We start from the raw sequence: 144,179 nt of genomic DNA, 5'->3' as shown, positions 1-144,179 counted from the left end.
TTTGAGAGGCTGAGACAGGAGGACTGCAGATTCTGGGCCAGGCTCAGCTACTTGAGACCCTCTGCAGCATAGTGTTTCCAAATAAAGAGCAAAAAGTAGTGCTGGGGGTATACCTCGGAGGTAGAGTGCCCCTGGGTCCACTCTCTAGTTCTAACAAAAAGTGGGGGGGGGGTCGAGGGCATAGCTCAGGGGTAGAATGCCCTTGGGTTCAATCCCCAGTACAACAAAAGGGGGAAGAAAGTCCATCCTTCATTCAGATTTTCTTTATTTTTACCTACTCTCTTTTTTTCTGTTGCAGAATCCCATCCAAGATGCCACCTGACACTGACATGTCATGTCTCCTCAGGCTTCTCTTGGCTGGGACAGTTTCTCAGCCAGATCTGTACTGGTATTGGGAAGAGGGTTTGAAATGTATTAAGGTATAAGTATTGGTAAAAGAGTTCCAGTTTTAAAAATATATCCTTTATACTAAGAAGGCCAGGGCTAGCAGAAAGGAGGGACTTGTAATTTACATTTCTAAAGGGAAGGAAAGAAAGCCTGAGAGGCTCCTTTACATTTCTGAAAGAGAAACAAATGGCCTAAGGGAAATCTGAAGAAATCCCAGATACCGGAGAAACAATTTCACACTAGAGATAGGGCTAGCATATCTACAGATCAAAGGACCTTCCTCGGACTTAGACAGGATAAAAACTCAGTAAACTGGAGGTCTTTGGCATTTTCGTTCGAATTGCCCCCCTGTGCCTTGCTCCGGCACAGGGCTGTAACTATCTCTATATTTCTATCTTTTTAATAAACTTCTTTAAATCTGCAGCAGCTGTCCAAGCGATGAATACTTATTCTTAGCTTAGGACAAGAATCCACGGTTTTTCTGTTTGTCTCTGTGTGTCTGGTGGTGTGTGGGGGGGTTATTTCACACCACACACCTTCCCCCCCCCAACTTATCCCCCGCAACAAGATCGTTCTTGGTTTTGATGACCACCACAATTTTAAGGAGCTCTTCAAAGACCAGTGTTTCTGAAGGACTTCCCTCTACCAAATGTGCTTGTTTTCTCATGATTCACTGGAGTTGTGGGTTTTTAGGAGTGAGACCACAGAGGTCAAGCCCCACTGTCATCCCATCATATCGAGGGTACAGGACTGTCAACCAGGACTTGACGTGACTTGATCACCTGGCGGGACGGCACATCAGGTTTCTCCACCCTGTCCCCGCCCTGCCCCGCCCCACACCATATGTAATCTTTAGAAGTTACCATGTGCGATCTCCACTCAAGGAATAGGGTGTTGTGTCTCCCTCTTTGAGGACAGTGTATCTACATAAATTATTTGGAATTCTCTTGTGTGGGAGATTCGTCTCTAATTCCCCATTTATTTGTTCAATCATTTCTTTATATTAGTATGGTATCATGAATATTTATGCTTTTAGTTATATTCAATATTGCTTTATTTATTGTTCAAAAACCTCCAACTGTAGCCATTGGGAGCTTTTTTCAGCTGGCTTTCTTTATATTCTTTTTTTTTTTTTTTTTTTTGGTGGTACTGGGGTTCCTGGAAGCCCTTCTACCTCCGGGCTACACTCCCAGACCTATTTTTACATTTTTTTTATTTGGAAACAGGGTCTCCTAAGCCAGCGCTCACGGCTGGCTTTGAACCTGCGCAATCCTCCTGTCTCTGCCTCCCAAGCGCAGGGATTACAAGCGTGCGCCACCACGCCCGGCCTTATATTCTTTTTTTTTTTTTTTTTTAATGTGTTTGGAGGAGGTGCTGGGGATTGAACTCAGGGGTGCTTTACCACTGAGCAATACCCTCAGCCATTTTTAAATTTTTTATTTAATTTATTTACTTTTTGTGATACTGGGGATTGAACCCCGGGCAATTATACCACTGAGCTATACCTCCAGCATATTTTCTTTTTTATTCTGAAACTGGGTTTACTTAAGTTACCATATCATGGCAGGCCTCAAACCTATGATCCTCCTGTCTTAGCCTCTCAAGTACTAAGATTACAGGTATGCATTACTATGCCTGAGTCCTTTATTTTATTTGAATATATATATATATATATATATATATATATATATATATATATAATCTTTTTTGTGTGTGTGGTACTGGGGATGGAACCTAGGGGCATTCTACCTCCGAGCTATACCCCCAGCTTAATTTTTATTATTTATTTTGAAGCAGGGTCTCACTGAGTTGCAAAGGGCCTCATGAAGAGCTGGGCATGGTGGCACATGCTTGTAATCCCAGGATTTGGGAGGCTGAGACAGGAGGATTGTGCAGGTTCAAAGCCAGCCTCAGCTAACTTTGTGAGACCCTGTTTCCAAATAAAATATAAAATAGGTCTGGGAGTGTAGCCCAGAGGTAGAAAGCCCCTGGGTACGAAGTAGCTGAGGCTATCTGCAAACTTCATCCTCCTGTCTCAGCCTCCTGAATGCTGGAATTACAAGTGTGTGCCACCATGCCCAGCAAAAGGATATTTTTTATCCTTTATTTTTGAAACAGGGTCTCACTAAATTGCTAAGTTGCTGAGGCTGGCTAAAAACCTGCCATCCTCCTGTTTCAGCCTTCCAAGTACTGGGATTATAAGCGTGTGCCACCTTGCCTGGCTTCTCCTTTATCTTATTTTATTTTAATTAATTAATTTATTTTTTGGTGGTACTGGGGATGGAACCCTTCTACCTCTGGGCTACACTCCCAGACCTATTTTATTTCATTTTATTTATTTATTTTTTGCAGGTCTGGGGATGGAACCCAGGGGCATTCGACCTCTGAGTTACAGCTCCAGCCCTATTTTTTATTCTTTATTTTGAAACTGGGTCTCACTGAGTTGCAGAGGGCCTCACTAAGTAGCTGAGGCTGTCTGTGAACTGTGATCCTCAGGTCTCAGCCTCCCGAATGCTGGGATTACAAGCATGTGCCACCACGCCGGGCTCCTATTTTATATTTTTTATTTGGAAACAGGGTCTCTTAAGCCAGTGAGGCTGGCTTCGAACCTGCGTGATCCTCCTGTCTCAGCCTCCCAAGTGTGGGGATTACAAGCATGTGCCATCACGCCTGGCTATTTTATTTGTGGTACTAGGGATTAGACCCAGTGACATTCTACCTGTGAACTACACTTCTAGCCTTTTTATTTATTATTTTGAGACAAGTTCTCACTAAGTTACCATTTGCTGACTTTGAACCTGTAATCTTCCTGTCTCGGCCTCCTAAATACTGGGATTACAGGTTTGAGTGCCTGGTTTATAATGCAAAATTAGCTGGGCTAAAGTTGTGGGGAGAGAGCTGAACCTCATGGTCCACACTGTACCAGTATTGGGAAGAGGTGTCAAAATGTATTAATGTACCAGTATTGGGAAAGATTTCCAATTTAAAAAATATATCGTTTGTAGTGAAGGAAGCCAGGGGCTGTAGGGAGAAGGCCGGCAGAATAGAAGCAGCCTAGGGCCTTTTTACATTTCTAAAGAGAGGCAAGGTTCCTCAAGGATGTGAGAAAATCCCAGATCCGGGATAAGCAATTTAACACATCTTCACTTCTAGGGAGTGTAACAAAAGGTGTGGGGTTTGTGCAGGAGACAGAGCTGCCCCACCCTCAGAGGGGGCGGATCTGGCTGGGAGCGGATACCTGGGCTCGAGATAGGGCAGGACATCTACATATCAAAGGACCTGCCCAGATCTGGTCACGAGGCCTATAAGAAACCTCCAAAAGTTGTATCTTTGGTGAATTCGCTCGAACCGTCCCCTCCCCCGTGCCATTTCTGAATGGCATGGAGCTTTAACTGTCTTCTGTATTTACCCTTAGCTCAGGACAAGAACCTGCCTTTTTTATCTTTTTATCTTATTGTGGTTTGAGGGAAATTGTGTCTGGAACCCTAACAAGGGTCCTCGGAGACAGTTTCCCCTAAACCATATCATCTCAAACCATAACACACACCTGTAATCCCATTACTTGGGAGCCTGACACAGGAGGATCAAAGGTTCAAGGCCAGTCTCAGTAATTTAGGGAGGCCCTGAGAAACTTAGTGAGACCCTGCTTCAATACGAAAATAAAGCTGTAGGTGTGGCTCAGAGGTAGAATGCCCCTGAGTTCAATCTCTGGTAATACACACAAACACACACACACACACACACACACACACACACACACACACACACACACAATGTGGGGAAGGGTCAGAGATGAATGAAAGAAAGGCTCTGCCCCAGGAGTGTGTCAGCCACATTTACACACTGTGTAAGACAAAACCAAAGAACACAAAGGCACTGGAAAGGACATCAGAAGGCTCTAGGAAAGTCGGCTGGCAAACACTTGTAATCCCAGTACAAGTGTTTGTATTTGGGAGGCTGAGACAGGAAGATAGCAGGTTGGTGGCCAGCCTCAGCTTAGTGAGGCCCTCCACTGCTTAGCAAGACCCTGCTTCAAAATAAAGAATAAAAAATAGGGTTGGGGATATAGCTTGGAGGTAGACTGCTCCTGGGTTCAATCCCCAGTACCATACACACACACACAAAAATAGAGCGGGAAGTATAGCTTGAAGGTAGGCTGCCCCTGGGATCAATTCCCAGAACCGTGAAAAATAAATAAATAAATAAATAAACAAATAAATAAATACATTTTTAAAAAGCAAGGCTCTAGGAGTTGCTGGGGCAGGAGGAAGGAGGGAGAGACCTTGGTACGGGGATGAGGAAGGAGGAGGCATTCACAGCTAGCAAAACCATAGGCTGGACAGCCCAGGTGCCAGCCAGGGAGTAGCAATGGCAGCTTTACAGGAGCAAGGAGAACCAGCAGGAAAGTGGATTTAGAGACAGTTCTGCAAAGATTCTTAAATTAGGTGGAGCCTCAAACAAGGTACAAAACTAGAAAGTTCTGTGAAAATTTCAGGGCACAGAGAATTAAAGCAGACATCATTTCTCAAGGGTTGAAACAACTGTATGACTTCAGGAGACCCTCTGTGGTCTGTCTGGGTAGCATAAGATAAAACTCAGGCTGCCTGGGATCTGACCCTCCAGCTTATCCACCAGGCCTGAAGTCTCCTTGCCCTTAACTCACTAGAGCTGGGTTTAGAGAGGGGAGGGGACTGGTACAACTGTCCTTATCTTACCTAACCTCACACCTCATTCCCATTCCACCCTACCCTCTTCAGGAGGAATTCCTGCTTCCAGAGAAAGGGAGAGAGTCAGCCTGAGTTTGGGTGTGGAAGGCCCTGCGTGCAAACGTTCATTCACTCAACTAACATTTACTGGGAACTGAGGCCGCCAGGACTGGGGACCCCGACACTTCCGAGAGAAGTCAAGACCTGGAGAAGCCAAAGTTGCACACAAATAACTACTGCAGCCGGGCGTGGTGGCGCACGCTTGTAATCCCAGCATTCGGGAGGCTGAAACCTGAAGGATCGCGGTTCGCGGACAGCCTCAGCTACTCAGTGAGGCCCTCTGCAACTCAGTGAGACCCGGTTTCAAAATAAAGAATAAAAAAATAGGGCAGGGAGTGTAGCTCGGAGGTCGAATGTCTCTGGGTTCCATCCCCAGACCCGCAAAAAATAAAAAAAATAAAAAATAAAAAAAACAAATAACTACTGCAAAACTGTGATTAAGACTTTGCACTTGAGTGCTTACGGTTCGCCAAGCGGGAAGAGGTAGAGAAGAAGCCACATCTCTGTGGGCTTGAGGTTTGCTGTGTAGATCAGGTTCAGTCTGCTGTGGGAAATCACACAAACCTGAGCGCCCGACGAAGACCAACGCTGAGGGCACGAGCCCTGCAGCAAGTGGCTGGGTGGGCGCCTGGGTGCTCCCGACTGCCAGCTCTCATCCACACGCCATTCCTCGGCCTGCACAGGCCACACCTGGAAGGGACCTGGTGGGAAGCAGCTCGGAGCTGCAGGGTGTTGGTCCACCTTGTTCTAGGTAGCTGAACGCCCATTGCTGCTGAAAGACACAAAAGCCTCAGATTGGCAGATTAGAGCCTAGGTCGGGGTGGATCAAATAATCCCGCTGTGGTTTGCGGGTCCTTGGAGGCCCCGGAGCGCCAGGTTCTAGCCAGGCTTAGGCGCTGGCACCTGCCCGGGAATCCAGGGCAGCCCTGCAAAGCAGCAGGGGCCTCAGATCTGGCCAGGAAGTGCCTTGGAGATCATCATTATGAAAGAGGCCCCAGGCGGTGCCTTAGATATTGTAAATACCGAGGCTAGGCTGGGTTCAAAGTGAAGCAGGAGGGGGGGTGAGCATCACCAGTGATCCCACCCCCATGACACCTGCCCTCCATTACCCACGTTCTCGCAAGGCATTCATTTGAAATGTTAATGTTTTGAAGCTTCACTCTTGACCTAGATCCATCCCCTAGAAATCAGGCAGAAGCTTCTTCGGGATTCCAGAACTCCCTCTGGCTTGGTGGGAACCGGGTAAACATTTGTTGGTCTAAAGGAGAGAAGCAGACTTTTGCAGAAAACGCCGGCAAATTATTACACAGCTCCAACCGCTCGCTCTAAGGTTTTCTTTGTGCACAGATTCCAGAGTTGAAGTTTTCCTAGTCCACAGACCTTTATTTGTACACTTGATCGCTTGGCCAGAGGCCATCCCTCCCTGCACAGGCCGGGAGGAAACCAGGTCGCAGGTGGAGGGCGGGGCGGAGCCGGTTGGCGGCCCGGCTGCGGGGGATCTAAATTCAGGCCCCGCCCAGGCTGCTGGCTTCCTGGGGGTTTGGCTGCGAGCGGCGCTGCCTGCACTCCGCCGCCAAGTCCATCTCAAGACTCTGGACGTCCTTGGCTAGCTGACCACAGCCAGGTCGGGTGGAGGCCACCGCGCCCTGGAGAACACAGACGAGTGTCACAGGAGGAGCTGTTTATAAGCCTTGGCACACATTTCTCTGTCCACAGTCGACAGTTTGTCGAGTTATTGCCAAAATTGTCAAGTAGGATTCCTGGCCTAGCCCAGCTAGTAGTGATGGTTATAGTAACCGAGAGCACTTGGGGGAGAGCCGATACTCTGCCGGGAGCCTTTCCAAGCCTTTTCCCGGGATTTACCTGCAACGAGGCGACGCACGTAGAAGAAAGGGCGACATCTCCCTTATACTGGCCTGTGGGGTGAGAGAAAATGCGGCACACTCCCCCGGTTGGACTTGGGGTGTCCCAGGGGTACAGATCTGCCTGCAAAGGACTCTGTGCTCCCTCGTGGTGGAGAAGGCAGATCACCTGGCTTCATCTTGGTTCTGGAACATTTCCAAGTCCCCTACAATTTTCCAACTTCAGTGTTCTCTAATTTACTAACTTCTCTGAGCAGGCGCTGCCTGGTCTTCCAAAAGCTTTTGCCTCAAGCTGGGAAAACCCAACAGAGGGCTGATCATTTTTCAGCCCAGTGAGCCAACCATCATACTTAATGAAGCAAGTCCCACAAAGAGCAGAATTATATCCTGTTCTCCTGGGAGAGGCCCCTCAGCTCAGAGAATCTGCAAGGCTGCCCAAACTACCCAAATTATGGGCCAAGCTGGAAGTGTATGACGGGTGGGGGCACACAGAGGAGCGCTTCTTCCACCCTCTCAAAGGCTGGAATTTGTCACGTGAAGAAACCCCAAGCATGGTGTGGTAGCACACACCTGTAATTCTAGTACTTGGGAGACTGAGACAGGAGAGTCGCAGGTTCGAGGACAGCCCCAATAACTGAGAGAAACCCTCAGCAACTTAGCAGGAATATATATATATATATATATATATATATATATATATATATATATATATATATATCTGGAAGTGTAGCTCAGAATAGAATACTCCTGGTTTCAATCCTCAGTAAAATAGCTGGGCGTGGTGGCGCATGCTTGTAATCCCCACGCTTGGGAGGCAGAGACAGGAGGATGGTGCAGGTTCGAAGCCAGCCGCGCGCGTTGGCTTAGGAGACTCTGTTTCCAAATAAAAATGTAAAAATAGGTCTGGGAGTGTAGCCCGGAGGTAGAAGGGCTTCCAGGAACCCCAGTACCACCAAAAAATAAATAAATAAATAAAAATAACAATCCTTAGTAAAATAAAAAAAATACAAAAAAATAAAAACTCCAGCCCAAGTTATTTATAAGCCTTTCCTAGAAGTCCTGGTTTCTCTTTTTCCTCTGCCCCAAGAGATAACTGTGGAACCCGTGGCCCGGCTGAGGGACACTGGGGAGAGAGAAAGACCAATCCATGGAAGAGAAGCTCCATCTAAGACATATGGGAACTGTCAGAGTACCCACTGGGCAGGGTGGGAAGCAAATATACATTGCCTGGTTAAGGCAAGGTGCGGTCTCAATTTTCATAATCTGGCTCTGTAGGCAGCCGTCTGTCCCCCTATACCCTTGCAGCTCTCAAGTACATGATCTCCTCCTGGGCCAAGGACTCCACCTGTCACTCCTCATGCCTATTTATTTATTTGTGGCTCTGGGGATGGAACCCAGGGACATTCAACCTCTGAGCTACACCCCCTGCCCTATTTTTTTGGTGGTACTGGGTTCCTGGAAGCCTTTCTACCTCTGGGCTACACTCCCAGACCTATTTTATATATTTTTTTTTATCTGGAAACAGGGTCTCTTAAGCCAGCAAGGCTGGCTTCGAACCTGCTCGATCCTCTTGTCTCCACATCCCAAGTGTTGGTATTACAAGCGTGCGCCACCACGCCCGGCATCCCTGCCCTATTTTTTATTCTGTAGTTTGAAACAGGGTTTCACTAACTTGCAGAGGGCTTCACCAAGTAGCTGAGGCTGTCTGCAGACGGCGATTCTCCGGTCTCAGCCTCTCAAATGCTGGGATTACAAGTGTGTGCCACCATGCCCGGCCTCTTATTCCTCTTTAAACTTGATCTCTTCCTTAACCAGTCTTCAAACCGTGGCTTGAAAGGACAGCAGAAGCCAGGTGTGGTGGCACTAACCTGTAAGCCTGTAATCCTAGTACTTGGGAAGCTGAGATAGGAGGATTTTAAGTTCAGGGCAGGGGTGCTATAATTTACCCAGATGCTGTTTCAAAACAAATAATAGCTGGGTGTGGTGGCGCACGCTTGTAATCCCAGAGCTTGGGAGGCTGAGACAGGAGGATTGCACAGGTTCAAAGCCAGCCTCAGCTAGTGAGGCTCTTAGCAACTTAGTGAGACCCTGTTTCCAAATAAAGTATAAAATAAGTCTGAGAGCATATCCCGGAGGTAGAAAAGTCCCTGGGTTCCAACCCCAGTACCACACACACACACACACACACACACACAAATAATGATAAACTGGTTGTGGTGGCTCAAGCTTGTAATCCCAGCATTTGGGAGGTTGAGACTGGAGGATCACGGTTTGAGGACAGCCTTAGCTACTTAGTGAGGCCCTCCGCAACTTAGTGAGACCCAGTTTCAAAATAAAGAATAAAAAACAGGGCAGAGGGTGTAGCTCGGAGGTCAAATGCTCCTGGGTTCCATCCCCAGACCTGCAAATTAAATAAATAAATTTTAAAAATGATAATACAAATAAAAAAAGCTGGGGTGTAGCTTAGAGGTAGAATGACCCTGGTTGGGTTCAATCCCCATTACTACACACAAACAAAACAAAAAACAAGAATAGACTTCCTCTTCCTAGCTTGATATTCAGGGTCCAGGATAGCATATGCTTCATGCTTGTGAACTCTGGAGAAATACTGACCTGGTTGTTAGCCTGCTGGATGACCATATCTTTATATAGTATTCCTTAAATTTCCCATCAGCAAAGTGGTAAGATAATACATCCCGAAAAGAGAGATGACACACCAATAAAAATGCAGAGAGACATTTGCACTGTAGCTGGCAGAGCAGGGCGCAGCAAATGGAGGCTTTTCCTCTCCATGAGACCAGAACACTCTGCACCTGGGAGGCTGCTGACCTCGGTTCTCACACTCTCCCGAAACTTCACCATGCACTGCTCAAGACAGCAGTGTCTCTGCCACCACCATGCTCCATACCAAGTCTTGGCCTGGAAATCAAACGTCTAAAACTGCATCCTGGCTTGGGCAAGCACCAGTCAGGGGCAGATTGGCTTTCAGAACAGGTGACATCCCAGAGGCCTCTCTCCTGCGCACAGACAGCTAACTTATGCAGCCTCGATGCTGGGATCTTGCTTCTGGCAAAGTATCTCGCCACTCCTTGCCTTCTGAAGGAGCCCAGGGCACATCTCCAGGGACATTCGATAGCCTTGCTCTGCTTCCACTGTTTCCATCTTAAGGTTATGAATCCCTTGGCTTATCAGAATTCTTTTTCAACACTTCTAAGATTAATACATGTACTCATTATAGTCATCTTCCTAACTCTTATAAGAAAGAAACAAAAATAATCACAATCCATATGCCTTTTTTGGGGGGGAGTACCAGGGATTGAACCCAGAGACATTCTACTTCCAAGTTATTCCTACAGCCTGATTTTATTTCATATTTAGAAACAGAGTCTCATTAAGCTTCAGAGGCTGGCTTTGAATCTGTGATCCTCTCATCTCAGCCTCCCAAGTACTGGGATGATAAGCGTGCATCATGCATCACCACATCTGGCTTTGTATTTTTGTATTTCTTTCTTTCTTTCTTTCTTTTTTTTTTTTTGAGGGTCTGGGGATAGAACCCAGGGGCATTTGACCTCAGAGTTACACCCCCTGCCCTATTTTTTTATTCTTTATTTTGAAACAGGGCCTCACTAAGTTGCGGAGGGCCTCACTAAGTAGCTGAGGCTGTCCTCGAACCGCGATCCTCCAGTCTCAGCCTCCCAAATACTGGGATTACAAGTGTGCACCACCACACCTGGCTTTGTATTTCTTTTTAATAATGACCCTATGCAAACAAGGACTAGAAGATCAGGATAAGTCTCTGCAAGTACAGAGTGGGAAGGGGGTGATCCATGCAGAGGGGACCACCTGAGTCCAGGCATCAATCAGTCTTGAGTAGTGACCTCTGGGTAATCAGGGGAAGAGGAGGTAGGCAAGTGTTTAAGACAGCAAACCACCATAAGTGCCCATTTGAATGCAAGTGGTGTGAACTTACTTCCCACACACAGTGGAGAGCCACCAAAGGTTTTGTAGGAGAGAGAAGTGATTTATCAAATGTGTTTTTGGTATATCATTCTGCTAGCTGCGTAAGGGTGAACTCCTTTTTTTCTCCTTTTTTGGTGGTACTGGGGGTGGAACCCAGAGGCTTTCTACCTCCGGGCTATACTCCCAGACCCATTTTATATTTTATTTGGAAACAGGGTCTCACTAAGTTGCTGAGAGCCTCACTCACTAAGTAGCTGAGGCTGGCATCGAACCTGTGCGATCCTCCTGTCTCAGCCTCCCAAGCACGGGGGTTACAAGTGTGCGTCACTACACCCGGTTAGGGTGAACTCATTTTTTTTTTAAATTTTTTATTGGTGCACTGTATTCATACATCATAGTAGGATACAAACTTTTGTAGACATACATGCACACATTGCCCATTCAGCTCCCACCTGATCCCCACCCCATTCTCTCCCCATCCCTCCCTCCCATGCTTGGCTTAGTGGTTGACATCTAGTATTATAGCAATTTATCCAAACTTAAAAATGATAATCTCACATAACAGTTTCATTTGTCTGATACCAAACTTTTGATGACTTAAAGATAACATTTCAATATTTCTTTTTACTTTCTTTCTTACCAGAGAATATTTTTTTTCTATTTTTTTTTTTTGGTGAAACTATCATATATTTATATATTTATTTTTCAGAAAAAAAATCTATCCTAATATGGAATATGGACTCTAGATACCCACAACGATCTGAAAAAGAACAAAGCTAGAAGATATATATTTTCTGATTTCAAACCATATAAAGCTACAATAATTGAAACAGTGTAGTACTGTTCTAAAGGCAGATATATAAACCATTGGAGTTAAATACAAGCCTAGAGCTAAACTCTTCCCTATATTGTCAAGTTATTTTTGACAAGGTTTCCACGAACATTTGGTGGTGGAAATAATAATCTTTTAACTAAATATTGTTGAAAAATAATAATTACATGGAAAAGAATAAAATTGGACCCTTACCTAATCCCATATACAAATATTAACTCAAAATAGATAAAAGACCTAAATATAAATCTTAAGACTATAAACTTTTAGGAGAAAATCTGGGTCATAAAACCTCACAACATTGAAATTGGCAGTGATTTCTTGGTTATGATTTCAATGGCACAGGCAACAGAAGAGTATACAAACTCCCTAAAAAATAAAAAAAATATATTGTATATCCAAAGACAATGTAAACAGAGTTAACAGTTACTAATAGAATGGGATAAAATATTTCCAAATGCTTTATCTGAAGGTATATTAATATTCCAACTAGAAATCCTAAAAATTAACAATAAAGGCAAACAATACAATTTAGAGATAGGTAAAAGACTAACATAAGTAATGAATCTCCACAGATAACCAATCTTAGTTGTCTGTTGGATGGAAAATCTTATTTCTCTGGTTCTGGTGTGTGTTACCTATTTCTTCTTTGTAGTTAATCTCTTTTTTTTTTAACAGTCTTAATATTTTTTTTATTGTAAAAACCACCAGACTTTCAAATGAATTTAAAAATCCTTCAATATTATTTAATGAAAAGGTCTCATACTGTCATGTACAGGATATATCAACATTTACTATTTCTGTCATGTTTCATGAAAAAAAATCACAATTATATGTTTGGAAAATCCTTGAACCCATTCTCAAGTAAGTGTCATAACAGAAAGGGTATTTTTTTCTACTCAAATAAGGAAATTTCTTGTAAAGCTACAATAGTTATTACCCAGCTACATGCTTTACATAATCCCATGAAAAAATAATTAAGTTGCTCCTAATCCCTGATGCAAGGCACTTCAAAGCACCCGCACAAAATGTTCATGTAAACAGCAATACAGTACATCATTTAAATAACGTGAATGACCTTTACATAGTTTGACCTAAACTTAGGGGAAAATAAAATACATCACTGCCACACCTAAAAAGCATGTGAAGATTCACAATGTGTTTCTCTTATAAATAGAACAGGCTACATAGCCTCCTGGGGGTAACAAAAACCTTACAGATATTTCATATTGCAAAAACAGCATGCTCCCTGGATACTTATAAAGTCAGAATATTCAGGAGTGATTAGGACTGAAATCGAATGGCATTTCTGAATACCCAGCTTTAATATCCACCAGACCCTAGGGTCTGGACTATTTGTGGCACCATGGAAAATGCATTAGAAAATCACAAAGGTACATAATTCAAACCAACCTTCCCATGAGGTTCACTTAATCCACTGTAACAAACAGCAAAGATGCACAGAAATAATTTTGTAAATTATTGGCTTATTGGATTTACCTAGCAAGAGAAATTCTGTATTACTGATTTTAGTACATCTCATGTACACGCAGCACCAATTAAATGAGACTATCAAACACCACCAGCAGTTTGTGGCTCAGCCTAAAAGTTCATTTCTTACCGCTTTCCATGCCACACCCTTAGAGCTCAGGAAGATAAAATTAGACAGGTGATAAAAGACTGACAGAGGAACTCCACTTCCCTATCAAATTTACGCCTCTCAAGTAAAACATAGTGGCAGAATGTCAAGGGTCTCCTGCACGCTCTGGAACCTACCAGCTCTTTAGCACCGTTTCTGCTACTAGAAGACAGACACAGCGAGGAGGCTGAGGCAGAGCCTCCGGCCTTCGGGCCTGGCCTTGCGGCTGCCGAGCCAAGCTCCCTCTCACAACTCTCACACTCCCCGCTAATAGAGGAAAAAGGCTTGAGTGTGAACACAAGTCAGGGAGTCCCAGGTCTACCTCAGTTACCCCCGAAGGCAAAGTATACTCTGCCTAGAGTGAACATCCTATGAAAAGCAACACACGTGCATTTTTAGCAGTACTAATCCTTACTATTAGCGTGCCATCCTTAGGCATAAAAGGGACAATGGCATACCTAGGCTTATGCCCAACTGAGAGTCAACTACAAGTAGTCAGACTCTTGCGTTTTAAAATTACAGATAAAAAATAACTCCCCAAAGAAAAGTGATTTCTTTTAAATATAGTATAAAAAAAGCTGGAATGATGGTTAATTCACATATAAAAACTCATATACAAAACCCCTACTGCTTCCTTCCACACTACTCAGGTTCATACAGTTGATTCTAGCACACAACTGTTTTGTACTATAGGTACGTCACTAGAGTAAAATACTAATAAAATACTTCGGTTAGCAAACTGAGGTTATACTTCTTGACAACTGCATTAAAACTGCAGTGCTTAGGCAGAGCTGGGACACGCCATTCTTAAGCATGGGTTTCTTCTTCCTGCTGCTGTGTTCCACAGTGACTATTAAAAGAAGGAATCTGGTTTGTAAACGGCTGGGTCATCCACTGCCCGTTTGGAACATCACTAAAAGCCGATTCTCCTCTTAAGTCTGCACCGTTGGCTGTTAGCCTATTTGAAGGGAAGCCACAAGGCTCACTAGGGCACGGATTTGCACCATAAGCACCACCGTACGCGGCTTCGTAACTGGGGTCATATTTTTCTTCTTTAACAGCCATCTTCTTTGCGTCCTCTTGTGCGAGCTGTAGGTCAAAGGTGCAGTGCACCTCCTGCACGTTGGTGTTGCGCTCGATGCCTTTCAGCTGGTCTCTCAAGTCCTTCAGCTTGATGTAGTAATGAACCTTGTCCTGGACTCGGGGAAACTGAGCACAGCGAGCGCTAGACGAGGGCATGACGTAGCAGAGAGTTTCTGTGTCTGGAATCTTGTGGGGTTGAAGCCCAAATTCCAAGTTCTTAACCTTTACTCCAAAGACTTCTTTACTAAAAATTTCATAAATACATTTTCCATTAAACACCGCTATCCGTGGCTGATATTTCTGTAATTTCTGTACTAGAATACGTCCTCCTTCACGAAATTCTTTACTGGAGAGATCTTTGCTGCCCGGCGTTGTCCGTTCAACCATGTTGGTAAATCCGATACCATACTTCCCTGGTAAAGTGTGATCATCCATGTGATTCAGCTGGACCTCACTCAGCCCCGACATAAACAGGCACTTCCAAAAATGATTTCCAGGCCCAGGGTAATGATGCCCTTTGTATGCAGCCATCAGTCCCGGGTTAATGCCAATAATCACAATGTCCAGATTGAAGGTCAAAATGTCAGGAAGAGTCTTGGTCAAAAGCTCAGCTTCGGAAACGCCATTAAAACGGTCTACTTTTCTTTTCACTTTAAATGTGTCTGTAATTTTTTCTTGCTTTTCTTTTGATTTTGCAGACTTGCCAGATTTTTTTGGCTCGGCATGTTTTTTTGGTTCCTTTGGTTTTTTGGGTTCTGTTGCTCTGGTTTTTCTTTTTCTTCCTTTTGGGGCCTCTTGCACTGGCTCCTGGGCGGGAGCTGGCTCTGGCGCGTTGGCAGGCACCTGCTGCTCGGCCAGCATCTGCTGCTCGTCCATGACGGCCTCGGTAGGTGCTTCAGCCATCATGGGTTGAAACGGGAATGAATGGAAAGTGTGGGCTTGCTCAAAGGAATAGCTACCCGCGTTCTCCGCTGTCATGCCCAGCGGCCGCTCGCGCGTGCGGCTGGTCTCTGAGGCCCGGCGGCCTGCGCACGGCGACTCGATCCTGGTACCTGATGGCCGGCGAGAAAGCAGCTAGCTCAGCGCCTCCCCACCAATCTGCATCAGCCCCCCACCCGCCCGTCCGCAGCCCCCCTTCGCGTTTGTAGTTAATCTCTTTGAGTATTTTCTCTAGCGCTGGTTTTGAAGACATAAATTCCTTCAGTTTCTGTTTGTCATGGAAGCTTCTTATTTCTCCATCTAATTTGATAGAAAGTTTTGCTGGGTAGGACATTTTTGGCTGGAAGTTGTTTTCTTTTAGAGTTTGGAATATGTTACTCCAAGCCCTTCTGGCTCTCATGACTTGGTTTGGGAAGTCTGGAGTGATTCTAATTGGTTTGCCTCTGAATGTCACTTGGCTCTTTGTTTTTGTTGCCTTTAAGATTCTCTGCTTGGCTTCCACATTGGTCATTTTGACAATTATGTGGCATGGGGATCCTCTTCTCCGATCCTGTCTAAAGGGAGTTCTATAAGTTTCCTGGACCTGTGTATCAACCTCTTGCACTATGTTTGGAAAATTTTCTGCTATTACTTCCTTGAAGAGATTGTTGATCCCTTTGGTTTCACTTTCTTTTCCCTCCTCTATTCCAATTATTCTTAGGTTAGCTCTCTTAAAATGGGCCCATATTTCTTCAATGTCAGATTCCTGCTGTCGGATATTTTTTTCTAGATTAGAAACTATGCGTTCATTTTTGGAATGATCATCTTCTAAGAGCGAGATTCTGTTCTCCATGTGGTCTAATCGGTTGTTTGTGCTTTGAATTGAGGCCTTTACTTCATTAATTGCATCCTTTATCTCTTTTTGGCTCTCTGAGTTCTTTTCGAAGCACCTCTATTATTTCTACAGTTATTTTCCTGATTTGATCTTCTAGAAATCTCTGATTTTCTGTTTTATTGGGTTCTGATGTTGTGGGGTTGTGGGCATTCATTGCTCCAGTGTTATTCCTTTTTCCCATGATTTCGGAAGTTTGTGCCTTCTCTGGGTTCTTCCCTTGGGTCACTATGACTTCACTTAAGGTGTTCTGGATCTCGAGTCAGTAGTATCTCAGACCCCACTACTCCTTTACTGGGTTGTATCACAGAGTCTCCAACCCAGAGAGTCGATAGAGGCTGCTTTAGACTGTGGGGGGTGCCAGGTTGCACGTTCTCTTATGGTGTGATATCTCTGCCACCACCACTCCCCCACTGGGTCAAGTCCCAGGGAGTACAGTACTGGGATTTCTCCTCTGTGGCCCGCAATTTGACTCACTGTTCTTGAGTACGCAGATGTAGCCGTACTGGACTCGGTGAATTCGCTGCTGCTGCCGCCGGTGGCAATATGGCACCGCTGCTACGCCCTCGGCCGTGAGGCTGGCGTATTTCTTGGTTTTGATTTCCACTCTGAATCCCTGCAGCGTGCTGAGCTCAGCCACTGGGAGCTTTAGATGTTCCTTCGCCGAGAAATCCCGCCTGGCTGTTCCGCAGCGGCTCACCTCGGCTTGCTGTAGCCGTCCGGTGAAATCGCCGCTGCTGCCGGCAGTATGGCGCTGCTGCCGTGTCCTCGGGTGTGAGGCCGGTGTATCTCCTCTGTGGCTCTGAGCTCTGTTCTCAGTCTGCTTTCTCTCTGGAGCCTGGTGATTTTTTTGTTTCTCTGGTGATGGTGTTTTCTGGCTATGAAAGGTGCTGATTTTGTGGTAATGGAGATTGGTTGTTAGCGGGGCTCTTAAGCCCCGCTTTTCTCGGTCGCCATCTTCCCGGAAGTCCGCCTGAACTCATTTTTTAAAAAAACTATTTTTATAGCCAGGCACACTTGTAAGCCCAGCATTTGGGAGGCTCAAAAAGGAGGATTGTGGTTTGCGGACAGCCTCAGTTTTGCACACACTTGTGGGGTACAGTATGGTAATTTGATACATGTATGCTATGTGTAATGATCAAATCAGGGTAATTAGCATTTTAGTCTTTCTTTAAACATTTATCATTTCTTTGTGTTGGGAAACTTTGAACTCTTCTTGTAGTTTTTTTCATGGTACCGGGAATTGAACACCCAGGAGTGTTCTGAACTACACCCTACCCGTTTTATTTTTTATTTTGAAACAAGCTCTCAGTAAGTTGCCTAGGGTCTCCCTAAATTGCTGAGGCTGGCCTTGAACTTGCAATCCTCCAACCTCAGCCTTCCCAATACTGGGATTACAGGTGTGCACCACCACACCCAGATTCTTCTAGTTCGTGTGTGCGCGCACGCGCATGCCCGTGCACGCGCATGTTTTTTCCTGGGAATGAACCCAGGGGTGTTTTACCTCTGAACTACACTATTTTAGTTTTATTTGGAAATAGAGTCTCATGAAGTAGCTGGGGGCCTCACTAAATTGCGGAGACTGGCTCTGAACCTGCAATCCTCCTGTCTCAGCCTCCTAAATACTGGGATTACAGATGAATACCATCATGCCTGGCTTCTAGTCCTTTATAAAAATATAATAAAATGTAAACTAGTCATACTACTGTGCTGTAGAACATTAAACTTTTTCCTGCTTCTTGGTAATATTTTACCCAGACTCCCTTCATTCTTCCATTCCTCCCACTCTTAGCCTCTAATGACCACTATTCGCTCCCTATGTCTATGAAATCAACATTTTTTCTTTTCTTTTTGTGCAGTACTAGGGACTTTTCCTCTAAGTTCTATCACCAGGCTGTGTGTGTGTGTGTGTGTGTGTGTGTGTGTGTGTGTGTGTGTGTTGCTGGAGATTGAACCCAGGGGAATTCTACTTCTGACCTACACCCTCAGCTCTATTTTATTTTTTATTTTGAAACAGGGTCTCACTATGCTGAGGCTGGCCTTGAACCTACAATCCTCCTGTCTTAGTTTCCAAAGTCCTTGGATTACAGACATGCATCACTATACCTGGCATCACCAGCCCTTTTTAAAATTTTATTTTGAATCCAGGCATGGAGTGCACACTTGTAATCTCAGTACTTAGTAGGGGCGAGACAGGAGGATTGCAGGTTTATGGCCAGCCTCAGCTACTTAGTGAGGCCCTCTGCAACTAAGTGAGACCCTGTTTCAAACTAAGGAATAAAAATAGGACTGGGGTGTAGGCCAGTGGTAGAAGGCCCCTGGGTTCCACCTTCAGTACCACATACAAAAAATAAAATTTTATTTTGAGACAAGGGCTCACTAAGTTGCTGAGACTGGCCTCAAAATTTGTGATTCTCCTGCCTCACCCTCCCAAAGAACTGGAATTATCATCACTCTTGGTTGAAACTAACTTTTTAAGATTCTACATGAATCAGAACATGAGTTATTTGTATTTCTATGCTTGGCTTATTTCACTTGTTATGTCTCTTAATTCCATTAGAACAGTTTTAGGCTCACATAAAAATTGAGCACACAGTATAGTCCCCATGACTTCCTTCTACTCCCATCCTAGCTTCCTCTGTTATTAATATCTTACATTAGTGTAGTATATGTGTTAGTTAATGAACCAATCTTGCCACATTATTAACTAAAGTCCTTAGCTTACATTAGGATTCATTCTGTGTAGCATAGTTCTTCAAGCTTTGAAACGTGTTCCTACTGCTGCAGTATTATAGATTTTTTTTTTTTTGGTACCAAGTCTTTGAAATCCAGCGTGCATTTTACATTTTCAGTACATCTCTCCTGGGATCAGACACATTTCAAGTGCTCAGTAGATACTCTGAATACTACCACACTAGACGATGAAGTGCTGTGCTGGGTGCTGAGGATACAGCAGGGATCAGAATGGACAATATCTCTGCCTTCATATAGTTGACATCCTAGTGTGACAGGCAGATCATAAAGAAGCAAATAACTCTGGAGAATGTTACTAAGAAAATAATATACGATCATATGATATCATATACAATCATATGATAGAGTAGAGAACTACTTTAGATTGCCCGGGTAGTCAGGAAAGCCTTTTAGAGGCTAAGAAACAAAATAAGTCACCAACCATAGGGAAATTATGCTTGTATCAATTACCTATTGCCATAATAATTCTGAATAACCACTCCAAAATTCAGAGGCTTAGCACAATAACTAGCTATCATTGCTTGCAAGAATATATAGGTCAGCGGGGCAGTTCTGGTCACAGGTGAGCTCATGCACACATCTTTGGACACCATAGGTTAGGTAGGTAGCCCTGCAGGTTGTGTTTGGGGCCTGCGGCCGTTGACTGCTCTGGGATGACCTCAGCATTTTCCATGTGGCTTCTCATCCTCCAGCAGGCTAGTCCAGGCGTCTTCTCTTGACAGAGACAGGGATCCAAAGACAATGTGGAAGCCTTCAAGGTTTCTTAAGGCTCAGAACTACAACCCTTCTGCCACTTTCTTTTGGCTAAGGCAACTTTTACGTTCAGTCAATATTCCGAGAGGAGCTACAAAGTCATATTGCAAAAGGTATGGCTACAAAAAGGGGTAGGAATTCAGGCAATTTTTGCAAAGCATCCCTTATGTTAATTATTTTTGTGGTACTAGGAATTGAACCCAGGGACAGTCTACCTCTGAGCTATACTCCTAGCTCTATTTTTCTCTCTTTTTTTAATTTTAAAATAGGATCTCACTAAGTTGTATAGGGCCTTGCTAAGTTGCTGAGACTGGCTTCAAACCAGCCTTATTTCCCAAGGGATGTCACCATCTCCAGAGAAGATATTCCAATTATCCTGGAAAACAAGGTAATTGGGATTAGGATAGTATTTAATTCTCAGAATGAAAACCTATCCACTGGAAGAACAAAAGGTAACTCCAGAAAGCAGCCCCTTCCCCACTGGGAAAACCCTAACAATTTATGGAGAAACCAAGTTATTGTGAGTTTATTTTTTTTTGCCCAATTATTGTAAGTTTCAAGTTATTTTCCTTTTGAGATCTACTCTTATGTGAAAGAAGGAAATAAATGGGTGACTTTAGTCAACAAAAATGGAACATATACTGTATGCCAGGCATTCTTTTGGGTGCTAGGGACCCAGCAGAAAATAAGACAGGCAAGGATCCCTGTCTTCTTTCAGAGGTAAGACAGAGTTATGAGATAAACGTGCAAAACATGTGGCATGTTAGATGGAAATATATATGCCTTGGAAAAAAGCAAAGCAGGGGCAGTGAACATTTGTTTGAGGTGTACGAAACTTTAATCACATAGGCTGAGACAGGAGAATTGTAGGTTTCAAGGCCAGTGTCAGCAAATTAGCAAGATCCTATTTCAAATAAAAGAAATAAAAAGGCTTGTAGGGCTGAGGGGGTAGCTCAGTGGAAGAGCACTTGCCAGGCATGCGTGAGACCCTGGGTTTGATCCCCAGCACTGAAGGAAAAAGACAGAAATAACGAATGAGCTAGTTGGGAGAGATTCATTGAAAAGTTCTAAGTGAAAACCTAAAAGTGAAGAATTGGAGCAGCCTGCTGTCTCTGAGAAGCTAGGTTGAGGCAGAGTGAGCAGGGAATGCAAAGGCCCTACTGGGAGAAGAGCAGAGAGGCAGGTGTAGGCAGAGGAAGGGGAAGGAGAGGGTGCTACAGCCCGGCTTGGTGCCACATACTTGTAATCCCAGCATTTGGGAGGCTGAGACAGGAGGACTGGGGTTTGAGGACAGCCTCAGCTACTTAGTGAGGCCCTCTGCAACTCAGTAAGACCTGGTTCCAAAATAAAGAATAAAAAATAGGTTAGGGGGTGTAGCTCGGAGGTCAAATGCCCCTGTGTTCAATCCGCAGTCCCGCAAAAAAAAAAAAAAAAAAAAAAAAAGAAAAATAAATAGGGCTGGAGGTGTAGCTCTGAGGTAGAATGACCCTGGATTCTATCTCCAGCACCACAAAAAAAAAAAGAAAAAAAAAAAAAGAGTAAGGTCTGACCCACATTTTGTAGAGCTCTGCAATACAACCACTAGAATATACAAGTGTACAATTTATAATTTTCTTTCCGTTCTATGACAAGGAAAAATTGACTTTTGCTAATATGATAACGTCTGACTTCTAGTTCCCTGGACTCTGAAAGTTGTAATACATTTCACTACCTATTTTTCAGAAAAAGACAACAAGGATCTATTTAGCAACTCCAGTTTTGACACTTTCTGTGCCTGGGCTAGAATGAGGGCCTAAAGAGCAGAACAGATGCCTCTTATTACTTTTCTTTGCAGTATTTTCTTTTCTCAGTTAAAGGGAAATGGAGCAAAAGGCCTAAGTAGCAGAGGCTGTCTGCAAACGGGGATCCTACTGTCTCAGCCTCCCAAATGCTAGGATTACAAGGGTGCACCACCAACCCTGGCTGGGTATGCAATATTTAAGAAAAGTTGGGCTCCACCATTGACCCAATACCTTGAGCAAATAAATGCCAATGTTTCCCATTTCCTTATGTGAGAGAAATCAGGTGGGACACAAGGCCCCTGAAGAGCTAGTTTCAAGTAGGGTGTGGTAGTGACAGCTTTTAAGCCTAGTACTTGGGAGGTTGAAACTGGAGAATTGCAGGTTCAAGGACAGCCTTAGCAAGAAGTGAGACTCTCATCAACCTATCAAGACCTTGTTTTTTTTTTTTTTTTTTTTGGCAGAACTGGGGATGAAACCCAGGGGCATTCTACCTCTGAGCTATACCCTGAGTCCTATTTTTTATTCTTTATTTTGAAATGGGGTCTCACTGAGTTGCAAAGGGCCTAAGTAGCTGGGGCTGTCCATGAATCGGGATCCTCCTATCTCAAATGCTGGGATTCCAAGGATGAGCCACCACCCCGGCTGGATATGCAATATTTAAGAAAAAGTTGGGATCCACCATTTGACCCAATACTTTGAGCAAATGCCAGGGTTCCCAATTTCCTTATCTGAGAGAAATCAGGGTGGGTGCCACCACGCTTGGCTAAGACCTTGTTTTAAAATAAAAAATGGAAAATAGGGCTGGGTGTGTAGCTTGGAGATAGAATGCCCCTGGGTTCAATTAAAAAAAAAAAAAAGAGCTAGCTTCATACCTGATGTGTATTTCCTTCTGTGCTAGAGCTGGAACCCAGGGCCTTGTGTATGCTAGGTACCCCCTCTGCCACTGAGCTCGCCCTCATACTAAGTTCCTAACGTTCTCCTTTTCTTTCCCTCATTGAGGTAAAAGTATTAGATTGTCAAATGCTATGGGTATACTTTCAATCAGTGCTTGTCAGACTTTTCAATGGGAGAACCAATGACCTGGGGGAATCCCATAAAAGCCCAGGTTTTGATTCCTGGATTTGAGGTGGGGACAGGAATTGTTCCTTCCTGACAATTTTCAGGTTATGCCTAGTTGCTGACTCAAGATCATTCTTTGAGTAGCAGGAATCTGACACAACTAAGTTTTATGACTTACCACAACTATCACACAGACACACAAAAACCCCTCAAAAGGGCTCCAAAAGGCTGGGAATGTGGTCGTAGAGTGTTTGCCTAGCCGGTGTGAGCTCTGGGTTCAATCTTCAGTACCTCAATAAACAAAAACCCCAAGCTGGGTGTGGTGACGCACACTTGTAATCCCAGTACTTTGGAGTGAGACAGGAGGACCTCAGGTTCAAGGCCAGCCTCAGTTACTTAGTGAGGCCCTCTGCAACTTAGTGAGACCCTGTCTCAAAATAAAGAATAAAAAAAATAATAGCACTAGGGGTATAGCTTGGGGGTAGAATGTTCCTGGGTTCCATCCCCAGTACCGCAAAAACAACACACACACACACACATACACACACACACACACACACACACAGGCTCTTGAGATTCTTTAAACAATTAACACTAAAACTTTAGTTTCCTGCAGTGTCCAGACTCAGGCCAGACCTAATGACTACATCTCTGGTCTAGGGAAGGTTCATATATCCTCCTGCAGAAAGATCTTGCAGTTGTCTCTCTACCTCATTTGGCTCTTTGATCTTACCTTTTGCCTCTGATGATAATTACCCTTTAATTAGCACCCACCGCCGAGTCAGCTCAATAATTATAGTAGTACGTGCAGCCTTACTCTCTGCCAGTGATCTTCAAACGAAATGATAAAACAAGATCCTGAGCTGCTGATTTTTTAAAAAATAAAGACAAAATTGACCCAAATAACAGTCAGGTGTGTACCACCCACAGTAGGAGCCACAGAGCTGTTAAAACTTCTGTTTACATAAGCTAAGGAAGATTCAATTTATTTTGGAACAATTAAAGAAAACATACTGATATGATATTAGCGAGATTGTAAATGTCGGAATATAAATTTTGCATCCAGTTGTGCATGCTAAAACCTACCTTAAATTCATGTTGGGAGGGGCTCAGTGTTTCTCATTTTTCTTTCTTTTCTTCTTGTAATGATGAGGATCAAACCCAGAACCTATATGTGCTCTACCACTGTGCTAAGTCCCCCGCATGGACTCTTTCTTTGTTCAGAGTTTCCTCACTACTTTGGAAGGAATATTGAAGGGAGCCTGAAATATCTGGGTGCATTAAAAGCAAGTAAGTCATTTGTGAAAGAAGGCCAGGCTTTTGACTGAAAGCAATTAGTTCTCTAGTTTCTTAGGTGGATCTCCATTAACTGCCTACTAAACATCATGGTTGTCAAAATTCAATGAACCATGCACTTCTAGGGGAAACCCATGCTACTCTTTAGAGCCCCGTTTCCCCACTGAAGCCTCAAAACCAAACAAAAACAAATCTGATGTGGTGGTGCAGTCCTGTAATCCGAGGACTTAGGAGGCCGAGAAGGAGGATGCCAGGTCACAGATCAGCCTCAGCAACTTACTGAGGCCCTCAGCAACTGTAGCAACACCCTGTTTCCAAATAAAAAATAAAATAGGGCTGGTGGTGTAGCTAAGAGAGAGAATACCCCTGGGTTCAATCCACAAAAAAAAAAACACCCCAAAATGCCCTGGGTCGAACCCCCCCACACACAAAGAAAACAAACAGTAAACACAAGTAAACAAAAAACTCCCAGTTTTCTCAATTAGATAATACATTACCATGGGGGTAGGGTGGGGATCTCTGTACAGGAGAAAAACATTCTTTCCATCATTCACCACCTCTCTGTCCTGAGGCAATCACTAGTTCACTTCTTTAAACTTTTTATTATGTAAAATTTTAGATGTACAAAAAGGGACTGGCATGATGACCACATATGTGTGCATCCCATAGCGTCAACAATGAACACTATCCCAACAACTTATTTTATTCCCTCTCCCCCAGTTTTCATTGGCACATCCTAAAGAAAATTTCAGACACAAGATTACTTTACCTGTCAACACTTTAGTGTCAACAACAACAACAACAACAACAACAAACAACAACAACAACAACATTACCAGCTGGTGGTGGTGCCGGCCTGTAATCCTAGTACTTGGGAGGCTGAAACAGGAGGATCGCAGGTTGGAGGCCGAGGTTCGAGACCAGCCCCAGCAATTTGGTGAGCCTCTCAACAATCTGGTGAGACTCTGTTTCAAACAAAAATGTAAAAAAAGGGGGGGGGGGGCTGGGAGTGTAGCTTGGAAGTAGAACGCCCCTTGGATTCAATCTCCAGTACCAGCACCATCACTAAATAAAATCAAAACATTATCATAATCAGGTCCAACTAGGCTAATGACAATTCCTTAATAGCCAATATTCTGGGGCCACCATTAACGCGTGGGGGGAAACGGAGAACTGCAGGGCAGGGACAAACAGGTTGGGGGTAAGGCGGCCGGAGGTTGTGGCCGTCAAGGCTCCGGTGCCTAACGCCCCTAGGTCCAGTCCATCGTTACCCGCGCGGGGCCAGCGCGGGTCAGGCCGGGTGGAAGGCAGCTCCGAGCGCAAGCTCGTCTCCAGTCGCCCAGAAGGCCCGGCGCAGCTGCACAGCCCACCGTCCCCAGACACCGGCGAGTCCCTGGAGGGGAAACGATTGACACAGCTGCCTGCACCGCGCCGGGGCCCTCCCTCTCCCGCGGCACCTGCGCCTCTCGGCGGGGCCCAGAGCTGGAACTGGCTCCTGAGTCCGGGCGAGTAGGGCAGGAGAGCCGCTACCGAAGGGTTCGCCCGCCGCCCGTGCTGGAGTCCGCTGTAGGCTCCGTGACCTCGCGCGGACGGAGACTACAACTCCCGTCGGGCGCCGCGGCCCGGCCAATGGCGGGCGCCGGCGCGTGTGGGGCGCGGCGCCTGCGCGGCGGCTTGAGTAAGCGGCCGCGTGATTGGCTGCGGGGTCGGGCGGCCGCGCGGGGCCTGTGGGAAGCGGAGTGACGGAGCGAGCGGCTGTTGGAGGAAGGAGGTGGGGGCCGGGAGCGCAAATGGCGTTGAGATGGTTCAGGGCCCTGTTCAAACTCCAGCGCTGACCATTCACCGGCGGAAGCGGCGGCGCAGGAGGCGGCGGCGGCCCAGCGGGGGCAGGTAGCGGGCTCGGCGCCGGCTCCGGCGGCCGCGGCCGGGGAGGCCTAGACCCGGGCCGGCCGGCCGGCCGGCGGCGCTCGAGGCGGGGAGGGAAGTTGCGGGGCCGCCGCTCCTCCCCCTGCGCCGGCTTCCTATTTACCGGAGCGGAGTCGCGGGTAGTGACGGCGGCGGAGCCCCTCGCCTCTCGGTGCGCACCGCCCGGCTGCTCTCCCCCGCGCGGGGCTCCGGCGCCCGGCCTGGGGCTGTCGGGAGCCGGAGAGGCGGAGGCGGCCCGAGGCCAGAGCAGCGGCCGGCGCCGAGGGTAAGTGAGGACTCGGCGGCCGCCTAGGCCCGGAGCGGCCGGCCGGGCAGGGGCGGCGGGGCCGTGGGAGTCTCGCCGCCGCGCCCCCCGGGCCGCCGGGGAAGTTGGGCCGGGGGACGACTCCCGAGAACTCTTGTTTCCTCTTTCATTGCCCCTCTTTGCGAGTTCTTTTCCGGGCGGTGCTGGTTGACTTCCCTCCCGGAACCCGCCGGGGGTCTGGATTTCGGTCCCGAATCCTCCTTCCCCGTCGTTGTCGTCTAGGTTCCAGGCGGCCGCCGAGGCCTTGCTGCTGCCCCAGGGATTTGGTGGCAGAGGCTTCCGGGGCGCCGGGAGCGACATCCCTTTTCCGAGCGGTGGGGGTGGGGAGGGGAAAAGTTGCGGGAGCGGCCAGCGGGTGGGGGCCGCTTCTCCCACCGCTTCCAGGAGGATTTTTGCTTGGGTCGATTGGCCCCTTTCACTTTCCTTCCTTAATGGGAGTCCCTAAAGCCCGGGGGAACTGGGAAGGCGCTCGATTTGGATGGAGGTTAAGTGTAAGGACTTTTTTGGCTTCTAAGTCCTAGTGCGTTACCCTCAAAAAATCGACCTGGCATTGGACTGAGGCAGTGGCACAGAGACCGAAAACGCTTCGTGGTAAATCTTCCTTTGCTAAATAGTTAGGACAGTCTTTGGAGTTTGAGGCCCGAGCACGAGAATCTGTGTATTTGAAATGAACTTAAAATATTATGGCAAATAGGTCTGCGCACTTAGATAATGCCATCGTAGTCGTCTGCTTAGATAATTCCATTGCAGGAGTCAGCTGACTTTTAAAAAAATGACATTTTATTATGGGAAATCATAAAGGCAATAAAAAATAGAGAATATTATATAATGAACTCTCGTGTGCTCATAGCGCTTCAGCAGTTATTAACCCAACTAAATTTGTCTCATCTACACACTTACCATTTCTTAATGTTGGGAAATCGCTGGCCTTATTTTATCAATATTTCAGTATGTATTTGTGAAATACGTTTTCTTAAACCAACTCTTAGGTATCAATTCTTCATCAGCACACTTTTTTCTTTTTTTTTTTTTTTTTGGTGGTACTGGGGTTCCCGGAAGCCCTTCTACCTTCGGGCTACACTCCCAGACCTATTTTTACATTTTTTTATTCGGAAACAGGGTCTCCTAAGCCAGCGCGCGCGGCTGGCTTCGAACCTGCGCGATCCTCCTGTCTCTGCCTCCCAAGCGCGGGGATTACAAGCGTGCACCACCACGCCCGGCATCAGCACACTTGAAGCAGTAGTTTTGGGACTGTTTGTACAATGACATTTTTTGATGTTGGCCCAAAGGTGCTCAAGTCTAAATTTTTCCTTTGGCCTTTAGTCAGCATTTTTAGATGATTACCACTAAGTGTATCCAAAACATTCCAGCGTTGTTTTCTGTAAATGCAGGTTTACAGATCTAAGCTTTACACCCTTGAAAAAATGAATAGAAATGACTTTATTTTGTTGTCTTTGGTAGCTGCTATTCAGTATACTTAGTTTTGTTTAAATAGGCTATCTTTAACAAGACAGTAAATTTTGTTAGTGTTAAATTTACAGTAGGAGGGTAAATAGATGTCCCTCAGGAAAACTATTTTCTTTTAGCAGAGTTGCATATGATGACTAAATTATTATTTTGTCAAATTAGAATTGGCTTCTGACCAAGCATGGGGGGAATCCTCTACTGAGTATAGGTTAAATTAATTTGGACAGTGATTTCATTATAAGTTGTAAGAATTTAATAAGGATAAATACTGAAAGTAAAGATCAGAACATTCAAAAGTGCAGGTCAAATATAATTTCCATTGTGAATTACAAAGTAATGAAGATTTTTCAAGCTCTTAAACAGTTTGCTTTTTTTCTAGTTACAGTTGGCATATTGATATTTAAATTGTAGAAGGTCAAAGTGTAAGACATAGATAAGGATTGATTGTACTTTAAAGCACTATAACTTGTTTTTAAAAACATTCAGAGCCAGGCATGGTGGCACACGTTTGTAATCCCAGTACCTGGGAGGCTGAGACAGGAGGATCTGGGTTCGTGACCGGCCTCGGCTACTTAGTGAAGCCCACTGTAACTTAGTGAGACCCTATTTCAAAGTAAAGAAGAAAAAAATCGGGCAGGGGTGTAGATTGGAGGTAGAATGTCCCTGGGTTCAATCCCTAGCACCACAAAAAACATTCAGCTTTTTAGATTTACTGACCTGGAATTTTCTTTTTTTTATTTTGCTCATAGTGCCTGGTACTATGTAGGTAAGTCAGATGAATCAATTAATCATAAGTAAGGAAAAGGTTATGTGTTTCTATTCCTGTAATAATTCATGGAGCAGTGTAATATGCTGAAGTTTTCCAGAAAGTGTCACTCAGTAAATGAGCACAGCACTGCAGGGACAAGTAAGATAGAATAAGGATGTTTCTCCCACTGGGGAAATGACCATCTAAGGGATAATTTTCAAGTCAGAGCCAAGAATCAGAATCTTCCAATTTAAGTTAAAAGCTGCAGTTAATACATGAGAAAATAGCACTATTTTTCTGACCTTTTTTCTTCATGATAAGTGCTGTGAAACTGCAAAGAATGAAATTGAGTTCACTAACTTTTCCAAGTTACTGAAAAAATTAATATTTTTAATATTAGGGATAATTACTGTTAGATTATTTTAAAGATCTTTTTGAGAATAGTATTTCAAGTTCAAGTATTTGATTTTGAAACAAAGTTTCACCATAACTTGCTTTTGTGAATGCTGTATTGTAAATTGGTTTAATCACTAAACTTTTTTACTTGGAAATCATATATGAATATGTACTTGTTATAGTTTATTTATTTATTTTTATTTTTTTGCGAGTTTGGGAATGGAACCCAGGGGCATTCGACCTCCGAGCTATACCCCCTTCCCTATTTTTTAATCCTTTATTTTGAAACTGGGTCTCACTGAGTTGCAGAGGGCCTCATAAGTAGCTGAGGCTCTCCGCGAACTGTGATCATCTGGTCTCAGCCTCCCGAATGCTGGGATTACAAGTGTGCACCACCATGCCCGGCTATGTACTTGTTATAAAAATGACATATAGAATGAAAAGTGAAAAATGAGCCTCTTTTATTTTCTTCCTCATATTTAACCTTTTTTTTTTTTTGTGGTACTGGGGATTGAACCCAGGGGCATTCTACCTCTGAGCTACACCCCCAGCACTATTTTTATTTTAAAACAGGGTCTCAGTAGGCTGATGAGAGTCTCATTATTTGCTGAGGCTGTCCTTGGACCTGTGATCCTCCTGTCTTAGTCTCCCAAATACTGGGATTACAGGCATGCACCACCACATCCGGCATTTAACCAGTTTTAAAGATTTGTATGCTGATTGTTGAAAAGTCATGTAGGAGAATTCTTTTTATATATAGTGTTAATACTTGTTAAGTACTTAGTGATTATATGTTTTCTTAAACTTTTTTTTTTACAGGGAATATGAAACAGGTGTCAAAATGACGTCCAGATTTGGGAAAACATACAGTAGGAAAGGAGGCAATGGCAGTTCAAAATTTGATGAAGTCTTTTCCAACAAACGGACCACCCTTAGCACAAAATGGGGCGAGACCACATTTATGGCTAAATTAGGGCAGAAGAGGCCCAATTTCAAACCAGATATCCAAGAAATTCCGAAGAAACCAAAAGTAGAAGAAGAAAATACTGGAGATCCTTTTGGATTTGATAGTGATGATGAGTCTCTACCAGTTTCTTCAAAGAATTTAGCCCAGAGTAAGGGTTCCTCTTACTCAGATTCTAGTGAAGCTGCTCAGCTGGAAGAAGTTACTTCGGTACTTGAAACTAATAGCAAAATTAGTCATGTGGTGGTTGAAGACAGCATTGTAGCTGATGAATGCTTACCTTTGGAGGATACTTTGCTTGGGAAAGAAAAGAGCACAAACAGAATCCTAGAAGATGACACAAGCAAAAGTATCTGTGCTAAATTAATGCCTTCTGGTAAGTTTTGATTTTATGATGAGCCAAGAGAGCTTTTTGCAAGCCATTTATTTAAATAATTTGAATACTAAAATATCATTTATATATTGCTCAGGTTTTCTTTCTGTATTGATAGTTTTCTAAAAGATTTAAGAACTTTAAAGAAATCAGAGGTTCAAATTTTAAACAACTTAGATAATAGTGTTTCTAGACCTACTATTTAGGCTTTATTTGGGGACTTGTCTTTTATCTCCAGTTTCAATAAGAAACATCTTTTTGTTGCGTTGGAATTATGTAATATTTCATTTCTGTTACTGTGGAAGACACTAATAGTTACTGATAATGAGACAGATAAGAAAATTAGTAATATTAGAACTGGGTGTGGTGGTGCATGCCTGTAATTCCTGTATTTGGGAGACCGAAACAGGAGGATTGCGATTTGAGGACAGCCTCAGCTACTACTTATTGAGGCCCTTTGCCACGCAGTGAGACCTCGTTTCAAAATAGAATAAAAAATAGGGATGGGGTGTAACTTGGAGATAGAATGTCCCTGGGTTCCATCCCTAGTATGGGGGGGGGGAGAGGTAGTGAAACTTGCATCAACGTAGGGAGACCCTGTTTCCAAGTAAAAAATAAAATTGGGTTGAGACTGTAGCTCGAAGGTAGAATGCCTCTGGATTTCATCCCTAGTACCAAACACACACTCGCTTAGTAATGTTAGACTTTTTTTCTAAAACCAGTTCAGAATGAATGATTAAGGATATATGGAGTAGAGACATTGAAAATTGGAATTTTATTACAAATTGAGATTAGTTTGGACCCTGGGGACCAGTAGTAACTTGTATTAATGTTTTAATTTACAAAACTGGTTGTATTTAAAAAATGTTAACTTGTAGGTAGGCATGGTGGCACACACTTGTATTCCCAGTACTTGGGAGGCTGAGACAGGAGGATCTGGGTTTGCAGCCAACTTCAGCTACTTAGGTCCTCTGCAACTTAGTGAGTCCCTGTTTTTTTTTTTTTTTTTTTAAAATAGGGCTAGGGTTATATAGCTTGGAGGTAGAATGCCCCTGAGTTCCGTCCTGGCAACACACACACGCACACACACACACACACACACACACACACACACACACACACACAGTTGTAAATATGGCATCCAGTATAGTCTCATACATTAATGCTTTGCCAGGTATATATACCCCTGCTCACTTCTGAAAGGAGTTTGGAACTGAAATGATAAAGGGGGAATTAATATGATTGGAGGTGACAGGAAGAACTTGGGGTAGGGAGAAGGTTATGAGCTCCTTATAATAGAAAAAGAGTGGCCACTATAGTTGAAAATTGACTTTTAAGTCGGACGTAGTGGCGCAGGCTTGTAATCCCAGTTTGTAATCCCAGTATTGGGGAGGCTGAGACAGGAGGATTGCAGTTTGAGGGCAGCCTCAGTTACTTAGGCCCTCCGCAATTTAGTGAGACCCTGTTTCAAAAAAAAGAAAAATAGGACAGGGGGTGTAGCTCGGAGATAGAATGCCCCTGGGTTCCATTCCCAGACCTGCCTCCTAAAAAAATGGACTTTAGTTCTTGACCTCTTGGCAAAATTTAATACTAATGGAAGACTGTATATCTCATTTTGAAAAGAAGACAAAACTTTTCTAATTCTGAATTTCTAAAAGGAATTTGTTCTTGGGAGACTTAATATAAAGCACCTCAAACAATATAACGGTGTTCTCCTTGTGTAGTTTTACTAAAAATCTTGAGCATTTTTTCACTATTTTTTTTTCTCCCTTGGATGAGAAGGTAAGGCAGCTGTTATAATTCCCTTAATCCTGTGGGTTAATTTTGATTTGGCTGTGTTCTTACTGCTTTGCCCACATGTCTCCTGAAGGACTGTTCTTAAACATAGCCTAAATTTTTTATTAGAAAACAGTATAAACCATGGGAGTGGTATACCTACCTGGTAGAATCCTGGTACTTGGGAGACGAGACAGAAGGATCTCAGATCTGAAGCCAGCCTCAGCAATTTAGTGAGACCCTGTTTCAAAATAAAATAAAAAGGGCTGAGGGGGGGGTTAACTTAGAGATAGAACACTCCCCAGTATAACAAAAACAACAACAAAAAACTCAGCATTAAAACTGTTGGGCTGGGCGTGGTGGTGGCACATGCTTGTAATCCCTGCTCTTGGGAGGTGGGGACAGGTTCGAAGCCAGCCGCTCTGGCTTGAGACCCTGTTTCCAAATACAAAGTATAAAATAGGCCTGGGTGTGTAGCCTGGAGGTAGAAGGGCTTCCAGGAACCCCAGTACCACCAAAAAGAAAGAAAGAAAGAAAGAAAAAAAACAACCCTGTTTGTTGATCAGCTCTTAAAAATGTATTAAAATCATAGAATTTCCGAGCTAAGCCGGGCGTGGTGGTGCACACTTGTAATCCCTGCGCTTGGGAGGCAGAGACAGGAGGATCGCGCAGGTTCGAAGCCAGCCGCGAGCGCTGGCTTAGGAGACCCTGTTTCCAAATAAAAATGTAAAAATAGGTCTGGGAGTGTAGCCCGGAGGTAGAAGGGCTTCCAGGAACCCCAGTACCACCAAAAAAAAAAAAAAAAGAATTTCCGAGCTAAAATGAAAAAAAAAAAAAAAACAATTTTTTTCCCCCCAGTACTGGGGATGGAACCCAGGGCTTCACACATGCTAGACAAGCACTTCCATCTTGCTAAATTGCTTAGGCTGATCTCAGACTTGTTCCTCTTGACCCGGGGGTGGTAGTGCATGCTTGCTGAGCAGGATCGCAATGATCACAGGTTCACAGCCAGCCTCAGTTAGTGAAGTCTTCCATAACTTAGTAAGACCCTAAAATAAAGAATAAAAAGTAAGGCTGGGGGCATAGCTTGGAGGTAGAATGCCTCTGGGTTCAGTGCCTAATACTGCAGAAAAAAAAGAAAAAGAAAGAAAGAAAATCTGTTCTTTTGCTTCATCCTCTTGAGTAGCAGGGGTCATAGGTGTGCACCACTGTGCTCAGCTTAATTTTACCTCAACTTACATCATTTTATAGATGAGGCTCTGTCCAAAATTGGCTAGTTTCTGAGTTACACTGAAATTCATTTATTGATTTTCATTGATCACCTACTATTTGTTAAACCACTGTACTGGGTTCTGGGAATGCTTTTGGTCTTGAGCTCTATCTTACTGCCATTTCTTGATGTTCCCAGATAGTTAATCTAGAGTGGGGCAGAAAGGCTGGAGGAAGGAAGAATAAAGTTGGGCAGATGGTGAAAGTGGTCATGGAGTGCTTGAGTGCTTGTTTTTGGATAATGGGCACTACTTGAAGACTGGGGTTCTAGCGGGAGAGGGTTCCGAATAAGGACAGAAATGTGGCAGTGTAGTATTCATTGGCAGCAATTGCTTATGTAGCTTTCCTGATAAGTCTTATATATGTGTATTCATTGTTGGAGTTGGTTGGTAGGAACTGAAAACAACTCTCTGTAAAATGAGATAATAGCTTCCCTGTCTAATTTTGCTAGCTTGTAGTTCTGATGCTGATGTTTGTGAATTGACACATGAATCCAAATTTCATTATAATAGGTTTGTGAGGAGAAAGTATGTACTAAAATACAAATAAATAGATGTTTAAGAATATCTTGTCTCTCAGCCAGGTGTGGTGGCACAAGCTTGTAATTCCAGCATTTGGGAGGCTGAGACAGGAGGATCGTCTTTCAAAGACAGCCTCTGCTACTTAGTGAGGCCCTCTGCAACTCAGTGAGACCCTATTTCAAAATAAAGAATAAAAAATAGGGCTTGGGGTGGAGAATAGAACCCCAGGGTTCTATCCCCAGTACTGAGAGAAAAAAAAATCTTGTCCCTTTTCTTCCATAAAGGCACAATCGGCCTGCCTGCCTGCCTTCTTTCTTTCCTCTTCTCCTTTTTTCACCTAGAGCTCCAACCCTGATGCCCCTAGTAGAAAAAGAAGCACATTTTGATGGAGTGCTTTTAATTTTCATAGTAGTCTTATCCTGTGTCTAATATGTGCAAATTAGTTATTGTTAAAAACATCTTTTTTATGGTGCTGGTGTGTGTGTGTGTGTGTGTGTGTGTGTGTGTGTGTGTGTGTTACTGGGCATGGAACCCAGGGGTTTTCTACTTCCGGGCTATACTCCCAGACCAATTTTATATTTTATTTGGAAACAGGGTGTCACTAAGTTGCTGTGAGCCTCACCAAATAGCTGAGGCTGTCTCAGCCTTCCAAGTGCTGGGATTACAAGCGTGTGCCACCATGCCTGGCAGTACTAGGGGTTTAACCCAGAGGCATTCTACCACCAAACTACCCCCAGTTCTATTTTTCTTTTTTACTTTGAAACAGGGTCTCACTAAGTTGTGGAGGGCTTCATTAAGTAGCTGAGGCTGGCTGTGAACCTGTAATCCTCCTGTCTCAGCCTTCCAAGTACAGGGATTACAAGTGTGGGCCACCATGCCTGGCTCTGTTAAAACCATTTGAAAGTTAGTTTATTTATTTGTTTATTTTGCAGTACTGGGTATAGAACCCAGAGGCATTCTACCTTCAACTACACCTCCAGCCCTATTTTTTATTTTGAAACAGGGTCTCACTGAGGTGCAAAGGGCCTCACTAAGTAGCTGAGGCTGTCCTCGAGCCACAATCTTCCTGTCTCAGCCTCCCAAATGCTGGGATTACAAGCGTGCACCACCACGCCTGGCTGAAAGTTCATACATTAGTTGCTTCTGTAGTTCTGAGATTGCTTTTGTACTTTGTAGTCTTTTTCTTTGCTTCCCTTCCAAACTTTTGGCATATCACTGTGCTTAGACTTCTTGCATTAGGTTTGTCAGGTTGTCCTTGCTTTTAGTCTCATTCAGAAAACCTTGTAATTAATAAATAAATAAATAAATTTATTTGCGGTACTGGGAATGGAACGCAGGGACATTCTACCACCAGGCTACACTCCCAGCCCTATTTTTTTAAATTTATTTTGAAACAAGGTCTCACTGAGTTGCAAAGCTGTCTGCAAACCTCAGTCTTCCTCTCTCAGCCTCCCAAATGCTGGGATTATAAGCATGTGCCACCATGCTGGCTGCAGCCTTGTAATTTTAGTTAGGTTTAAGGGCCTAAATCTTAAAATTTTGATAAGAGGTCTATAATTCTGAAGTGGTTCCTAGATTTTTTTGAGTTGGGGACCCATCTGAGAATGATAAAGTTTGGATTCTTTGTTTAGATAAAAACAGTTGTATACCTATCAGGTCTTAGAAATCTTAGCACTCTTTTGAGGGTCAGGCATTTTAATTAAGAACCTATTACAGTAGCCAGGCATGGTGGCACAAGCTTGTAATCCCAGCATTGGGAAGCTGAGACAAGACAGCTTTAGCTACTTAGTGAGGCCCTTTGCAACTCAATGAGACACTGTTTCAAAATAAAGAATAAAACATAGGGCTGGGGTGTAGCTCAAAGGTAGAATGTACCTGGGTTCCAGCCCCAGTACTGCAAAACAAACAAACAAACAAACAAACAAAAAAACCCAAAAACAAAACAAAAAAAACCCCAAAAAACCTATTAAAATTTTTTTTATCAACAATATCTTCGAAGTATGCAGTAAATTTCATGGTATTTCAGTAGAATGTCCCTGCTCATTCACATCTTCCTCATCTCCCACCCTCTTATAGAATTCTGAGACATCATTGAAAAAAAAGGCTTTAATCCAAATTCAGAATTATTTTGTCATTTTTCTTGTGTGTGTGTATGTTTTCTTGCAGTACTGGAGATTGAACCTAGGGGCATTAATACCTCTGAGCTACACTCCCAGTCCTATTTTTTTTATTTTTTATTTTTTATTTTTGTGGTACTGGGGATTGAACCCAGGGGCATTCTACCTCCGAGCTATATCCCCAGCCCTATTTATTTATTTATTTAATTTATGTTTTGTGTGGTACTGAGGGTGGAACCCAGGGGCTTTTCTACCTCTGGGCTATACTCCCAGACCTATTTTATACTTTATTTGGAAACAGTCTCACTGACTTGCAGAGAGCCTCACTAAGTAGCTGAAGCTGGCTTTGAACCTGTGCGATCCTCCTGTCTCAGCCTCCCAAGTGCTGGGATTACAAGTGTGTGCCACCACACCTGGCCCAGTCCTATTTTTTATTCTTTATTTTGAAACAGGGTCTATTGTGAGGACCTCACTAAGTAGTTGAGGCTGATTGCAAACCTGTAATCCTCCTATCTCAGCCTCCCAAATACTGAGATTACAAGTGTGCACCACCACATCCAGCTGCCTTCAACCTTTTTTAAACTTTGTTTTTGAAACAGGGTCTCGCTAGGTTGGGGAGGGTATTACTACATTGCTGAAGTTTTCCTTGAACCCATGATCCTGCTGTCTTAGCCTCCCAAATACTGAGATTACAAGTGTACACCACCATATTTGGCTGCTGATGTTATATTTTTAAATGTATCTTTTTTGTGTGTGGTACTAGAGATTGAATCTAGGAATGTTCTATCTTTGAGCTACATCCCAGCCTTACTTTATGGGGGGGGGGAATATATATATATATTACTGGGATTACAGATAAGTGTTATCACTCCTAGTGCATCTTTTTCTTTATGGGGGAATGTATGAATAATTTTTTTTTAGTACTAGGAATGAAACCCATGGGCATTCTACCTCTGAACGACACCCCAACCCTATTTTATTCTTATTTTGAAACAGGCTGTCACAAAGTTGTAGAGGGCCTCATTAGTTAAGGTTGGCTGTGAACCCATGATCCTCCTGTCTCAGCCTCCCAAGTGTTGGGATTACAAGCATGTGCCCAGCTGAATTTGACACTGTAAGAGTTTTTTATCCTGAGTACTTTTTGATGTATAGTACTTTTGAAAATTTTGGCTAATTTGAAGAGGAAACTCAGGATGAGGTCATAAAAAAAGCATAATGGTTGCCATTTTCTAAATACATGCTTGATGGTTAAGGGAACTAGCAGCAAGACTACAAACTATGCCTAAGAATTCCAAGAATGTTATATAACTCCAACAGTCATTAGAATAGGACAAATCTGGTTTGTCTATTCTGTATATCACTCTACATCTCCTATCCTTTATCACCTGCATTATTTTAAAGCATATTCAGAACTTCTGTTTTCACCTGCAGATATATATATTCTCTCTCTCACTGTCTCTCTGTCTCTCTCTCTGTCTCTCTGTCTCTCTCTCTCTCTCTCTCTCTCTGCAGTACTGGGGATGGAACCCAGGGGTATTGTACCTCTGAAGTACAACTCCAGCCCTATTTTTTTATCTTTTTATTTTTGAAACAAGGTCTCAGGGAGTTGTGAAGGGCCTCGCTAAGTAGCCGAGGCTGTCGGGAACAGTGATCCTCCTGTCTCCCCTCCCAAATGCTGGGATTACAAGCGTGTGCCACCATGCCTGGCTCTTTAGCTCTTATTTTAAAGATAAAATGTTCTGATTGCAACTGCTCTTTTTTTTTTTTTTTTTTTTGCGGTACTAAGAATGGAACCCAGGGCATTCTACCTCTGAGCTACGTCCTATTTTTATTCTTTATTTTGAAATAGGGTCTCACTGAGTTGCAGAGTGCCTTAGCTGAGGCTGGCTATGAACTGCGATCCTCCTATCTCAGCCTCCCAAATACTGGAATTACAAATAGTGTCACTGTGCCTAGCTTGCAGTTGCTTTTGAGGCCAATGAATTGTTAGTCAAGGTGGCATTTAAAATTGACTGTTAGTAGAAGCTAAGGTGAACTTTCTTTTTTCTTTTTTATGGTATTAGGGATGGAACCCAGGGACATTCTACCTCCGAGCTATACCCTCAGCCTTATTTTTTTTTCTTTGGTGGTACTGGGAGTGGAACCCAGGGGCTTTTCTACCTCCAGGCTACACTCCCAGACCTATTTTATACTTTATTTGGAAACAGAGTCTCACTAAGTTGCTGAGAACCTCTCTAAGTAGCTGGGGCTGGCTTTGAACCTGTGGGATCCTCCTGTCTCAGCCTCCCAAGTGCTGGGATTACAAGTGTGTGCTTTTCAAACAGGATCTCACTGTGTTACAAAGGGCCTCAGTAAATAGTAGCTGAAGCTGTCTGCAAACCAAGATCCTCCTGTCTCAACCTCCCAAATGCTGGGATTACAAGATTGCATCACCATGCCTGGCTTAAGGTTAACTCTTCTAAGAGCTTTGTAGATATTTCTTAAAGTTTGGAATATCGGGTTCTGCGTATTAGAGGTAAAAGAAAGCCTCCCCTATCTTCTATCTGAGGCTTTCATTTCCCATCTTCGGGCTCTACAATAAAGTGTGCAAAGACTTATATTTCTGCTTGGCACACTTTCGTTGCCAGCCAGCTGGGATTCAGCAGTCTATATATCCTGCCAAATTATTGAGATAACTATGGCATAGGCTTTTAATTTGCATGACTGTTTTTGTAGCCAATAAATTTTTCCATTTGCTTAAAGCTGTATTGACTATTTGAATTTGTCAGAAAATTGGGAACTTTGATTTTAGAACAGAAGTTGATTTTTAGGAAAGGTAATGAATTGTTCTATTTCTGAAAGTAATTGTAGGCCAGGAATTTGTGGCCTGAGATGAGATTATTGTTTACTCATTGCATAAAGTACAGGTGATCAATAAGGATTATTTTAAAAAAATTCTAGCTGGGCATGGTAGCGCGCTCTTGTAATCCCAGTATTGGTAGGCTGAGACATAATTATTGTACAGGTTTGAATCCAGCCGTAGCTATTTAGTGAGGCTCTCTGCAACTTAGACCCAGTTTTCAAATAAAATATAAAATAGGTCTGGGAGTGTAGCCCAGAGGTAGAAAGCCCCTGAGTTCTAACCCCAGTACTACAAGAAAAAAACAAAAAACCAAAAACTTAAGTGGGCGTGGTGGCACATACTTGTAATCCCAGTATTTGGGAGGCTGAGACAGGAAGATAATGGGTTTGTAGCCAGCCTCAGCTACCTAGTGAGGCCCTCTGCAACTTAGACCCTGTTTTAAAATGAATTTAAAAAAATAGGGCTAAGGTGTAGCTCAGGGGTAGAATGCTCCCTGGGTTCAATCCTCAGTACAGGAAAAGAAAAAAGAAAGAAAAAACTGAACGTATAGTATTGGCAAGTAACTTGCCTTTAGATAGTAAATGGATTTCTTTTGTAGAATATATTTAAATAATTCCTAAAATCAACTGTTGTAAAGAAAAATGCTAAAAGACTCATTATTTGTTTAGTTCCTACGTGTGCTAAGTCTTTTATATATATTGTCCTTAATTACAATCATGAGAAAAAAGCTTTATTCTCATATAGAAAGTACAGCATAGATTGGAAGTTGGATAACTTGAACTAAGTAAAAGATGGGTGAAACATCCCATGTTTTCTTTTCATACAGTGCTATTGTATTCTGATATAAATGAATTTAATTTTGTCTTATTCAAAGCCATATAGTTAAGACTGTAAACCTTAAGATCAGTTTTATCTTGATGTTGGAAATAAACTTCTTCCTTCTCCTCCCGTTTCCTTTTTTTCTCCCTCCGTGGAGATTGAGCCTAGGGTCTCGCACATTGCTAGTCAAGGCACTCCACCATGAGCTACATTTCCAGTCTCTCCCTCCCCCCCCTTGTGGTATTGAGAATTGAACCCAGGGGCATTCGACCTCTAAGCTATACTCCCAGCCCTATTTTTTATTCTTAAAAGACTGTGTCTGTGCAAAAGGAGTATCATTTTCAAAGTTTGAATTCTAACAAAAGTGCAGGAGTCCATTGATCTAGATTGAATACCAGCCATGTGGTAATATGTGAAAACTAAAGATACTCTTAAGTTAACCATCTCTGGCTGGGTATGGTGGCACATGCTTATAATCCCAAAACTTGGGAAGCTGAGACAAGGAGTACGCAGGTTCACAGTCACCCTTGGTAACTTGTGAGGGCTCTCCACAGCTTAGTGAGACCCTATTTCAAAATAAAGAATAAAATAGGGCTGAAGGTATAGCTTGGAGATAATGTCCCTGAGTTCAATCCCCAGTACCACAAAAAATAAAAAGATCTTGCCGGGCGTGGTGGCGCATGCTTGTAATCCGCATGCTTGTAATCCCCGCACTTGGGAGGTAGAGACAGGAGGATCGGGAAGGTTCAAAGCCAGCCGCGCCGGCTTAAGAGACCCTGTTTCCAAATAAAAATATAAAAAAATAGGTCTGGGAGTGTAGCCCAGAAGTAGAAAGGCTTTCAGGAGCCCCAGTACCACCAAAGGAAAAAAAAAAAAAAAAAAAAGAGAGAGAGAGATCTCTGGCCTCTAGGAATAGAGTTGTTAATCTGCTGGTCATGATAACTGCTTGGAACACAAAGAAAATACATTTGTTTGGTACTTTATACTTTGTTTTTTTTTGTTTTCTCTTTGTGTTACTGGAGATTGAGCTCTACCACTGAGTTCAGGCTAGACTCCAACATGTGATCCTTGTTTTAGCTTCCTAAATATTAGGAGTATAGATAGGTGTGCTGCACCACCATATCCAGCTTACTTTGTTTTTCCAAGCATTTTCCACATGTATTCTGTAGCCGTAGAGCCAAATAATTTATGAAGGGGTGTGTGTGTGTGTGTGTGTGTGTGTGTGTGTGTGTGTTTTACTGAGTGTTGAGCCCAGGAGCATTCTACCTCAGAACTATACTCCCAGCCCTATTTTTTATTTTTAAACAGGGTCTCACTATGTTGATGGAGTCTCACTACTTGCTGAAGCTATCTTTGAACCTATGATCCTCCTGTATCAGTCTCCCAAGTACTGGGATTGCAAGCATATGCCACCATGCCTGACTGGAGCCTTATCTTTTACTTTGTAACAGGGTCTTGCTAAGTTACTGTGCCTTAGCCTTTAACCTGTGATTTTTCCTGTCTTCTGCTTCCCAAATACTAGAATTACAGGTGTGAGGTATGCTCCACCACATCTGGTTCATAGATTTTTTTTTGTGCAGCATTCTGTCTTTAGGAGTGGTCCTTAACTTTTCCAAATCCTGGAAGGTAGAGCAGAATAGATTTGTCCACAGAATGTCTGGGGAATACCTTCCTTCCAGTGAGCAGCTATTACTTTATTGTCTCATATGCTGCATATTGGGTGGGTGTCATGAACAAGATTGACTTAATTCTTTCTTGTCTTTTTACATCCCAGTGACCATATTTGCTTCAGAATAAATTACAAATATACTGAAAATTATTGGAAACTATAGGTTGCTGTTGGATGCATAATTGGTTTATTTGCCTTGTGTAGGGATGGGGTAGTGTGGATAAGGCTGACATTTAACCTGATACTTATCTGCTGGTGCACTGAAAAAGGTTACAAATGGTTGAGGTGGGCGAAGTGGCACATTTTTGTAATCCCAGCATTTGGGAGGCTGAGACAGGAGGATGCAGTTTGCAAATAGCCTCAGCTACTTAGTGAGGCCCTTTGCAACTCAGTGAGACCCTGTTTCAAGATAATAAAGAATAGGGCTGAGGGTGTAGTTTGTTTGTAAGTAGAATGCCCCTGAGTTCCATCTCCAGTACCACCAAAAAGAAAAAAAAAAAAAAAAAAAAAGAATGGCCAATAAGGAGACAACAATGATTCTCAGATATGTAATTTACTGAGATCAGGAATATTTGAGGGACAATTTAAGATTTTGGTTTTGGTTGGATTTGAGATGTTCGTGAGATTATGTTTAAGAGGTACATCTGACCAGGTGTGGTGGTGCATGCTTGGGAGGCTGAGATAGGATGATCGCACTCCTTCAAAGCTGGCCTCAGCTAAATAATGAGGCTCTCAGCAACTTAGACCCTGTTTCCAAATAAAGTATAAAAAAAAATAGGTCTGGGAGTATAGCCCCTAGATTCCATCCCCAGCACCACCAAAAAAAGAAAAGAAAAGAAAAAGAGGTACATCTATTGGGATGGAATGTAAGAAGCCTTATTAGAGATGATAAATGTGAAATTCAGTATACAGATGTTATTTATTTATTTATTTATTTTAGTTTTTATACAAATGTTATTTGAAAGTAATGGTTTAGATGAACCGGACACATGGTGGTGCTTGCCTGTAATCCCAGTACTTGGGAGGCTGAGATTGGAGGTTTGGAGGTTTGAAGCTAGTCTTAGCAACTTAGATCCTGTGTCAAAACAAAAAATAAAATAGGGCTGGAGTTGTAACTCAGAGGTAAGAATGTCCCTGGGTTCAATCCTGAGTACCAGCCAAAAAAAAATTTTTTTTTAATTACATAAAAAAAGATTAGATGAAGTCATTAAGGATAGTGTAAGAGGAAAAAGTATTAATACTAAGCTATGAAGAACTTCTAGTACTAAGTAGATGGATAAAAGAGGAAGAAACTAGCTGGGCGTGGTGGTGTACCCTTGTAATCCCCCACACTTGGGAGGTAGAGACAGGAGGATCTCCTGCAGGTTCGAAGCCAGCCTTGCTGGCTTAAGAGACCCTGTTTCCAAATAAAATAAAATATAAAAATTGGTCTGGGAGTATAGCCTGGAGGTAGAAGGGTTCCATCCCCAGTACCACAAAAAAAAAAAAAAAAAAAAGAAGAAGAAAAGCTGCTAGAGCTGTTGAAGGGAAATTAGCACTTGTGTTACAGAAGCCAGCAGAAAAGTTTTTCACAAAAGCATCAATGGAATTGAGTTTGCTACAAAGTCAACTAAAATGAGGATTGCAAAGCAGTTTTTGGATTTGCAGTTCTGTTGGAGTGGTTTGAGGAAGGTAGCAAGTGTATACAATTTGATAAAGATGTTTGAAGGGAGAAGGAAAGAAAAAGGACAGCTAGAGGGAAAAAGGTTCTGGAAGATTTTTTTAATGCATGGAAATGCCTTAAGCATCCCAAAGCACAGGGGGAGCGTGGTCTTGGGAGAAGGGATGCTGCATTTCCTGAATAGGAGGAAAGATGGATGAAAAGGTGAGCTTAGTGGGAGGAGGAAGTTAAGGTGGTTTATAGCTGAGAGCTTTGTGGTTTTTTTTCCCCCCATAAAGTACAGAGAGAACCAAGAAAGAAAGGCAGATTAACCTGGAGGCTTGAGGAAAATGGGTAAAAGTTCAGAGAGCTGTTACCTAAAGTAAAAGTGTGAGCTGTCTAGAGACAAGATAGAATTTCTGGATATTATTGAGACTTTTGTTGAAGGTGGTATTACCAAAGACTCATGGTCATTAATCTACTCATTGAGCAAATATAAATTTTTCTCCCCTCCTTTTTTAAAAAAATATATTTTTAACAAGGTCTTGCTAAGTGGCCCAGGACTATCTTAAAACTTGCAATCCTTTGTCTTAGCCACCTGAGTATCTGGGATTATATGCATGTACCACTCCTCCCATTTAGTGTGTCCCATTATTAAACTGTACACAGTATTGCAGAGGATAATAGGAGTATCTGGAGCCAGGCATGGTGATGCATGCTTGTAATCCCAGCATTTGGGAGGCTTGAGACAGAAGGATTGCAGTTTGTGGATAGCCTCAGCTACTTAGTAAGGCCCTTTGCAACTCATTGAGACCCTGTTTCAAAATAAAGAATAAAAAATAGGTCTGAGGGGGTTTAGCTTGGAGGTAGAATGCCCCTGGGTTCCATCCCCAGTACTGGGGGGGGGGGGGGAAGATCTGGGATCGGCATTTTGTCAGATAGTATATGAAATGAAGGGGTAAGGGAAGGAAGGGGATTTAGGATACTGCCCTGATAGCAGTTGAGATGACAGACTGTGGAATTTAAAACTGTTAGCACCCAGAAAGGGCTGATGGGTAGGAGAGATGTGGTGTGCTTTACTGAGAATTTTACTAAATAAAAGTCAAGAATGGAAGTACTGGAACAAGCAAGTTTGATGGTAGGTTGTAATAAAAGAAGTGAGTTATTCAATTTAATATTTAGAAGATAAGCTGGGCATCGTAGCACACGGCTGTAATCCCAGTACTTGTAAGGCTGAGACAGGAGGATTGCAGGTTCGAAGCTGTAGCAACCTTATGAGGCTCTCAGCAACTTAGCAAGACCCTGTTTCCAAATAAAAAATAAAATAGGGCTGAGGGCATAACCCGGTGGTAGAAGGCTCCTGGGTTCCAACCTCAGTACCACCAAAAAATAATATTAAAAAAAATAAGTTTCTGGATAAAACAGGTGGTGGTTGAGATTGTGGGAGAAGATTGTTAATGATGACAGAATGGAACTGAGGAGTCAAAGGGTTAGAATTTGGTGGAATTTAGTATAATGACAACTGGAATGAAGGAGGCTAATCATAAATCTGGTGTAAAATCCTTAAATAATCCCAGGATTTGGGAGACTGAGAGGGGAGGATCACAGCAGACAGCCTCAGCTTCTTAGGCCCTTTGCAACTCAGACCCTGTTTCAAAGTAAAGAATAAAAAATAAGACTGAGGGTGTAACTTGGAGGTAGAATGTCCCTGGGTTCCATCCCCAGACTGCAAACAACAACAACACAATAAACAACAACAAAATAAAAAATAAAAGGGTTGGGGGTATAGCTTGGGGTTACAATGCCCCTGAGTTGAATCCCCTGTACAAAAGAAAACAAAGAGGGAGAACCCTCAGCAATTGAGTGAGACCCTGTTTCAAAATTAAAAAATGTAAAAAGGGGAGGGGGCATGAAGTATATCCTTAAGATAAAAATGCCCCTGGGTTTAGTCCCCAGTACACCTTTCCCCCCAGAAAAGAGAATAGGACGGTGGTAGACGACATATTGAGATGATTAGAAAGGCAGCACCAGCCTCAGCAGAAAAGAAGGGGCTTCTGTGGGTAGGTGGTGATGCTTCTGGGTTGCATTAGAGGTAGGAAAGAACTGGAGGCACATTTACATATTGTAGAGGACGACACAGGTGACAAAGTTTACGTTTTAGATCATGACCTAGAGAAGCAGATGGGAGTCTTGGTGGCTCTAGTACCAAATTTTCTTGGAAAAATAATTATCAACTTTCTTTGTTCACACATCATCTATGTTTTTAAAATACATGTTTCACCAGGTATGTAGTTGTACCTATGATCCCAGCTACTCAGGAGACTGAGGTAACAGGGGACCACAAGTTTGATGCCAGCCTGGGCAACTTAAACCCTGTCTCTAAAAAAAGAAGGCTGAGATGTAACTCAATGTTAGAACACTCCCAAATTTAGCCCTCAGTACCAAGAAAAAGCAAACAAAAGATAAAAACTCTTCTTATTTCATATACTTTTCCCCTCATGTTTTTAATGTTTACGTCTTTGTCAGTCCAGGTCCTAACTTGGAACAGATGGCATGCCCAAGTTGGCTAATAGGAGGGTTTATTTATAAAGATGTTACAGAGGTGTGGGAGGAATGTAGAGAAATCACAAGGGTTGAGGCCCTAACCTTGGTTAGTTGTAGTGAAGCCTTTGTCCCCCAGACCCAGTGAGACCCAGAGCCATTCAGAGGAGGCCACTTTAAGAGGAGCATTATCCTTTTGTTGAAGGTGTGGAGGACTAAAATGTGGGAAGTAACCTTTTCTCTCCTTTGTCTTGCTAGGGCTCTTCACGAATTGAACCTGGCTAAAGCCTGAGGGTGAAGATTTTTTTTTTTTTTTTTTTTTTTTTTGAGAAGGGTTTCACTATGTTTGTCCCTGTGCTGGTTTTGAACTCCTGAGCTCAGGAGATGACCTGCCCCCACCTCTGAAGTAGCTGGGACTACAGACCCAGTGTCATGCTTACCAGGGACGTAGTATACAGATCAGCTTTCTGGGGAATAGAGAGTGGTTTTGAAGAACAAATGGAAAATACCTAGTGTGGCTGGGTGTGGTGGTACATGCTTATAATCCCAGCATTTGGGAGGCTGTGACAGGATCACAGTTAACAGACAGCCTCAGATACTTAGTGAGGCCCTCTGCAACTTAGACCTTGTTTCAAAATAAAAGAATAAAAAATAGGGCAGGGGGTGTAGCTCGGAGGTCGAATGCCCCTGGGTTCCTTCTCCAGACCCGCAAAAACAACAACAAAAACCTAGTGTAGTATCGAAGAAAAAAGTTGTATTTACATGGAAATGTCTGCAGTTGTATAGACACTATACTACTACCAAGATATTGGCAATTTCCATCACCTTAAAAAGTTCTTTGAGATGTGGATGTAGCTCAGTGGCTTGTGAAAGGTCCTGGTTTTGATCCCTAACACCACAAATAATAGCGCTATTTATTTTTTAGGTTGGTTCCTTTTCTCATCTCCTACCATTGACATCCCTGATTTGCTCCATCGCCATGTAGTTTTGTTTTTGCAGAACCTTGCAGTGTACTTGGAATTATACATTATGCGTGGCCTTTCCAGTCTAGCATCTTTCATTTAGTGAAATGCGATTCTCCTGTGTATGTATATGTATATGTATGTTTGTATGTACTGACTAAAGTAGGTTTAGGCAGGTGTATACATTGTTAGCTTCAATAAACATAAATTCATAGCCAATAGGTTTTGTTTTTTTTATCTCTACCAGAAGCAAATTCCAGACAGTGTATTTTATCATTAAATATATTTTTAATGGTTTTTAAATAATTTTTAATTTAATTTGAAAGTACCTCACTAAATTGTTAAAGGTCTTCCTAAGTTTCCAATGCTATGACCTGTAATCCTCCTATTTTAGCCTTCCAAGTCCTGGGATTATAGGCATGCATCACAAAGCTTGGCTCTTGTTTGGCATAAACATTTTGCCAGTAGGTGTTTTTGTGTGTGGGGGGGGCCGGGGGGTGGGTGGGATTGAACCCAGGGGCATTCTGCTTCTTAGCTACATTGCCAGTCCTATTTTATATTTTGAAATAAGATCTCACTAAATTTTGGAGGGCCTTGCCAAGTTGCTGAGGTTGGCTATAAACCTGTGGTCCTCCTGTCTTAGCTTCCCAAGTGTTATTGCCAGAGTTTTTCTACTAATAAGTGCTGAGGGTATTAATCATAACAACAGTTGGAATCACATTTCCATCTCTCTTTTGGAAAGGGAAAAATGTTTCTGATGATAAAAATTTAAGGCAACAAAAATAAATTCCCCAAGTATAAAGTGAATAAGCAGGTTAAGATTTATTAGTGGCTGGTATACATAAAGAGATACTGTAGATATTTAGGTACCAGAACTAAAAATTAAAAATTCCTTGAGGCTGTGTGGCTTTTAGAAGAATGAATGAGAAAAAAAAAAAAGGAAGAATGAATGGACATAGCTAGAGAAACCTGATTTGTGGGCAGGTTTCTAGACAAAACTAGCATACATTATGAGCAACCCTGCCCCGAGATAAACACAAACACTGTTGTCTTTTATTAACTGTGTTAAGCTTGCTAATGTTTACTAAATACATTTTTTTGGTTTTTTTTGCGGTACTAGGGATTGAACCCAGGGGCATTCTACTTTTGAGCCCTCTAGCCCTATTTTTCAGTCTTTTTATTTTTTTAAACAGGGTCTCACTGAGTTGCAAAGGGCCTTACTTAGTAGCTGAGGCTGTCTGTGAACTGTGATTCTCCAATCCTCCAGTCGGTCTCCGCCTCCCAAATGCTGGGATTATAAGTGTGTGCCGCCACGCCTGGCATTTTTTACTAAATAATTTTTTTTTTTCGGGTCTGGGGATGGAACCCAGGGGCATTTGACCTTGGAGCTACATTCCTTGCCTTATTTTTCTTTTTATTTTGAGACAGGGTCTTACTAAGTTACGGAGGGCCTCACTAAGTAGCTGAGGCTGTCTGCGAACTGCGATCCTCCAGTTTTCAGCTCCCGAGTGCTGGGATTACAAGTATGCACCACCATGCTTGGCTTTACTAAATAATTTTTTTTTTTTTTTTTCCGGGCCTGGGGATGGAACCCAGAGGCATTTGACCTCTGAGCTACATCCCCTGCCCTATCTTTTATTCTTTATTTTGAAACAGGGTCTCACCGAGTTGCAGAGAGCCTCACTAAATAGCTGAGGCTGTCCACGAACCGTGATCCTCCAGTCTCAGCCTCCTGAATGCTGGGATTACAAGCATGTGCCACTATGCCCGGCTACTAAATAATTTTTAATTTAAGCATCCTTATTTGAAAATCCTATGATTCCACTAAAGTTGTGTGTCAACTTTTATGTCATTCTGAATTGATTCATTTGCTTAACATTGCCAAAATCTCTTGTGAGAAGTGTAGGTTGACAATTTTAAGGACTTGGAAATCTGGGGATAGGTTGCTAGAAGATATGAGAACACTAATGAAAAGGTAGGAGGGGACATATCTGGTGTGTAAACATTAATTTCTTTACGATTTGAAGTTATTATAATTATTTCAAAGTTAACTGGCTCTGCACTATTAGCCACATATCCTTGCTACTTGTTAACTTGTATGTTGATGCCACTCATGTCTTTATTTTTCATTTTTATAGATAAGGTGGATAATTTTAGTGAAGAACATGAAAAAAATAGTCACCATTTTCACAAAAATGCTGAAGACAGTACTAAGAAGCCCAACACAGACACCACAGTGGCTTCTGGATACAAAATTGATGAAATTAAGGAAACAAATGATACGTGGAACTCCCAGTTTGGGAAAAGTTCGGAATCTTCATCTGAAATATCTCCAATCAAGGGGTCTGTGAGAACTGGTTTGTATGAATGGGATAATCTAGAAGAGATCAGATCAGAAGATTGCATTTTAAGTTTGGATAGTGATCCCCTTTTGGAGATGAAGGATGAGGATTTAAAAAACCGATTGGAAAATCTAAATGAAGCCATTGAGGAAGACATTGTACAAAGTGTTCTTAGGCCAAGCAACTGTAGGACGTACTGTAGGGCCAATAAGGCTAAATCCTCACAAGGAGCATCAAATTTTGATAAGCTAATGGATGGCACCAGTCAGGCTTTAGCCAAAGCAAACAGTGAATCAAGTAAAGATGGCCTGAATCAGGCAAAAAAAGGTGGTGTAAGTTGTGGGACCAGTTTTAGAGGAACTGTTGGACGGACTAGAGATTACACTGTTTTGCATCCATCTTGCTTGTCAGTTTGTAATGTTACTATACAGGATACCATGGAACGAAGCATGGATGAGTTCACTGCTTCCACTCCTGCAGATCTGGGAGAAGCTGGCCGTCTCAGAAAAAAGGCAGATATTGCAACATCTAAGACCACCACTAGATTTCGACCTAGTAATACTAAATCCAAAAAGGATGTTAAACTTGAATTTTTTGGTTTTGAAGATCATGATGAGACAGGAGGTGATGAAGGAGGTTCTGGAAGTTCTAATTACAAAATTAAGTATTTTGGTTTTGATGAGCTCAGTGAAAGTGACGATGAAGATGATGATGACTGTCAGGTGGAAAGAAAAACTAGCAAAAAAAGAACTAAAACAGCTCCATCACCCTCCTTGCAGCCTCCTCCAGACAGCAATGACAATTCTCAGGACAGTCAGTCTAGTACAAATAATGCAGGTAAGAATTATGTGTATATATGTATATATAAAAAGTAAATACGTAGCTGGGTGTGGGGGTGCATGCTTGTAAACTCAGTACTTGGGAGGCTGAGATAGGATAATCACAGGTTTGAGGACAGCCTCAGCAAGTAGTGTGATTCCTAGTGAGACCCTATTTTTAAATAAAACATGCTGGAGGTGTGGCTCAGAGGTAGAATGCCACAAAAAGAAAAGTAATTATGTTTTTCAGACTTAAATCCACAGCTGCTACTTACTCAAATTTTTGTTATGTTTAATTTTCATAGAAGTATCTATTTAGAACCACAAATTTACCTTATCCAAGACTACAGTATTTTATTTTATTTTGTGGTAATGGGGATGGAACCCAGAAGCATTCTACCTTAGCATCATACCCCTAGTTCAGTTTTATTTTTTACTTGGAAAAAAGATTAGGGAGTCTTCATATTTGTGTTTTAAGTTGGTGATTAGCACTTGAGAATTTTATTTTATTTATTTTGTGGTACTGGGGATTGAACGCAGGGACATTCTACCTCTGAGCTACACCCCAGCCCTAGTTTTATTCTTTATTTTTTGAAAAAGAGTCTCACTGAGTTGTGGAGATCCTCACTAAGTAGCTGAGGCTGGCTGTGAACCTGCAATCCTCCTTTCTCAGCCTCCTAAGGACTGGGATTACAAGTGTGCGCCACCACGCCCGACCAGAACTTGAGAATTTTAAACTGTGTATGTATGAGGCAGGAAAAGCAATTATCTTGGTATTTTAACTGAAAACCCAAATGCAGTGGAGATATAAGGTTAAGGTTTTAGTTTTTATTTTTTTGTGGTACTGGGCTTGGAACCCAGGGGCTTTTCTAACTCTGGGATATACTCCAAGACCTATTTATACTTTATTTGGAAACAGGGTCTCACTAAGTTGTTGAGAGGCTCACTAAGTAGGCTGGCTTCGAACCTCTGCGATCCTCCTGTCTCAGCCTCCCAAGTGCTGGGATTACAAGGGTGCACAACCACGCCCGCCTTAAGTTTAAGGTTTTAGACATTTGAAACTGTTCTGACAACATGGTTATGATGCAGGAAGCACTAGAAAAATGAAATTAAAGTCTCTTGTAGTTGGCTTAAAATTAATGTTTAAAGCATTCTCAAACTCTTAAGTTAATAAAATTGAAAAGTAGTAGGGAATTTTTCTTTTAATTGAAAATTCAGTTTGTCTCCTTGGATCCTAGGGTCATTGATGAGGTCCTCTCTTAGTTCAGTCTCCACTGTCAGAGGATAAACAAAAGAAACATAGCTCTGCTGTAATCACATCCTTACCTGACAAGGGCTTTGTGGAGTAGATTGTCAGTTAAGTGTATGAAAGCTTAACCGGCAGGATCTCTTAATAAAAGCACACACATTTTTTTTTTTTGTTTACTTGTTAAATAAAGCTTTTGTCCTATTTGGGTTGTAGAAAAGGAGTCATTATCATGAATTAAAATTATAGTTTTCTTGCTATGTGTGGTGGGCAGCCCATACCTGTAATCCCAGTATTTGGAGGCTGAACCTAGAGGATGGCCAGTTTCAGGCCAGCCTTGGCAATTTAATGAGGCTCTTAAAACAAAAAGGCCTGGGATATATCTTAGAAGTGGAATGCCTCTGAGTTCAGTCCCAATACCCACCCAACCCCTTCTATTCATGATAATAGTATTCTTAAATATAGTATCTCCTGGAGAGTATATTTTATATCTGAGACTACCTGTACCATCATGTTTTATTTGGTTCTGAAAATGATTTGCTAGACTAGAAGCATTCTTTTTTTGTTGCTGGTGATTCAACTCAGAGCCTTCCACATGCTCAACTCTATCCCAGCCCTTTGCAGGCTCACTCCATACTACCTGCTGCAAGTCCCCTCACCCCACCCCAAAAAAGCTTTTGTCAGAAATTATCCAGTGTTGTCTTGAATCCCTTTTGGAGAACAGAAGTTTAGGACAACATTACTAGACACTTGAGAACTGTAAGTAATGCTGTGCAGTAACTGAGCTCTTGTCTTGTTGCTGTAGTATACTTAACTCTTGTGCTAACCTGGATAGCAAGTTACCATGAACTGAACTTAAAAATCTGCTGCTGAGCCGGGCGTGGTGGTGCACGCTTGTAATCCCCGTGCTTGGGAGGCTGAGACAGGAGGATCGCGCAGGTTTGAAGCCAGCCTCAGCTGGTTTAAGAGACCCTGTTTCCAAATAAAATATAAAATAGGTCTGGGAGTGTAGGCCAGAGGTAAAAGGCCCCTGGGTTCCATCCCCCAATGCCACCAAAAAAAAAAAAAAAAAAATCTGCTGAAATTTTCATCTTGGGGGTAATAAGACTTCTTTAGGTGTGTTAAAAATTAGGGCTGAGGATGTGGCCCAGTGGTGAAGTATTTGCCTAGCAAACATGAGGCCCAGGGGTTTGATTTCCCCCAAACTCCAGCACCACAAAATGGTGGTGTGGGTCAGAGAGGGGTGGGATTAGAATCACTTTCAGAACTTGGAGTGATATTGAATAACTTTAGAAAATTAAAGACCATTTGTTTGATAATACCCCAACGTGGAATATGAGTCTTTATATAATATTATAATGTGTACAACATTAAACATTTTAAAAATTTGGGATAAAGAGAAATCACCCCTTTTTGTTAAGGTTAGCCTAAACCTTTTTTAGTTGTGTGTATAGAGCTACAAATCATTGAACCCACATTGTACTAGGTTACTTTATAACTTTTGCAAAGGATAGCTATTTTTTTTTGTTTCTCCTTTTTATTATTATTATTTGTGGTACTGAGGATTGAACCCAGGGACATTCTACCTCTGAGCTACACCCTCAGCCCTATTTTTTATTCTTTACTTTGAAACAGAGTCTCACTAAATTGTGGAAGGCCTCACTAAGTAGCTGAGGCTGGCTACGAACCTGTGATCCTCTTGTCTTAGCCTCCCAAGTACTGGGATTACAAGTGTGCGCCACCATACCTGGCTTTTTCAGATTTTTAAAAATGGCCTTTGTAGATGTAAGTGTTGAAGGCCAGCCTAATTCAGTGGACTTAAAAAGTCTAGAAAAATGTTAAAGGTAGATACCACCTGTTTTTTTTTTTTTTTTGTGTGTGTGTGTACTATACCATTGCCAGTGTTATTATCTTATGTATGATATTCCAGCAACTCTATGACCTTTGAACTTCAAAATTTATTAGGAGGGCTGAGAATGTAACTTAATGGCAAAACACTTGCCTAGCATGTGTGATGCCCTGGTTTGATCCCCAGTAATTAAAAGAAAATAATTTATTAAGTGTTTTCTTTTGCCATTAAAAAAGTAAAACTAGAGCACATAACAACCAGGATTATGAAGCATGGGGTGATAACAAGAGTAGTTTGTCAAATATAGTGTTCTTATTCCTTTATATTCTTATTCCCAAGGTGTGTCAGGGGGAAAAAACTTCATAAGTTGTTTAGTAGATAATTTAAGGTATTAGAAAGCTAGATAGTTTTGATTACCATTTCAGAAAACTTGGATTTTACAGAGGACTTGCCTGGTGTGCCTGAGAGTGTGAAGAAGCCGATAAATAAACAAGGAGATAAATCAAAGGAAAATACCAGAAAGATTTTTAGTGGCCCCAAACGGGTAAGTAAAGTATCATCGGTGATTTTTATTATTCATTTATTATTAAAGGGCTCAAATCTTAATTTTTTATTTGAATGCTATTAACAAACATCATGACAAATGCCTTTCAAAGGATATATGGAAGTTTTTTTCAAGGCATTGTAACTTTTTTTAAATTGGTAAGTATGTATAATGTATATAACCATCCTCACATGTACAAATTAGTGTTATTAAATACTTTCAGTGCTAGACAACCGACAGCACCCCCAATTTTTTCATCTTTCTGAACAAAACTTTCTGTACCCATGAAACAATAATTTTCCTCTTTTCCCTTTGCACTTTTAGTAACAATGGAGTCATAATATTTGGTCTTCTGTTTGGTTTATTTCACTGAGCATGATGTTTCTAAAGTCAGTCCATGTTAATCATATTTCAGAATTTCATTTCTGTTTTCCTGTTAAATAATACTCCATTCTGGAGCTGGACGTGGTGGCGCACGCTTGTAATCTCAGTATTTGGGAAGCTCACACAGGAGGATTACAGGTTCGAGGACTGCCTCACCAAATAGTGAGACTGAACAATCTAGCAAGTCCTTGTTTCAAAATAAAAATAGGAGCCAGGCATAGGAGTGCACACTTGTAATCCCAGTACTTGGGAGATTGATTCAGAAGGATCCCAAGTTTGTGGCCAGCCTCAGCTTCTTAGTGAGACCCTATGTAACTTAGTGAAACCCTATTTCAAAAAAAAAAAAAAAAATAGGGCTGGGGAGTAGAATGCCCCTGGGTTCAATCCCTGATACCCCCCACCCTCCAAAAAAAAATCCGGTGGGGCACACGCTTGTAATCCCAGCATTCGGGAGATGGAGACCAGAGGATCGTGGTTTGCGGACAACCTCAACTACTTAGTGAGACCCTGTTTCAAAAATAAAAAATAAAAAATAGGGCAGGGGATATAGCTCGGAGGTCAAATGTCTCTGGGTTCCATCCCTAGACCTGCAAAGAAAAAAAAAAAACATTGCATTCTGTGTATGTGAGACACATGTGTGAATGCATACTTATCCATTTCCTACATTTTGTTTCTCTTCATCTCTTGGATGCTACTATGAATGTTGTACTACTAGGTATGGTGGTACACACTCGGGATTCTTAGACAGGGATATTGGATATGTTAAAGTATTGTTTGTTTATGCTCGTGATTGGGTGGCTAGTTGGGAACTGAGGCCTGCTGCTATTGTCCAGCATCACAAGAGAATATTGTACTATATATTGCCAGCCTGTGAAAAGATCAAAATTCAAAGTACAGTTTCTTTTGAATGCCTATTATTTTCGCACTATCCTAAAGTTGAAAACTCGTAAGTCAGGGACCATCTGTGTATCTATTTGAGTCTTTGCTTTCAGTTTTTATGGAGGTATACCTAGGAGTGGAATTGCTGGGTCATATGGTAGCCTTGTAATTTCTTGAGAAACTGCCAAACTGCTTTGCACAGTGGCTATACCATTTTAAATTCTCACAGGAATGCCCAGAGGAATCCAGTTTCTATAAATCCTCACCAACATTTATTAATTTGATAATAGCTACTCTAATGGGTATGAAGTGGTATCTCATTATGGTTTGATTTGCATTTCCTTAATGACTAGAGATACAGAGCATCTTTTTTATATGCCTATTGGGCATTTGTTTATTTTTTGAGAAATATCTACTTGAAGTCCTTTACGCTCTCTTTTTTTTTTTTTGGCGAGTCTGGAATGGAACCCAGGGGCATTTGACCTCTGAGCTACACCCTCTGTCCTATTTTTATTTTGAAACAGGATCTCACTGAGTTGCAAAGGGTGTCACTAAGTAGCTGAGGCTGTCTGTGAACCGCGATCCTCTGGTCTCAACCTCCTGAATGCTGGGATTACAAGTGTGCGCCACCACACCTGGCTCTTTATACTCAGGTTTTTGTGTGTGTGTGTGTGTGCGTGTGTCTAGAGATGGAACTCAGAGGCATTTGACCTCCAAGCTATATCCCCTGCCCTATTTTTTATTCTTTAATTTGAAACAGGGTCTCACTACGTTGCGGAAGGCCTCACTAAGTAGCTGAGGCTATCTGCGAACTGCAATCCTCTGGTCTCAGTCTCTTGAATGCTGGGATTACAAGCGTGCACCACCACACCTGGCTTATACTCAATTTTGAATTACATTTTTTTGTTGTTGTTGAGTTGTAGGAGTTCCATATCATATACATGATTTGCAAATATATTATCCCATTTTGTAGGTCCTTTAATATAAAAAAATAAAAAATTTTGGAATCTAATTTTTTTTGTTTATGCTTTTGGTGTCAGCCTCAAGAAATACTTACCAAATACATTGTCATGTAGCTTTTCTTTGTGTTCTCCTCTAAGAGTTTTTTATTAGATTTTTATGTGCAAATTTTTAGTATATTTTTAATTATCTACATATAGAATAAGGTTAGGATCCTATTTCTTTCTTTCTTTTTTTTTTTTTTTTTGGTGGTACAGGGGTTCCTGGAAGCCCTTTGACCTCTGGGCTACACTCCCAGCACAATTTTTATATTTTTATTTGGAAACAGGGTTTCTTAAACCAGCGCGGCTGGATTTGAACCTGCGCAATCCTCCTGTCTCCACCTCCCAATCGCGGGGATTACAAGTGTCCGCCACCATGCCCTGCTCCGGGATCCTATTTCTTATGTATTATATAAGTCAATAATCTATTACAGTACAGAGAATAATTTGCTTGACTTTACTTTTATTGGGAAAACTAATTCCTTTAAGTAGCTTGTCAAATAGTTTATACATTACAGCTAGAGATAATCAGTGCCTTTTATTTTATTGATTGAATTGCTGTGTTTATTTTTGAGCCGGTGTGTGTGTGTGGGTTACCTCCAAGCTACACCTTCAGTCCTTGTTTTTATTTTTTGTTTTGAAACCTTGCTAGATTGCTGAGAGTCTTGCTTCATTGTTGAGGCCTGTCTTCAAACCTGAGATCCTCCGGTGTCTCAGCCTCCCAAGTAGTGGGGTTACCAGTGTGCCCCACCATGTTGGGCTGATTAAACTGCTTTTAAGCTACTAGAATATGAATGTTTCTATTTTTCATGGCCTGATTAATTTTTTTTCTTTTACCTATGTTCAAGTCCATTGGGGATTATTTTTTCAAAGTGATAGTGCAATAATTTTATACTCTTAGGTGGCTAAGTAAGGCTTTTAGTTTATATAAAATTGTGTGTGGCATAAGTTAAATTCTAGTTTTGATCAGTTTTAGGAAGTCTCAGATCACTATGCTTTTAAAAATTTTATTGAGGACCCCAAAGAGATTTTAATTACATGACTACTATCCAAGTATATCAGAAATGTAGGACTAATTTTAGGTATATTTATTTCTGATTCACTTATAGCACTAAACTCATTACATCTTAATATAAATTGTAATGAAAAGTTATTTTCAAAGCAAAAATTAGGAGAATAACATTGTTTTATATTTGTAGATTTCTTTAAAAGTCTGACTCAAGAAAGATTCTCATACTTCCTCCGTCCTGTTTTATTGTGTTATATTGGTTGAAATGTTTAAAGAAAATTTAACCTTACACAAATATATAGCTGTATTTTATTTTATTTTATTTTTTTTGGTGGTACTGGGGATGGAATCCAGAGACTTTCTACCTCCGGGCTATACTCCCAGACTTATTTTTTATATTTTATTTGGAAACAGGGTCTCAATAAGTAGCTGAGAGCCTCACTAAGTAGCTGAGGCTGGCTTCGAACCTGTGCGATCCTCCTGTCTCAGCCTCCCAAGCGCAGGGATTATAAGCGTGTGCCACCACGCCCAGCATACCTGTATTTTAGATAGCCTTTTCAAGTGATTCTGGATATTCTGATAGTATACTAAAACTCAGCAAATTAAAAATTAGTTGTAACTTGGAATCTGAAACCATTACCAGTGAACCTTTCATGATGTTAGTCATTGCTGTCTTGGATTTTGAATGGATCCTTTACCCATGCCTGGTTTGTAACAGGATACAGGGATAATGTAGAAAACACTGGTTGAAAGCTGGCATGGTGGCACACACTTAATATTTCAGCATTTGAGAGGCTGAGACCAGAGGATCGTGGTTCGTGGACAGCCTCAGCTACTTAGACCTTTCACAATTTAGACCCTGTTTCAAAATAAAGAATAAAAAATAGGGCAGGGGATGTGGCTCTGAGATTGAATGCCCCTGGGTTCCATCCACAGATCTGCGCAAAAAAAAAGAAGGAAAGAAAAGAAAAACACTGGTGAACACTAATAGTGATACATTTCATTATATAGTATCAGAAGTTCCCATTAATATCTTTGTCAGGGTCATCAGAAAAGTTCTTCAAATATTTGTTTTGTGAGCTGGTTATGGTGGTACACACTTGTAATCCCAGTACTTGAAAGCTGCAACAAGTGGATTGCAGGTTTGTGGCCATCTTCAGCTACTTAAGCCCGCTGCAACTTAGTGAGACCCTGTTTCACAATAAAGAATAAAAAAATAGGGCTGGGGATATAGCTTGGAGGTAGAATGTCTCTGGGTTCAATCTCTAGTTCCAGGAAAAAAATGTTGTTTTATTTTATGTTTGCAAGTTTAAATTTTTCCATTGGCACCAAATACTTAGAGGAAAACAATTGATAGAGATAGTTTGTCTTTGTTCTTTTTTTAAGAAAATGCCAGCTAGCTGGGCTTGGTGGTGCACGCTTGTAATCCCTGCGCTTGGGAGGCTAAGACGGGAGGATCACACGGGTTCGAAGCCAGCCTCAGCTACTTAGTGAGGCTCTCAGCAATTTAGTGAGACCCTGTTTCCAAATAAAATATAAAAAAAGGTTTGGGAGTATAGCCCGGAGGTAGAAAGCCTCTGGGTTCCACCCTCAGTACCACAAAAAAAAAAAAAAAAAAAAAGAAAAGTCTGGATAAGCATATTTTAATAAGCATATTTTGTCAAGACTTTCAGGATAGGAATGATGTTCCAGAAATAAGTGGCTAGTTTAGCACACAACTCAAAAAGTGATCTTCCCTTGATATAATCTTCATGCATTGTATGCAGTGGAAGTGTTTATGCATATTTGTCTTGTCACAATAGAATGTTAATGTAGTCAAGGGTCAAGAGTTAATATAATGGCTTGTAGCATGGTGGTACACACCTGTAATACCAGTACTTGAGAGGATGAGACAGGAAGATAGCAGCAATTTAGTGAGGCCCTCAACAACTTAGACCCTCCCTATTTTAAAATAAAAAAGCTGGACATGGTGGTTCACACTTGTAATCCCAGGACAGAAAGATTGCAGGTTCACAGACAGCTACAGCAAGTAATGAGACTCTCATCAACCTAGTGAAAGTTTGTTTCAAAATAAAAATAAATTTGGGCTGGTAATTTAGCTCAGAGGTAGAATGCCCCTGGGTTCAACCCCCCAGTGCCAATAAATTAATAAATTAAATAAATAAATAAATACATTAATAAAATAGAGCTGGGGGTGTAGCTCGGAGGTAGAATGCTCTTGAGTTCAATCCCAAGTCCCTCCCCCCAAAAAAGTTTCATAAAATTGTTTTGCTCCATCAAGAGCATTAAGTAAAACTGGCTTTTTATCTTTTTTTTAATGTATAGTATGAAGAAGTGAAGAATATGACTTGTAGTACAGTTTGGAGACTCTACTTTGATTTATGCTAATAATATACCAACAGTTTTACTTACTCTGACTTTAGCACCATCCATAGACATGTCAACATAGTGAATAAGGTAAATAATGATTTACCTTTTTTATCTTAAGTACTAGGGATTGAACCCAGGGGTGCTCTTATCTCTGAACTGCATTTCTATCTCTCTCTTTTTTTTTTTTTTGGTGGTACTGGAGGTGGAACCCAAAGGCTTTCTACCTATGGGCTATACTCCAAGACCTATTTTACATTTTACTTGGAAACTAGGTCTCACTAAGTTGCTGAGAACCTCACTAAGTAGCTGAGGCTGGCCTCGAACCTGTGTGATCCTCCTGTCTCAGCCTCCCAAGTGCGTGGATTACAAGTGTGCGTCACCACGCCCAGCTTCCATCTCCTTTTAAACTTTTTTGTTTGAAACGGTTTTCCTAAGGTGCTGAGGCTAACCCCAAACTTGCTGACCTCCTGCCTCAGCCTCCCAAATTGCTGAGGTTACAGATATGTACTGTTGTCTATTCTACTCCAAATGTCCTTTAACCATCTAGTTAAGGTCATGACCACCAGCTTTCTTCAAAATAAAGGCATATTTTTTCTTTTGTAATTTAATAAGTAAACTCCATGGTGTTACTCTGACACAGTATGCATATCTTATTTCCATTTATTGTCTTACCTCATTATTTAAGCATCCATTGTTGAGTTTTGTTGCATCATTTGTTAAACTTTGTTTCAGAATGGAGAGTTTCTAATTGCTATTTCTTTTACATTCAGTACCTGGAATCTGTAGATTTCTCTCAGTCTGCAAAACTTGGGAGGCTGAGACAAAAAGGATCATGGATTTGAGGCTAGTCTCAACATCATAACAAGGCCATCAGTAACTTACTGAGACCCTATTTGAAAATTAAAAAAAGTAAATAGGGCTGGGGGTGTAGCTCAGAGGTAGAATGTCTCTGGGTTTAAACCTACTAATACAAAAAAGAAAATCCCCCTTTTCCTTCTTCTCTTCTTACCCTGCCCATCACTATATACTCAGTAAGTGTTACTTATATTACATTTTACTTATTGAAATTATGTTAAGTTAAAAGAGCCAGACAAGCTGGGTGTGGTGGCGCATGCTTGTGATACCCCATGCTTGGGAGGCTGAGACAGGAGGATCAGGTTCAAAGCCAGGCTCAGCTACTTAGTGAGGCTCTCACCAACTTAGTGAGACCCTGTTTCCAAATAATATAAAATAGGTCTGGGAGTATAACCCAGAGGTAGAAAGCCCCTGGGTTCCACCCCCAGTACCTCCAATAAAATAAAATAAAAATAAGCCGGGCGTGGTGGCGCACGCTTGTAATCCCTGTGCTTGGGAGGTTGAGACAGGAGGATCACGAATGTTCGAAGCCAGCCTCAGTTGGTTTAAGAGACCCTGTTTCCAAATAAAATATAAAATAGGTCTGGGAGTGTAGCCTGAAGGTATCACCAAAAAAAAAAAAAAAAAAAAGCCAGACACAGCTGGGCATGGTGAAGCCTGCTTTTAATCCTAGCATTCAGGAGGCCTGAGACAGGAGGATGCAGTTCAAAGACAGCCTCAGCTACTTAGTGAGGCCCTTTGCAACTCAGTGAAACCCTGTTTCAAAATAAGGAATAAAAAATAGGGCTGGAGGCATAACTTGGAGGTAGAATGCCCCTGGGTTCCATCCCTAGTACTGGGAAAAAAAAAAAAAAATCCAGACACAGAATCTGATTTTCCAATCTCACTAAAAAACATTGACTATATAGAAACAGTAGAATAAGTGGTTACCGAGGGGGGAGGGAGAGATGTTATTCAAAGGATACAGTTATGTAGGATAAATAAGTTGAGGAGTAGAGTAGGAAGAATATAACTAATAATATTATAATGCTGAGAATTTGCTAAGAGAATAAATTTTAGCCATTCTTACACACACACACACACACACACACACACACACACACACAAAAGAGAACTAAGGCAAGAATAGGGAAGGGAAGGAATTTGCCCATCTGTAGCAGTCTTCTCACTATGCATGTCAAGACACCATCGTACACTAGTTAAATATATGCAGAGAAAGTAAATCTTAGGTATTAAATGTAGTAAATTATTCGTCTTAGTTTTTTTTGTGTGTATATGATACTGAGGATTGGACCCGGGGATATTGTACTTCCACACTACACCCTCAGCCCTTTTTTCTTTTTCTTTTTTTGGGGGGGAAGGTGGTACTGGGGTTCCTGGAAACCCTTCTACCTCTGGGCTATACTCCCAGACCTATTTTTATATTATTTTCATTTGGAAACAGTCTCTTAGGCCAGTGAGGCTGGCTTCAAACCTGTGTGATCCTCCTGTCTCCGTCTCCCAAGCAATGAGATTACAAGCGTGCATCACCATGCCCTGCTGCTTTTTTGTTTTGAAATGGGGTCTTGCTGGGCTGCTGAGGCTTGGTCTTGAACTTGCAATCCTGTCTCAGCCTTTACTAAGTAGTGAGATTATAGGCATGCACCACTATACCCAGGAGATTTTGCTGTGAGCGCACATGTGGGTGTGTGCATGCGTGCGTGTGTGTGTTTTACTGAGGAGTGAACTCAGGGAAATTATCATTGAACTATGCCTTCAGTCCCTTTTTGAAACAGAGTGACAGGGTCTTGCAAAGTTACTAAGTGCTGACCTCCAACTGTGTGGTCCTCCTGTTTCAGCCTCCCAGGTACTGGGATTACAGGTGTATTACCACTATGCCCCCCTCCCCCCCATTTTAGTTTTGGACAATGTCAACCATTTTCAAGTGTTTCTTTTAGTGTGTGTGTGTGTGTGTGTGTGTGTGTGTGTGTGTGTGTAGTGTACTAGGGATTGAACACAGAAGTATTCTACCTCTGAGCTATACCTCCAGCCCTATTTTATTTTTACTTTGAAACAGGGTCTCACTAAGCTGCTGAGGCTGTCTGTGAACCTATGATTCTCCCATGCTAGCCTCCCAAGTCCTGGGATTATAAGCATGTGCTTATAATATCCAGCTTCTTGTGTCCTTTTGATATATTCCAGTCATCTCTGAGCGCTCCTTTTCTGTGCAGTAAGATAATCAAGGCTCATCTTGTACTTTACTTGTTTTAGTTGTGGAATCATCTGTCCTAGGACTCTTGGCTCTTTTTGTTGAGATTTGTACATAACATAGAACCAAGATCTGAATACTGAGTATATTTGTTGTTTTAAGGCTCACCAGAGCTAGGAAATAAGTTAAAAAGCGAACCATAAGTTCATATTGATAGTTTCACTTAAAATTTAACATGATAGAATTTTGTAACTTAGCTTACTTTCTCTGTTTTACATAAGTATCTAAATTATAATACCAGTATTACTGTGAACAATAACACTGAGTAGAAAAGATTTCTTTGGCCGGGCATTGTGGTGCACGCTTGTAATCCCTGTGCTTGGGAGGCGGAGACAGGAGGATCCCGCAAGTTCGAAGCCAGTCGCGCTGGCTTAGGAGACCCTGTTTCCGAATATAAAAAAAAGTATAAAATAGGTCTGGGAGTGTAGTCTGGAGGTATTGGGTCTTCCAAAAAAAAAAAATAAAATAAAATAAAATAAATAAAATAAAAAGATTTATTTGTAATTCTTTTTGTTTTTATATTTTACTAAGGGTGACTAGTCAGTATTGTGTTCAAAGGTTTCTCGAAGTAATTTTTATTTTGTCTGCTTGTGTTAATTCACTCTGTTTAGTTGAGTTCATGAAGTACCTGTTTGTGTTTAGGTTCACCCCCTTTGTTGTTATTTTGCAGTGCTAGCGATAGAACCCAGGGTCTTTTACATGCCAGGGCTGAGACACTTTTCTAGTCCCTGTGTTCAGTAACTTAATCTTAAACTTAATATTAGAGTTAATTTCATTGCTACTAACAGCTTAGAAGACAGCAATATATATGTACTTGACCTGATTTTGAATGAATCTATTTGGTGTAAAGTAAATCAGGTCATGGCAACCGCAGCATACCTGTTTACTGTTGATGAACACAATGTAAAAGTGTCGGAAGAATATTATTGCAACTTTTAAAATAAAAATAGAAAGAGCTCTGGGGTTGAACTCATTCAAAAGATGTAGGATAAGTAAAGCCAATAGTCCTAACATTTTATTCCCTGAAAAGGGTCATGTAAGTAAATGTCACAGATTTTGTTTCATTTATGAGAAATTAGGATTCACAGAAAGGTCAGTTCTCCCAGAGATTTTTTTTTTTTGCCCCACATACCCAGGGGAAAGAGAGGGGCTAGATAGGTGGATATAGGTAAACTATTCTCAGCAGTTATCTTACTCTCTGTTAATAGTAGAAACACTGTCATGTAGCTGATAGGCCAGTAGGAGAATCTGGGATTTCTGGAATTGGATCTCTAATCTGATTAAAGACAGCAGTGACCCCAATTCCAAGTGGTAAAGAGATAGTCCATGGCCTGTAGTGCTGTGTTTTCTTCCCTTTCTATCAGGGTTTCTTAGCCTAAAGTACTATTGACATTTTGTATTGAATAATTTTTAGTTGTGGAGGGTGGTCCTGTATATTGGGAAATACTCGGCCTCTCTACTAGAATCCAGTAACAATCCCTTCCTCTCTAGTTATAACCAGAATTACCTTCAGACATTGCCACATATCTCCTGAAGAAAATGTATCTGCTAAGAGAGAGTGAGAAAAGAATCTCGAGACTGTATTCAGACATGATGCCCATTACTCCAAAAGATCTTAGTTTATAGTTTCTGAAAACGAGAGTATTTTTCTACATAGCTACAGAATGCCCATCAAAGCTAGGAAGCTTACAATAATGTAATACTAAAGTCTAATCTGCAGATCCCATTCAGATATCATTCATTGTTCTGATAATGTCCTTTATAGGAAAGGAAATAAACCTATCTCCTAAACAAAGTGCCCATTTTAAAATCCAGAATCGCACATTGCATTTAGTTGTCACAAGTCTTTACACTCCTTCAGACTGTTGCAGTATTTGCGTTTCCTGGTCTTTAGATAGTTTTGACTTTGAAGATGTCTTAAGGCCGTTTATTTTGTAGAATGTGCCTCAGCTTGTTTTTGTCTGATGCTTCCTTGCAATTAGTTTTAGATGACATGTTTTGGGTGGGAATACCACAGAAGAAATGCTGTCTTCTCACTGTTTCATATCAAGTGATACAGTAGCAGTTTATTTATTTATTTTTATTTTTTATTTTTGGCTGGTTTGGGGATAGAACCCCGGGGGCATTCGACCTCCGAGCTACACCCCCTGCCCTAATTTTTACTCTATTTTGAAACTGGGTCTCACTAAGTTGCAGAGGGCCTCACTAAGTAGCTGAGGCTGTCCATGAACCGCGATCCTCCAGTCTCAGCCTTCCAAATGCTGGGATTACAAGCCTGCGCCACCACTCCCAGCTACAGTAGCAGTTTATACCATTACTGTTAATGGATCACTTGATTAAGGTGCCTGAGCCACCATTCCCAGCTACAGTAGCAGTTTATACCATTACTGTTGATGTTAATGGATCACTTGATTAAGGTAGTGTCTGTTAAGTCCAACTTTTCTCATCATGCTTTTTTACACATTAGTTTTAGCATTGGAGGGTGTGTGTGTGTGTGTGTGTGTGTGTGTGTGTGTGTGTGTGTATGGGTGGGTGGAGAGTACTGGAGGTTGGACTCAGTGGCATTCTACCATTGAGCTATATCTATAGCCTGTTTTGAGATAGGATCTCTCTAAGTTGCCCAGGTTGAGGATCTTTCTTCCCCAGCCTCCTGAGTGGTTGGGGTTACATGTGTGCTCCACTGTACCTGGCAGCATTAATTCTTAAATCAGTTTTTACTATGGTGGTTTCCAAATGTGACTTCCTAATTACATAGTTCCTTCTACAGTTATTAGTAGTTGGCTTTCTGTTGTAAAATCTATCATTTATTACCCTCTATCCATCTATGTATTCATTCATTTGTGTCAGTATGATTGTAGATTTATGCTTTTTCAATGTTTTGTTACAGTTACTCATTTAAATGATAGTTCTATCATTATTTCAAAACTCAGATTTTCTTAGATTTGGTTGGTGGATGTTTCTTTGAGCTAACTTTGGCAAGTCCAATCCTTTGTATTTTCTTACTGACTCCCTAAGAGGTTCCAGGTTCATCCTGTACTTTCTCACTTCTGTAGTCAGCTATTTCTCCAAGGATTCCTGTTTCCATTTATAGTGGAGAATGATGTTCTGCAGTAAAAATCTAGTCACTAGGTATGATTTTTTTCTTCTGAGGTGTCATTACTTCTAGGTACTCTGAGTAGACAGAGCTAGTAAACATGTAAAAATATTCATACTGTGTTTCACACACACATACAAACACATACTTATTTTCTTAGCCATCTTCTGTATGTTTAGAATAATGAATTTATACTGATATTTCCAGTTCTAGTTCAACACCATGTTTTATTCTAGCCTTTTCACTTTATTTTACTTTTCTTTGCCAACAGTGAGAAATCTGGTTCTCATTATCCTCAATATTTACTTGTTCAGTCCTCCTGTAGGTGACTAATTTCTTTATCACACAAGTAATCTCCTCACCCTAGTGCCACTGACATGCCCTAGCCAAGAGCTCCCCTTTTCCTCTCCCCACCTCTGTATGTTAGAAAGCACCAACTTCTTAAGCATGCTGTTGGTGAGAATTTTCTTTGACATTTCGCCAGGATTGTGGAGAGGGTTGTTAGCATTGAGCCAGTTGAGAGAATACATTCTGCAGAAAGATGAGGGTGAAGAAAATGGATAACATTTTTGAAATAAAGATTCAGAAATGTCTGTAGTGGGGAAAGTAAGGATGGGATTTTAGGGATTAGGTTAAGGTATTTCTGAATTTAAGTACCTGTGGTTTCTAGGTCAGGTTTTTGTGATTCTTTGGCACTTCTAGTACTTTTCTTCATGAAGTGTTGCCCTGTTTCTGATTTCTAGCTAGTTTATCTCCATACCCTTATTTATAGTTGTTGTATATATGTGATATACTTAGATCAAGCTTGCCTGCTTATGGTTTGATTTCTACCCTTTCATTCAGTTGCTGCCTTATCTTGCCTGTTTATTATTTATATGCTTCTAGGGATTGAACCCAGGAACATATTACCTCCGAGCTTGTATCCCCCCAGCACCCCTTCCTTCAAAACAGGGTCTTGCTAAGTTGCTGCGGCTGATCTCAAAACCTGTGTTCCTCCTAAGTACTGGGATTATAGGTGGGTGCCACCTGGCTTGACCTGGCTTGCCTGCTTCTAAGTCATTATTTGTATAATCAGCCTCACTGACTTTCAGTGCTTAGAGGGCTGTTTTACCTGGGTTGCTCGCCATTGTGTTTTGCAGTTAAGAGTACTGCTAGGTCATTGAGGAAACTATGTAAAGGTAAATCTTGGTTTCACTTTTCAATACCTTTACTCTTATTATCATTTCCCTGTAGCTTAGTGCTGGGCCCATCTGGCTTTGTTTTATCTGACTCTAAGGAACATTCTGGAATTAAATTTTTTCTGCCCTTCTGTCTCAGTATGACATTTAGCAGTTAGCTTATGGGCAATTGAGTTAAAATTTATCAGTGTAAGTCATGTTACATATTCAGTTGTGTAGAACATTATAATTGCATAAAGCTACAATTTTAAAGTTGAATAGTTTTATAAACTCATTTTTTGTTTCATAAAACACATTTATATAGGTTGTCAACTTAACAGAATGTTATAACTGAAGAGATTTAAAGGACAAGTCCTCCTACGTCTCACCCAAGAACAAATGTTCCTTCCACAGTATCTTCCTTTAGCAGTTAGGACCTACGTTCCGTGAAATAGCTTGTTTTTCTGCCAAACATATTTCCCCAGTGTTACCTTTGCTCATTGTTTGGGAATTCATCCTAGGATCTAGTCATTAAGATGGTATTGTGAGATCCACTATATTCGCAAGACTAGAAATAGAGACATTAATGGATATGAAGCATGAATACAAGAGAGATCATAGCCACTGATCTGGTGATGAGGAATACTGCCAAAGTGTAAAGGTTAAAAGCTAATGGTGTCCATTTACAAGTCCTAGGTTGGTGATGCAAAGAATTATTATTATTATTATTATTTATTTATTTATTTATTTATTTTTTGCGGGTTTGGGGATGGAACCTAGAGGCATTTGACCTCTGAGCTACATCCCCTGCCCAATTTTTTATTCTTTATTTTGAAACAGGGTCTCACTGAGTTGCAGAGGGCCTAAGTAGTAGCTGAGGCTATCCGCAAACCGTGATCCTCTGGTCTCAGCCTCCCAAATGCTGGGATTACAAGCTTGTGCCAACATGCCTAGCGCAAAGAATTATTGAAACTGTGAGTGGGTTCTGGTTGACCCTCGGTATGGAAGAGAGTCACTTTTAATTAGCTTATCTTCGTTATATTTGGGCAAATTATTATATATGACTTTGTTCTAGCTGATTTGGCATACAGAAGGAAAGAGGGTATCTTAGAAAGGCTGTTTGGTGAGATAGAATATTTTTTTTCCACTGGAATTCTGAATAGTTTTGCATTTCTTTAATGTGTTTGTGCCAAATCAGAAGCCTCAATTTTCTTCTGGTAGAAGTAGTATTTAACTTAAATATTAAACCAGGCATTTAAATCATTGGTTTAGCCGGGTGGGGTGGTGCACACTTGTAATTCCCGCTCTTGGGAGGCGGAGACAGGAGGATCGTGCTGGCTTGGAGCCAGCCGTGCTGGCTTAAGAGACCCTGTTTCTAAAAAATAAAAATAAAATAAAATAAAATAGGTCTGGGAGTATAGCCTGGAGGTAGAAGGGTTTCCAGGAACCTCATACCACCATAAAAATAATAAAATAAAATAAATCATTGGTTTATATAAGTTAAAAAAAAAGAGCTATGCGAGGTGACACATTCCTGTAATCCCAGCACTTGGGAGACTGAGACAGTAGGATCACAGGTTCTAGGACAGCCTCAGCAGGCAGACTTTCATCAACCTAGTGACACCCTGTTTCAAAATAAAAATAGAGCTGAGGGTATACTGTGGAAGTAGAATGCCTTGGGTTAAATTGCCAGTACCATTAAAAAAAAAAAAAAAAAAAAGCCGGGTATGGTGGTGCACGTTTGTAATCCCAGCATTTGGGAGGCTAAGACAGGAAGGAGAATCATGGTTCACGGACAGCCTCAGCTACTTAGTGAGGCTCTTAGCAACTCAGTGAGACCCTGTTTTAGAATAAAGAATAAAAAAATAGGGCTGGGGGTGTAGCTTAGAGGTAGCATGCCCCCGGGTTCCATCCTAGTACTGAGTACTGCCAAAGGAAAAAAAAATAAAAGAAAAATAAAAGGGAATGTAATTTGTTTTCTCTATATATGCCATATTTTTCCTTAAAACTTTATTCTGGCAGTGTTTTATTTTTTTTGTGTTTTTTGTATTTAAATTTTTTGTGTGTGGATTTTTTCTGCGGATGTAACCCAGGGGCATCTGACCTCCAAGCTACACCCCTGCCTTGTTTTTTATTCTCTATTTTGAAACAGGATCTCACTGAGTTGCAAAAGCCTCACTAAGTAGCTGAGGCTGTCTGCAAACCATGATCCTCTTTTCTCAGCCTCCTGAATGCTCTGATGACAAGCGTGCACCACCATGCCTGGCTCTGGCAGTGTTTTTTTTGTTTTGTTTTGTTTTTTTGTGGTACTGGGGTTCCTGGAAGCCTTTCTACCTCTGGGCTACACTCCCAGACACCTATTTTTTATTTTTATTTGGAAACAGGGTCTCTTAAGCCAGCACACGCACCTGGCTTCGAACCTGCGCGTTCCTCCTGTCTCTGCCTCCCAAGTGCGGGGATTACAAGCATGCGTCACCACGCCCGACTCTGGCAGTGTTTTAATAATGGGTGAAAGTACTAATTATCTTTCAGTTTTTTTTATTTCAAGTTCCCTTAAAGTTTAGAAGTTCAAAAAAATTTCCCTGTATTCAGGTGTGGTGGTATATACCTGTAATCCCAGTACTTAGGAGGCTGAGACAGGAGGATCAGCAATTTAGCAAAACCTCACTTAAGAAATAAAAAAGGAGCCAGGTGTGGTGGCTCATGCTTGTAATTCCAGCATTCGGGAGGCAGAGATAGGACTTGGAAGAGAAACAAGAAATATTTAACTGGTGCACTGAAATGATCAGTGAAGGATCAAGGTTCGTGGACAGCCTCAGCTACTTGGTGTGGCCCTTCACAACTCAGTGAGACCCTGTTTCAAAAATAAAGAGACTAAAAATAGGGCTGGGGATGTAGCTAGGAGGTAAAATGCCCCTGGGTTCCATCCTCAGTACTGCAAAAATAATAAATAAATGAATAAAATAATCACAATAATCTATTTTCTAATCTATTTACAAACATTTGAAAAACTTTTTGCTGGACTTTGTTTTCTTGATACCCTGATGACTTCATGCTAATGATGACCATTCATTGACATAATACAGGTTGGGTATCACTACTCCAAAATATGAAATGCTTCAAAATCTGAAACTTTATGTATGCTGACATAATGCTGTAAGAGGAAAATTTCTACATTGTGAAACTTTGTTTCATGCACAAAATTATGTAAAATTATCTTCAGGCTATGTGTATAAGATATATATGAAACTTAAATAAACTTCACATTTAGGCTTGGGTACAATTCGTAAGATATCTCTTTATGTATATGCAGATATTACATCCAAAATTTGAAATGCTTCTGATCCCAGGCATTTTGGATAAAAGATATGCAACATGTACAATAACAACAATAATAAACACTAATATTAGTATAATACTGGGATTTTTTTGAGGATAGTGACCACAGATTTTACATCTTTAAATTTCCTATGTCAAAGACAGAAGGAGTTCAAGAAGTATTGATTTCTGGGGATCTTGATGTATCTTTCACCAAAAAGTTTTTGTTTAGCACTAAATATTTGATTTGTGTCTATTCTATCTGTCTCTCTGTTTATCTGTCTACTGAGCATTGAACTTGGGCATTCTATCTTGAGGCTAGACTGCAGCCTCTTTAAAAAAAAAAAATTTTTTTTTTTAAACAGGGTCTCAGTAGGCTGATTGAGAGTCTTTCTGTGTGACTGAACCTGTCCTTGAACCTGTGATCCTCCTTTCTCAACCTCCCAAGTACTGGGATTATAGGTGTATACCACGATGCCCAGTTGTGCCTGTTTTTTTTTTTTTTTTTAATATTTGAAAACTGATGCCTGTAAAACTTGGAGAATTTCAGTCAGCATTTTTCAAACATATATATATTTTTTACTGTCTCCTTAACCCCCTTCCCTTCCTGGGAAATTTCAGTTATACTTCTGGCTCCATCATCTTAAAATTATCAGTCAAAACCTGAAATCTGACAAAGTCTGATTGATGAATTTATTGAAATAAAAGGTAATATACATGAAAGCAACCGTGGGGTATCTTAACAAAGACATTTTCACATGATCTTGAAGGAATTTTGCATATAGGTAAAGTTTTACTGACAGTTTTTAGTAGACTTGGAGCAATGCAGTACTTTATATAAAGGTGGCAACATCAGGTCTGGGCTGCTGATGGACCAGGGATCCTGTTTTCTTCTTACAAACTATGAAGTTAATATAATTGTGAGATATTTTGTACAGAAATCTCTACTTAAAGCTCCACGTCTAGGTTTTAAATGAAGGCTTAATTTCTATCCAAGTGACTTGAATTCTTCAAGGGGATAATTTATTTTTACTGATATATTTTCAAATAGTTTCTTTTTCCTTTTTACAAAAAAAAAGCAAAACAAAAAATTTTATTTAATATACATCACAAGGGCTTAATCAGAGACTTAGTTTAAAAACAAACAAAAAAGCCGGGCATGGTGGCGCATGCTTGTAATCCCCGCGCTTGGGAGGCAGAGACAGGAGGATCGCGCAGGTTCGAAGCCAGCCGCGCGCTGGCTTAGGAGACCCTGCTTCCAAATAAAAATGTAAAACTAGGTCTGGGAGTGAAGCCCGGAGGTAGAAGGGCTTCCAGGAACCCCAGTACCACACACACACAAAAACCCCAAAAAACAAAACAAAAAAAACACCACAGCTCAAAATACAGAGGTCCACACACAAATCTAGAAGACATTTCAAACTAAAAACAAAAGACATAAGGAGAGGCTGGACAGCCTGGCTCTTGACTGGAGATCTATCTGCTTTGAGTAGGTACTGTGAGGTGTTTCTAGAGCTTGGCAGCATGTGTGTTAAAAGTGCTGCTGGTTCTCCTAACAAGCTGTGGTTATAGAGAAAGATGATCCTAACATCATACGGAGTAGAACACTGGTCCTTCAGGATGTTCAGGCATATGGTACTCCAGGTGTCCACGTTGGCGTGGTAGCAGTGGCGAAATTTTACTGCTGGTACATTGAAAGCATAGCCATTAGGGAACTCACTGTTAGTTGTTGCAGGGACGATCCCTACCCGATTCAGAAGGTTGTCTGATTGAAGGAAGGCAGAAACTCCTTTGGCACCATGAGGATCATTAGCTCTCGCAGTAGATTGTTGGTCATAGGGCCTTTGTTGGCATTCCTCCTAGGTTTGTTCTTTTATGGGCAGTCACTAGGTTATGGTTTTAGAATCCCATCTGGGCAGGAAAATAGAATCTAGAGGAACACCACTGCAACTTCAGTGGACAGTTTTTAGAAAGCACTGTTCCCCTGAAAGGTGTCCTTATGGCACTTTATAGTTGTCTTATGTCCTTGGGAACGTTATTGTTTCTTGTTAACTTTACAGCTGGCTTTATCTGTTATTCTAGCCTGATGAATGTCAAGGCAGTTTTTGTAGTCATAACCAAGTTTTACTTAATCATACATTTATTGGGCCAGATGAACTTGTTCCAGTGCACACGATTCGTGTGTGTGTGTGTGTGTGTGTGTGTGTGTGTGTCTTTCCTTACAGTTTTATTTTGGGTAGTTCTCTTTTTTTATGGGAGAGGGGTTACTAGATATTGGACCCAGGGGTTTCTACCACTAAACTTCTTACATTTTTTTATTTTTTATTTTTAACCAGCTCTCTTTATTTTTTGAGATAGGATCTAGTTGTTTTTTGGGCTTGCCTTTAACTTGAGATAGTCCTGCCTCAGTCTTCCAAATAGCTGGGATTACAGGCAGAGCCACACAAGTTTTTTTCTGAATGTACAGACAAGTTCTATATATTGTAGTCCTTTACTCTTAAATACAGTTTGTATTTTCTAATCAATATATGTTCACATCATAGTTATCCAGTTTCATTAAATTTAGCAGTTACAGTGTGTGTGTGTGTGTGTGTGTGTGTGTGTGTGTGTGTGTGTGTGTGTAGTACTGGGGGTGGAACCTAGGGGCTTTTCTACCTCTGGGCTATATTCCCAGACCTATTTTATACTTCATTTGGAAACAGGGTCTCCCTAAGTTGTTGAAAGCCTCACTAAGTAGCTGAGGCTGGCTTCGAACCTGTGTGATACTCCTGTCTCAGCCTCCTAAGTGCTGGGATTACAAGCAGAGCGCCACCACCCCAGCTTGTTACAGTATTTTTACCTAATCTGTTTTGTTTCCGTTTTGTCAGTTGACATAGTAATGTCCTCTTGTTTCTCCTTTCTAGTACAGGATCTAGGCTAGGATGAAGTATTACATGTAACTGTTGTATCTTATTAGTGTCCTTTAACCTGGGACATTTCTATAGCCTTTCTTTGTATTTTATTTATTTTTGCGGTACTAGAGATTGAAGCCAGAGGCATTTTATCACTGAGCTACACCCTCAGCTCTTTTTTTTTTTTTTTTTTTTTTTTCCAGTACTGGGAATGGAAGCCAGGGGCATGTACCTCTGAGCTATACCCCCAGTCCTGTTTTTTAGACTTTTTATATTTGAGTTCTTTTTTGTAGTACTGGGGATGGACCCCAAGGGCATTCTACCTCCTAGCTAAACACCCAGCCCTATTTTTTATTCTTTATTTTGAAACAGGGTCTCACTGAGTTGCAAAGGGTCTCACTAAGTAGCTGAGGCTGTCTGCAAACCACAATCCTCCCGTCTCAGCCTCCCAAATGCTGGGATTACAAGCGTGCACCACCACGCCCAGCTAGACTTTTTATATTTGAAACAGGGTCTCACTGAGTTGTGAAGGGCCTTGCTAAGTAACTGAGGCTATCCAAGAACCGCGATTCTCTGGTTTCAGCCTCCCAAATGCTGGGATTACAAGCGTGTGCCACTACATCTGGTTTGTATTCTTTATTTTGAAACAGGATCTCACTAAGTTGCAGAGTGCCTCACTGAGTAGCCAAGGCTGGACATGAACCTGCTATCCTCCAGGCTAGCCTCGCAAGTACTGGAATTACAAGTGTGCTCCACCATGCTTGGTTAATGTGTCCTTTTTAGGGCACCACTCTGAGGGATGTTGACTCTTGTCCATTTCTCTCTGCACTGTGTAGTCAATATCTTTTTTTCTTTCTTGCAACTTAAAAACAGTGTGAAGCCATGCATGGCGATGCACACTTATAATCTCAGCATTTGGGAGGCTGAGACAGGATCACAGTTCAAGGTCAACATCAGCTGCTACTTAGGCCCTTTGCAACTCAGTGAGGCCCTGTTTTAAAATAAAGAATAAGCCGGGCGTGGTGGCGCACGCTTGTAATCCCCGCGCTTGCGAGGCTGAGACAGGAGGATCATGCAGGTTTGAAGCCAGCCTCAGCTACTTAGTGAGGTTCTCAGCAACTTAAGTGAGACCCTGTTTCCAAATAAAATATAAAATGGGTCTGGGAGTATAGCCCGGAGGTAGAAAGCCTCTGGGTTCCACCTCCAGTACCACCAAAAAAAAAAAAAAATAATAAAATAATAATAATAATAAAAATAAAGATTAAAAAATAGGGCTGGGGGTATAGCTTGGAGGTAGATTGCCCCTGGGTTCCATTCCCGGTACTGCAAAAAAAGAAAAAAAAAAAAAAGTAGTGTGAAGAGACAGTTTCAAACTATTCAAATATTCTGTTCTTCATTAGAATGTATATTTGGTATGTGAACAATGTTTTTTCCTGAACCCTGTTTATTACTACATTGGTTGTAAAATAATTGTGTAATTGTACTCTCTCAGTCCCTCAAAGTTCTTCTGTAAATATAAGCCTGCATTTATTAAGCTTTTTTTTTTCTTTTGTACTGGGGATTGAACCCAGGTCATTCCACCTCCAGAACTATTTTATTTCTTATTTTGAAACAGGATCTTACTAAGTCATGTGCTTCCTCAAACTTGTGATCCTCTTGTCTCAGCCTCCCAATTAGTGGGATTACAGGTGTGTGCCACTGTGCCTACTGCTATGTATTACCAGTATGGACTCATGAATCTCTGTATTTCCTCCTCTGGCTTTATTGAGATATAATCGACAAAAATTGTATGTGGGTTTGTGTATTTAAAGTATACAGTGTGGTGTCTGTGTGTGCAGTATTAGGGATTGAACCAAGGGGCATTTTATCTCTGAGCTATACGTCTATCCCATTTACTTATTTATTTATTTATTTTTTTCTTTATTTATTGGTGGTACTGGGGATGGAATCCTTCTCTGGGCTACACTCCCAGACCTATTTTATATATATATTTTTATTTGGGAACAGGGTCTCTTGAGCTAGTGAGGCTAACTTCAAACCTGCGTGAGATCCTCCCATGTGTGGGGATTACAAGCGTGTGCCACCACGCCCGACTATTTTTTGTTTTAAAACAGGTTTTTGTTATGCCAGGTGTGGTGGTGCACACTTGTAATCCCAGCATTCGGGAGGCTGAGACCAGGGGATCACGGTTCGCGGACAGCCTCAGCTACTTAGGCACTCTGCAACTTAGTGAGACCATGTTTCAAAATAAAGAGTAAAAAATAGGGCAGAGGGTGTAGCTCGGAGGTCAAATGCCCCTGGGGTTCCATCCCCAAACCCGCAAAAAAACCAAGAAAAACAGGGTCTTGTTATGTTTCTGAGCCTATCACTAAGTTGCTGAGGCTAGGTGTGTGTTGTTGGGGATTAAACCCAGGAGCATTCTATTTCCCAAGTTAAATCCCTCAGTCCTATTTTAATTTTATTTCTAAATGGTCATCCTAGGTTGATGAGTCTCAATACTTGATAAGGCTGTCCTCGAACCTGTGATCAGCCTCCCACGTACAGTACTAGGATTACAAGTGTGTTTTACCATGCCATGCTCTGAGGCTAGTTTTGAACCAGGGATCTTCTTGTCTCAGTCTTCCAAGTACTGATATTCCACACTGGTGGCACAATGCCCTGCCAATGTGATGTTTTGAAAATATAAATGTGAATTGTGAACCAGTAATTTATGTGTATATATACAGTTAGAATACTTGAGATGTCTCTTAGCAAATTTCAACTGCCTAGCATATGATTATTAGCTATAGGTATCATGTTATAAATTAGATCTCTAGAATTTTATCATCTTAAAGCCTAAAGTTTCTACCTTGTTACCAAAATTCCTCATTTCCCTTACTTTTCTACTCTTTATTGAATGTATATTTTCTCCAGTGACTTATAATTTATACTGTACTTAATTTTAGAGTTAAATTTGTCCTGATTTGCCTAGTAGAACCTATTTATTTATTTATTTATTTATTTATTGATTGATTGATTGATTGCAGTACTGGGATGGAATCCAGGGGCATTCTACCTTCGCTACACCCCCAGCCCTATTGTTCATTCTTTATTTTGAAACATGGTCTCACTGAGTTGCAAAGAGCCTAAGAAGCTGAGGCTGTCCTCCTGCGATCCTCCTGTCTCAGCCTCCCAAATGCTGGGATTACAAGTGTGCACCACCACGCCCGGCCTAGTAGAGCCTCTTTTATTTTATTTTTTTTTTGGTGGTACTGGGGTTCCTGGAAGCCCTTCTACCTCCGGGCTACACTCCCAGACCTATTTTTACATTTTTATTTGGAAACAGGGTCTCCTAAGCCAGTGCACGCAGCTGGCTTCGAACCTGCGCGATCCTCCTGTCTCTGCCTCTGCCTCCCAAGCGCGGGGATTACAAGCGTGCGCCACCACGCCCGGCTAGTAGAGCCTCTTTAACTTGATCATTTTGTCCCTGTTGCTCTGAGTCTTCTCTACTTTCTAGCAAAGCACATTATTTCAGGTTAATCCTGCCCCTGCTCATATCCAGGCTTGGAATCAGGCCCGTTCTTTGAGGGGTACTCATTTCTTCTAGTTGGAGAGAAAGGAAACAGGCATATATATTTACATACATACAAATATACACATGGTTTCATTCATATGCACATGCCTATTCTAGAAATGAATTCACACAGGTATCTATAATATCAACCCATCCCACAAAGGTCTTTACTGCTTTCTGTCCTCTTCACAGTGAGCAACAGCAACACAAGCTTGAAATCTAAAATAGGTACAGAATTGCTTTGCTCTTTCCATTATAGTAAATAATTCATCTAAGATATTTAGGATTTTTTTGCAGTGCTATACTTGCCCCACCTTACCCTTTTCAAGATTTGAAAGTCAAATACTGTGTTCATAAATGGCTTGGATTATTGTCTGCTTACCTTTGGTCAGATGGTCTGTTTTCCCTACCTTAAGAGTGTTTGCTATTTATTTGAAATATGAATGGTTTTCTTTGTCCCAGTTTACATTTAAGGTTTTTCTCCTTCCATTATTACTGATTTAATTTGTTTTTTAGTTATATTAACATGCTTCAAAAAGTCAAAACTGTACAAAAAGGTGAGTTCAGTGAAAGGATCACCTCATGAGAGGTGTGTTTCAGCCTATTACCCCGACCCTTGTAGGGAACTGATTTTCTCTTTTCCTTTTTGTACTTCTTTTTTATACAAATACATGTTTTTAAATTTCCTTTTGTTATATCTACATGTAAACTTTTTTTTTTTTTCTTTTTTGCCATACTGGGGAGTAAAACTGGGGCCCTCTACCCATCTCCAGCCTTTTTATTTTTTGTTTTAATATAGGGTCTCACTAAATTGCTGAGGCTGGCCTAAAACCTACAACTCTCCTGTCCCAGCCTTTCGGGTACTGGGATTACAGCTATGTGCCACCACAACTGGCACTACTTAATACTTTCCAAGTTATACTGAGTAACTGGATAGTAGTATGTATTGTTCTTCACGTAGATAGGAGTTAAGAATTATTTTCATAAAAATATCATCTCTTGCCGGTAATGGTGGCATATGCTTGTAATCCCAGCATTTAGGAGGTTGAAACAGGAGGATTGCGGTTCGAAAACAGCCTCAGCTACTACTTAGTGAGGCCTTCTGCAACTCAATGAGACCCTGTTTCAAAATAAAGAATAAAAAATAGGGCTGGGTATAGTTCAGAGGTACAATGCTCCTGGGTTCTATCCCCAATAGTGCCCCCCAAAAAGCATCTCTTTCTCTTTTTTTTTTTTTTTTTTTGGTGATACTGGGAATTGAACCGAGAGGCATTCTACCTCTGAGCTACATCCCAGACTGATTTTCTTTCTTTTTTGGAAACAGGGTATTACTAGGGTGCTCAGAGCTTCATTAAATTGCTGGGGGTTGTTCTTGAATGTGATCCTCCAGTCTCAGCCTCCCAAATACTGGGATTACAAGTGTGTGCCACCACACCTAGCTATAGCTGTCTCTTTAAAATTTGGACTACCTGTAGAACTTGAATCAGGTAGAGAAAAAAGATTCTTCAACTCTTTCTTCCCTTTGTTTGTAGATTAGTTTCTTCCACATAATTTTCTATATTACATATTGAAGTTTCTAATTAGTATAGAAGTATAGTAGCTTTTAGTTTCGAGATTTCTATGGTTTCCCTCAAGTAATTTAATTCTCTACATATCTGACATGGCTTCCTTCCCTTCGTTTAGGACAATTTGAGTTTATAATGATTATGCTTTAAAAGAAATTTTAAGGAGCTAAGAGATAAAAACTTCCTTTATAAATTTTGCTTTTACCACCCATCTTTTATAAAAATTGGTAAAAATTTTTTTGTAGAAAACAAATTAATTCAGATTTCTTTCCTTCCCCTTTTTGAATTGCCACTCAAGCCCCATAACACAGGCACACAAAGTTACGTTATACATTGTAGCATTGCTTCATAGTTCATTTAGTTTTACTGCATACTGGTAAGAATGCATTTCTGTTTTCTTGAAATCTTTATGTGGATAAAGCTGGGTGAATTCTAATCAGCTTACTATTTTTGTCCTCAGTACATTGGCTTCTTTAAAACTCATAAATAAATTTGGTCCTGTTTAAAAAAAAAAAAACTCATATGGCTTCTAAATGGTTGTGCCAACTTTTTTTCCTTTAGGAGCCAGCTCAGTGAAGAATAGCATAATATTTGTCATTTCTTCTTAGCTTTTTAGGAAAGAACTCTTGTTTCTTCTGGTTTATAATTGTAATTTAACGAGCCAATCTGTTAATCACAGTCTTGGCCCTATGGTTGTAAAAACCGCTTTTCATCCATTGTTTTCATAGAAATTAGATTATTTCCCATGGATAAATACCCTATAGGTTTGTCATTAGATTATTTTTAGCTGCAGAGGGGTATTACATATGAAATCCCTATTGTTTTTCATGTGCCTAGAGAATTGAATAAGAAAGGATATAGGATGTTTTAAGATTACTAGTACTGAAATATGCTAAAATGGTTCCAAATCTTTAGAATGTTAGAGTGTTACTATGAACTATATATTTTGTTCTAAGTATCCTCATTAGCTTGCAGAGCAAACAGAATTCACAATTTTTTTTTAACAAAGAGAAGAGTTAAAGTGATCTGGAATATGTTATGTATCTGCTTTTTAAGCCAGAATAAAATAACAAGATTAAAGACAAGCCTGATGGTGCAATCAGAATGACCCAGTTAAAGCTTAACTAGATTTTGAAGTGAAACTGTCACCTAAAGGTGATCTGAGGAGATCTTACAAAGGGGTACCTCAACTCAGGACAAGGAGGACTTAACAAATGCCATAGAAAAGAATTTCTAGGTTTGTCAGATAGAGGCATAAGCTGAAATGTATTTACAAAACCAAGGAGAACACATTAAAAGGAGAAGTATGCTATCTTGAAAGGAAGAAGTGCTTTTTAGGGATCTCAGGCTTTTAAAGAAAACTTTATGACAGGTGGGCATGGTGGTTACAGAATGGTTTATGGTTATCTGTAAGTTCTCCGATACTTGGGCTGATATTTTCTCCATTATCTGATCAATAGATAAAGTTGGAAAAGTACCCTATCTTATAGTTTTTGTGTTTCCCCTTGCTCAGTCTATTCTAAAAGTACATGTATTAGTGGGATAATTAATAGTGTACAGGGCAATTTTCATAAGTGGGCGAATTTCCAGTAACTTAAGAATGTGAGTAAAATTTATAGATTTTCCAGTAATTTGGGAGTGACAGGCCTGGGGAAAAACTGGTGTGGGAGTGATGAGCCCTGGAGGAATACTGGCTTAGAGAGAAAAGGTATGAGGAACTTTAGCACAAGGCTTTGAGATTAAAATTATGATTTCCTGAACTTCCGGGAAGATGGCGACAGAGAAAAGCGGCATTTATGAGTCCCGCTAACAATTGATCTCTATTACCATAAAATCAGCGCCTTTCATAGCCAGAAAGCACCATCAGCAGAGAAATAAAAACTGTAAATACAAGGGACAGAGAAAAAGAGGGCTGGAAGAACAACCAGAAACCAGAAAGAAACCAGCCCGCAGTGCCGCGGTGCGAAGTCGCGTTGGCGCCATCTTCCCTCGCAGCACCAGGCTCCAGAGAGGAGGGGGACTCAGAACGGAGCTCAAAACCAGAGAGGAGATATGCTGGCCTCACAGCTGAGGACGCAGCAGCAGCAGTATACTGTTGGTGGTGGCGGTGAGTTCACCGGGTGGCTCCAGATCAGCGCACTCAACAAGCCACGAGGCTCCAGAGAGGAGGGGTGGACAGTGAGCTGAGGTGAGCAGCTGTGGAACAGCCAGGTGTAATTCAGCAGTTTTTTCGGCGCAAAGAGCGTCTAAAGTTCCCAGGGTCCGGGCTCAGCACACCCTGCAGGGACTCAGAGCAGAGCTCAAAACCAAAGAAGAAATACGCGAGCCTTATGGCTGAGGGCGTGGCAGAGGTGTCATATTGCCAGCGGCGGCAGCAGCGAGTTCACCGAGTCCGCAACAGCTGTACATCAGTGCACTCAACAACTGTGAGCCAAATTGTGGCCCCTAGAGGAGAAATCCCAGTACTGCACTCCCAGGGACTTGGCACAACTTTGATAGTCTCCCTGGGTCTGAGAGATTTGTGCAGTCCAACCCAGTGGGGGAGTGGTGGTGGCAGAGATATCACACCATAATCACAGTTCCCCGTGGGAGAATGCCCAGCCACACCTCCCATGGTCTCAAGCAGCCTCGATTGACTCCCTGGGTCTAAGACTGCGATACAACCCAGTAAAGGAGTGGTGGGGACTGAGATACCACAGACTCGAGATCCAGAGCACCTTAAGTGAAGACGTAGTGACCCAGGGAAGAACCCAGAGAAGGCACAAACTTCTGAAATCATGGGAAAGAGAAATAACAATGGAGCAATGAATACCCACAACCCCACAACATCAGAACCTGATAACACAGAAATTCAGAGATCTCTAGAAGATCAAATCAGAAAAATAACTGTAGAAATAATAGAGGACCTTCGAAAATAATTCAGAGTCTAAAAGAGATAAAGGATGCAATCATTGAAGTAAAGGCCTCAATTCAAAGTATAAACAACCGATTAGACCACATGGAGAATAGAATCTTGCTCCTAGAAGATGATCATTCCAAAAATGAACGCATAGTTTCTAATTTAGAAAAAAATATCCGACAGCAGGAATTTAACATTGAAGAAATATGGGCCCATTTTAAGAGAGCTAACCTAAGAATAATTGGAATAGAGGAGGGAAAAGAAGGTGAAACCAAAGGGATCAATACTTTCTTCAAGGAAGTAATAGCAGAAAATTTTCCAAACATAGAGCAAGAGGTCAATACATAGGTCCAGGAAACTTACAGAAATCCCTTTTGACAGGATCAGAGAAGAGGATCCCCATGCCACGTAATTGTCAAAATGACTAATGTGGAAGCCAAGGAGAGAATCTTAAAGGCAACAAAAACAAAAGGCCAAGTGACATTCAGAGGCAAACCAATTAAAATCACTCCAAACTTCCCAAACCAAGTCATGAAAGCCAAAAGTGCTTGGAGTAACATATTCCAAATTCTGAAAGAAAACAATTTCCAGTCAAAAATTTTCTACACAGCAAAAAACTATCAAATTAGATGGGGAAATAAGCTTCCATGACAAACAGAAACTGAAGGAATTTATGTCTTCAAAACCAGCGCTAGAGAAAATACTCAAGGAGATTAACTGCAAAGAAGAAATAGGTAATACATGCCAGAACCAAAGAAACAAGATTTCCCATCCAGCAGAGAACTCAGCAAGAAGAATAAACAGTATCTCAAACAGAAATAAAATCTTAACATGTTAGGAATTAAAAATTATCTCTCAATAATCACACTGAATGTAAACGGCCGCAACTCCCCAATAAAAAGACATAAAGTGGCAAAATGGATTAAAAGCCAGAATCCATCCATCTGCTGCTTACAAGAAACACACCTTACAAGTAAAGGTAGGAACAAACTCAAGGTAAAGGGCTGGAGCAAGGTAATCCACGCTAATGGAACTCGAAGACAAGCAGGAGTAGCAACTGTGATATCAGACAAGTTAGACTTCAAACCCAAACTTATTAGAAGATACAAAGAAGGTCATATTTTACTGGTAAAAGGAATAATCCAGCAAGAGGAAATAAGAATAATCAACATCTATGCCCCAAACATAGGTGCAGCTACTTTCATAAATCAAACTCTTTGTGACATGAAGTCACACATAAATCCCAATACAATAATACTGGGAGACTTCAACACACCTCTCACAACACAAGACCGATCTTCCAGTAAAGATGCCTCAGAACTAAAGAACACCATTAACCAAATGGACCTGTTGCACACATATAGAATATTTCACCCAAGTATAACGGAGTTTACATTTTTCTCAGCTGCTCGCAGAACCTTCTCCAAAATAGATCACATCCTGGGACACAAAATGAGCACTAGCAAATTTAAAAAATGTTACATACTTCCCTGTGTCATTTCAGACCATATGGAATGAAACTAGAAGTCAACTATAAGAAGACTCAGAGAAACAACATAAACATGTGGAGACGGAACACCACATTTCTGAATGAAGAATGGGTCATAGAAGATGTAAGAGGTGATATCAAGAAATTTCTAGAAACAAATGAAAATAAAGATACAACCTATCAAAACCCCTGGGACACTTTGAAGGCAGTATTAAGAGGAAAATTTATAGCACTGAGTGCTCACATAAGAAAAACAGGAAATCTTCAAATAAATAACCTAATGACATACCTCAAAGCCCTTGAAAAGCAGGAACAATTGAACCCCAAAGCCAGTAGAAGACAGGAAATTATTAAAATCAGAGCAGAAATTAACGAAATAGAGAATAAAAACAATACAGAAAATCAACAAAAACAAAAGCTGGTTTCTTGAAAAAATTAACAAGATTCATAAACCACTATCCAACCTAATTAAAAAAAAAAGCAAGAATCAACCCAAATTATGAAGATAAGAGATGAAAAAGGAGATACTACTACCGACAGTATAGAAATCCAGAGGATTATCAGAAACTACTTTGAAGAACTCTACTCCAACAAAATGGAAAATCTGGAGGAAATCGACAATATCACTGGCAATCAGAGAGATGCAAATCAAAACTACCCTGAGATTTCACCTAACTCCAACTAGAATGGCAATCATTCAAAACACAAACAACAACAGATGCTGGCGAGGATGTGGAGAAGTGGGAACTCTAAAACATTATTGGTGGGACTGCAAATTAGTGCAACCACTTTGGAAAACAGTATGGAGAATCCTCAGAAGAATGGGAACAAATCTACCATTTTATCCAGCAATAGCACTTCTGGGTATCTACCCAAAAGATAGGAAACCAAACTACCAAACTAATGCATGTGTATCTATGTTCATAGCTGCACAATTCACCATAGCCAAACTATGGAAAAAAGCCAAGATGTCCATCAACAGATGAATGGATTACAAAACTGGGATATGTACACAATGGAATTTTACTCAGCCATTAAAAAAACTCAGTTACATCATTTTCAGGGAATTGGATGGAACTGGAGGACATTATGCTAAGTGAGATTAGTCAGTCACAAAAAAATAAATCAGATGCTTTCCCTAATATGTGAGAGTTAGGGAGAAATGGGTCATAGGAGGAACTCTAGGTGAAAAAGGAAATCCTATAGAGGAGCAAGCAAGAGAACCTAAAGGAGGAGAAAGGAGAGGGGAAGAGGGAAATCTCTAAAACACATAATGTACTTAAACATATCAAAGTCAACCATTAAGCCAAGCAAGGGAAGGAGGGACGGGGAGGGAATGGGGTGGGAATTGGGTAGGGGTTAAATCAGTGATGTGTACATGTATACACACAAGTTCTTAACCTCAATATGATGTATGAATATAATGCACCAATAAAAAAAATTAAATAGGCTGGGCGTGGTGGCGCATGCTTGTAATCCCCGCGCTTGGGAGGCGGAGACAGGAGGATTGTGCTGGTTAGGAGCCAGCCCCGCTGGCTTAAGAGACTCTGTTTCCACATAAAAATGTTAAAAAATAGGTCTGGAGCTGGGTGTGGTGGCGCACGCTTGTAATCCCCGCGCTTGGGAGGCAGAGACAGGAGGATCGCGCAGGTTCGAAGCTAGCCGCGCGCGCTGGCTTAGGAGACCCTGTTTCTAAATAAAAATGTAAAACTAGGTCTGAGAGTGTAGCCCGGAGGTAGAAGGGCTTCCAGGAACCCCAGTACCACCAAAAAAAAATCAAAATCAAAATAAATATATAAAAATTATGTTTTCTTTGTTTGTTCTTCCATTTCCCTTTATTTTACCTATCTTTTTTTTTTTGTGTGTGTGTGTGTGGTACTAGGGTTCCTGGAAGCCCTTCTACCTCCGGGCTACATCCTAGACCTATTTTTTATTTTCTTCTTCTTTTTTTTTTTTTTTTGGTGGTACTGGGGATGGAACCCAGAGGCTTTTCTACCTCTGGGCTATACTCCCAGACCTATTTTTATACTTTATTTGGAAACAGGGTCTCACTAAGTTTCTAAGAGCCTCACCAAGTAGCTGAGGCTGGCTTTGAACCTGTGCGATCCTCCTGTCTCAGCCTCCCAAGCTCTGGGATTACAAGCATGCGCCACCACGCCCGGTGACCTATTTTATATTTTGAAACAGGGTCTCTTAAACCAGAGCGGCTGGCTTCGAACCTGCGCGATCCTCTTGTCTCCGCCTCCCAAGCACGGGGATTACAAGTGTGCGCCACCACACCCGGCTATTTTACCTATCTTTTTTATTCTGTTTACCTTTATAGATGATTTTGATTTTCAAAAGAAAGTTGATTACTATTTGGCATTTTTTTATGTATATTATATACAATTATTCTTGTTGCGTCAAATTAGCATGACATCAGTGTTGTGTGGTTCACATACATAGTTCATTTAGGACCACATGAAGTTCATGTATCATTTGAGAATAGTATGAAGAGCTCAGTGAGTCATTGTTCCAATTTTCTTTATTTCTGTGTGTGTGTATATGTATATATGTATATGTGTATGTTCCAAATTTTACTAATTATAATTTTTAAGTAGCTGTATCTTCGGCAGCTTCCTGTCCCCATAATATACCCTCTAACCTTGTCATTCGAAATAAAAGTCAAGGAAAATATTTATTGGGATCTTTTTTTCTTTTTGATTGTTCATTAGCATTAAAATGTTAAAATATCAAAAACATTTTAAAAATAAGTCTTATCAAACTGTCTGTTGAAGCTGGGCATGGTGGTGCATGCTTGTAATCCCAACATTTGGGAGGCTGAGACAAGGAGGATCGAGGTTCACTGACAGCCTCAGCTTCTTAGTGAGGCCCTTTGTAGCTCAGTGAGACCTTTTTTTTTTTTTTTTTTTTTTTTTTTTTTTTTTTTTTTTTTTTTTTTTGGTGGTCATACTGGGGTTCCTGGAAGCCCTTCTACCTCCAGGCTACACTCCCAGGTCTCTTAAGCCAGCATGGCTGGCTTTGAACCTGCGCGATCTTCCTGTCTCCGTCTCCCAAGCGCGGGGATTACAAGCATGCGCCAACATGCCTGGCTCAATGAGACCCTGTTTCAAAAATACAAAACAACAACAACAAAAAATAGGGCCAGGGGTGTCGCTTGGAGGTGGAACGCCCCTGGGATCCATACTTAGTATTGCAAAATAATTAAATAAGTAAACAAATATATAAATAAACTGTTGACCATAGTAAACAAAAAGTTCATTGGGTATGACATGTTTATATAAGTTATTTGGTGATTCTATATGGTATTATGCTTCAAGGGCTATTGAGATGACTAGAACAATGTGTCACCAATATTTTCTTAATAGCAATAATTAATGGGGTTATTTCATTTGTTTATCCCCATTCTTTTGAGGTGGGTAGACCACATTTTGTTTTTTTTTATGTCCCACACTATGTGGCACAGCATCACAGAACAGTTAGCAGTAATACTTAACATAGCACCTATTGTTTGGGTTACTCTTCTAGTGTTACAGTTTAGAACCTTGAGCTGCTCTGCTATTTGTTTTGTGCAAAATTAGACAAATTTTTTATTATCCAAAAGGCTTTATTAAAGTAGTAAAATGCTGGGGCTTTATCTGGGTGTGGTGGCGCATGCCTGTGTGTACCTGTAATCCCAGTACTTTGGAGGCTGAGTAGGAGGATTGAAGGTTCAGCAAGTATGAGATTCTCATCAACCTAGTGAGATCCTGTTTCCAAATAAATAAAATGGAACTGGGGTATAATTCGAAAATAGAATACCTTTGGGTTTAATCCCCAGTACAACAAACAAGAAGAAAAAAATGCTGGAGCTTTGAAACACCTACTTTTTTCCTTATCTTTTTTGGTGGTGCTGGGATAGAACTCAGGGCCTTGCACATGCTAGACAAGCATTCATTGTCTGGCCTCTGTGTATGCTTAGTTTTAGAGGCTGCTCAGATCAAGGGTCTAATAACTTAGCAGGGACAAAGATTGTATAGATTATGTTCAAGATACAGAATAGGGAACTAGGTTTCATTTTATTTTGTGTGTGTGTGTGTGTGTGTGTGTGTGTGTGTGTGTGTGTGTGTTGTTTTGTTGGTACTGTGGTTTCTGAAAACCCTTCTACCTCCGGGCTACACTCCCAGACCTATTTTATATTTTTTACTTGGAAACAGGGTCTCTTAAGCCACCATGCCCGGCGGGAAACTAGGTTTTAAAATAATGTGCTTATTCCACTGTATGCAATTGTGTTTTGGGAAAGTCTGATCAATTAAGTGCATGAGGCTGGGCACGGTGGCGCATGCTTGTAATCCCAGTACTTGGGAGACTGAGACAGAAGGGTCACAGGTTCGAAGCTAGCCTCAGCAATTTAGTGAGGCTGTCAGCAACCTAGTAAGATCCTGTTTCCAAATAAGAAAAAATTGATAATCATGTACTAGGGTTGTAGCCTGGAGGTAGAAGCGCCTCTGGGTTCAACCCACAGTACCTCCCACCCCCCAAAAATTGCGTGAGCATATTAATCATTTATATTACTAATGTATCATTAGTTTATGTAAACTTGGTATTTAGAAATAATGGGAATGTAGAATTTTGGTCAGTCTTGTATGGTTCTTCTCTGTGTTCCCTTATTTGTGTACAGTACTGAAAATATGAAAAGAAAGTCTATAATTAGAAATTTATTTGAAGTTTAAAGGGCATAAGTTAGTATAATATTTTTGTAAAGAATAGAGAAGATAAGGTACTATTTTCTATGTTGTCAGTCTTTGTTTAATCAGTTTCTAGTGACAATCAGGGCTTCATTTCTTTACTTTTATACAGATTAATCTCATGAATGAATTTGATTTTAGGTTCAGTTATTTATTCTCAGTTCTGAAATTCAATGTCAAAGCTGAAAGGTTTTTTTTTTTTTTTCCCATAAGCTTAAATACATTGATCTGGCAGCGTACTGACCTGAATCAATGTGAGGCAGGCAATTTGCATTTCTCTCTCACTTGAGTCTGAACACTTCCACATTTGTGGCAGAATCCATGAATGTTAATGCATAGTACTTCTTTAGACCTCACTATGTCTTGTGAGGTATATGTACCATATTTACCTTTATAACACTATAGAGCTGACCTGGTGGGTTCACTTCAATGAGCATGGATCTCATTCAGTCATAGGGTGCCTGATTCCTGTCATTAGAAGAATGTAAGAACAAAATCATGTCATTTGCAAGAAGATGGAAAGATCTGGAGAACATTATGTTAAGTGAGATCAGCTAAGCACAGAAAGAGAAGGGACATATGTTTTTTCTAATATGCCCAAACTAGGGAGTATAAGGAATACCAGAGGGACTCCAGATAATGGAATGGAAACCTCTGCAAAGCTAGAATAGGATAGGAAATGAAGAAGGATGAAGTTGATTAATTGAGGAGCTACAGCTGAATATGTGTAAAAGTATGAATATAGCATGGTTAACCTGGACACTGGGAAGGGGTGGCGGGGGGTGGGGGGGCACCAAGCAGAGTCTGAATGTATGCCATTTTCAATATGTTCCACACTAAAAAAAAAACCCCAGAATGGATAAAGAAGACATGGCATATATGCACAATGGAGTTTTATTCAGCCTTAAAGAATAAGTAAATTATGTCATTTGCAGGAAAATAGATGGAACTGGGGAGTATTAAGTGAAAGAAGCCAGACTTATAAAGTGAAGGGTCATAGCTGGGCGTGGTGGTGCACGCTTGTAATCCCAGCATTCTGCTCGTAATCCCAGCATTCGGGAGGCTGAGACCTGGAGGATCACTGTTCACGGACAGCCTCAGCTACTTAATGAGGCCCTCTGCAACTCAGTGAGACCCGGTTTCAAAATAAAGAATAAAAAATAGGGCAGGGGATGTAGCTCAGAGGTCAAATGCCCCTGGGTTTTATCCCCAGATCTGCAAAAGAAAAAAGAAAAAAAAAAAAAAAAAGAAAGAAAGTGAAGGGTCATATGTTTTCTCTCACATGTGGAAGCTAGAGGAAAAAAGGGGGAGAGAGGTTATGAAAACAGAAGGGAAATCAGTAAAGAGGTCTAGGGAGAGAGAAGAAGTAATGCATGCGAAATGAAGTAGACCAAACTGTGCTGTGTATATAAGAATATGTCACCATGGATCCCACTATTATGTATAATTATAATGTATCAATAAAATTAATTGAAGACTGACAAATGTAGGGCATGATTGAATTGAGAAATTTTGCTAGAGAACATGTTGAATTAAATATGTGGATAACTAAATACAGGCCAGGCAAGAGATTTACTTTCTAGTGTGTTCTTCTCTTGATTGGTTATGGTTACACAGTGCCCTAATTGCCAGTTTTATGACCAACTACCACAGTGACTATGTCCATCATAGACATGGGAGTGTGATAGGAATACACCCATCTATCTTGCTCTGTCTGGGATATATATTTATACTTTCAAATTATCTTGTATGGTTTTTAATTTATTAAGTAGGACACTTTTATAATGATGTAAGATGGAAGCAATTGATCTTTTTTTCATTTCTCTAGTCGCCGACAAAAGCTGTATATAATGCTAGACATTGGAACCATCCAGACTCAGAAGAGCTACCTGGGCCACCAGTAGTAAAACCTCAGAGTGTCACCGTAAGTGAACTGTTCTTTTTTTTTTTCCTCCTTCTTTTTCTTTTTTGGCAGCACTGGGGTTGGAACCCAAGGGCATTCTACCTCTGAGCTACACCCCAGCCCTATTTTTTATTCTTTATTTTGAAACAAGGTTTCACTGAGTTGCAAGGGGCCTCACTAAGTAGTAGCTGAGGCTGTCCATTGAACCTCAGTCCTCTTGTCTCATACTCCAAATGCTGGGATTACATGCGTGTGCCACCATGCCCAGCTGTGAACTGTATTTTTTCATTTTTGGGGGTCCCCTCCATCTCTTTTGGTACTAGAGATTGAAACCAGTGGTGCTCTACCACTGAGCCACATCCTCAGCCCTTACTTTATTGTATGGTACTGGAGATTGAACCCAGGGACATTCTACCTCTGAGCTATACCCCCAGTCCTTTTCATTTTGAAATAGGGTCTTGCTGGTTTGCCGAGAGTCTTCCTACTTGCTGAGGCCGTTCTCGAATTAGCTATTTTCCTGTCTCATCCTCCCAAGTACTGGGATTATAGGCATGCGTCACCATACGTGGCTTTTGTATTTTCTTTTGAGATGGAGCCTCACTAAGTTGCTCAGGCTGGCCTCAAACTTGGAAACCTTCCTTTTTCTCCTGAGTAGCTGGGATTTCAGGTGTGCACCACTGTGCCAGGCTATTTTATATTCTTTAGTAAGTTACAAGTTTCTAATTTATTTATTTATTTATTTATTTATTTATTTATTTATTTATTTATTTATTTATTTTGGTGGTACTGGGGTTCCTGGAAGCCCTTCTTCCTCCGGGCTACACTCCCAGACCTATTTTATATTTTTGAAACAGGGTCTCTTACGCCAGCACGGCTGGCTTCGAACCTGCGTGATCCTCCTGTCTCCGCCTCCCAAGCGCGGGGATTACAAGCGTGTGCCACCACGCCCGGCCCAAGTTTCTATTTTAAACAATTACTGTCTTCATAATTTGTAAGTCTTTAGGCTTTTTTTTTTTTTTTAACAGTTTGCTTTAGTCTTCCTCATAGAAGTTTAGTAGCTTCAGTTTAATTCTTTGGAAAAGTAAGTATTATGAGTAGGATAGAACTTCTGGTGCCTAATTGGTTATAAATGAAAGCCTTAATAAATGAATTTTTTAATTCATGACTCACATTTTATAGACTTTATAATAATTAGTGTTTAAGAGCAAATCATTCCTTATTTGAAATTTGTATTGACCACTAATAGCAATGCGCTAAGTCAATCCTACATAGATTCCAAATTGGCTTTCATTGCTTAATTTGCTTTAAAAGGAGAACCTCTAACTGCATTTCAGTAATACTTTTCATTCCAAAAATACAATTTGAAAAAGTCTTACTAAATTAATTTTTTTCAAAAGGATTGTTAGTAGCATACATTAAAACTACTAGGTTAACAGTAAATGCTTAGTCATCTGGAGCTATCTCAAAGAAATGATATAACAAAAAGTTGGAAATAGAGATATTTCTTCATTGTTTTTGTTTTTGTTTTTTGGTGGTGATGCTGGGGATTGAATTCAGGGGCCTCTTGTATGTTAGGCAAGTGTTCTACCACTGAACCATGTCCTCAGCAAACACAGCGTATAGTCTCCTGTCTTAAATTGGATTATATTAAATGCCTCCTGATAGTGTAAAGTTATCATATATACTAGTAACCAACTACCATACTAATGTATACACCATGCTCTTGTTACAGCTTTTTTATTTTACCTTTAAACTACTTCAGTTTCTGTGTTTCAAGTATTCTTTTGTTATATTTTTTCTGTCCCGTCCCTAGCTGCTTATCAATGCTATTTATACATATAGTTGTGGTTCTTTATTCTTTTAATGGTCCTGGAGACAAATAACACGTTCTATTTAGAGGTTAAAAGGTTTAAAAGACCGGAGTAATTCCTGAGTGGTTCTTTTGTATGTAAAACCTACGTCTTACCTAGTAGTGCATGGAATTTAAAGTCTCTCTTAGGACCTATTAAAGGCCTCCTCCCTTTTTAAAAACTTTATGTAACTTTTTTAAAGCTAAATTTGCCAGTTAGATGAGATGTTACTATTTTTATATATTTATTTAGAACAACTAATTTAATACCTTTATTAATAGGTGAGGCTGTCTTCAAAGGAACCAAATCAAAAAGATGATGGAGTTTTTAAGGCTCCTGCACCACCACTCAAAGTGATAAAAACTGTGACAATACCTACTCAGCCCTACCAAGATATAGTCACTGCACTGAAATGCAGAAAAGAAGACAAAGAAGTAAGCAGCCACATACAGTTTTACTGCACGTGGATAGATTTTTGTATGTAACATTTAGCCTTATGTCTTGAACAAATATCAGTACACTGATAGCAACAGTTTTGAACCACAAGCTTACCTTGTCCTATCACTACCAATGTTATAAAAATATTTTTATTATCTAATGAACTGAACTATTGTTTATATAAATTTTATACAGTGAACCTCATATATTTAAATATGCCAGTTCATAGTTAAAAAAGAGGTGGGCTTGTTTTTTTTTTGGCAGCTATATACTGTTGTTCAGCACGTGAAGCACTTCAATGATGTGGTGGAATTCGGTGAAAATCAAGAGTTCACTGATGATATTGAGTACTTGTTAAGTGGCTTAAAGAGCACTCAGCCTCTAAACACACGTTGCCTTAGGTAAGATCTTATTTTTATATTACAGTTACATGCATGCTATATCTCAGTAAATTTTTTCATCTGGGTGTAGAGTATTATTAAAAAGCCAGACAATTTTGATTTTGTTGTACATAGACAGTGAAGCATTAAAGCATTAAAATGGCACCTACTTCTCCTCTTCCTCCTCCTCCTCCTCCTCCTCTCCCTCCTCCTCCTCTCCCTCTCCCTCTTCTTCCTCCTCCTCCTCCTCTTCTCCCTCCTCCTCTCCCTTTCCCTCTTCTTCCTCCTTCTCCTCCTCTTTTTTTGTACTGGAAATCAAACTCAGGGAACATTCTATCCCCAAACTACATCCCCAGCCCTATTTTTTATTTATTTTAAACAGGGTCTCACTGAATTTCAAAGGGCCTCACTAAGTAGCTGAGGCTGTCTGCAAACCGTGATCTTCCTGTCTTGGCCTCCCAAATGTTGAGATTATAAGCATGCACCACCACGCCCGGCTGGCATCTGTTTCTTCTACAGGACTTGGTTCGATACAGTGAAGGGAAAGCTGAGTGATCATAGTGTTTTCAGCATAGTATAAACTTCAGTTTCTATGTGCCTAATAAATTGGATAAGAATTTAAGCATGTTATCATTTGGATCATCTTTTCATGCTATAATGAATTGAATGTATTGATTGGTTGAATTATCTAGACAGTTGGGAATATATCTAATCAAGTATATTTATAGTTTTCATATATCAGAAGCCTTATGAAAGGTACTTTATGCTTTGAATGGAATAGTAATGTAAAGAATGTACTAAAGTTAGTAATAATTTTCTTAAAATATAGTGTGTCAAATCACATATTAGGCCCAGGGGCATTCTACCTCCAAGGTATACCTCTAGCCCTATTTTTAATTCTTATTTTGAAAAAGGGTCTCACTAAGTTGCAGAGGGCTTCACTAAGTAGCTGAGGCTGTCCTTGTACACTGATCCTCCAGTCTCAGCCTCCCAAATTCTGGGATTACTCCTGGCAACATCAATATATTTTTAATTTGGTTTTGCCCATGGTTTCTAAGAACTCCTCCCCCCCTCCCCCCCTCCCCCCCTCCCCCAGTGCTAGGCATTGAACTTAGGGCCTCTAGCGTGTTATGCAAACATTCCACCACTATTGAGCCATATGACAAGCCATTTGCCCATCCCTGCTCATGCCTCTCTCTCCCCTCCCTCCATCTGTCTCCCCCCCCTCTTTTTTTTGCAGTATTGGGGATGGAACCCAGGGGCACTCTACCTCTGAGCTACACTCCCAGCCCTATTTTTTTATTCTTTAATTTGAAACTGGGTCTCACTGAGTTAGCAAAGGGCCTAAGTAGCTGAGGCTGGGTCTCACTGAGTTAGCAAAGGGCCTAAGTAGCTGAGGCTGGCCACGAACTGCAATCCGCCTGTTTCAGTCTCCTAAATGCTGGAATTTCAAGCGTGTGCCGCCACATCCAGCTCTGCTCATGGTTTCCATATTGGGATCTGTATTTGGCCCCTCTGTCTCCTCCTTATTTGCATTTTTGGTATTATGTGAACAAAAACTAATGTACTTGCTATATTCAGTTTTCCTGAACATTGTTAATTTTTTTCTAGTGTTATTAGCTTGGCTACTAAATGTGCCATGCCCAGTTTCCGAATGCACCTGAGAGCACATGGAATGGTTGCAATGGTCTTTAAAACCTTGGATGACTCCCAACACCATCAGGTATTTTAAACTTTCTAAGATTGAGAACTTTATTGAAATACTGGTCTATTTGTCAAAACTATACCTCATTGAATATTCATATAAATATATTTTAATTAAAGATTGTGTTCATTTTATTTTCTGAATATGTAGAGCATAATGCCATAACATTTTGCTTAATAATTTGATTATTTTCTCATGACAACATCTTTTTGTTTTCTTAACCTGTCAATTTATACTATTGAAATTTACTCATTTATCATAGCTAATATCCATACTGGACACTTATTTATGTAAGCATGATTTTCTCTATTCAAAAAGCACTATGAAGAATCTTTTTTGGTGGTACTGGGGGTAGAACCCAGAGGCTTTCTACCTCCGGGCTATACTCCCAGACCCATTTTATATTTTATTTGGAAATGGTCTCACTAAGTTGCTGAGAGCCCCGCTAAGTAGCTGAGGCTGGCTTCGAACCTGTGCGATCCTCCTGTCTCAGCCTCCCAAGCGCGGGGATTAGAAACATGCGCCACCACACCTGGCTGAAGAATCTTTTAATACTGTTTGGTATTAATAGCATGAGAAGGGAAGGTTCTGAAATATAGCCTTAATTTTTTGCAATTTAGTGATGTATCTCACTGGGGTACAAGATGGTACAGGCATACATGCACACATCACTCATTTAGCCCTTCCCCACTTCCCACTCTGTTCCCTTCCTACTTTCTCTTCTCATGTTTTGCTTAATGATTGGCTTTGATATGCTTGTGAATGTGCTTTAGGGAATTTTCCTCTTTCCTCTTTCCATCCTACTCAGGTATGTTGCCTTATTTGTGTTCATCTATGGTTTCTCCTTCTTTGTCTAGAGCTCCTCCTATGACCCATTTTCTCCCTAGCTTCTGCATATTAAGGAGAATATCTGATTTTTTACTTTTTGTGACTGACTAATCTCACTTAGCATATTTTCTGTTTCTATTTCCTTGCAAATGACAAAATTTTCTTCTTTATGGCTGAGTAAAATTCCATTGTGTACATATCCCATAGTTTTGTAATCCATTCATCTGTGGATGGGTATGTTGGCTGGTTCCTTACTTTGGTGATTGTGAATTGTACAGTATAGCCCTAATATTTAAGCATTTTGTCCAGTGTTTTATCTGGAAGATCTTAGACTGCGTTGTAAAAATGAATAAAATTTTAACTTTCATTGTCTTTTTTTCTTTTAATAATAAAGCGTATTTAATGAAATTCACTTTTAACATTGACAAAGGTTAGAAAAAAGCCAGGTGTATTGGTGCACACTTGTAATCCCAGTATTTGGGAGACTGAGACAGGAGGATTGCGGTTCGCGGACAGCCTCAGCTACTTAGGCTCTTTGCAACTCAGTGTAACCCTGTTTTTTGAAAAATAGAAAGACTAAAAATAATAGGGCTGGGGGTATAGCCCGGAGGTATAATGCCTCTGGGTTCCATCCCCGGTACTGCCTCCCCCCAAAAAAAGAGAATAAAAATGGGCCTGGAAGTATAGCTCTGAGTTAGAATGCCCCAGGGTTCCATCCCTAGTACCGCAATAATAATAATAATAATAATAATAATAATAATAATAATAATAATAATAATAAATAAAAATAATCTTTATTGTCAATCACTATCAATAGCGAATTTTTTTTCTTTTTGTGGGGAGTACTGGAGGTTGAACCCAGGTGCATTCTACCTTTGAGCTACACACCTAGTTTTTTTGTGTGTGTTTTTTTTTTACAGTACTAGAGATGGAACCCAGGGTATCATATTCCACGCTACACCCCAGCCCTATTTTTTTTTTTTTCTTCTTCTTCTTTTTGAAACAGGATCTCACTGAGTTGCGAAGGGCCTTGCTAAGTGGCTGAGGCTATCCACAAATCTCAATCCTCTGGTCTCAGCCTCCCGAATGCTGGGATTGCAAGCATACGCCACCATACCCAGCTTGCATTTTGTTTTGGAATAGGGTCTCACTAGTTTGCTGAAAGTCTCCCTACATTGTTGAGACTGAATCTTTGATCCTCCTGTCTCAGCCTCCCAAGTACTGTAGGATTATAGGCATATACCACCACATCCAGCTCAATTATTGGTATTATTATATTTTTATTTGAGGAAACTATGTTCTAAATATGGATTGGATGACACAGTATTGAAACCAAAAGCAATAATGTACTCAACACTAAAGGAGCATAAGTTTGATACCATATTTTAGGAAATAAAGAATAATAAGGGAGAAGAGATGAAGACTAAGTAGGTTGCTTTGAGCCTGGGAGCAGTGGTGCACACTTGTAATCCTACTACTTGGGAGGCAGATCACAGGTTCACAGCCAGTCTTAGCAACTTAGCAAGGCCTGCTAAAATTTAGTGATACCCTGTTTCAAAACAAAAAATAAAAAGGGGTGGGGTTGTAGTTCAGAGCTAGAATGCCCTTGGGTTCGTTCATTCAATCTCTCTCCCTCTCCCCCTCCCTCCCTCACACACACACACATGAAGTAGTTTGCTTTGTTACACAGATGTGTGGATTAAAACAATACTGTGTTGTTGGTTTTTGTGTGTGTGTGTGTGTGTGTGTGTGTGTGTGTGTGTGTGTGTGTGTTACTGAGAGTGGAACCCAGGGCTTTTCTACCTCTGGGCTCTACTCCCAGACATATTTTAAACTTTATTTGGAAACAGGGTCTCATTAAATTGCTGAGAGCCTCACTAAGTAGCAGAGGCTGGCTTTGAACCTGTGTGATTCTCCTGTCTTAGCCTCCCAAGTGCTGGGATTACAAGCCTTTGCCACCATTCCCTGCTCTGTTTTTTAATTTATTTTTTATTTTTTATTTTTTTGCTGATCTGGGGATGGAACCCAGGGGCATTTGACCTCCTGGCTACACCCCTGCCCTATATTTTTATTCTTTATTTTGAAACTGGGTTGCAAAGGGCCTCACTAAGTAGCTGAGGCTGTCTGTGAACCATGATCCTCCGCTCAGGTCTCAGCCTCCCAAATGCTGAGATTACAAGCATGTGCCACCACGCCCGGCTCCATGCCCAGCTCTTACTATTGTGTTTTCTCAGGGTCAGTGTATTTTGTGGCCTTTACTGTGGCATTCTAGTTTCTAAAAATAACTTGCTTATGTAAACTTTTATTCTAGTTTGGGGACATTCACATTCACTTAAGGAAGGTCTGTAGAAAGGAAATTTAAGAAACAGTTCTTTATTCATTTAATAAGTTATGTTTTGAGCCAGATGTCATGGTGCATGCCTATAATTCCAGTACTTGGGAGGCTGAGACAGGAGGATCTAAGGTTCAAGGATAGCCTTGGCAAGTGTCAAGAACTCTCATCACCCTAGTGAGACATTGTTTTCAAATAAATAAAATTGGGCTGGGGTTTGTAGCTCAAAGGTTGAATGCCTCTGGGTTCAATCCCCAGTATCACCATAATATAAAGAAAGATGTTTTCCTACAATATTTAGGGAGATCACTGAGTCATGCATCTTAAAATTTCTGACACAGCAATGTGAGGTGTAGGAATTTGGACTTGTAAACAAATGTGAATAACAATCTTATATCTTGGTGGTTGCTTATGTGAACTTTTTTCCCCCATCTGTTGAAGAACCTGTCCCTCTGCACAGCTGCACTCATGTACATACTGAGTAGAGATCGTTTAAACATGGATCTTGATAGAGCTAGCCTAGATCTAATGATTCGACTTTTGGAGCTGGAACAAGATGCTTCATCAGCTAAGCTACTGAATGAAAAAGACATGAACAAAATTAAAGAAAAGATCCGAAGACTCTGTGAAACTGTACACAATAAGCATCTTGATCTAGAAAATATAACGGTAAGTTCTTGCTTTCCTTATGAAATGGCACAGTGGCAGCGTGACTTTGAACAGATATCTAACCTGTTAGATATGATTGCCCTAGTTTATAACCTGGCAAGTTTTTCTAAGGTTTAGCTCTAAGCATAATTCTATTCCCTTTCTGAAATCCCTAAACTAGCTTATCTGTATTTAGGTTTTTTTGGGCAGGGGGTTGGTTTTTGCTAGTAAATAGCTGTAAATTTCCTGTTACATTTTGCCAGATCCTTTTCTTTTGATTTTTTTTCTTCCCTCTCTCCCTCTACTTTTAGATGATTAGCAGTGCTTATTTTCTGTGGATTTTACCAGTAAAAATTCAGAGGGTTTTACAAGGGCATTTTCAGTGAGCAAGTATTTATATATTCTAAAGTATGTCAGGGTGTCTGCCCAACTGCTTCAAGGGACCTGAAACATCTCCAAAGGTTCAGAAAGAAGATTGCTAGGCATGTGCCTTTCCTAAAACAATGTCTCTAATAGGGTCAGGGCCAGTAGCCATTCTTATGTTAAAGAAAGCTCTCCCATGTTTAAGTTGGCTGTGCTGCTTTTACTTGAATCCATTTCTACTTTCTTCTTTATTTGTAGAAACAATAACATTTCATCTGGGCATGGTAGTGCATACACTTGGATTACCCTGTACTTGAAAGCTGGGCATGGTAGTGCACACACAGGGATTACCCTGTACTTGAAAGGCTGAGATGGTAGGATTGCAGGTCCGCAGCCAGCCTCAGCAACTTAGTGAGACCCTGTTTCAAAAATAATCAAATAGGGATGAGAGTATAGCTCAGAGGTAGAATGCTCCTGGGTTTAATCAGTACCACACAAAATAATAATAATCTAATGATTATTAGGCCCATTATGATTTGGGGGGAAAATAAGATTGTTATATAAACAGTTTAGTTTATATATAACCAAGTTTTCAAATTTAAAACATGTTTTTTATTGCAAACTTAACTCAAAACTGCAGCATTTGCCACAAAAATTTACAGAATGTTTTGTGCCAATCAGGGATCACTTGGGAATGTTGCTCTAGTAAGGTTGAGTAGTAATTGATCCTGGTAAATGTTAAGGGTGGGCAGGAGGAGAGCAAGCTAACTTTTTTTGGGGGGGGGGCAGTACTGGGGATAAAAAAAAATAGGGCTGGGGGTGTAGCTCAGAAGTAGATAGCCCCTGGGTTCAACCCCCAGTTCCACACAAAGAAAGTGACTTTAATATATAATTCAAATAACTTGAGCCGTGGTGTGGTGGCGGCACGTTTGTAAGGCGCTTGGGAGGCAGACAGGAGGATTGCGCACTTTCGAAGCCAGCCACGCTGGCTTAAGAGACCCTGTTTCCAAATAAAAAAGTATAAAATAGGTCTGAGAGTGTAGCCCAGAGGTAGAAGGGTTTCCAGGAACCCCAGTACCAAATAACTTGAGATCTAACTGTTGCAGAGTTGTATTCTTGGCTTTGGGGGAGGAGGTATCGGGGATTGAACCCAGCAGCATTCTACTTGCAGTCTACACCTGTAACCTTTTGTGTTTTTTTTTTAAACAAGGTTGTGTTAGGTTGCTGAGGCTGTCCTTGATCCTCCTGTCTTGGCCTCCCAAGTACTGGGATTATAGGATTATGCGGCTTGCAGAATAATATTCTAATTAGTGAGTTGGTTGTAGAGGAATATTTCAGTTTTCAGATAAAATGCTTTTAATAATAGGAAATTTTAAATATTAGTTTGTAATATACTGAATCTAGCCTAAAATATCAAAAAATCCTTTTCATGCTAGTAAAAATAGTAAAACTCTTTTTTTCACATAGAAACTTGGAGGACTTTTTACCTTTTTTGTGTGGTACTGGAGATTGATCTCAGAAGCATTCTACTCTCGAGCAACACCCTCAGCCCAATTTTTATTATTATTATTATTATTATTATTATTATTATTATTATTTCTTATTGGAAACAGGGTTTCACTAGGTTGATGAGAGTCTCACTACTTGCTGAGTAGTGAGAGTCTCACTACTTGCTAAGGCTGTCCTCAAACTTGTGTTCCTCTTGTCTCAGCCTTCCAAGTACTAGGATTACAAGTTTGGCACTGGGGATCAAACCCAGGGCTCTGCGCTTGTAAAGCGAGTGCTTTGCCACTGAGCTACATCACAATCCCCCTTTTTTCTTAAACAATGAATGCCTCATTAGGCTTTAGCTTCACTTTTATGACTTATGAACTGATATACTTGAACCAAATTAAATTTAGTCATTATACTATTTTTTGAGGGACTTAGAATGAGAATTGGGCACAATTGAATCTTTTTTTATAGTATTAGATTCTAGTTTTATATTTGTCACCTTGAACAACTTTACTTTTATAAAATGCAAATTAATATTCTATGTATCTCTAAATTTGTAATACTGATATTTTCACTGGTCAGATCTGTTTTTTCTATTTATAAATATTTAAATTATATTCAGTTCCATATATAATATAGGCCAGGATGTAAATTTGCATCTTTTGAAGGGCAGAAACTCTGGAAAGGAAACCAGGTCTTTTCAGTCTTTGCTAATTAAAGCATTTCTTCTGTTATGCTGAAGTTCCTTTATTACATCAAGAACCAGATTGTCATTTGTTGGGAAGTAGCTATGAGCTTTAAAAAAGAAAAACAAAGTCAAATGAAGAGGGAAAAAAAAAAAAACCCTTAACCTGCTTATAAATGTGACTCTTTTGTACTTTCTTTAGTCCTGGTCCTAAAACAGTACTTATTTTTACAGTATACTTTGTTATGGTGGCCACATGAGGAGTACCCAAGCTGTTAACCCTACAGTGTAAAGATTAAGACTGCTTAGTCTTCTACAGGGCAGCACTTAAATAAATGGAGGATTTATAGTCAGAATAGATAAGATACAAAACAGTAAGAAAATACAAAGAACCTTTTAGGAAAATAAGAAAATGATGAAAAGGGGACTTAAAGTAGGAGAAGTATGGTTAACTCATAAGAATGTGGGAAAATGATCAAGTTTACTTTAGTCATACAAATACAAACCAAAGTAGTAAGTTGCCATTTTGTACCCTCAAGCTGTTTAAAGTTTTTGAACTTCACAGTAACTGGCTGCTCCACATTTTCCTTCTGGGAGTATTATTTGCTACATGCTTATGGTAAATTAATCTAATATATTGATTTACAGCCAAAAAATATATTTTTTGATTAAGAAATTTCACACTCTATAGATGAAACATTGTCACTATATGTTGAACTGACAAAAATAGACTACTTTGAATAAGTATTTTATTTTATTTTATTTTATTTTATTTTATTTTATTTTTGGTGATACTGGGGGTGGAACCCAAAGGCTTTCTACCTCTGGGCTATGCTCCCAGACATATTTTATATTTTATTTGGAAACAGGGTTTCACTAAGTTGCTGAGAGCCTCACTAAGCAGCTGAGGCTAGCTTCAAACCCGTGCGATCCTCCTGTCTCAGCCTTCCAAGTGAGGGGATTACAAGCGTGCGCCACCATGCCCGGCTTTGAATAAGTTTTTTAATAAAAATAAGCCATGTATTTAACACACACACACACACACACACACACACACACACACACACACACATACACACACCCCTTAAAACTATGCTGGTAGTGTGGAGTAATTTTTTGTTTGTTTGTTTGAAGGAAGAACAATCTCTAAAATTGCTGCCTCAGAATTATTGCTAAGAATCAATATTCACTAATGGTGCTTTTGATTTTCAGACTGGGCACTTAGCTATGGAGACATTGCTGTCCCTTACCTCTAAACGAGCAGGAGACTGGTTTAAAGAAGAACTTCGGCTATTGGGTGGTCTGGATCATATTGTAGATAAAGGTATGGATATGCACATGTATACTGTTTTTATGTATTATTTGAAGCCTGAAGAAAATATTTATATACTTCAGAATATAATTTTGCTATTCTAAAAGGTCTGTTCTTTTAGTAGCATCTTGCAAAGTTTTTTTTTTTTTTTTTTTGGTGGTAGTGGTACTAGAGATCCTGGAAACCTTTCTACCTCTGGGCTACACTCCCAGACCTATCTTATATTTTTTTATTTGGAAACAGGGTCTCTTAAGCCAGCGCGGCTGGCTTCGAACCTGCAGGATCCTCCTGTCTCTGCTTCCCAAGCGCGGGGATTACAAGCGTGCTCTACCACGCCTGGCCTGCAAAGTCTCTTTCAAAGTAGGAACCATCAATACCTTATTGGGGGTGGGCTGTGGAAATACTGAGTATCATACATTTCAAAATCTCATACTGTCACACCGGGTATGGTGGTGCACGCTTGTAATCCCCGCACTTGGGAGGCAGAGACAGGAGGATTGTGCAGGTTTGATGCCAGCCTTGCTGGCTTAAAAAGATCCTGTTTCCAAATAAAAATATAAAATAGGTCTGGGAGTATAGCCCAAAGAAGGGTTCCATCCCTAGTACCACCACACACACAAAAAATATCTCATACTGTCAAGCATAGAATAATGTTCAGAAAAGTTCCAGCATGTTCGTAGCATGTGTACAGATTAATGTTACTGAAGGGATAAGTATTCTAACGATAAGAAATATTAACATGTCCATTTCTTTTTGTCTAGTAAAAGAATGTGTGGATCATCTAAGTAGAGATGAGGATGAAGAGAAACTAGTAGCCTCGTTATGGGGAGCAGAGAGATGTTTACGAGTTTTAGAAAGTGTAAGTATGGATAACTATTTCAGGAAAACTTTTTTTTTTTTTTTTCGGTACTGGGATTCCTGGAAGCCCTTCTACTTCTGGGCTACACTCCTAGACCTTTTTAAAATACTTTTTATTTGGAAACAGGGTCTCTTAAGCCAGCAAGGCTGGCTTCGAACTGGCGCGATCCTCCTGTCTCCACCTCCCAAGCGCAGGGATTACAAGCGTGCGCCACCACACCCGGCTGGGAAAACTTTTTGATGCCCCCTATCCCCTCTACTGGAGATTAAATCCAGGGCCTCACACAAGCTAGGCAAGCACTCTACCACTAAGCTACATCCATAGAAGCTGGGGAAAGGAAATCATGTCTTTTCAGTCTTTGCTAATTAAAGCATTTCTTCTGTTATGCTAAAGTTCCTTTATTTTAGTTTATTTTTGAGACAATATCTGGCGAAGTTGCCCACACTGGCCTTGAACTTTCAGTCCCTCCTATCTCAGTCTCCCAAGTAGCTGGGGTTACTGGTGTACACCACTTTGCCTGTGTATTACTCAGTCTGAATTACAGCTGTGTTTGTTTGTACCTGCTGGAAAGTTTACATGTCCCTAGAGTTTCATCTTTGTTAATCTAAATTAAAATAGCACACATTCTTTGATAACTAATTACTGATGAATAATTAAATAAGCAGTTTATTATTTTAAGAATACATATATTGTAGCTGGGTGTGGTGGCTCATGCTTGTAATCCCAGCATTTGGGAGGCTGAAACAGGAGGATCATGGTTCACGGATGGCCTCAGCTACTTAGTGAGGCCCTTTGCAACTCAGTGAGACCCTATCATAATAAAGAATAAAAATTAGGGCTAGGGGCCAGATGTGGTGGTGCTCGCTTATAATCCCCGCGCTTGGGAGGCGGAGACAGGAGGATCTTGCAGGTTCGAAGCCAGCTGTGCTGGCTTAAGAGACACTGTTTCCAAATAAAAAATATAAAATAGATCTGGGAGTGTAGCCCTGAGGTAGAAGGGTTTCCAGGAACCCCAGTACCACCAAGAAAATAAGGGGGGTAGTGGGGGTATAGCTCAGAGGTAGAATGTCCCTGGGTTCCACCCCCAGTGTGTGTGTATGTGTGTGTGTGTATGTCTCTCTCTCTCTCTCTCTCTCTCTCTCTCTCTCTCTCTAACACACACACACACAGAATTTTACTACAGTGAATTTTTGGATTCATAATTATTCATTAGATTAACTAGGTATTCATAAAAAATATCTACAGGAGCTCCTGATACAGATGAAACTGGAGTGCTTCGGGTATATTAGATAACAAGACTTTTTTTCCCCCTCTCAGAACTTTATGAGGTGGAATTTGAGCAACAAAAAACCCAACAGACATTTTTTTCTTGTAAATATTCTAAATCCACTTGTGAACTTTATAAAGTATTTGTTTTATAAAATTGTTTAAGACTTCTGATATTCACAGTGCTTGGCATTTTTATTACAGTGAATCAGCGTAGTGAAAAAATACATTGATTATTAGTGAGCAGTTATGACAGCATTATCTTCATTTCATAATACACCAATAGCACTGTTTTAAATCTGAAACTTTTGGGTTATAGATTTGTTGTTTTTTAGATGACAAGGAATGTGACAAGGACTATTTCTTCTTTATTTGTGTTTCTTTTGGGCCACTAGGTAGAGTTTGGTATTATTTGAATAAATGAAAGTTATGGATTGCCACAGTTATTTCATATTCTTCCTTTTTAGGTAACAGTGCATAATCCGGAGAATCAAAGCTACTTGATAGCATATAAAGATTCACAACTCATTATTTCATCAGCTAAGTACGTTTTTCTAAAATCTTGCATATGATTTGTTTAAAACACTTGGATTGGGCATAAAGGAATTAAAGTCATATTACCTTTCTCCAGAAAATGCTGTCTCTTGAACTCTTTGAATCAGAGTACATTGTAGAACAAAAGTTAGGAGTATAGATCCAGGAGCCCAAAATGTCTGGGTGTGGATTTCAGCTTTTAAACTTCAAATGTATAACCTTAGACAAGTCACTTAATTGCTTCAGGTTCTTTACATGGTAGGTAATAATTGTGTCTAACCACCAGGGTGGTTGCTACAGTAAAATGAGTTGATTTCTTTATTTATATATAATATCTTTTTTTTAAAATGTATATAATGTATGTATAAAATGTGCATATATAAAGTAGGTTTTAAAATTATGTCAGCATGTCTTTTTATATTATGAAAGACCTAGAACAGTGTTTATCATATAGTAAACACTAAGTGTTAGCCCTTAATTTTATTGTAGGTAGACTTACCTAGGTTTTTTTTTCAGTACTGGGAGTGGAAACCAGGGGCATTCTACCTCTGAGCTAAACCCAAGCCTTATTTTTTATTCTTTATTTTGAAACAGGGTCTCACTAAGTACCTGAGGCTGGCTTAAGAACCTGCCTTCCTCCTAAGTACTGGAATTTCAAGCATTTACCACCACACCCAGCTTGCTGCCCTTCATTTGTACCTATTTTCCCAGATACCCCACCACCACCACCCCGCGGTACTAGGGATGGAACCCAGGGGGCATTCTACCTTTGAGCTACATCTCCAGCCCTATTTTTTTATTCTTTATTTTGAAACAGGGTCTCACCGAGTTGCATAAGGGCCTCACTAAGTAGCTGAGGCTGTCCATGAACCGTGATCCTCCGGTCTCAGCCTCCCAAATGCTGGGAATACAAGCATGTTTCATCACGCCTGGCTCACCTCAGATATCTTTATGAACCTTCCCTCATTCCACCCCACCCAACCTTCAACACAATTAGGCTAATGCTGTCACCTCAGTATATATATGTCTCTAGTCTATGTTCTTTATCTTATTACTGCAGCCTTTTCTTGATATTTCTGTCCTAGTTTTTGATATCTCTGCCCTATTTCTCTGCCCTTTAGCCTAGCCGACACAATACCACAGGGAGTTAACTTTCTCCAGATCTCTGCTTTGAAAATACAATTTAAAATTCTAGGTCTCTGTGATTCCGTATTGTCCCTGGATATATGTCCAATTTTCTAATCAAAGGAAGGCCCGCTATAGTCTGATTCCAATTTGTCTATGTTTTAAACACTTTTATTTGGGAGAATTTCAAACTTAGACAAAAAATTGCATAATAACCTTACTGGATATATTATTTAGTTTGAACAATTACCAGTAATGGCCAGTCTTATTTCCCTCTGTAACCTCATCCATTTCTAATCCTATACTATTTTGAAGCAAATCTAAATGTCTTACCACCTCTGTCTCCTTTTTTTGGTTTTGCTTTTATAAATTTTATATTAAACTTAGTGCACTTAACACATGCCTTTCAGTCATTTGTTGCCCTTTGTTACCTTCCCTTGCCAAGGAGAATTTTTGTGAATTAAATCTGTTTTTTTTTTTTTTTTTTCTTATGGTACTGGGGATTGAACCCAGGGCCATTCTTTCTCTAAGCTTATACCCCTATCCTTTTTTTAGTTTTTGTTTGAAACAGGTTCTCAGTAGGTTGTTGAAAGTCTAGGTTGATAAGCCTGATCTCAAATCTGCTATTCTCCTTCTCAGTCCCCCCAGGTACTAGGATTATAGGTATGCCACCACCATGCCTGGCCTATTTTATTTTTAAATTTTTTTTTACTTACAAGTAAAAATTACATATATTGTTTCTGATTTTAAAAGGTCTGTTTTGTACTTTATAATCTCTGACAAGTACCTTGTAAAAAGTACCTTGTAAAAAGGACTTTGACAGATTTTAGCTCCTTTGTTGGGATTAGGAAATTTGGGCCCAGATGTTTTAGAAGTGGCAGCAGAGATATTTCAGAAAGAGCATTTTTAACTTTTTATAGAACTGATAGTTGCAGGGATGTCATATTAAAAGATTCAGTAATATACACAAACTTTCTTACCTTCAAAGCCACAGTTTAGCTCAGTACTACTTAAGAAAATTGAGCCAGGCGTGGTGGCGCACCCTTGTAATCCCCGCACTCGGGAGGTGGAGACAGGAGGATCGCGCTGGTTCGAAGCCAGCCTTGCTGGCTTAAGAGACCCTGTTTCCAAATAAAAATATAAAATAGGTATGGGAGTGTAGCCCGGAAGTAGAAGGGTTTCCAGGAACCCCAGTACCACCAAAAAAGAAAAAAAAAAAAAGAGAGAGAGAAAGTTGAATTACTAGTAACAACAGAGTGATTCTTCATCAGAAGAAAAAATTATTTTAAGCTATACATCATAAGGAACATTTCCCTAACCAAAGGATTGGAAAGTATTAGGAACCTCATAAAATTTCCTTAGTATGTTTCAAAGAACAGGAGTAGATTAAAAGGTGGCAACATTTTCTTTAAGGGTTTTATGTGATATATAATACACAATCTGCTGACAGATCTTTTTTGGACTTAGGAAAATTGATGAATTTGATTTAATGAGAATCTTCAGAAATACTAGACCTGTCTAAAGGTTTAATTTTCTTATTTTCTTATTTTATTTGGGTAGAATCTTTTTTTTATTTTTATTTTTTATTGGTGCACTGTATTCATACATCATAGTGGGATACAAACTTTTGTAGACATACATGCACACATCGCCCAGTCAGCCCCCACCCGATCCCCACCCCATTCTCTCCCCATCCCTCCTTCCCATGCTTGGCTTAGTGGTTGACATCTAGTATTATAGCAATTTATCCAAAATTAAAAATGATAATTTCACCTAACAGTTTCATTTGTCTGATACCAAGCTTTTGATGACTTAAAGATAACATTTCAATATGTTTTTTTGCTTTCTTTCTTACCAGAGAATATTTTCTTCTATTTTTTTTAGGTGAAACTATCATATATTTATATATTTATTTTTCAGAAAAAAAAATCTATCCTAATATGGAATATGGACTCTAGATACCTAAAACAATCTTGAAAAAGAACAAAGCTAGAAGATATATATTTTCTGATTTCAAACCATATAAAGCTACAATAATTGAAACAGTGTAGTACTGTTCTAAAGGCAGATATATAAACCATTGGAGTTATATAAAAGACTAGAGCTAAATTCTTCCCTATATTGTCAAGTTATTTTTGACAAGGTTTCCACGAACATTTGGTGGGGGAAATAATAATCTTTTAACTAAATATTGTTGAAAAATAATACTTACATGGAAAAGAATAACATTGGACCCTTACCTAATCCTATATACAAATATTAACTCAAAATATATAAAAGACCTAAATATAAATCTTAAGACTATAAACTTTTAGAAGAAACTCTGGGTCATAAAACCTCACAACATTGAAATTGGCAGTGATTTCTTGGATATGATTTCAATGGCACAGGCAACAGAAGAGTATACAAACTCCCTAAAAAATAAAAAAATATTGTATATCCAAAGACAATGTAAACAGAGTTAAAAGTTACTAATAGAATTGGATAAAATATTTCCAAATGTTATATCTGAAGGTATATTAATATTCCAACTAAAAATCCTAAAAATTAACAACAATAAAGGCAAACAATACCATTTAGAGATAGGTAAAAGACTAACATAAATAATGAATCTCCACAGATAACCAATCTTAGTTGTCTGTTGGATGGAAACTCTTGTTTCTCTGGTTCTGGTGTGTGTTACCTAATTCTTCTTTGTAGTTAATCTCTTTGAGTATTTTCTCTAGTGCTGGTTTTGAAGACATAAATTCCTCCAGTTTCTGTTTGTCATGGAAGCTTCTTATTTTTCCATCTAATTTGATAGAAAGTTTTGCTGGGTAGGAAATTTTTGGCTGGAAGTTGTTTTCTTTCAGAGTTGGGAATATGTTACTCCAAGCCCTTCTGGCTCTCATGACTTGGTTTGGGAAGTCTGGAGTGATTCTAATTGGTTTGCCTCTGAATGTCACTTGGCCCTTTGTTTTTGTTGCCTTTAAGATTCTCTGCTTGGCTTCCACATTGGTCATTTTGACAATTATGTGGCGTGGGGATCCTCTTCTCTGATCCTGTCTAAAGGGAGTTCTATAAGTTTCCTGGACCTGTGTATCAACCTCTTGCTCTATGTTTGGAAATTTTTCTGCTATTACTTCTTTGAAGAGATTGTTGATCCCTTTGGTTTCACTTTCTTTTCCCTCCTCTATTCCAATTATTCTTAGGCTAGCTCTCTTAAAATGGGCCCATATTTCTTCAATATCAGATTCCTGCTGTTGGATATTTTTTTCTAGATTAGAAACTATGTGTTAATTTTTGGAATGATCATCTTCTAAGAGCGAGATTCTGTTCTCCATGTGGTCTAATCAGTTCATGCTTTGAATTGAGGCCTTTACTTCATTAATTGCATCCTTTATCTCTTTTTGGCTCTCTCTGAATTCTTTTTGAAGCACCTCTATTATTTCTAAAGTTATTTTCCTGATTTGATCTTCTAGAAATCTCTGATTTTCAGTTTTATCGGGTTCTCATGTTGTGGGGTTGTGGGCATTCATTGCTCCAGTGTTATATTCCTCTTTCCCATGATTTTGGAAGTTTGTGCCTTCTCTGGGTTCTTCCCTTGGGTCACTATGACTTAAGGTGCTCTGGATCTCGAGTCTGTAGTATCTCTGACCCCACTACTTCTTTACTGGGTTGTATCACAAAGTCTCCGACCCAGGGAGTCGATAGAGGCTGCTTTAGACTATGGGGGGTGCCAGGTTGCACGTTCTTCTATGGTGTGATATCTCTGTCACTGCCACTACCCCACTGGGTCAAGTCCCAGGGAGTACAGTACTGGGATTTCTCCTCTGTGGCCCGCAATTTGACTCACTGTTCTTGAGTACGCAGATGTAGCTGTACTGGACTCGGTGAATTCACTGCTGCTGCCGCCGGTGGCAATATGGCGCCGCTGTTACGCCCTCGGCCATGAGCTGGCGTATTTTTTCTTCTCTGGTTTTGAGTTCTACTCTGAGTCCCTGCAACGTGTGCTAAGCTCAGCCACTGGGAGCTTTAGATGCTCCCTGCGCCGAAAGATCCCGCCTGGCTGTTCTGCATCGGCTCACCTCAGCTTGCTGTAGCCGTCTGGTGAATTCGCCGCTGCCGCCGGCAGTATGGCACTGCTGTTGCGTCCTCGGGTGTGAGGCCGGTGTATCTCCTCTGTGGCTCTGAGCTCTCTTCTCAGTCTGCTTTCTCTCTGGAGCCTGGTGATTTTTTGTTTCTCTGGTGATGGTGTTTTCTGGCTATGAAAGGCGCTGATTTTGTGGTAATGGAGATTGGTTGTTAGCAGGGCTCTTAAGCCCCGCTTTTCTCGGTCGCCATCTTCCCGGAAGTTCATTATTTGGGTAGAATCTTGACAGTCCTTGGGTTGGTATATACTATTGTATGGCTGCCTGGACACATGTCGGTTTGAACAATTTCAAGTTAAAAAGTTAATGAATTGCTCTAATGAATATACCAAGTATTTAATACCCATCTTTACTCATTTATTCTGTAAAATTAATATATATAGCATTCTCTATCTGTTAAGAGCTTGTTTTCTAAATGAAAAATAGCTAAATGAGATTCAGAAGTGTGTGCTCAGCATTACCTCTTAAAATTTTGTTCTATTTGGATCTGGGTAATGATCTGGATTTTGTGTTGAGAAGATCTGTAAAATAACAGGGTAATTCAACTGGGCATGGTGGCCCACGCTTGTAATCCCAGCATTTGGGAGGCTAAGACAGGAGGATCCCAGTTCGCGGACAACCTCAGCTACTTAGTGAGGCCCTCTGCCACTCAGTGAGACCCGATTTCAAAAGTTAAAACTTCTCCCATGAGTTATTGCTTTTTTTTTTTTTTTCCTCTTTTGGGTTTTTTGGTTAGTTTTTTTGAGGTAGGGTCTCATGGACTAAAGCAATCCTGCCTCAGCCTTCACAGCTTCCCTCATAGCCGGAACTTTTGGCTAGTGCTACTGTGCCTGGCATACCATGAATTTTTAGTTCTGTAGATAAACTTTTTTTTTTTTTTTTTTGGTGGTACTGGGGTTCCTGGAAGCCCTTCTACCTCCGAGCTACACTCCCAGACCTATTTTTACATTTTTATTTGGAAACAGGGTCTCCTAAGCCAGCGAGCGTGGCTAGCTTCGAACCTGCGCGATCCTCCTGTCTCTGCCTCCCAAGCGCGGGGATTACAAGCGTGCGCCACCACGCCTGGCTAGTTCTGTAGATAAACTTTTGAATCATTAAGTTTTTCCAAAAGAAAATGAAGTGTAAAACCTGTGATATAAGGCATACTTAGTACGTGTTGACTAGTTAAGACATTATAACTTCCAGAATGGGGGGGAAATCTGACAACTTTTAAGCCCAAGTTAATAAAAATTTGTTGTATAATTTTTATTTACTTAATAATGTATGTATTATTTTCTCCTCAGAGCATTACAGCATTGTGAAGAACTGATTCAGCAGTATAACCGTGCTGAGAATAGCATATGTGTAGCAGATAGTAAGCCTCTGCCTCCCCAGAATGTCACTAACCATGTGGGCAAAGCAGTGGAGGACTGCATGAGGGCCATAATTGGGGTGTTGCTCAATTTAACTAATGATAATGGTAAGTAATATTTTCTGATTTGAAAGATTGTATAGTATTCATAAAAACAAATTATTCTCTTTTGTTTCTTCTTTTCCTGATTTCTTTTCCTGGTTTTCAAAACGTTTTATATTATAATTGACTACTCCAGTAGAACTACTTCTAGAACCAGCTTAGTATGTTGCCCTAGAAATAACCAACAGCGTTTTTTGTTTGTTTTGATGGTACTGGAAATTGAACCCAGGGGCATTCTCTCTCTGAGCTCTACCCCCCGTCCTATTTTTTATTCTTTATTTTGAAACAGGTTCTCACTAAGTTGTGGAGAGCCTCACTAAGTAAGTAGCTGAGGCTGGCCTTGAAATCTACGATCCTTTTGTCTCAGCTTCCCAAGTACTAGAATTACAAGCGTGCATCACCACAAAAAGTAAATGGCTGTGCAATTCTCATTATCCATTTTAAGCCAAATGTAGTGGTGCACACTTATAGTTGGGAGGCTGAGAAAGGAGGATTGCAGGTTTGAGTATTGCCTTAGCAAGTTAGTGAGACTCATTAACCTAGCAAGACCCTGTTTCAAAATAAAAATAAAATAATACTGGGGGTATAGCTTGGATGTAGAATGCCTCTGGGTTCAAACCCAGTCCCACAAACATAACAAACAAAAAAATCAATTAGTAATTTTCCATTTTAATAAATATGGTTTTTAGTGTTATCAGAAAGAATCAGTAATACTTTTCCATTTCTATTTCTTACTTTAGAATGGGGCAGCACCAAAACAGGTGAACAGGATGGCCTCATAGGCACAGCTATGAACTGTGTGCTTCAGGTCCCAAAGTACCTACCTCAGGAGCAGAGATTTGATATTCGAGTGCTGGTGAGTGAAAAAATTGTATAAGTGCTTTATTTAAGTTATGGATTGTTTAGTAATTTTAAGTCATTTTGGTAAATTTCTTATGAATGTCCTTAAATATTTTCCTTTTCTTACAGAAGCCCCTTTGTAACAGTAAAAAAGCATAAGACTGAAATTGGTGATTGAAACCTATAAAGAAATAATTCTTTAGGAATATTAGTATTTTGGGTTTTGACCCTTTTGTAGATAGAAAAACAGCAATTAGGTTTTTAGTTAAATGATAATTATGTGTGTTGTATTTTAACTTTTCATGTATGGTAATATGCATCTTTTAAATTTTTGTAGGGTTTGGGTCTACTGATAAATCTCGTGGAGTACAGTGCTCGGAATCGGCACTGTCTGGTCAACATGGAAACATCCTGTTCCTTTGATTCTTCCTTCTGTAGTGGAGAAGGAGATGATAGTTTAAGGATAGCTGGACAAGTTCATGCCGTTCAGGCTTTAGTGCAGGTGAGCAGTGACTTCAAAACAAATTGACACCTACTGTTTTGTTTCATTTGCCTAATATATAGTTATAGCCATTTCCCTCCCTCCCTTTATTCTTTCCTGTTTTTTTTTCTTTGCTTAGAATTCTTCAAGCATTTTTTTGCTAGTGTGAGGAGGGTTACAATGTCTTTTAGACCTGACCACTTTTTAAATATGCATAGTTAGAAGAATGAAATGATTTTGTTTATTTGTGGCACTAGGTATACAACCCAGGGGCCTTCTGTCTCTGAGCTACAACCAGCCCTGTAATCCCAGTACTTGAGGGCTTAACTGAATTGCTGTGGCTGGCTGCTACCTATGATTCTCCTTTCTCAGCCTCTCAAATACTGGGTTACAGGCATATACCACCATCCCTGGCTGAAACTTTCTTTTAAGTGAAAAAAGGTTTTTTACCCATAGTTCTGGGGATTGAAACCAGAGGAATTCTACCACTGATCAATACCCTCAGCCCTTTTTATTTTGAAACAGTGTCTTGCTGCTTTACCACACTCTGGTCTCAAATATGCAGTCTTTCTGTCTCAGCCTCCCAAGTACTGAGATTACAAGCATGTACCACCATGCCTGGCTTGATATACTTTTTGATTGTTTTGTGGCCCTTTGGCATACTTTTGTTACAGAGATTATAGAAATAAATCTTAGGCCATATTTTTCCATAGTATGGTAATTTTCTGACTTAGGAATTGTTATATAGCAGAGTATGTACATTATATAATACTCAATCTGCCTGCAACACCAACCACATGTTTTTCTTCCTTTGATTTATATTTCTCCCCCAAATTATTTGAGCCTTTCTTTCTTCATATTCTTACCAACATTTATCAGGACAGTTTTAAAAAACATTGCCAGTTCAGTTGGTTTCTTAGATGCCTTTTGCAGATGGCATTAAGTGGCATTTTTCACATATTCAGTAACAATAATCGACCATTCTTCAAAATTATTGGTACCCAGGTAACCTCTTGTAATTCCAGTACTGGGAGGCTGAGACAAGAGGATCACAGTTTTGAGGTCAGCAAGACCCTGTTCCAAAATAGAGAGGGATAGGGTTATAGGTCACAGGTTAGAACCCACCCACCCCAAAGAGCATTTGTTGCATAACCATCTGCATTTACTGAATTAGAAACAAAAAGTTGAGCCAAGTGTGGTGGCACATGCTTATAATCCATGCATTTGGGAATCTGAGACAGGAGGATCGCGCTTCACGGACAGCATCAGCTACTGAGGCCCTTTGTAAATAAGTGAGACCCTGTTTTAAAATAAAGAATAAGCTGGTGTGGTGGCGCATGCTTGTAATGTCAGCATTTGGAGGCTGAGACAGGAGAATTGCACAGGTTCAAAGCCAGCCCCAGGTACTTAACCCTTTGCAACTCAGTGAGACCCTGTTTCAAAATAAAGAAAAAAAAATAGGGCTGTGAGTGTCACTCAGTCTTAGATTGCCCCTGGGTTCCATCCCCAGTACCTCTAAATAAGTAATAAATAAATTAAAAGTAGGGCTGGGGGTATGGCGGTAGAATGCTCCTGGGTTCCATCCCCAGTACTGCAAAAAAAAAATAAAAAAAGTTTAAAAAAATTACATTAGCCACTAGAGTAATGGCATAATCACATGGTATGTAGAATCTTTATGATTCTTCTATACATTTGGAGAGAATTAAAGAAGTCATTTGACCTCTTCGTATTATGAAGAATGTAGTCTTGGCATTCCATACTCCCCAAGAGGGTCTCAGATTCTTGGACCATTTCTGGGAATTGCTTTATTTTCCCAAGGGTGTTATCTTAGTACCTACTGTTTGAGCACCACTCTTCTGTATATTCAACAGCTCTTGGAGTCCTGCTTGGCTTTTGATTTTCAGTCTATTCTCATTAACTTGGAGCATTTTCCAAAATGTATGAGTGAGTATATTAGTAGCAGCATAGGGAAAAATAAAGTAAGTGAAGGAAAGGAATGTAGTGTGTGCCCTTTGGAATGTATCTCTACATGTTAATATTGTTGAAATCTAGTTCTTTCTGATACTTTTGCTTTTTACTTTTACTGATTCTTGTTTATGTCTTCAAATGGAAAGAGAACGTGTTGCTTTCTTTCCTCCTAACATTATGTAGTTTTATTCAGGGCTCTTCTATACTTTGTTAATTTATCCAGTATGCATAAGTCTCTTTTTTTTTTTTTTTTTTTTTTTTTTTTGGTGGTGGTGGTGGTGGTGGTGGTACTGGAAATGGAACCCAAGGGGCTTTCTACCTCCAGGCTACACTCCCAGACCTATTTTATATTTTATTTGGAAACAGGGTCTCACTAAGTTGCTGACAGCCTCTCTTAAGTAGCTGAGGCTGGCTTCGAACCTGCGCAATCCTCCTGTCTCAGCCTCCCAAGTACTGGGATTATTAGAAGCGTGCGCCACCACAGCTGGCTACGCCTTATAATTTTTTGCTTATTTGTCAACTATTTAAATTAAGAAAAATCATTAAAACCTGGCATGTTGGCACATGCCTACAATCCCAGGACTTGGGAGGCTGAGATAGGATTACAGAATCGAGGATAGCCTCAGCAACTTAGTCTCAGCAACCTAGTGAGACCCTATTTCAAAAACAAAATCAAAGCAACCCTATTTCAGAAACAAAAAAAAGGGCTGGGATTGTATCTCAGAGATGGTATATCCCAGGCTTCAATCTCCAGTAGCACACACACAAAAAAAGAAAAAAAATGATTTAGTTTTTTTGTGAGCAGTGCTTACATCATTAATAGATTATCTGAACAAATCCTAGCAGCATTTTATACTTCTGTTTTGGCTCTCAGTAGGATAAAGGGGAAGCTTTTATTTAAATTCACCAGGTAACTTTTCTTCTTCCTTGTTTTAGTGTGTGTCTGGGGTTGTGGGGATTTGGGCAATGCTAGCAGTCCTAATGGATGCCTTGGGCATGATAGGAAGCACTCTAATATTGAGCTATATTTTTAGCCCAAATTTTTCACTTACCTTTTTTTTCTTCCTCCACTTACCTAAAGCAAAATATTTGGCATATAAGTTGGTTGGTAATGTCTTTGTAATGACTTTCAAAAACAATTTTTTTACCAGCTATTTCTTGAACGTGAGCGAGCAGCCCAGTTGGCAGAAAGCAAAACAGATGAGTTGATCAAAGACGCTCCCACCACTCAGCATGATAAGAGTGGGGAGTGGCAGGAAACAAGCGGAGAAATACAGTGGGTGTCAACTGAAAAGACCGATGGTACAGAGGAGAAACAGAAGAAGGAGGATGATGATGAAGAACTTGACCTCAATAAAGGTATGTTTATTTTGAGTGGTGTATTCAGATTGAGAATAATGATTATTTTTAGTCTTTAAAACTTTTTTATACTTTCATTGGCATTGTAATTATGCATCACAGTGAGGCTCAAAGTGATTCAAGCATACAGGCACACATCACTTGGTGAATTTCTCTCTTCAAAATTTATTCATCTCTTGTCGTGATGTATCTATTACTTCAAGACCTCCCTGGTTCAATCCAGATAAGCTTTAATAGTTCAGTGCTTAGAGCAGTTTTTGCCAGCAGTGAGGAAGGTGCACATCAGTGACAGACTGGCTAGTGATGGTATGGTTAGTCACTTTTTCTTCATGGGCCCTCCCCTCCTTTATTTTTTTTGTAAAAAGTAGCAGATGAACATTATGGGTTTTCCAGTTTTGAATATTTGAGATTCCTTTTTCAGCTTTACTTCAAACTGAGATCTATTGGTCATATAATTACAGTAGTAGTTCTTAAAGGATTAGTACTACTAAGTGGCAAATATACTGAAAAGAATTTCTTCACTAATCAAACATTTATTGAGTATCTATTGTCAGGAATTGTGATACTTGATTTATCATTTTTATAAATTCTGTAAACCTAGTAGTTTGTAATTTCATGCGCATAAGGTTATAAAATTTAGTGTGTCCAGCTTCTTCACCTAGCTAGGAAGCAGTCTTAGTTGATTATGAGACATTTTTCTTTTTGTTAAGTTTATTCTTCCACAAGTTAAATGCCTTCTGTTCTGATATTGTAAGAAATTTGTGTTTTCTAAGAAACTGAGCTATTAAGTTTTTATTTTTCCTTTGGTATAATGATAATTTTGGTTGATTAGTAGTTCTTATTCAATGATAGTTTGTTGAAATATAATTCATATACTATTAAAGTTACCCTTTTTTGTGGGTCTGGGGGTGGAACCCGGGGTATTCGACCTCTGAGCTACATCCTCTGTCCTATTTTCTATTCCTTATTTTGAAACAGGGTCTTATTAGTTGCAGAGGGCCTCACTAAGTAGCTGAGGTTGTCCGCCAACCACGATCCTCCAGTCTCAGCTTTCCGAATGCTGGGATTACAAGCGGACCTTTTTAAATAAATAATGTAGCCGGGCGTGGTGGCGCATGCTTGTAATCCCCACACTTGGGAAGCGGAGACAGGAGGATCGCACAGGTTCGAAGCCAGCTGCTTTGGCTTAAGAGGCCGTTTCTAAATAAAAAAGTATAAAATAGGTCTGGGAGTGTATCCCGGAGGTAAAAGGGCTTCCAGGAACACCAGTACCACCAAAAAAAAAAAAAAAAGAATAATGTAGTAGTTCTCAGTATAATTCACAGAATTGTACACCTGTATTACTAATGCCAATTATTTTTTATCAGCCCTGAAGAAACTACATAACCATTACTAGTCATTACCCCTACATTCTCCTTCCTCAGCTATAAGCAACCACTAATCTACTGTTTCTCTGTGTATTTGCCTATTCAGACATTTCCTGTTAAAGGAATCATATAATTCATGTCCTTTTATGATGGGCTTCTCTAAGTCATCTATACATAGCAGCATGTTTTGTGGTACTTATTTGTATAGCCAAGTAATAGTTCATTGTATTAGAGTACCACATATTGTTCATCTATTTATCCATTGAAGAACAATTGAGTTATTTCTTTTTTTTTCTTTCTTTTTTTTAAACAACTTTTCTCTCTTTCTCTCTTCTTCCTTCCTTTCTTTCTTTCTCTCTTTCTTTCTTTCTTTCTTTCTTTCTAACCCTTCTACCTCCAGGCTACACTCCCAGATACCTATTTTTTATATTTTTATTTGGAAACAGGATCTCTTAAGCCAGCCATGCTGGCTTTGAACCTGCATTATCCTCTTGTCTCTGCCTCCCAAGCGCGGGGATTACAAGCATGGTGCAGCCACCACGCCCGGCTGAACAACTTATTTTGAGATATAGTTTCACTAAGTTGCTGAGGTTGGCCTGGAGCTTGTGATCTGCCTGCCTTGGCCTCCTAAATAGCTTGAATTCTAGATATTTGCCGGCATACCTGACTGTTCTACTTTTTAAAGGTTACAAATTATGCTACTGTGAATAGTTGTGTACTAGTTTTTTTTGTAGTTAAATGTTTTCATTTCACTTGGATATATATATATATATAGGAGTAGATTGTTGGATTATATGTTAACTATTAAATATTTTGGTGAAATGTCAAATGGTTTTCCAGTATAGTTGTAGCATTTTACATTTCTCTCATTAATATAGGAAGGTTGCTGTTTTATCCATGCCCTCTAAAATTATCTTTAAAATTTGGGGGAGGGCTTTAGTGGGTATGTAGTGATATCTTCTTGTGGCTTCAATTGCAGTCCCCCAATAACTATGTGGAACATCTCCACTTGCTTATTGGCATTTTATATATTTTTCTAAGAAACATGTGTTCAAGTCCTTTGCCCACTTTTAAAATTTTTTTGGGGGGGGTCTGGGGATGGAACCCAGGGACATCCAAGCTCCGAGCTACACCTCCTGCTTTATTTTTTAATTCTTATTTTGAAACAGGGTCTTGCCAGGCATGGTGGCTCACACTAGTAATCCCCGCGCTTGGGAGGTGGAGACAGGAGGATCACGCAGGTTCAAAGCCAGCCTTGCTGGCTTAAGAGACTCTGTTTCCAAATAAAAAGTATAAAAATAATAGGTCTGGGAGTGTAGCCTGGAGATAGCAGGGCTTCCAGGAACCCCAGTACCACCAAAAAAAAAAAAAAAAAAAAGAAAAAGAAACAGGTTCTCACTAAGTTGTGGAGGGCTTCACTAGATGGCTGAGGCTGTCCGTGAACCATGATCCTTCAGGCTAAGCCTCCCAAATGCTGGATTACAGGCATGCACCACCACACCCGGCTTAATTGTGTTGTTTTTTGTTACTGAGTTATAAGAATTTTTTATGTATTTTGACTACTTGACCCTTATCAAATACAAGATTGTATGCTCCCATTCTGTGGGTTGTCTTCACTTTGTTAGTGGTGTCCTTTGTTAAAATTTTAACTCAGCGGGTTATGATTTCAGTCCTTTTATTTGGGTCCCTACTGCATTTTAGTTAATTTTTATTAATTTGGAATATCCAGTTGTCTTAGCACCATTTGTTGATGTCTAACTAGTTTTTAGAAAAGTAACAGAATGTATGTTATTATGGGGTTTATGCTATTTATATACTTTTGTAATTCCTGTTTCAACTCTCTCAGCCCTTCAGCATGCTGGCAAACACATGGAGGATTGCATCGTGGCCTCCTACACCGCTCTGCTTCTTGGGTGCCTCTGCCAGGAAAGTCCAGTAAGTAAGAGTTCAGAGATGCTCTCTCAATATTTGTAAAAATTTTCATATAAATCAGCCATGATGGTACACATATCTATTCACTATACTTGGGAAACTGAGACAGGAGGATCACAAATTCAAGGCCAGCCTGGGCAACTTAGTGAGACACTGGCTCAAAACAAAAAGGGCTAGGGGTATAGCTTAGTAGTAGAGTATATTTGGATTCAATTCCAAGTACTGGGGTAAAAAACAATTCGCTCCTGTTTCATATTGTTCTAATTCACTTAAATTTTTCAACTATACCTGCTTTATTACAGAAAGGCTTTTAGTTGATTTATGTAAGCAATTTTATTTCTTCCCTGTGGAAGAAAAAAGGGAGGAAGTGTCTAGCCCTTGCTGTAGTTTCCTTTAAGCTACTTAATAGTTTTCTTTTTTTATACCCTGGAGATCTCTCTCTCCTTCTTTCTAATATAGGTTTTACTGAGTAAGGCTTGGGATGAAGTGGATTGTTAATCTTTATGAATTTATTAGAACTGTTATACCTATTGGAGTCAGGCTGAGGGTTTTTTTTGTTTTGTTTTGTTTTTTTTAAACAAGGTCTCTTAAGCCAGCTCGGCTGGTTTAGAACCTGCGTGATCCTCCTGTCTCCGCCTCCCAAGCGTGGGGATTACAAGTGTGCGCCACCACGCCCGGCTAGGCTGAGATTTTTTAAAAAGCAGATTTTTTTTAACTTTTTTTTTTTTTTTTATTGGTGCACTGTATTCATACATCATAGTAAGATACATACTTTTGTAGACATACATGCACACTTTTCCCAGTCAACCCCCACCCAATCCCCACCCCATTCTCTCCCTATCCCTCCTTCCCATGCTTGGCTTAGTAGTTGACATCTAGTATTATGGCAATTTATCTAAAATTAAAAATGATAATCTCACATAACAGTTTCATTTGTCTGATACCAAGCTTTTGATGACTTAAAGATAACATTTCAATATTTCTTTTTGCTTTCTTTCTTACCAGAGAATATTTTTTTTCTATTTTTTTAGGTAAAACTATCATATATTTATATATTTATTTTTCAGAAAAAAATCTATCCTAATATGGAATATGGACTCTAGGTACCCAAAACGATCTTGAAAAAGAACAAAGCTAGAAGATATATATATTTTCTGATTTCAAACCATATAAAGCTACAATAATTGAAACAGTGTAGTACTATTCTAAAGGCAGATATATAAACCATTGGAGTTAAATAAAAGCCTAGAGCTAAATTCTTCCCTATATTGTCAAGTTATTTTTGACAAAGTTTCCACGAACATTTGGTGGTGGAAATGATAATCTTTTAACTAAATATTGTTAAAAATAATAATTACATGGAAAAGAATAAAATTGGACCCTTACCTAATCCCATATACAAATATTAACTCAAAATAGATAATAGACCTAAATATAAATCTTAAGACTATAAACTTTTAGGAGAAAATCTGGGTCATAAAACCTCACAACATTGAAATTGGCAGTGATTTCTTGGTTATGATTTCAATGGCACAGGCAACAGAGGAGTATACAGACTCCCTAAAAAATAAAAAAATATTGTATATCCAAAGACAATGTAAACAGAGTTAACAGTTACTAATAGAATGGGATAAAATATTTCCAATTGCTATATCTGAAGGTATATTAATATTCCAACTAGAAATCCTAAAAATTAACAACAATAAAGGCAAACAATACCATTTAGAGATAGGTAAAAGACTAACATAAATAATGAATCTCCACAGATAACCAATCTTAGTTGTCTGTTGGATGGAAACTCTTGTTTCTCTGGTTCTGGTATGTGTTACCTATTTCTTCTTTGTAGTTAATCTCTTTGAGTATTTTCTCTAGTGCTGATTTTGAAGACATAAATTCCTTCAGTTTCTGTTTGTCATGGAAGCTTCTTATTTTTCCATCTAATTTGATAGAAAGTTTTGCTGGGTAGGAAATTTTTGGCTGGAAGTTGTTTTCTTTCAGAGTTTGGAATATGTTACTCCAAGCCCTTCTGGCTCTCATGACTTGGTTTGGGAAGTCTGGAGTGATTCTAATTGGTTTGCCTCTGAATGTCACTTGGTCCTTTGTTTTTGTTGCCTTTAAGATTCTCTGCTTGGCTTCCACATTGGTCATTTTGACAATTATGTGGCGTGGGGATCCTCTTCTCCGATCCTGTCTAAAGGGAGTTCTATAAGTTTCCTGGACCTTTGTATCAACCTCTTGCTCTATGTTTGGAAATTTTTCTGCTATTACTTCTTTGAAGAGATTGTTGATCCCTTTGGTTTCACTTTCTTTTCCCTCCTCTATTCCAATTATTCTTAGGTTAGCTCTCTTAAAATGGGCCCATATTTCTTCAATATCAGATTCCTGTTGTCGGATATTTTTTTCTAGATTAGAAACTATGAGTTCATTTTTGGATTGCTCATCTTCTAAGAGCGAGATTCTGTTTTCCATGTGTTCTAATCGGTTGTTTGTGCTTTGAATTGAGGCCTTTACTTCATTAATTGCATCCTTTATCTCTTTTTGGCTCTCTCTGAGTTCTTTTCGAAGCACCTCTATTATTTCTACAGTTATTTTCCTGATTTGATCTTCTAGAAATCTCTGATTTTCAGTTTTATCGGGTTCTGATGTTGTGGGGTTGTGGGCATTAATTGCTCCAGTATTATTCCTCTTTCCCATGATTTCCGATGTTTGTGCCTTCTCTGGGTTCTTCCCTTGGGTCACTATGACTTCCCTTAAGGTGTTCTAGATCTCGAGTCAGAAGTATCTCGGACCCCACTACTCCTTTACTGGGTTTTATCACAGAGTCTCCGACCCAGAGAGTCGATAGAGGCTGCTTTAGACTGTGGGGGGTGCCAGGTTGCACGTTCTCCTATGGTGTGATATCTCTGCCACCGCCCCTCCCCCACTGGGTCAAGTCCCAGGGAGTACAGTACTGGGATTTCTCCTCTGTGGCCCACAATTTGACTCACGGTTCTTGAGTACGCAGATGTAGCTGTACTGGCCTCGCTGAATTCGCTGCTGCTGCCGCCGGTGGCAATATGGCGCCGCTGCTATGCCCTCGGCTATGGGGCTGGCGTTTTTCTTCTTGATTTTGATTTCTACTCTGAATCCCTGCAGCGTGTGCTGAGCTGGGCCACTGGGAGCTTTAGATGCTCTCTGAGCGGAGAAATCCCGCCTAGCTGTTCCGCAGTGGCTCACCTCGGCTTGCTGTAGCCGTCCCGTGAATTCGCCGGTGCCGCCGGCAGTATGGCGCTGCTGCCGCGTCTGCCGCGTCCTCGGGCGCAAGGCCGGTTATCTCCTCTGTGGCTCTGTTCTCAGTCCGCTTTCTCTCTGGAGCCTGGTGATTTTTTGTTTCACTGGTGATGGTGTTTTTTGGCTATGAAAGGCGCTGATTTTGTGGTAATGGAGATTTGTTGTTAGTGGGGCTCTTAAGCCCCGCTTCTCTCGGTCGCCATCTTCCCAGAAGTCCCCCTTTTTTTTTTTTAAAAAAAGAGGCTGTTTTTAATCTTATTAAAACGAAACTTTGCACACATTAAATTAAAATTAAAGTGGGCGTGGCGGCACATGCTTGTCATCCTAGTACTCGGGAAGCTGAGACAGGAGGATTGCATGTTCATGGCCAGCCTCAGCAACTTACTGAGGCCCTCTGCACCTTACTGAGACCCTGTTTCAAAATAAAGAAGTAGGGTTGGTGTGTAGCTCAGAGAGTGAATGCCCCCTGTGTTCAGTTCTCAGTACCATCAATCAATAAATAAATAAGATTAAGATAGTATATAACATCAGAAAATTTTATAGATTTGTTGAGATTTTCAAGATATATCCCAGAATAAGAGTACATTAGTTCTAATGAGAACTAGCTTTTGTTTGATGAGTGTTCATTCAAATACTTCTGGTTGGAGTGAAAGAAGGAATAGTATAAAGCCTCTCTGTGTTTAGCTGGCTTCTATAAGAGGGCAAAGTCACATCTGGTTTATTTTTGTGCCTCAGTGAGTTCAGGGACTCAGATAATTTCTGTCTTTAAACTGTTGTCCTCTTTGCCAGGCGTGGTGGCGCATGCTTGTAATCCCCACGCTTGGGAGGTGGATACAGGAGGATCGCGCAGGTTCGAAGCCAGCTGTGCTGGCTTAAGAGACCCTGTTTCCAAATAAAAAAAATATATAAAATAGGTCTGGGAGTGTAGCCCGGAGGTAGAAGGGTTTCCAGAAACCCCAGTACCACCAAAAAAAAAAAAATGTTGTCCTCTTCATGTTGTCGCATCCTTTACTAAAGGATGAGACTTGTCATGGCCACAAGCTGACTGTAGCTGACTCCCATCTAATTGAACAATGGCCAGCAATAGTAGGTGTCATCTCCTATATGTTTCTTTTGAAGACACTTGTTTTTCTCCTTTTACCAAGTAGACATACTCCCATTTTGATCAGCGTGGGTTCACATGCTTTTGTTTGACTCAGTCATAGGCTAAGCAAATGAGATTGCTCTGAGCAATGTAGATCATCGGGATCTACCTATGAAAAATATGAATGTCAAGTTAATCAGGCTGAAGAAAGCACAGAAGTTGAGGGTTATGGCCATTGGACAGTCTGCTGAGGAGTAAAGACAGTACATAAGGGGTATGTCAGCATCATTATGAATGTTCCTGTAGGACAGGTGGATAAGCAAAAGGTAAGTAAAAGAGCCATATTTTCAAATGAAAGATTTTCCCTCGGAGCAAGGACTTTAAGGAACAAGAAGGAGTAGAGATCTACAGTGAGCATTAGCTTTAGGAGAAGTCAAGGGCCATCTCTGTTTTAACCGGAGTTTTGGAGGAAAGAGTATAATGGTAAATGATGGCTTCATTTGAGGGGCACTTGTGCTATCTTTGGTGTCTGGGGCCATCTACCCACTCACATTTCCTAATTTTTGCCATGGAGTTCTTTCTGTTGCCTCACCCTACCACCTTTTCTGTACTTAGTACCTGTATTTGTCTTAAATTTTGGTTAATTTTCAAAGTCAGTCTTGGCCAGCTCTTTGATATTTATAATGTTAGTCTAAAATGCACACCAACCTGCCCTCTAGGCACCTACTACTTGCAGGACCAAGACCAAAGTTGTCATCCTGGCTCTTAAAGCCCTGTGAGATCTTTTTCCCCTGTGGCACAGCCTTTTTCCTTATTTCCAGGGACAAGAATTTAAGAGTAAATGAGAAGCACATACTATACAAAGGGAAGGAGGAAGAAACAGGAGGGTCTCATTAAAAGCAATGGGCATATTAAAGATTTGGGGGCTGAGACATAGCTTAGTGGTAGCATACTTGCCTTTCATGCATAAAGTCCTGAGTTCAATCACCAGCACACACACACACACACATACACACACACACACACACACACACCCAATTTTTAGGTATTTGCTTTTGTACATAGCCTAGGTTCAGTCAAATTTGTTCATGTTAAGTAATGACTTGAGATTTTGTTAATACCACATGCAGTTTGTCTTGGGTCATTTTTCCCACGTTAATTCCTATTCATGTTTGTCTGCAGGTCTTGTCTTTATAAGAGATGATAAAGTTATTAAGTTGTAGGAAATATTTTGAATTCATAGAGTCCTAGATATGTTTCTTGCCTTTTTGCACCACCACATCTGGCTTTAAAAAACTCTTTTTAACTTGTGTCCTCAAACTCAGGAGAACATACTTTTGTTCTCTTTTTATTATGGCTGAGTCTTTATTAGAAGAGATTTTTTTAGTCTTCCTGAAAATTTAAATTAAACATTTTAAAATAAAACAAGCCAGGCGTGGTGGCGCACGCTTGTACTGCGCTTGAGAGGCTGAGACAGGAGGATCACACAGGTTCAAAGCCAGCCTCAGCTACTTAGGCTCTCAGCAACTTAATGAGACCCTGTTTCCAAATAAAATAGAAAATAGGTCTGGGAGTATAGCCCCAAGGTAGATAGCCTCTAGGGTCCACCCCCAGTACCACCAAAAAAATAATAAATAAATAAAATTTTAAAAAAGAATAAAAAAATAGTGCTGGAGGAATAGCTCAGAAGTAGAATGCCCCTGGGTTCCATTCTCAGTACTGCAATAAGTTAAATAAATGAAAAAAAAAAAAACTAAATACAACAGATTTAAATAGGCCATGTAATTTTTTTCTTATCTCAGGTTGGTCTATTTATAGTTTGATGCTTCATATTAATAATGAAGGGAAATAGCCAGGTGTGGTTGCACATGCTTGTAATCCTAGTATTTGGGAGGCTGATACAGGAGGATCACAAGTTTGTGGCCAGCCTCAGCTGGCCATCTACAACTTAGACCTTGTTTCAAAATATAGAATAAAAAATAGGGCTGAGGATGTAGCTCGGAGGTAGAATGCTCCTGGGTTCAATCCCCAGTTCTTAGAGGAGTTAGAGGGGGGATAACAATGAAGGGAAACACTTTAATTGACTCTCTTGGCATTGGTCCAGAACTTTTATACCACATATATTTTAGAAAAATCTAGTTAATTCCTGACCTACATAATTTACTTGTGGGGCATGAGAAAATTTCTCTGATCTTTTTATCTCATGAGCAGCTCTGATCTCAGGGCATGCCCACACATTCACACATCCAGCGGTGCAGGTCATTGTTCCAGGCCTTTCTCTGTTCGTTTATAGAAGTGAATATGCATGTAGATGTTCCTCTTTAGCCTTCGCCAGGTTTGCCTTCTTCCCTTTCTTTCTGAGGCGGTGGTGAGGTAGGAAATAGAGCATGTGCAAAGGAAAGGGAATAACCAAGATGTTCCAAGGACCTCGTAGACGTTTACAACAGGACAGATGCCAAGGCTAATGGCTCTGAGTAAGGGTTATACTCTTGTTTTCTGCCAGCTGACCAAATTTATTTATTTATTTATTTATTTATTTTATTTTTTTTTTTCTTTACTCAGATCAATGTAACCACTGTGCGGGAATACCTGCCAGAAGGAGACTTCTCAATAATGACAGAGATGCTCAAGAAATTCCTAAGCTTCATGAATCTTACTGTAAGTGATTCTTAGAGCTTTTATTTATTTACTTACTCACTTATTTTTGTGGTACTCAGGATGGAACCCAGAGGCATTCACACTGTGAGCTACACCCCAGCCCTCTTTTATTCTTTTATTTTGAAATAGGGTCTCACTAAAGTGCAGAGTGCCTTACTTAAGTTAATGAAGCTGATTGCAAACCTGAGATCCTCCTGTCTCAGCCTTCTAAGTACTGGGTTTACAGGCAAGTGCTACCATGCACGGTTGTGGTGTTAAATTTCAGTGTAATACAGCAACAGTAGAAATAAAAATACTTTGGCTGGCTGTAGTGATTGGGGAAAAATATTCTCATTTAAGTTTAATAATTGGTTTATTTTTCTTCATTATGGTAATCATTATGGTAAAATGCTGTAGTATATAAAAGCCACAGTTTAATCTCTGTACTTTGATTTGTAGTGTTCAGGTCAGTAACTTCTTTAGAAGTTAAATTTTAAGTCTGGTATGATGGCTCACAGCTGTAGTTGCAGTTCTAAAGCCCACTGCATCAATTTTGCCAGTTTCCTTAGCAATCCTGTTTGTTTGGTTGGTTTTTGGTTTTTGGTTTTGGTTCTGAGGTTTAAACTCAGGGACATTCTACCTCTGAGCTATACCCCCAGCCCAAATTTTATTTTGAAACACAGTCCCACTAAGTTATAGAGGGCCTTACTAAGTATCTGAGACTGTTCTTGAACCTGGGATCCTTCTGTCCCAGCCTCCCAAGTATTGGAATTACAAGTACACCACCACTCACAGCTGTGAGACCTTGTTTCAAAGTAAAATATAAAGCTGGGGGTGTATCTTGGAGGTAGAATGCCCCTGGGTTCTATCCCTAGTTTAAAAAAAAAAAGTTAGCCGGGCGTGGTGGTGCATGCTTGTAATCCCAGCATTCAGGAGGCTGAGACCTGAGGATCGCGGTTCTTGGACAGCCTCAGCTACTTAGTGAGGCCCTCTGCAACTCAGTGAGACCCGGTTTCAAAAAAAAGAATAAAAACTAGGGCAGGGGATGTAGCTCGGAGGTCGAATGCCCCTGGGTTCCATCCCTAGACCCACCAAAAAAAAAAAAAAAAAAACTTAGGCAAGCATGGTGGCCGCATGCTTGTAATTCCCAGTACTTGGGAGGCTGAGACAGGAGAGTTGCAGGTTCCCAGTCAGCCTTAGATATTTAGTAAGGCTCTCCACAACTTAGACCTTGTTGCAGAATAAAGAATAAAAAATAGGGCTGAGGGTGTAGCTTGGAGGTAGAATGCCTCTGGGTTCAACCCCACTACCAAAAAAAAAAAAAGTGGCGCATGCCTGTAATCCCAGTACTTGGGAGGCTGAGATAGGATGTTTGCAGGTTTGAGGATAGCCTCAGCAAGTAGTATGACTCTCAGCAACCTAGAGAAACCTTGTTTCCAAATAAGAAAAAACAATCCGGCTGGGAGTGTAACTTGAAGGTATAATTCCTCTGGGTCCAATCCCCAGTACCACAAAAACACAAAACAACAAAACATTAAACTTTAATACTTCGAAACTGTTGTCAAATAGTAACCATTACTCTCTTCCCTACCCTTTCAGTGTGCTGTTGGAACAACAGGCCAGAAGTCTATCTCTAGAGTGATTGAATATTTGGAACATTGCTAGCTGCTTTACCTTTGCTTCAGGTGCTCAGTAATGCTGGAGCTATCCTTAGATAAAGAAAAGTCATGAAAGAAGTCCTTGAAGATATACCAAGAACATTCATCAGTATCATTTGTGTTTGGATTTTTAAGACCACCTGATTTCTTCGTCGTGCATTCTGCATTTGCTAAATGACAGTTACTACATCAATCTGCAACTATCAAAAATGAGGGGAAAGGTCCAGGCTGTTAACAATTCCATGCAGTATTTAAATACACGTACTTGGCAGAGTTTATACCTCCTCTTGTTTTCTTGCTTCAGACTGGGCAAGTTTTAAGGGGAAAATTTGTGCTGCTGTTAGTGCAACTGCTGTGTATGTTGAGCCACTGTTGTCATGCCAGCCAGGTGCAGAGGCAGCTTAGCTACTGAGGTATCGAATGTTTTGAGGACATTCTAGACAACAGCTTAGTTCCTTTTTCAGGCTCATTTGCTTTTGCTTTTTTGTTGAATGATTCCAATCGTAAATAAAGCTTTTAATAATTTTGTGAATTTTTTGTTGTTGTTCCCTGAACTACTGTCTATATTTAAAATTAGATGGAATCCAAAGACACAAGGGATTAATAGTATATTTTTTTATTCTTGATTAGGTTTGGGTGTTGAACTATTTTTCAACTTTTGAGACCATGACCATCTTCAATATCATGCCATAATGTGTCATAGCTTAGATGCAAGAAAACAACAGTTTGAGGGAATGTTATATATGATGATGTGCCCTGTTAAAGGATTAAGCAAAGTAGACAAACCCAGGGTAGTTTACACTTAATGCTAGGGAGGCTCTTGAAACATTGTTGAGTTTTGAGGGAGGATCTCTAGATATATTTTCTAATATTCAGTACAATAAATATAAGGAAGCTAAAACACCAATGTGGAATTCATGTTTCCAGATAATGTGTATATTCTTCTATATAGTGACAGGATCAATTGCATAGCGCAAAGCCTTAAAATTGCTGGTTTAGAGAAAATCCTTTTTTCATCCAGATTCTTTATTCATAGAGCAGTTGTCATTTGGAAAACAATTGTGGAACACACATAAAACATTTAATTTTACAACATTGCAAATTTTTCTTTTATCGTTCAGACCACTAGTTACACATATATATTTTTTTTAATCAATTGGGCCTGAGGACAGGCTTTCCAAGATCTATTTTGTTAATACTTTTACCTTTCAGGTAGTTCCATCATGTCTTTTCATTGGATTTGTAAAACTTGAAGCCATAAAAATATTGGTTTGGTGTGTATTGAGGAAAATAGCTAAAAGTCTAACTTTTACCCTTTTAGACTTTGTTATTTCCTTGTATAAAGTGACAAACTGGGGCTCTTGTATCAGTGCCAGCTGTAATGTTTTTTTAATGCAGTGGCTGCCTTCTATTGTCTTCCTATTTTTGATAATGCAGATTGTTGGGAAATCTATAAGGAAGTAACTGATTCCAGGCAGATTGTTTTCTTCTTCCTTCTACCCCAGACTCCTCCCCATTACCTTTTAAGAATATAGTATGCCAGTGTAACATGGAAAAAATTAAGATTGTATTTGCCCTGAGTATAAAAGCTAGCTTAACTGTTTTAAAGGCATATTGGTGAATGATATCCATAAATTAAATTAGTTAGATATATTTTGTTTAATTATTTTTAAGAACATTGATATTTATTAATCGTTGGGTTTAGAAAAAAAGATTTGATAAAACTGACATGGCCGATGGTAAAGGGATATTATAAAACATTTGGATGAAGTCAATCAGGGTGAACTACATTTTTCTGTTACACTGGTAATCATTTGAGAATTGATTTACCTCAGTGTTTAACAGGTTTTTGTTTTGTTTTTGCTATTTTAAATAATAACTAATTGTCAAGCACTGATAGAGATGCAGGTTTTGGTGGGGTTGGGGAAAGATAAACACCTCACCAACTGCAGTGCATTTGTGTGTTTTTAACCCTCAGAGAACTCTGCATTTTAGGGTACTTGAGGCTGACTTGCAAATTAACTAAAGTTTTAAAGTAACCTTTTTTTCCATTGTAAATATTTCTGTAAATACTACCAATTGGAAATTAGAACAGTAGAGTACTTTTCTGAATCCAATCCTATTTTTATTTTATACAGTATTTCTCAGCTGTGATCTTTGGAGCAAAAGCCAACGGCAGGAAAAATAGTTTGTACCAGTTTCATGAAGTATGTCTTTGGGTTTTTGTAAATAATTTTAACTCAAATAAAATTGCTACTTTCAATATACATGTTGTCTTTAACATAAGTCTATTGACCTGTTTTGGAGGAAGAAGTCTCAAACTTGATGTGGCCGACTCTTAGAGCAAACACTGTTATTTGGGTGAATTTACACCTCAGACATGACACATCGCTTAACCAATTTTTGTTAAGTATTATGTGCTTCTAAGCACTCATCTGAATGGAATGTAAACTCTTAACAGCTTGGGCTGGTTAGGGATGGTGGTTTTCTGGTTGTATAGTTATGCCCTTGGCATGCTTACTATATTGCTTTAAGTCATTTTGCTTCTCTGAATATGACCCAAGACCTCTTTGCTTTTGAGGCTTTCTAACTGCTTTTTAGTCTCTCAATTTTATTATTTGTTATCAGCCTATATGCTTCCTGCACTTAAAAGGAGATTCCTTAACTTCTCCTAGTTTTAGCCACAAAAGTAGATTGTAGAACCTTTCCCAAGAGTTTCCTCCTGTCTCCCCACTTACATTTAGGAATAGTGCATATGACTGTCATAAGGATGCTGGCTGTCAATATAAAAGACCTAAATCACACACAAATTTTGGATCTTAACCCTGTTTCAAAATAAAAAATAAAAATAGGGCTGGGGTTAGCTGGGGTGTAGCACAGAGCTCAGAAGTAGAATGCCCTGGGTTCAATCCCCAGTACCAAAAAAACACAAGACTGGAAGAGGTTAACAACAATCACTGTTAATGGCCTGATATTGGATGCATAGATGAATAACCTCATGTAGAATGTCTCTGAACAAAGAATATGAATAACTGCTGAGTATTTTGGCTAAAACTCTATTTCCCTATTTAACCTCTGTACAGTTTTGATATTCAAAATGCCATCTACTAGCTTAAGGATCCAAAATAGAAAACTGCATCTGGCTATTACCTAGTTTTTAGAATCTTCTATCCAGAATCTTTATAGATAGGGCAGATGGAGTGATATTGTAAGATTTATCAATTTTAGTGTAAAGTAGTATATAGGTTGTGATAAAGATGTGTATCACAATCCCTAGTCCAACCAGTAACAAAAAAGTAGATAAGCTAGAGCTTCTAAAATACTCAAGATAGATCACTGGAAAGTATTTCATTAAAGGAAGGCAGAAGAGAAGTAGCAGTAATGAAAAACAAGAAAGGAAGCAAATAGAACAAACAAAATCTTTATACCTCTAAGGAAGAAACCAAAGATATATATCCACCAAGTCAAAAGTTTAGTGTGAGCACACTAAACCAGTTAGAGATAGCCAAACTGAACAGCCAAGAAAAAACACTAATTTCAAATACACAAATATCATGAAAGTAAAACGATAGGGAAAGATAAACCATGCAAACACTACTGCCAAAGTTGGAGTGGCTCTATAACACAAACTTTAAGACAAGGAAATAGTACCAAATCTAAAACCATATAACAATGGGAGGTGGTTTTTATCAGGAAGTAGTGTCTATGTGCTTAATGCCTAACAAACTTACTTGTAGCAGAAACGGGGGGAAAAAAGGACAAGTAGTCGTGATCCTAGCTTGATATTTTACCATCTCAGGATTATAGGACCTTCCTTCCTTCCTTCCTCCTTCCTCTCTTACCCCTCCCTCCCTCCCTTTCTCTTTCTTTCTTTCTTTTCTTTCTTTCTTCCTCTTGCCCCCCTCTCTTCCTTCTCTCCCTCCCTCTCTCTCTCCTTCTTTCTTTCTTAATTTCTTTCTTTCTACTAGGGATGAAATCCAGGGGCATTCTACCTCCAAGCTACAGAAGTCTATCTCTAGAGTGATTGAATATTTGGAACATTGCTAGCTGCTTTACCTTTGCTTCAGGTGCTCAGTAACGCTGGAGCTAGAGACATTCTACCTCCAAGCCCTATTTTATTTTCTTTATTTTGAAACAGTCTCACTGAGTTGCAAAGGACCTCACTAGTTGAGGCTGTCTGTGAACCAAGATCTTCCTGTCTCAGTCTTCCAAGTGCTGGGATTACAAATGTGTGCCACCACACCCAGCTGGATGTTTTATTGTTAATTGCGTTTTTATTACATAGAATAATTGGTTTTGTTTGGGCATCTTTTTATGTGTAAATAACGTTTGCTCATATTCACTCCCCTTTCCCTTCTTTACACTCACTTGTCCCCTTCTTCTTTAGTGGTCTCTCTACCACTTTCATGCCCCCGCCCACCACACACATTCCAGATTCCATATACAAAGGAAACATTTGTTTTTGCCTGGCTACCCCTCCTTTTAAAGTGCTGGGAATAGAACCCAGGGGCATTCTACCTCCGAACTATACCCTCAGCCTATTTTATTCTTTATTTTTAAACAATGTTTCAGTAAGTTGCAGAACGCCTCACTAAGTAGCTGAGGCTGTCCACGAACCTAGATCCTCCTGTCTCAGCCTCCCAAGTACTGGGATTACAAGCATGCATCACCACAGGCTTTCCTTTTTGTGTGTATGTATGTGGGGATTAAACCCAGGATCTTCTACCTCTGAGCTATACCTCCAACCCCCCCCCCTTTTTTTTTAATAGGGCAGGGTCTTAAGTTGCTGAGGCTGGATTCAAACCCTTGATTTTCCTATCTCAGTGTTTCAAGTCCTAGGATTACAGATTTGCACTACCTCGCCCACCTTATCTGGTTTATTTAATGTGATGATCTCCAGTTCCATCCACTTTCTTGCAAATGACATGACTTTGTTTTTTACGGCTGAATAATATTCTCTTGTGTATATCAACCATATTTTCTCTAACCATTTATCAGTTGACAGGCACCGAGGCTGATTTTGTGACTTGAATATTGTGATTTGTGCCTCAATAAACATGGCTATGCATGTATTTCTATAGTATGCTGATTTTAACTCAGTAGGACATTTTCAAAATAGTAAAGATAAAGAAGATCTAAGTGACAATGTCAGCTGTCTTAAGCTAATTAACATTTATAGATTGTTAAACTGAACACGGCTTTTCTAGCATTTTAACTAAAATAGATCATCCGATGGCTTTTAAGACAAGTCTCAACATATTTCAGATTATCGAGAGCTAGGATATACCTGTAAATCAGAAGTACTCACAATATGCTATTTAGAAAGCAACATGCAGCTGGGCATGGTGGTGCACGCTTGTAATCCCCATGCATGGGAGGCAAAGACAGGAGTATCGCACAGGTTTGAAGCCAGCCTCACGGCTTAAAAGACCCTGTTTCCAAATAAAAATATAAAATAGGTCTGGGAGTGTAGCTTGGAGGTAAAAGGATTCCATTGCCAGTACCATAAAAAAAATATATATATGCAAATATTAAACAGTATATTTTAGAATAACATGGGTTGATGAAAAAAGTCACAAAAAGAACTAGAAAATATTTTATCTGACAATGAAAATAAAATATCAAGTTGAGCATGGTGGCATATGTCTAGTAATTCCAGTACTTGAGACCAGAGGATTGCAAATTGGAGGCCAATCTTTGCAATTTGGCAAGACCCTGTTTGAAGAACATTTTAAATGGGCTGAGAATATATCTGAGGTATAAATCCCTTCAGTTCAATACTCAGTACCAAAAAGAAAAAATTTTGTGGAATACGTCTAAAGTAGAGCTTAGAATTAAGAAGGCTTAAAATCAGTCTTCTTAATTTGTACCTGAAGAAGCTAGAAAACAAGGAACGAGCCAGTCATGGTGATGCACGCCTGTAATTACTAGTATCTGGGAGTCTGAGATAGAATTCCAGGTTCAAGAACAGCCGCAGCAATATAGTGAGACTCTTAACTACAAACTAAGAAATAAAAAGGCAGAAATCAGCATAACAAAAATGATGAAAGAGAAATTTTACCAAAGCCATAGTTGGTTCTTTGACAAATTAACAAAATTAATAAACCATTATGCTAATCAAGAAAAATAAAATAAATTGTCAGTGTCGGGAATGAGGTAGAATGCTATATGCAGATATTACAGATACTTGAGAGCCGGGCATGGTGGTGTGCGCTTGTAATCCCAGCATTTGAGAGGCTGAGACGGGGATTGGGGTTCATGAACAGCCTCATCTACTAGCCCTTTGCAACTTAGTGAGACCCTGTTTCAAAATAAAGTATAAAAAATAGGGCTGGGGGTGTAGCTCAGAGGTAGAAAGCCCCTGGGTTCCATCTCTACTACCATAAAAAAGTACAGATATTGAAAGGCTAATAAAGAATATTAATTTAAGCCAATAAAGTTTTATTTATTTATTTATTTATTCATTCATTCACTTTGGTACTAGGGGTTGAACCCAGAGGCATTCTACCTCCAGGTTATACCCCAGCCCAATTTTATTTTATTTTATTTTATTTTATTTTTAAACAAAAGGGTAAACGTTTATTTGGAGTTTGTTTTCTGGTGGGTGATATTAAGGCCCTTCAAGCTGAGTTCAGGAGCTCCTGTATGGCTGCCTGCTGCTCAGGACTGAGCTGTGCTATGCATTCCGTCCATAATCCTCCAAAAGTTTGTACTTGGCGAACTACATTAGCCAAACATTTGACACAAGGATTTTCATGTTTAATGGCCTCATGTATTTCTCCATCTGCGATTATATTGAATATTTTGGGCAGATTGGTATTGTTTGGGCCAAGAACAATTGGGTGATTGCTTTCGATCAGGTCGCAGAGGTAACTGAAAGTCTGAACAGCCTCTTCTTTGTCTTTATGCAGTGGAAGCCAAGACAACCAGTGTGGTAGGACTTCAACATTCACACGGTCGGGCTTGAACTTCATAATTTTCCCTACTGCTGAGATGCAGTTCTCCGTAGCATTGACATTTTCTTTGGTCTTAGAATCCGCAGACTGAATCACTCTTACAAGCAGTGGCAGGGCTTCTGTACAAAAAGGGCGATAGTTATCTCTGCCGTACTGTGTCATGACCCCCAGGCTATATGTGGCAGCTTGCCTGACTTCTGAACTGCTGTCACACTCATACTGAAGCATCGGCTTTAAGAAATATTCTGCATACTTAAACGAGGCTGGACTACAGTGCTCCATGACATCTTCGAAGATGCATAATCCCCATTGTCTGTCTGGCCAAGGTCTATGTGGGCAAATTAGGTTGACAATGGAAGGAATTATTCAAACCACGGTAACACCTTTTCCTTGTAGCTACCGAATATCGAGTGCAAAATATCTGACACTTTGGTCAGAATATAAACATCATTATCATCCTCATCTTGTAGTGACTCTTCAACCTGTTCATCATAGTCTTCATCTTGTCTTTTAACATGCCGCAACTCTTGATTTTTAAAATGTTTTTCAAGTTTTGCTTTCAGTATACCTCCCAGTTCTTCAAAGTGTTCATTATTAAGGCATTCATCTCCCATCACTTCAAAGCACTTGGCAAAAGAATGCATGATTTCTGAGAGAACACCGGAATCTGATTCTGTGCCAATGGCCTTGATTAAAGCATCACACATGAAATGCCACATCTGTGTGAGATACTCAGGACCCCAGATCCTTGCACACTCCAGGAGAAGAGGCATGGACTCTGCTGCTGCCACGCGAACACCATCATGGAAATTTCAGCAAAGGGACCATCAGTTTGATGACTTGTATGGTGTATTCCACAAAACCTTCCTTTAACTCCTTAGCGTAGCAAACCAACATCTGGCAAGTGGTTGATTTTTCTTCTCCAGTCCTGCAGTTTTAATACCAAAACTCTGCTGATCTCCATGGTTCACAAACTCCCAGCCATCATCATCACTCATATTCTCCACGTCTTGGGTACCAAGAAGCGCAACTTCAGGCTTAATGGAAGCTATCTTCATTAGAGGCCCCATGACCACTGGAAGGTATTGCTGAAATTCTTTCCCAAGGATTTTGCACATTCTGGCCCATGCTGAGATCATGTAAGAGATCTGAGGGTCGTCATCCTCCATGTCATTGAAATCAGTCTGGGTCTTCAACAACAGCTGCATCACATCTGAGGCGTCCTGCATGAACTTTTCCTTTCCAACAGCCAGACCAATGAGGCACTCGATGGTCTTTCCCCTCAGGAGTCTGAGCTTCTTCTGAACTGCATTCTCCACAATGTGCTTCAGTGACAGCATAAATAAATCATAGTAGGGGACAAATTTTTCTTTTGCAGTATCTGCAACTGATGCAATGGATGTCACAACTTGTTCCAAAACTAGCTTGGTACCTTTCTGAATCAACTCCTGAAGCTTAAGTACCATAATGAGTGCAGATGCTTCACCAAATTGTCTAAGTATGGAATAAGCAGTGACTTGGGGCAGTCTTCAGTGAAGCTGATGAGGGCGGCAGCGGCGTGGGCCTGCACCCACTGGTTGCCTTGGTCTTCCATAGTCTGGAGCAGAGCTGCAATCACCTTCTCGTGAAATTTCTTTTGGAAACCAGGTGCAAAATCTGTAGCCATCTGACCCACAGCATTGCACGCTGCATATCTTACTCTTGGATGAGGATCTTGAAGAAAAAGTAAAACAAAATTCACTATCTCATTTAGAATTCCTTCCATTTGCTGGTGGCATCCTTCACCCAAGCGGATAAGGCCATCAACCCCGCATGTTGATATTTCCTGTCAGGATTTTGAAACATTTGCATAATGTGTTCCTTGATCACTGGCAAAACAAGCTTTCCACCAAGTCCACATGCCATCCGGTCTAAAGTGCTCTCACCAGCAACTGCATTGCTATCAAAGTCGTCATCTTCCAGCTCATCAGCGTTGGCCCAGTCCTCGTCTTCTTACAGATCCACCATCATGGCTAACATCTGAGGAATTTTCCATGCAATGATACTAGTATGCTTTCTCAGCATGGCAGCTGCAGTCTCAGAGAGGGTGATGATCACCTCGAGGGTGAGCCGGCGCTGCTTATTGTTAAGGCTGGTGTCTCCACACAACTTTAGACTTAGCTGTAGAGTTGCTTCCAAGTGAGGACGCAAATACTTTGGAACAGTATCTTCAATCTCAACGAGGGATTTTTAGAACTGAATCATCATTTTAGTAGCACGAGTCATTCACATCCTATAAGAATCCAGGTAACAAGTCTGCAAAATGTTTGAATAGAGCAACATTATGCTCATTTGCAAGTGTAAATGCAGCTGTTGCTCTAGCAGATAAGGTTCTGATCGATGGATGTTCCTGATCTTGCATACACTGAACTAACATCTGTTTGATGATGTCTAAATAGTGCTGCTGTTGATTCCCAAAAATTCCAGGAAAGTTCTAGAATATGTGAAGGGCAGCTTCCCACAGTCCCATGTTTTGAGAGCTGACTGAATCAAAAAGGAACTTCAAACCTTTGGGCCACCAGTTGTTGCCATCTTCATCTATTAGATTCCTGGCCAATTCTGCAGCAATATCACAAATTTTTTCCCTCATGTTAGATTGTGTTTCCATCTGAATAATTATTAATAGTTCACTCTTGATGGCAGTCTGAACATCTGACGGAAGAGTTGGATAGACTTCATCAAATGCAGAGGACAAAAGATGTCTCAGAAGAATGGCAGCCATTTGTCTAGCCTCCTCAGCAGCAGTTGTATTTCTGATGGCTTGTAAGAGGAATGTGATCTTTGACTGGCCTGGGATATTCTCATATGTTTCCTCCGCCTGTTTCCGGACCACATTGTCGTGGCTGAGCAGGTTTCCCAGGAGCAGGTAGAACTGTTGCTGCTCCGCGTGACCGCCGCCATTGCGCTAGGCATGAGAGAGAAGGAGGGAGGGGAGACAGGACCCCTGAGGTGCGCTGGCGGGCGGTGGGCCCAGTGCGGGACCGGCACCAGAAGCCCCAATTTTATTTTTTATTTGGAAACAGGGTATTACTAAGTTGTGGAGGGTCTTGCTAAATTGCTAAGGCTGGCTTTGAACCTGTCATCCTTCCTGTCTCAGCCTCCCAAGTACTGGTATTACAAGCATGTGCCACTGCGCCCTGCTAAGTTTTATAATGTGTGTGTGTGTGTGTGTGTGTGTGTGTGTGTGTGTGTGTGTGATTGAACCCAGAAGCATTTTACCTCTGAGCTACACCCCCAGACCTATTTTATTCTTTATTTTTGAAACAGGGGATCTAACTAACTTGCTGAGGGTCTAAGTAGCTGAGGCTGACTATGAACCTGTAATCCTCCTGTTTCAGCCTCCCAAGTACTGAGATTACAAACATGTGCTACCATGCCTTGCTTAAGGTTGAGAATTTATTTATTTATTTATTTATTTATTTATTTATATGGTACTGGGGATGGAACCCAGGGGCATTCTACCTCCAAGCTACACCCCCAGCCCGATTTTTTATTCTTTATTTTGAAACAGGATCTCACTAAGTTGTGAAGGGCCTCACTAAGTAGCTGAGGCTGGCCGCAAACCCAGATCCTCCTGTCTCAGCCTCCCAAATGCTGAGATTATAAGTGTGCACCACCACACCCAGCAAGTTTTATAATTTAAATGAACAAATTCCTTAAAAAACAAAACTTTAAAAAAACATAAATAGGAAGCCTGATTAACTTCGTAACTATTAAAATTAATTGAATTTATGCTTAAAAATCTTAACTGTTGTGATGACAATCCTAGTACTTGAGAGGCTGAGACAAGAGCATTGTGGGTACAGGGCCAGCCTCAGTAATTTAGTGAGACCCTGTTTTAAAAAAAATCTTTTTGCAAATGAAAGTCCTGTCCTGGGAGAATTTCCTAGTCATTGTATAAAACATTTAAGAAAGAATTAATACCAATTCTACAGAGCCTTAGAAAGCAGAGGATTAGGGAATCCTTTTCAATCAACATATGAGACTTAGTTATATATCCCTAACACAAAAAAAAGAAAAAAAAGAAAAAAGAAAAAGAAACAACAACAAAAAACCTATGGAAAGGCAAAAACCTACAGACCAACATTTTATGTAGATATAATTTATTTTTGTCAGTATTGAGGATTAAACTGGGCCTTAAGCATGTTAGTCAAATGCTCTATCACTGAGCCCCATCCCCAGCCCTTTTTATTATTATTTATTTTCAGAAAGGGTCTCAATAATATTTGCCAAGGCTGTCTTTGAACCTGTCATCCTATCTTAGCCTCCCAAGTAACTGGGATTACAGGTGTGTTGCACCGCAACTAGTTAAGTTGCAAAACCTTTAAGAAGTATTAGAAAATCAAACCTATTCATACATAACAAGTACCTCAGAACAAAGTGGAGTTTATCAAAGGAGTAGGAGGTTGGTTTTAAAATCAGTATAATAAAAGTGATTTAAAAAATCAGTATAATCAAGCTGGGCGTGGTGGCGCACACTTGTAATCCCAGGATTCAGGCGGCTGAGACTGAGGAGCCTGCAGGTTTGAAGCCAGCCTCTGCTACATAGTGAGGCCCCTTGCAACTCAGTGAGACACTGTTTCAAAATAAAGAATAAAAAATAGGGCTGGGGTATAGCTCGGAGTCAGAGGTAGAATGCCCCTGGGTTCTATCCCCAGTATAGCAAAAAACAAACAAACAAAAACCTAGTATAATTAGTTACTTTAAAAAAATAAAGGATTTAGCCGGGCGTGGTGGTGCACACTTGTAATCCCCGCACTTGAGAGGCTGAGACAGGAAGATCGCACAGGTTCGAAGCCAGCCTCAGCTACTTAGTGAGGCTCTCAGCAACTTAGTGAGACCCTGTTTCCAAATAAAATATAAAAAATAGGTCTGGGAGTATAGCACAGAGGTAGGAAGCCTCTGGATTTCATCCCCATTACCACCAAAAATAAATAAATAAATAAATAATAATAATAATAAATAAAATAAATGATTTAAACCACATAAGCATCTCTTTGCTATAGAAAAATCATTTGCTAAACACAGTGACAAATCAGTGATTTATGATCCCATTTATGGTTTTTAAAACCCCAGCAAACTAGAAGTGGAAGCTAATTTTAATCAGATACCTCTGAGCTGCACCCCCAGCCACATTTTATTCTTTCTTTCTTTCTTTCTTTCTTTCTTTCTTTCTTTCTTTCTTTCTTTCTCTCTTTCTTTATTTCTTTTTTTTTGTGGGTCTGGGGATGGAACCCAGGGACATTTGACCTCTGAGCTATACCTCCTGTCCTATTTTTTTTACTCTTTTTAATTTGAAACAGGGTCTCACTAAGTTGCAGAGGGTATCACTAAGTAGCTGAGGTTGTCCGTGAACCACAATCCTCCAGTCTCAGCCTCCCAAATGCTGGGATTACAAGTGTGCACCACCACGCCCAGCTTTATTTTTTATTTTGAAACAGGGCTTCACTAAGTACCTGAGATTGGTCACAAACCTACGATCCTCCTGTCTCACCCTTCTAAATACTAGGATTACAAGCATGTACTACCATGTCTGGCAAGGCATCATTCTTTTTAGACAAATACCCTCAAACCATACTTAGTTTAGCTTAAATTGTCCTAATAGCTCAGTAGAAGACTGACCATTTGAGGGCAGATTATTATTTTTCATTGCTAGAGGTGGGCTATGTGTATCATTACCTTGGGACCTGCAAGTCAGAGTTCTGGAGGGATTAATAGGTAATGTATATTTCAACAAGAATTATATGAATAGATCAATACTGTAACGAGCCCACTCCTGCGAGATATGAGCAAAATTAGATATGGCTTTTACATCTTTTGACTGAATGTCTTGATTCTCTCAAACAATACTGGAAAAGTATGAATTAAAAAAGAGTCGGCTAGCCAGGCGTGGTGCCACACGCTTGTAATCCCAGAATTCGGGAGGTTGAGACTGTGGACAGCCTCAGCTACTTAGTGAGGCCCTCTGCAATTTAGTGCAACCCTGTTTCAAAATAAAGAATAAAAAAATATAGGGCAGGGGGTGTAGCTCAGAGGTCTAATGCCCCTGGGCTCCATCCCCAGACCTGCAAAAATAAATAAATAAATAAATAAATAAATAAATAAATAATAAGTCTGCTGAGCCAGGCTTGGTGGCACAAGCTTGTAATTCCAGCACTTGGGAGGCTGAGACAGGAGGATCGCACAGGTTTGAATCCAGCCTCAAATACTTAGTGAGGCTCTCAGCAACTTAGTGAGACCCTGTTTCTAAATAAAGTATAAATTAGGTCTGGAAGTGTAGCCCAGAGGTAGAAAAGACCCTGAGTTCCATCCCTAGTACCACCAAAAAAAAAAAAAAAAGAGTCTGCTGAAAGTATTTAAAGTGTTTTAAGGACACCGGTGGCAGGCTTGTAACTGACTTTGCAAGGATGTTGGAAGACCATAGCCACTTGAGTTGATGAACAACCAAGACTGTGGAGGCTGCAGGCTGAGCAGGTCTGTTTGCCCTCTGCAGAAGAGCCCACCCAGAGCGGTGCCTCTGAATCCTTGTGCACTTCAAACAAACTGCCCTTTTAGTTTTCAAGTAATACATTAAAGCTTTTTGATGTTGTTGTTGTAATTGTTTTGGTTTTTTGTTCTTTTCTTTTTGGTACTGAGGATTGAACCCAGAAGTGTTCTATCTCTGAGCTACACCCCAGCCCTATTTTTTTTAAAACAAGGTCTCCTTGAGTTGTTGAGCGTCTTGCTAAATTGCTGAAGCTGGTCTTGAACCTGTGATCCTCCTATCTCAGCCTCCCAAGTGCTGAGATTACAGGGTATACCACTCCACCCAGTCTAATTGATGCTTTTTAAATTTATAATTTTTCTAAAAGATGCAGATGGGCGTGGTGGTGCATGTTTGTAAATTCTAATACTTGGGAGAGTGAGACAGGAGGATCACAGGTTTATGGCCAGCCTCAGCAACTTGGTGAGACCCTATTTCAAAATGAAAAATGAAATAAGGCTGGGGGTAGAGCTCAGTGGTAGAATGCCCTTGGGTTCAATTCCTAGTAACACACACACACACACACACACACACACACACACACACACACACGATAGATAGATAGATGATAGATAGATAAATAGATAGATAGATAAAATATGCAACTTTAAAATTTTTACCAGGAGGATTTTTCTCATGACCACTAACAAGAAATGTATGGCATGTGAAACTTGAGAGTCAGACTCTGAAATGGGCACAAACTACAATAAAATTATTGCCTTCCAGCAAAAATTCAGCTTTTCCTTTTCTGGTCACATACTCTGGTTTCTCTTCAAATCTTTTAAATGTTCTGTCTTTTACAAAACAAAAAATACTAAAAAATGTTATGGTAATTTTGGTGGTGGCTGCAATATAGAATTAGGCCGGGCGTGGTGGTGTGCGCTTGTAATCCCAGCATTCCAGAGGCGGAGACCGGAGGATCGTGGTTCGTGGACAGCCTCAGCTACTTGGCAAGGCCCTTCCCAATTCAGTGAGACCCTGTTTCAAAAATAAAGAGACTAAGAAATAGGGCTGAGGGTGTACAATGCCGCTGGGTTCCATCTCCAGTACTGCAAAAAAAAAAAAAAAAAAAAAAAAAGAATTAAAATGGGCACAAATCTCAAGGGCTGTAACCTGTCACATTTATGTGCAAAGTTTTCCCTCCAAACTCAACTGTTGAGGTTGAAAGGACAAGAGCATTTGTGTGTGTGTGTGTGTGTGTGTGTGTGTGTGTGTGTGTGTGGTACTGGGGGTGGAACCCAGGGGCTTTTCTACCTCCAGGCTACACTCCCAGACCTATTTTATACTTTATTTGGAAACAGGATCTCACTAAGTTGCTGAGAGCCTCACTAAGTAGCTGAGGCTGGCTTTGAACCTGTCTCAGCCTCCCAAGCGTGGGGATTACAAGCGTGCGCCCCCACGCCCGGCTAGGACATGGCATTTGAGGGTCTGATGAACGCTGGGTGCTCTCACAGCTGCTATAATCCCCACAACTTCGGGAAGGATGGGAAGCATCTGTATGTCACCAAGAAGTACATCCAGGCTGCAGGAGCTTAGCTTACTCACCTGAGTTGGCCTGGGGGAACTCCCAAAGGCACATACCTATCCTTGTAGGGAGGAAGTTGTTTCAGACAAGGCCCTCCCCAGAAAACCACTGGAGCCACTTGAAGCCAGCCACAGCCCCTTTTCTAGGTGACCTACAGTAAACCTTGTTCATTATATTCTCAATATAATGAGAAATTCTCCACCCTAGAGGCACTGCTGCCCACCATTTTTGAAAATATGATATGAAGAAGCATGATTTGGAAATGGGCACACTTAGGGATGTGCTCACTTCTCCACGGGATGACAGGTCTTTCCAATATGAAAACATATGAATCCCCCAAATATAATCCCCTTGCTTTTGAGAGCCAGGGACCCCTACAAAAAAGCAACATCCCTTAAATTTAAGGGATTAAAAACTTTTGAGGGGTGGGAGGAATGAGACAAGCACCTCCCCACCATGGGAAAAGGCAAGTACATTCCAGAGACCTCAACTCATGACATCCATCTTCCTTTACCTTCTTACTTATAAGCTCCCAAACAGTCTTATCGACTTCAGAAACCAAGTCCTCATTACAGCCAGGACGCCCTTGCCATGGCTCTCCAAGGTCAAGCAAAGTTTTATCCTTTCCATAAGATAGAGCTATAAAACAGCACATTCTTAGGCCCCTTGTTACTGGCATCGTTTGGGTTTCTTTCCACCACCCTCCCCACCTCTGTGTCCTGTTGACCCATCCTATCACAAAGCACCAGGATGACCAACTGACTGCCCCTCTCTTGAAGTACTCACCCGGGAAAAGGAAAGCACCTTTACAAATGCACCTAAAAGCCCAGTGTGGTGGCACATGCCTGTAATCCTGGTACTTGGGAGGCTGAGACAGGAGGATTGCAGGTTCCAGGCCAGCCTCAGCAAGGAGTGAGACTCATCAACCTAGCAAGACCTTGTTTCAAAAATAAAAATAAGCCAGAGTGGTCATAATACCAGTGCTTGTAATACCAGTACTTGGAAGGCTGAGACAGGAGGATTGCAGGTCTGTGGCCAGCATCAGGTACTTAGTGAGGTCCTCCACAACTGAATGAGACTCTGTTTCAAAATAAAGAATAAAAAATAGGGCTGGGGGTGTAGCTTGGAGGTAGAATGCACCCCCTGCCATTCAATCCTCAGTACTGTAATTATTAATAATAATAATAACAACAACAACAACAACAACAACAATAATAATAATAATACTAAAATAGACTGGGGAATGTAGCTCAGAGGTAGAATTCCCCTGGGTCCAGTCCCCACTACCACACACACAAACAAATAAAACAAAAACTTTATAACTTCAGTCGAGTAATTGGCAGCTGGAACTGGCTTCAGAGTGGAAACCACATCCCGTGTTGAACCTCTAGACCGTGGAAAAGTTTCTGAAGTACTTTATCATGAATTCCTGCATGGTTGACCATGTGATACATCAAGCGATTTTTGTGACTGAACTGAAATAAAAAAAAAAATGCAGGGTTACAGGACCGTAGTTGTTTAGTAACATGGCATACCACAGAAAACAAAACAGTATTAACTAAACATGACTGAGGCACAGGCCGCTTCTCCAGCCTCTTCTGTTTTACATCACTGTCACCCCAGGTGAAAATTTAAGCACAGTTTTGTAAAAATAGCTCTTCTGGACTGAAACTCCACTATATATACTCCAGACTCTGTCGAAACCACATCCTGCCACTTAACCTTTTGCTCATGGAACAGTTTCTGAGATGGTAAATGCAAATTACTACACAATCTACCATGTCCAGACAAAAGTAGTTTAAGTGGACTAATATTAAATCTGACATTTATTTTTAGGGTCTTAAGAGTGGCCCTAGTGAAATTATGCACAAGAGAAACTAAAATGGAGGAAAGTAGTCCATTTGACTTAAGCACCTGTCTTTGCTTTACTATCTGCTCCAGCCTTTCCATCCTAGGATGAAATTTCAAGGGATGACTTATATTAATTTCTAACATTTATGAGCACCTAAAATATGCCTGGAATAGCCTTCTGTTTCTACAGACTTCCAGACAAGTTTATGTTTCAGCGGTGGAGCTCTAGGTCTATACTTGAAGAGTTCATAAAGTGTGAACAACATAACTCTTACCTTAATTTATAAGGCAGTATGAAGTTTTTTTTTTTTTTAAACTGGGCATGGTGGTATATATGTCTGTAAATCCCAGTACTTGTAAGGTTGAGGCAGAAGAGTTACAAGTTAGAGGCCAACCTGAGCAATTTAGTGAGATCCTGTTTCAAAATAAAAAATAAAGAGGCCTAAGGATATAGTTCAGTGGTAGTGTCCCTGGGTTCAAATCCCAGTATCACCAAAGTAAGAAATAAACAGTAGCACATGCCTATAATCCCATTACTTGGGAGGCTGAAGCAGAAGGATGGCACATTTGAGGCCAGTTCAAGCAACTTAGAAAAGAAAGACCTTGTCTCAAACGTGTGTGTGTGTGTGTGTGTGTGTGTGTGTGTGTGTGTGTGTGTGTGTCTGTAGCACTGGGGATGGAACTACACTGTCTGTAGCACTGGGGATCCAAGCTACACTGTAGCCCTGTTTTTTAGTCTTTTTTATTTATTATTATTATTTTTTGTATGTGGTGCTGGGGATGAAATCCAGGGGCCTCTACCTCCAGGCTACACTCCCAGACCTATTTTAT

At 40.3% G+C, this 144,179-nt stretch overlaps 2 protein-coding genes and 1 pseudogene across 4 annotated transcripts; 1 reads left to right on the top strand and 2 right to left on the bottom strand.

Moving 5' to 3' along the window:
* Positions 1 to 14,253: 14,253 nt before the first annotated feature.
* LOC308262221 (G/T mismatch-specific thymine DNA glycosylase-like) lies at positions 14,254 to 15,507 on the bottom strand (the record flags this gene model as incomplete). Its single annotated transcript, XM_080694668.1, has 1 exon — positions 14,254 to 15,507. The coding sequence occupies one exon, from the start codon at positions 15,505 to 15,507 to the stop codon at positions 14,254 to 14,256; it is 1,254 nt and encodes a 417-aa protein (XP_080550794.1).
* Positions 15,508 to 29,649: 14,142 nt separating this feature from the next.
* WAPL (WAPL cohesin release factor) lies at positions 29,650 to 126,461 on the top strand (the record flags this gene model as incomplete). 2 transcript variants are annotated; one of them, XM_080695358.1, is made up of 18 exons in its annotated part: positions 29,650 to 30,163; positions 48,454 to 49,494; positions 52,996 to 53,114; positions 88,382 to 88,477; positions 90,588 to 90,740; positions 91,009 to 91,145; positions 92,736 to 92,847; positions 96,431 to 96,658; positions 100,392 to 100,503; positions 101,253 to 101,350; positions 103,084 to 103,160; positions 109,689 to 109,864; positions 110,599 to 110,714; positions 111,036 to 111,200; positions 114,299 to 114,506; positions 117,720 to 117,808; positions 124,722 to 124,817; positions 126,396 to 126,461. In XM_080695358.1, the coding sequence occupies 18 exons, from the start codon at positions 29,665 to 29,667 to the stop codon at positions 126,459 to 126,461; spliced, it is 3,588 nt and encodes a 1,195-aa protein (XP_080551484.1). The 2 variants fall into 2 exon arrangements, with proteins under 2 accessions (XP_080551484.1, XP_080551483.1); XM_080695357.1 differs by having other exon boundaries at positions 29,665 to 30,163; positions 53,014 to 53,114.
* A 6,613-nt stretch (positions 126,462 to 133,074) lies between these two features.
* LOC308262103 (importin-5-like) lies at positions 133,075 to 136,330 on the bottom strand (annotated as a pseudogene). Its single transcript has one exon. The product of its transcript is annotated as an importin-5-like (transcript).
* Between the last annotated feature and the right edge of the window lie 7,849 nt (positions 136,331 to 144,179).

Source organism: Muscardinus avellanarius (assembly GCF_963383645.1).
Source record: "Muscardinus avellanarius genome assembly, chromosome: 4".
NCBI lineage: Eukaryota > Metazoa > Chordata > Mammalia > Rodentia > Gliridae > Muscardinus > Muscardinus avellanarius.
The sequence above is the reverse complement of the archived record's forward strand: the minus strand, read 5'-3'. Positions and strand labels throughout refer to the sequence as shown.